The sequence below is a fragment of the Trachypithecus francoisi genome, unplaced genomic scaffold (assembly GCF_009764315.1).
Source record: "Trachypithecus francoisi isolate TF-2019V2 unplaced genomic scaffold, Tfra_2.0 Lachesis_group7, whole genome shotgun sequence".
Lineage (NCBI taxonomy): Eukaryota > Metazoa > Chordata > Mammalia > Primates > Cercopithecidae > Trachypithecus > Trachypithecus francoisi.
The window spans coordinates 99,138,836-99,267,225 of record NW_022681472.1 but is presented as its reverse complement, the minus strand read 5'-3'; the positions used below and the strand labels follow the sequence as shown (position 1 = coordinate 99,267,225).

At 54.9% G+C, this 128,390-nt stretch overlaps 5 protein-coding genes and 2 long non-coding RNA genes across 17 annotated transcripts; 4 read left to right on the top strand and 3 right to left on the bottom strand.

The window, feature by feature from the left end:
- Positions 1-2,408: 2,408 nt before the first annotated feature.
- On the bottom strand, positions 2,409-4,739 carry EXOSC4 (exosome component 4). Its single transcript, XM_033203022.1, has 3 exons — positions 4,441-4,739; positions 2,891-3,097; positions 2,409-2,817 (listed from the first exon to the last, which is right to left on the bottom strand). The coding sequence occupies exons 1-3, from the start codon at positions 4,609-4,611 to the stop codon at positions 2,458-2,460; spliced, it is 738 nt and encodes a 245-aa protein (XP_033058913.1). The 5' UTR covers positions 4,612-4,739; the 3' UTR covers positions 2,409-2,457.
- A 13,968-nt stretch (positions 4,740-18,707) lies between these two features.
- Positions 18,708-31,499, top strand: OPLAH (5-oxoprolinase, ATP-hydrolysing). 5 transcript variants are annotated; one of them, XM_033203238.1, is made up of 27 exons: positions 18,708-19,032; positions 22,604-22,827; positions 22,899-23,090; positions 23,616-23,715; positions 23,799-23,922; positions 24,003-24,198; positions 24,385-24,550; positions 24,641-24,779; positions 24,860-24,927; positions 25,070-25,335; positions 25,463-25,575; positions 25,666-25,836; positions 26,022-26,159; positions 26,254-26,392; positions 26,518-26,630; positions 26,839-26,990; positions 27,585-27,745; positions 27,916-28,017; positions 28,094-28,268; positions 29,409-29,593; positions 29,673-29,819; positions 29,900-30,034; positions 30,174-30,323; positions 30,444-30,601; positions 30,693-30,853; positions 30,962-31,059; positions 31,293-31,499. In XM_033203238.1, exons 1-27 carry the CDS (start codon positions 18,798-18,800, stop codon positions 31,437-31,439), a joined length of 4,155 nt encoding a protein of 1,384 aa, XP_033059129.1. In that variant the 5' UTR covers positions 18,708-18,797; the 3' UTR covers positions 31,440-31,499. The 5 variants fall into 5 exon arrangements, with proteins under 5 accessions (XP_033059129.1, XP_033059127.1, XP_033059128.1 ...); XM_033203236.1 differs by having other exon boundaries at positions 27,543-27,745; XM_033203237.1 differs by having other exon boundaries at positions 18,750-19,032; positions 22,613-22,827; positions 27,543-27,745.
- On the bottom strand, positions 31,132-72,610 carry SPATC1 (spermatogenesis and centriole associated 1). 5 transcript variants are annotated; one of them, XR_004435439.1, is made up of 8 exons: positions 71,309-71,755; positions 41,593-42,147; positions 40,951-41,490; positions 40,687-40,826; positions 34,721-36,416; positions 32,795-34,405; positions 32,636-32,708; positions 31,132-32,521 (listed from the first exon to the last, which is right to left on the bottom strand). XR_004435439.1 is itself a non-coding variant. In XM_033203245.1 (5 exons), exons 1-5 carry the CDS (start codon positions 71,517-71,519, stop codon positions 36,087-36,089), a joined length of 1,776 nt encoding a protein of 591 aa, XP_033059136.1. In that variant the 5' UTR covers positions 71,520-72,610; the 3' UTR covers positions 35,931-36,086. The 5 variants fall into 5 exon arrangements, 2 of the variants coding, with proteins under 2 accessions (XP_033059136.1, XP_033059137.1); XR_004435437.1 differs by having other exon boundaries at positions 32,636-34,405; XR_004435438.1 differs by having other exon boundaries at positions 31,132-32,708.
- Positions 36,067-37,479, top strand: LOC117079437. The gene is made up of 3 exons (XR_004435441.1): positions 36,067-36,159; positions 36,952-37,048; positions 37,275-37,479. It is a non-coding gene; the product is annotated as an uncharacterized LOC117079437 (long non-coding RNA).
- Positions 72,611-93,011: 20,401 nt separating the features above from the next.
- On the bottom strand, positions 93,012-96,675 carry GRINA (glutamate ionotropic receptor NMDA type subunit associated protein 1). 3 transcript variants are annotated; one of them, XM_033203243.1, is made up of 7 exons: positions 96,106-96,675; positions 94,804-95,206; positions 94,603-94,715; positions 94,329-94,529; positions 94,042-94,170; positions 93,807-93,950; positions 93,013-93,723 (listed from the first exon to the last, which is right to left on the bottom strand). In XM_033203243.1, exons 1-7 carry the CDS (start codon positions 96,646-96,648, stop codon positions 93,574-93,576), a joined length of 1,683 nt encoding a protein of 560 aa, XP_033059134.1. In that variant the 5' UTR covers positions 96,649-96,675; the 3' UTR covers positions 93,013-93,573. The 3 variants fall into 3 exon arrangements, with proteins under 3 accessions (XP_033059133.1, XP_033059134.1, XP_033059135.1); XM_033203244.1 differs by having other exon boundaries at positions 96,217-96,675; XM_033203242.1 differs by lacking the exon at positions 94,042-94,170 and having other exon boundaries at positions 93,012-93,723; positions 93,807-94,041.
- A 3,995-nt stretch (positions 96,676-100,670) lies between these two features.
- On the top strand, positions 100,671-108,639 carry PARP10 (poly(ADP-ribose) polymerase family member 10). Its single transcript, XM_033203241.1, has 11 exons — positions 100,671-100,742; positions 100,865-101,043; positions 101,123-101,377; positions 101,449-101,685; positions 101,769-102,553; positions 102,663-102,884; positions 102,990-103,086; positions 103,283-103,927; positions 104,028-104,161; positions 107,741-107,915; positions 107,992-108,639. Exons 2-11 carry the CDS (start codon positions 100,872-100,874, stop codon positions 108,336-108,338), a joined length of 3,069 nt encoding a protein of 1,022 aa, XP_033059132.1. The 5' UTR covers positions 100,671-100,742; positions 100,865-100,871; the 3' UTR covers positions 108,339-108,639.
- Positions 108,640-110,489: 1,850 nt separating this feature from the next.
- On the top strand, positions 110,490-123,998 carry LOC117079436. The gene is made up of 2 exons (XR_004435440.1): positions 110,490-110,618; positions 123,406-123,998. It is a non-coding gene; the product is annotated as an uncharacterized LOC117079436 (long non-coding RNA).
- The last annotated feature ends 4,392 nt before the right edge of the window (positions 123,999-128,390 follow it).

Here is a 128,390-nt window from a genome sequence, read left to right as displayed (position 1 = left end):
CCCCCAGAGCGGCCATTTCAGAGGCCTCCTCTGGGAATGCATTCTTTTCCCCTAGGGCTGTTAATTATTAATATTCCTTACTGGGGAAAGAATTCAGTGGTACTTCTTACCTGTGTTCAGTAACGAGAAATATGGCTCTGTCCTGCCTGGTCCACAGGCAGCCAGACTTTAAGATTATCTCCCTTGTTCCCTCAAGATCGCTATTATCCTGTTCTTTTTTCAAGGTGCCCAGATTTCATATTGTTTAAACACACATGCCTGACGAACAATTTGTGCAATTAACGCAATCATCACAGGGTCATGAGGTGACATACATCCTCAGCTTATGAAGATGATGGGATTAAGAAATTAAAGACAGGCATAGGAAATCACAAGAGTATTGATTGGGGAAGGGATAAATGTCCATGAAATCTTTTTTTTTTTTTTTTTGAGATGGAGTCTCGCTCTGTCGCCCAGGCTGGAGTGCAGTGGCCGGATCTCAGCTCACTGCAAGCTCCGCCCCCCGGGTTCACACCATTCTCCTGCCTCAGCCTCCTGAGTAGCTGGGACTACAGGCGCCCGCCACCTCGCCTGGCTAGTTTTTGTATTTTTTTTAGTAGAGATGGGGTTTCACTGTGTTAGCCAGGATGGCCTCGATCTCCTGACCTCGTGATCCGCCCATCTCGGTCTCCCAAAGTGCTGGGATTACAGGCTTGAGCCACCGCGCCCGGCCGTCCATGAAATCTTTACAATTTGTTTTTCTGCCATGGCTTTAGCCGGTCCCTCCGGGGTCCCTGACTTCCCACAACAGAACAAGTGGGTGGAAAACCGGCGGCGGTCAGAGAATGGACGCCAAGCGAGACTGCCAATGACTCAGGACGTCCCAGTGGAGTCACAGCATGAGCCCAGCACCAAGGTTTTCTGAGTCAGATGACCGCAGAGATGCTGATGGCACTACCGGCCAAAATGGGCTTCACTGGAGCTGGGGTGTGTGCAGTATAAAGTAGGGGAGCATACTGTCCCGTCCAGACCAAGAAATCCTTGGAATATTAGGGGAGAAGCAGCCCCAGGGTCCAGACTGCAGGGGCTGGTAGTCAGGGCTCTGGCAGGTCTGTGGGCCAGAGGTGAATGAAGGGGTCGTTTGCTCAAGAGGAGGATGCACTTTGGGAAGGCGAGGTGGGAGGATCCTTTGAGACCAGCCTGGACAACAAAATGAGACCCAGTCTCTACACACAAAAAAATTCTTTTTAAATTAGCCAGGTAGGTGGGGCATGCCTGTAGTCTTAGTTCAGGAGGCCAAAGTGGGAGGATCACTTGAGCCTAGGAGATTGAGACTGCAGTGAGCCGTGATCACACCACTGCACTCCAGCCTGAGCACAGAGCAAGACCATGTCTCAACAAATAGTGGTGGGCAGAGAGAAGGGTCAAAACTGAAAACTCCATGTGAGAACAACTTTTTTTGTTTTTGTTTTTGTTTTTGAGACAAGAGTCTTGCTGTCATCCAGGCTGGAGTGCAGTGGTGCTATCTTGGCTAACTGTGACCTTCATCTCTGATTCAAGTGATTCTCCTGCCCCAGCCTCCCTAGTAGCTGGGACTACAGGTGCCTGCCACCACACTAATTTTTGTGTCTTTAGTAGAGATGGGGTTTCACTGGTTTCGAACTCCTGACCTCAAGTGATCCATGAGAACAGGTAATTTTTGTATTTATTTTTTTTTAGATGGAGTCTTGCTCTGTCGCCCAGGCTGGAGTGCAGTGGCACAATCTCAGCTTACTGCAACCTCCGCCTCCCCGGTTCAAGAGATTCTCCTGCCTCAGCCTCCTGAGTAACTCAGATTATAGGCATGTGCCACCACCCCCAGCTAATTTTGTATTTTTCGTAGAGACAGGGTTTCGCCATGTTGGCCAGGATGGTCTCGAATTCCTGACCTGAAGCGATCTGCCTGCCTCAGCCTCCCAAAGGTCTGGGATTACAGGTGTGAGCCACCATGCCTGGCTGTTGTATTTTTAGAGCCCAAGGGGCTCCAAGCCATAGTCCAGAGGCCATGGGACATGGCCCTCACATCTCTAGGTTGGGTACTCAGAGCCAGCTGAGTTCTCCCTCAGCCCTTTGCTCAGGGCCCTGGATGTGCTGGAGTAAGGGTAACAGATGCCTCAGTCTAATGGCCTGGCTCATCTTGCCAGGCCCTGCCTCCTGCTCAGCTGCCTTGAGTCCTTACTGGGACATGTTGCTTTTTCCACCCAGGACCTCCCCCACAGCAACCCCCTAATCCATTGTTCTCTTCAGGGTTTGAATCAGGCTACACAGAGATAGGCAGTTCATGTGTGGGCGAGGGTCCCTGGTCATCCCCAGGAGCCAGCACCAGACCAGGCTCTGCCAGGCTTCACATGGCTCTGAAGTGCTGTTGGGTGATTAACGTACAGTGAGGGTTGTGTGGGCAGAGGAAGAGTTTTATTCTGGACATGGGTGGCTGGGTGGTCAGTCCCCCAGCAAGATAGAGGCCTCACGCACATGCTGCCGGACCACTCTGTCCAAGAGGGTGTGCACATCTCGAGCAGCCTGGGCAGCAGCCTCCAACACCCGCTCCAGGTGGTCCTCGTGCAGCCGGGCATCCATCTCAAGCAGTGCAATCTGTCCCGAGGCTGGCAGCAGGGCCAGGGCCAGCTGGGGGCCACCAGCTGCTTCCTCCACATGGCTGAGGTCCGCCAGGGCTGTGCCGTCCACAAAGCCAGCTGAGCACGCACACACAAAGTCTCTCATGGGTATCCCAGCATCCAGCACTGCCAGTGTGGCTGCATTCACACAAGCTGCATAGGTCCCACCATCTGCCTGTAGCACCTGCAGGGACCCCAGGGTGTGAGTCTATCAGACTCCTTCTCCAACCCCATCACACCACCCCTCCCTGGCTCACCTGCACATAGATATCAATCTGGGAGCGTGGGTGCAGCTGTGTGAGGATGGCTGCCTCGAAAGTCTGGCGGAGCTGCAGGCCCATCTCACAGGACTTCCGGTCCCCATGTGGCCGTCGCTTGCGCTCACCTGTGCTGAAGGTCGCTGAACTATATTGACAGTTCACTAGGGCCCTGTCCGGCAGGGCTCGAGCCCGGGAACCCCGGATCTGGAAGAGGACGGACACATGAGCCAGGCCCACTCCTTCCAGCTCACACTCCACTGTCCTCTGTGGGTCTGCCTCTCCCTCCACTTTCAATGCCTCAGCAAGGGGCAACTTCGTTACCTCCAAAACAAAGCCCCCTGTTTTGCACTCTCTGTCTTGCATGTGTTGCCCTCTGGCATCTTTTAATTGGCTTCCTTGTGCCCATCCTTGTCCCATTCCCTGCCAACCCAAGTTTACAAACATCAAGGCTGATTCTGTCTCACCTTCACACTCAAATCCTAATTACCTTACAAAGGTTTCACATCACATATGAAATAAAATCCCAAATCACTTCCCTGGTCTACAAAACCCTAATTCCTCACCTCCCCGGGAGCTCTCAACCTAATTTGGAGTTATCCTCTCTTTCCCCACCAGCAGTCTTTCTGCTCTGCATAAGTGTCTTGCTTGTTTTCACCACCGTGGTCTTCGCGCTCCTGGTTCCCTCTGCCTGGAAAGCAGAGCTCCTACACTCATGCGCTAAACAAACACTCTTTCAATACCTTCGCTGGCCAGGCACAGTTACAGCGCTGGAAACACAGCAATGAAACCAGAGAGTTTTATGTAAAGTTTCTGTCCTTAGGAAGCTTATGTCCTAGCGTGGAAACGGGAAAATGCTTAAGCAAAATAGGCATTTGAGATTGTAGGTGCACAAAAGACAAGGGTTTATTGTAGGGAGAGAAGTACCGCGTGGACAAGGTCGTCTGGGAAGGAGTGACATCGGAGTAGAGCTGAGAGGAGAGGGAGCGAGTAGGGGAGTGCCTGGCACGTTGAAGAGTCGCAAAGAGGAGGGAGAGCGGAGGCACAGAGACCGATGAGAAAGGCAGGACCACCGCGCAGCACACTAAAGACTTGCGTTTGGCCGGGCGCGGTGGCTCAAGCCTGTAATCCCAGCACTTTGGGAGGCCGAGACGGGCGGATCACGAGGTCAGGAGATCGAGACCATCCTGGCTAATACGGTGAAACCCCGTCTCTACTTAAAAATACAAAAAACTAGCCGGGCGACGAGGCGGGCGCCTGTATTCCCAGCTACTCGGGAGGCTGAGGCAGGAGAATGGCGTAAACCGGAGAGGCGGAGCTTGCAGTGAGCTGAGATCCGGCCACTGCACTCCAGCCTGGGTGGCAGAGCAAGACTCCGTCTCAAAAAAAAAAAAAAAAAAAAGACTTGCGTTTACTCCGAGTGAGATGCAGTGCTGAGCATCGGCTGTGTAGACTGAGGCGCGCTGGCCGCACCCCTCAAGTCCCCGAGCCTGTGCTCGGCCCCGCAGCTCCCGCGGTCACACGATTCCCCATCCCGCACGCCCACTCGCCTCGTGCGGGCCGTAGACCACCGCCAGCGCCTTGGTGTTGCCCTGCTCGATGTAGGCCGAGCCGTCAGCCTGCGCGAACACGCCCATCCGAGCCTGGATCTTACGCAGCTCCCCGGCGCGCCTACCGTCCACCCGGTAGCCCTGGTCCGACAAGAGCTCCAGCCCCGCCATGCTGCCCGGCCGCCAGCTCCGCTCTCTGCCTAGTTCTCTGATCCGCGGGAGAACTACAGCTCCCTGCGGCTCCGACCTCCCCGAATCTACGGTTTCCGGCGGTTCGCCATCACTTCCGGTTCCGGGGATCTACAGCTCCCCGCGCTCCCGACCTCCCTGGATCTACGGTTTCCGGCGGTCCGCTGTCACTTCCGGTCCCAGGGAACTGGAGCTCCTCGCGGCCCCGACCTCCCCGGATCTACGGTTTCTGGCGGTTCGGCTCCACTTCTGTCTCCGGGGAACTGCAGTGGCGCTGTCGGGGAAGCAGCGGTTGAGCCCGCAGCCGTTCCCGGAGCTGTGCCACGGGTGCCAGGAGGTGGGCGCCCGCTGAAGGAGGAATTCCCGTCACGCCCTCGGGACCAGTGGTGCCTACATTCAGCCCTTCCCCGCGCCCCAAGTGCGAAAGTGGAAGGATGAACCCAGTGGGTTGCGACACTGACAGGAGAAGGCATTGAGCGGTCCTGGGAAAGTGACCAAGCTGGTGTCCCAGGATGGTCCACACCTGGCACCTCTCCAGTCCTCATGCCCTCCCTTTACACCGAGCTTCCACACTGCAGTCAAGTGGGCCTCCCTTTTCCCTTTGAGAATGCAGATTTCCTCATCCTTTCCAGAGAGGGGTTGTGTCTATCTCTTGCCACTTAACCTCAGTGGCTTCAAATAACAGGCATTCTATTATGACGTCCTGCAGTCTTGGGTTATCTAGGCTCAGCTAGGTAGTTTGCACGTAGGCTCTCTCCTACAGTTGCTGCCAGATGATGGCTGGGGCTGGAGCCATCCTAAAGCTTTCTCTTTCACATCTTTGGTGGCTGATGCTGGTGGCTGGCCAGGACCTCATCTGTGGCTGTCAGGCAGGACACCTACATGTGGCTTCTCCATGCTTCCTTGCAATATGGCAACTGGGTTCCAAGGGTAGCCTTCCAGGACAACAAACTGGACAACATGTGCATGACATTTTTAGGACCTAGCCTCAGAAGTCACATATTGTCCCTCCTGCCAGACTCTGTGGGTCAAGGCAGTCAGACACATCTACCCAGGCTTAAGGGATGGGGACAGGGACCCCACCCTTCAGTGGGAGGAGTGTAAATATTAGACTGTGGGAAGAGCAGGTGGGCTGGCGAAATGCAGTCTGCTGCAGGGGCGCAAGTTCAGCATCCCCTCAAAGGTGGTTATGCTCTCCTGAAAGACTGAGAGGCATGAGAATGAGTGAGCAAGCCACAGCCCTGCTGCTGCAGCTGGTATGAGGCCATGATGGGTCACTATCCTCTGCCACTGGCCACCACCGATTCCCCACCCTTGGCTCTGCAGCCAGACACTGCATACTGTGGAGCAGCCCAGGCACTTCTCCCCTTGCAGTCTGAGCTCTTCCTGTCCCTGTTCTTACTGGGTCGTTTTGTTTGTTTTGTTTTTTTGAGATGGAGTCTCACTCTGTCACCAGGCTGGAGTGCTGTGGCACAATATCAGCGCACTGCTCCCTCCACCTCCTGGGTCCAAGTGATTCTTGTGTCTCAGCCTCCCAAGTAGCTGGGAAGCTGGGATTACAGGCACCTGCCACTATGCCTGGCTAAGGTTTTTGGTTTTTTTGTTTTAGAGACGGAGTCTCACTGTCACCCAGGTTGGAGTGCAGAGGCACTATCTCAGCTCACTGCAACCTCCACCTCCTGGATTCAAGCAATTCTTCTACCTCAGCCTCCCAAGTAGCTGGGATTACAGGCACGCGCCACCATGCCCTGCGGACTTTTTTTTGTAGTTTTAGTAGAGATGGGGTTTCACCGTGTTGACCAGGCTGGTCTTGAACTCCTGACCTCAGGTGACCCACCTGCCTTGGCCTCCTGCCACTGCACTTGGCCATTACTAGGTCGTCGTTTCGACTGTCCACTGACAGTGCTTGCCACATGCAGGAAGACTAGACGTCTAGGGAGCTCCGCGGACTGCCCACCCTAGTTGTGTAGCATTGACCATAGCAACTCAGGAAAATGAGGACGATGTTGGTATTCAGCCTAAGGAGCCCAAAGTGGGCCAGTGATAGCTGCTACTTCAAGATCAGTGGAACCTTGGCTGTGTTCCCTGGTGGAAGTGTTCACCTTCAGGAACTAGGCCTCCAACCGGGCAGCATGCCAGGTTTAGGATTATGGGGCCACTGCTACCTCACACCTTTGGTTCTCCGACCCTCGTACTCCAGGGTACACACATGGGTCAATTCAAATTTTGGAGGCCGAAAGCTTATACAAATTCAGGGGCCATGAGAAGTATCCCCAAGATCCCTCCGGAATAATCAGTTTGCTAGAAGGACTCACTATAGACTTGTCCTCACAGCTAAGATTATTACACAGGGAAGATAGTAAGTCTGAATCAGCAAAGAGAAAAGGTGCATGGGATGAATTCCACAGGAAATCAGGCGTGAGCTGGCCAAGTCCTCTCCTGGTGGACTCCACAGGAAGAAGCTGGAGCGGTGTGTGTGAAATGCTGTCTGCCAGGGAAGCTTCTTAGACACTCAGCACCCTGGGGTTTTATGGAGGGAAGGTTATATACACAGTCTGTGCCAAGCATGTGTGCAAATTCCAGACCCCCAGAAGCAACACAGGTGTTCAGCATGAGCCATGTTTGTACAAACAGTCTAGGCACAGTGAGACACGCTTACCAGAGAATGGGGGGAACCATCCCAAAACCCAAATTCCCAGACACCAACTCTTCAAGCTTGCCTGTGAAGAAGAGCTTCTCAGGCCTGCCGTTAACTCGTCTATGCAGTCTTCTTTTGAAACATAAGACAAAATTATATATCCAAAACTAAGTGAATAGTGAGAAAAGAAGTCCCAACACAAACATTTTTAAAAGTTGACAAATACTACAAACATCACAAAATGCAGAAAACCTACAGGTTTCCCCTACATTTCTTTGATGCATTCTCTGATGCTCTCTTAAGATGACCACCCTTTTTTTTTTTTTTTGAGATGGAGTCTTGCTCTGTTCCCCAGGCTGGAGTGCAGTGGCGCGATCTCGGCTCACTGCAAGCTCCGCCTCCTGGGTTCACGCCATTCTCCTGCCTCAGCCTCCCGAGTAGCTGGGACTACAGGTGCCCGTCACCACGCCTGGCTAATTTTTTTTTTCATTTTTAGTAGCGACGGGGTTTCACCGTGTTAGCCAGGGTGGTCTCAATCTCCTGACCTCGTGATCTGCCTGCCTCGGCCTCCCAAAGTGCTGGGATTACAGGCTTGAGCCACCACGCCCGGACGACAACACTTTTTATAACGTAACCTTCTATATGTAGAAAGAAGATGGCAGATGCGGTGACTCGCGCCTGTAATCCCAGCACTTTTGGGAGGCAGAGGCAGGTGGATCACTTGAGTCTAGGAGTTCAAGATCAGCCTGGACAACATGGCAAAACCCCAGCTCTACAAAAAATACAAAAAATTAGCTGGACATGGTGGTGCATACCTGCGGTCCCAGCTACTTGGGAGGCTGAGGTGGGAGGATCACTTGAGCCAGGGAGGTCAAGGCTGCAGTAAGCTGTGGTCCTACCACTGCACTCCAGCCTGGGCAACAGAATGAGACGCTGTCAAAACAAAAAACAAATAAACAAAAACCAAGAAAGAAAATGATTTAGTTTCTCCTCTCACATGTTTGATCAAAATTTAATTTTATTACTTAAGTTGCTTTCAGGTAAAAGCTCCTTTGGGTAATATGTACATTTTTAGAATTGTCATTAAGTTTGAGGAAATCGCTCATCAAATTTTTTCCACATGTGAGCCATAACAGTTCAGGTCTTGGCTGGGTGAGGTAGCTCATGCCTGTAATCCCAACACTCTGGGAAACTGAGGCAGGAGGATCGCTTGAGGCCAAGTGTCCGAGACCAGCCTGGGCAGCATAGTGATACACTATCTCTACAAAAAAAAATTAAAAATTAGCTGGGCATGGTGGCACACGCCTGTAGTTCCACCTACTTGAGAGACTGAGATGGGAGGTTGGCCTGAGCCGAGGGAGTTCAAGGCTGCTGTGAGCTATGATCGCTCCACTGCACTACTGCCTGTACCACAGAGTGAGGCTCTGTCTCAAAAAACAAACAAAAAACCCCAGAACCCTCCCCCCAAATAAAAATGAATTTGAGTTTGGGTTTTCTTGCTTGTGATTAATCTTAGATCCTCTTTGAGTTGACACTTGGCCAGTTTCATCAGCTTGTTGTGTTAACATGCAGCCGAGGAGATGGGTGTTTCTGGAAGCCATTTCTACACCAGAATGACTAGCGATAGCATAACTGTATCAGGAAGTGACTGTTCCCACCAAGGCCAAGTAAAACATACCCTCAACTCAACCTCCCAGGAGCTGGACCCCACAACGCCCCCTCCAGCTCTATGCAGCAGGGGAGGGGGTAACTGATGGCAGGTTGCAGGGGGAAGAGACAGTTTTAGCTGGTTGTGGTTAAAATATCTCACTTTTGCAAATTTTGTGAAATATATGACACTGTGAATAGTTTGCTGGAGCCCAAGCTGGGAAGGGGCTGTGGGACTGAGGATCCTGGAACGGATTCCCGAGATTCCTGGTAAACCTGTTTCTCGAGCTCCAACTCCTTAGGGTAGCACAGGCGCATCCCAGCAGAAGTGCCCCGCCCTGGAAAGGGCTGACATCCAGCTGGCAGTGGGGCAGGGCTTCAGCAGACTGTGCCACTATTCAGTTGGGCCGAGAAGGGTTTGAGAGACCAGTGAGTCCCAGGGACGTGAGCTCATTGCCACACGGTAGGCGCTAAGGTGGGTTGTTAGGATTTTTTTTTTTTTTTTTTGAGATACAGTCTCACTCTGTTGCCTAGGCTGGAGTGCAGTGGCACGATCTGGGATCACTGCAACCTCCGCCTCCTGTGTTCAAGCGATTCTCATGTCTCAGCCTCCTGAGTAGCTGGGATTACAGGCGCATGCCACCCGTGCCTGGCTAATTTTTGTATTTTTAGTAGAGATTGGGTTTCACCATGTGGACCAGGTTGGCCTCACACTCCGACCTAGTGATCTGCCTGCCTTGGCCTCCCAAAGTGGTAGGATTACAGGCGTGAGCCACCGTACTGGGCCAGTCGTTAGTATTTAGCATGGTCCAGTGGGAGGTAAGACATTCCGAAAGCTTGGGATAGAGGTGGAGGAGCTACAGGCAGGAAGGGCAAAGTTGTGTTCAGAGTAGCTGTCGGTTCTGGGAAGAACAAATCACTGCTCCTCCAGGTGGGAGGGGCCTGAGGTCTTTGTTGTTGTTGTTTTTTGAGACTGAGTCTCGTTCTGTTGCTCACGCTGGAGTGCCGTGGTGCGATCTCAACTCACTGCAACCTTCGCCTCCTGGGTTCAACCGATTCTCCTGCCTCAGCTTCCCAAGTAGCTGGGATTACAGGTGCCCGCCACCATGCCTGGCTAATTTTTGTATTTGTATTTTTAGTAGACATGGGGTTTCACCATGTAGGCCAAGCTGGTCTCCTGACCTCAGGTGACCAGCCTGCCTCGGCCTCCCAAAGTGCTGAGATTACAGGCGTGACCCACCGCATCTGGCCCACATTTATTTTATTTTTTAATTTTTTTGAGACAACATCTCACTCTGTCACCCAGGCTGGAGTGCAGTGGCACGATCTTGGCTCTCTGCAGCCTCGACCTCCTGGGCTTAAGAATCCTCCCACCTCAGCCTCCCTGGTAGCTGGGATTACAGGTGCGTGCCACCACCCCCAGATACTTTTTTTGTGTTTTTTTGCAGAGATGGGATCTCATTATGTTGCCCAGGCTGGCCCTGAACTCCTAGGCTCAAATGATCCTCCCGCCTTGGCCTCCTAAAGTGCTGGGATCACAGGCATGAGCCAGCACACCCGACCAATATGTACAATATGTATGTATCAATAAAAAATATAAAGAGTCCCACTATCCTCTTTCTTTGTCTCATCATTTTTGTGGAAAATTGGACACTTTAGCCTGGGTGAGGTGGCTCACGCCTGTAATCCCAACACTTTAGGAGGCTGAGGCGGGAGGTCAGGAGTTCGAGACCAGCCTGGTCAACATGGTGAAATCCTGTCTCTACTGAAAATACAAAAAATGAGCCACGTGTGGTGGCACGCACCTGTAATCCCACGCACGTGCCTGTAATCCCAGCTACTTGGGAGGCTGAGGCGGAAGCAGCACTGGAACCCAGGAGGCGGAGGTTGCACAGTGAGCCGAGATCGCGCCACTGCACTCCAGCCTGGGAGACAGAGCGAGACTCCTTCTCAAAAAAAAAACAAAAAAAAAAAAAGAAAAAAAACTGGATACTTTAGAGCATGTATCACATCAACTCTGGGTTACGATTGGCCAATGGCCCTTGTGATTTTGCTCCTGTTTTTTCATGTTGTTTAGTGGCTTGCCTGGGCCAATTCCATGTGTCTGTTTCCTCCACAGTGTGTAGCTTCTAATATTTCTGCTCAGCTCCCCGCTCCTCCTTATTTTTAAGAACTTCTGGCTTCCTAGAAATCACGCCTGGGTCAGCCTAGTTTAGCGCTCACCACCAATTGGTCAAAGGTTGTGTTTAACCTCCCCAAGCCAACGAGGCTCCTGTAGGTCCCTCAATTTCTCTGAAAAAAATTTTTTTTTCGAGACAGAATTTTGCTGCTGTTGCCCAAGCTGGAGCGCAATGGTGCGACCTTGGCTCGCTGCACCTTCTGCCTCCCAGGTTCAAGGGATTCTCCTGCCTCAGCCTCCCGAGTAGCTGAGATTGCAGGCACGCGCCACCATGCCTGGCTAATTTTTTTTGTTTTTTTTTTGTTTTTGATTCGGAGTCTCGCTCTATCACCCAGGCTGAAGTGCAGTGGCTGAATCTCAGCTCACTGCAAGCTCCACCTTCTGGGTTTACGCCATTCTCCTGCCTCAGTCTCCCAAGTAGCTGGGACTACAGGTGCCTGCCACCATACCCGGCTAGTTTTTTGTATTTTTTTTTTTTTTAGTAGAGACGGGGTTTCACCGTGTTAGCCAGGATGGTCTCGATCTCCTGACCTTGTGATCCGCCCGTCTCGGCCTCCCAAAGTGCTGGGATTACAGGCTTGAGCCACTGCGCCCGGCCCATTTTTTGTAATTTTAATAGAGATGTGGTTTCACCATTTTGGTCAGGCTAATCTTGAACTCATGACCTCAGGTGATCCACCCGCCTCGGCCTCCCAAAGTGCTGAGATTACAGGCATGAGCCACACACCCAGCCCCAATTTTTTTTTTTTTTTTTTTTTGAGATGGAGTCTCACTCTGTTGCCCAGGCTGGAGTGCAGTAGTATGATCTTGGCTCACTACAACCTCTACCTCCTGGGTTCAAGCGATTCTCCTGCCTCAGCCTCCCAAGTAGCTGGGATTACAGGCACCCGCCACCATACCTGGCTCAATTTTTCATTTTTAGTAGAGACAGGGTTTCTCCATGTTGACCAGGCTGGTCTTGAACTCCTGACCTCAAGTGATCCGCCCACCTCAGCCTCCCAAAGTGCTAAGATTACAGGCGTGAGTCACTGCGCCCAGCCTTCTCCCAATTTCTTTCTGTGTCCTGACCAAAAATCAGAGGGCCTTGACCATTTTGTGACTCATCAGCCACAGGTTTTTTCCAGCAGGTTTGAACCCAAACTGGGACCTTGAATATTCCCAGGCACTAATAAAGGTACCTGGGTTTACAAGAAAGAAACTGGCCTGGCCCTGAGCCAAATGCTTTAAACCCACATGTCAACTCTGTACCCCGGCCCCCTTGCTGCGGGTACACCTGGGCAGAACACCCCTTTTCTCTCGCTGTCTGTTTCAAGGACTGCTGCAGCTCTCTGTCCCTGAGTTCCCCTCATGAATGCTCTGGACTAGTTACCCTGGCGTTTAGTGCTTCTTCCTTTGGAACCCCGGTGGGCTCCATCTTGTGACAGTTCGGGGCACTCCCTTCGGGAACTCCCATGCTGCCACGTTGGGAGTGGCTCCAGCCGGGGTTCGGTGGGATGAAGCAGCTCCGTCCTTTGCTAATGGATGTGTATGTGGTTGGAAAGTTTTCCAGTCTGCTCTGCATTCAGCAAGTATGATGGGCTAACTAACGACCCCGAAGACACTCAGGCCCGAATCACTGAAGCCTATGAATGTACCTCATTTGGCACAAAAGACTTTGCAGATGTGATGAAGTGAAGGAGCCTGAGATGGGGAGGTGATCCTGGGTGACCCAGGTGGGCCCTGAATGTCATTTCAAGCATCCTATAGGAGGGAAATGGAGGGAGATTTGACTACAGGAGAAGAGAAGGCTGTGGGATCGCCTGGCTAGAGATCAGAGTGATGCGGGTGCAAGCCAAGGAGTGCCGGCTCACACCTGGAGCTGGAAGAGGCAAGGCACATGCTTTCCTCTGGAACCTCTAGAAGGAACCATTCTTGTAAAAGCCTTGATTTTAGCCCTATAAGACTCATCTTGGACTTTCGGTCTCCAGGACTGTAAGCTAGTACGTTTCTGTTGTTTTAAATCTTCAAGTTTGTGGTGATTTGTGAGGGCAGCACTAGACAGCCAGCATGCCCAACCACTCAGCCTGGTGCAGCCTGGCACCCAGGTGCAGAGGCTTCTGGACACCCAGGGGTGAATGCAGTATCTGCAGGGTCCTTTCTTTGTCGTCTCTGTCCCTGGTTTTCAGCTACACTCCAGGCAGGCCTGCCATTTCATTTGCTGCTATCAGTTTCACACAGCTGTCAGCTTTTTCCTAATTGCTTTCCACTGAGCTTCCCACAGCCTGCCATGCACCTTAGGCATGATTTTCCCACACTGTGCTTGCTAAGGAAGGCGGCCCCATGCAGCTACCAGCCCTGCCACCGCCTCTCACTGGGGCAGCATCTGTGGACCTGGGGTTGGGCGTGGTGGCCTCAGCTTCTCCCAGAGTGAGACCCCTGTGCTGCGGCAGGTGCTGGGGGACGGGAGGCCTTGTCTTCTCTGCGTGTCCCTCCCTGTGTGGTGCCTCTGCCTTGCAGCCAGGAGCCAGGAGGAAGGAACCCTTGTTCTCAGCTGCACCTCCTGGAGTAGAGCTTTTATGACAGGGAGCCAGGGACCAGCAGGGAGCAGGCTGAGCTCAAGCCCCACAGATTCCCCCTGTTCTGACCAAGGCTTAGTAGATCTTCTTGAATAAATGCTTCTTGCTTTGCTGTATGTCCCTTGGTCAGTTTCCAAGGCGAGAAGGCTGCACAGCCGGCTGGGCGTCCTGCCCTGTGTGGGGTCCCAGATGGAGGCCTGGAGCACACAGAGTGTCTCTTCCCCACCTCTTCCTGCACAGGCCAGTCAGATTCCAGAGCATGAGAACTGGACTTGCCTCCCAAGGGCCAGGGCAGCGTGTTCATCTAAAGTGGCAGCATGGTGGTGGTGTCAACTGAAGAATGGCGAGGTTCATACATTTGGAAAGGAGAGCTTTATTTCTCATAAAGGGTTGCAGCCTGCAGGGCGGCCATTCTGACCAGCAGGGAAGTGTAGCCTCCAGTGAGAAGTCGAAAACAGGGCCGGGCGTGGTGGCTCAAGCCTGTAATCCCAGCACTTTGGGAGGCCAAGACGGGCGGATCACGAGGTCAGGAGATCAAGACCAAACTGGCTAACACGGTGAAACCCCGTCTCTACTAAAAAATACAAAAAACTAGCCGGGCAAGGTGGTGGGCGCCTGTAGTCCCAGCTACTCGGGAGGCTGAGGCAGGAGAATGGCGTGAACCCGGGAGGCGGAGCTTGCAGTGAGCTGAGATCCGGCCACTGCACTCCAGCCTGGGCCACAGAGCGAGACTCCGTCTCAAAAAAAAAAAAAAAAAAGAAAACAGACACTTCATGGGAGGGGCAAGGGGAACAGGAATTTATGCTGAAGGGAGTGGCCAAATATACATATTCAATGAGCTGTAAGAAGAGTCATGAATATTTATGAAAGGGGAGCACACAAACGCACAATTGAGCTTCACACCTCCCCATGGGACTCATGTTCAAAAAATGGTGGCATTATCATGATCTGAGGGTGGGGTTTTCAGGTTTCCAGTGTCAAATGGTGCAGCAGAGGACACGAAACCCCTCCCTGTGCTTCCTCCATAGCCACAGAGCCACTCCGTGGCCAGTGGTCTCTATCAGGAAGGAATGCAGGCTGGCAGATTATTTCGGCAGGTTGAACCTCTGCCGCCCGGGTTCAAGCGATTCTCCTGCCTCAGCCTCCCAAGTAGCTGGGATCACAAGCATCTGCCACCACGCCCGGCTAATTTATGTATTTAGTAGAGATGGGGTTTCACCACATTAGTCAGGCTAGTCTCAAACTCCTGACCTCAGGTGATCCATCCACCTCAGCCTCCCAAAGTGCTGGGATTACGGTGTGCGCCACTGCACCCAGCCAACACATTTTCTATCTTTGTTCATCTGGAACTGTCTTTATTTCACCTTCATTTTCAAAAGTGGTTTTCCTAAATACAGGATTCTTGTTCGACAGTGTTTTTCTGACTTTGAGTATGCCATCCTATTGTCTTCTGGTCTCTGCTGCTTCTTCTGAGGAGTCAGGTGTTAATCTTATTTGGGGTTCTCTTATATGTGATGAATCTTTTTTTTATCTTGTTACTTTCAAAACTTTATCTTTGTCTTTGCTTTCCAGTATTTTTACCATGATATGTCAGCTCCCGGAACCTGCCCACATTCCTTGCCATGAGACTCCTCCAGCAGTGGAGACTGTCCCCTGGGTGGACTCTCTTTCATGCTTTGAGTTTTTTCCACTGGAAAGAGACCTGTCCTTTGAAAGGATCACCTGATTCGGTTAGGCTCACCCAAGACCATCTCCTTTATCCCCCAGCAGTGTCAAGCAACATAACCTAATCGTGGGAGTAAAGTCCATCTTATTCACAGTCCTGGGGATGATGCAGGGCACATACAGCAGGAAATCCTGAAAGCCTTCTGATAATTCTGCCTATCACGCTCTACCCTCTGGCTTTCAGAGTGTGTGAGTTGAAAGTTGGCACTCTGAGCCTCTCATTCTTTTTTTTTTTTTTTTTTTTTTTGAGACACAATCTCACTCTTGTTGCTGAGGCTGTAGTGCAGTGATGCGATCTCGGCTCACCGCAGCCTCCGCTTCCCAGGTTCAAGCAATTCTTCTGCCTCAGCCTTCCGAGTAACTGGGATTACAGGCATGCACCACCACGCCCAGCTAATTTTGTATTTTTATTTTTTATTTTTATTTTTATTTTTTTTTTTTTGAGACGGAGTCTTGCTCTTTCGCCCGGGCTGGAGTGCAGTCGCTGGATCTCAGCTCACTGCAAGCTCCGCCTCCCGGGTTTACGCCATTCTCCTGCCTCAGCCTCCGGAGTAGCTGGGACTACAGGCGCCCGCCACCTCGCCCGGCTAGTTTTTTGTATTTTTAGTAGAGACGGGGTTTCACCGTGTTAGCCAGGATGGTCTCGATCTCCTGACCTCGTGATCCGCCCGTCTCGGCCTCCCAAAGTGCTGGGATTACAGGCTTGAGCCACCGCGCCCGGCCTAATTTTGTATTTTTAATAGAGACAGAGTTTCTCCTTGTTGGTCAGGCTGGTCTCAAACTCCCAACCACAGGTGATCCACCCGCCTCAGCTTTTCAAAGTGCTGGGATTACAGGCATGAGCCACCACACCCAGCCAAGCCTTTCATTCTTTTGGGGTAGAATCTCTCCAACGATCAGAAATACTCCACTCGGGGCTGGGCTTGGTGGCTCACACTTGTAATCCCAGCACTTTGGGAGGCTGAGGTGGGCGGATCACCTGAGGTCATGAGTTTGAAAACAGGCTGGCCGAAAGGGTGAAACCTTGTCTCTACCAAAAATGCAAAAATATTAGCCAGGTGTGGTGGTACACACCTGTAGTCCTAGCTACTCAGGAGGCTGAGGCAGGAGAATTGCTCGAACCCGGGAGTCGGAGGTTGCGGTGAGCCGAGATGGCGCCACTGCACTCCAGCCTGGGTGACAGAGTGAGACTCTGTCTCAAAAAAAAAAAAGAAAAACTCTACTTTGGCCAGGTGTGGTGACTCACACCTGTAATTCCAGCACTTTGGGAGAACAAGGCAGGAGGATAACTTGAGGCCAGGAGTTTAAGGCCAGCCTGGGCAACATAGTGAGACCCTGGGCTGGGCGTGGTGGCTCACGCCTGTAATCTCAGCACTTTGGGAGGCCGAGGTGGAGGGATCACGAGGTCAGGAGATTGAGACCATCCTGGTTAACACGGTGAAATCTCGTCTCTACTAAAAATACAAAAAAAAAAAAAAAAAAAACTAGCCGGGTTTGATGGTGGGTGCCTGTAGTCCCAGCTACTCCGGAGGCTGAGGCAGGAGAATGGCGTGAACCCGGGAGGCGGAGCTTGTGTGAGCCTAGATGGCGCCACTGCCCTCTAGTCTAGGGGACAGAGTGAGAGTCCGTGTCAAAACAAACAAACAAACAAACAAAAAAACATAGTGAGACCCTGTTTCTACCAAACAAACAAACAAAAAAACCTAGCCAGGCATAGTGGTGCATGCATCTGTGGTTCCAGCTACTTAGGAGGCTGAGGTGGGAGGATGACTTGACCCTGGGAGGTCAAGGCTTCAATGAGCTATGGTTGCACCACTGTACTCCAGCCTGAGTGACAGAGTGAGACCCTATCTCAAAAAAAAAAAAAGTAAACAAAATAAAAAAGAAAAATACTCTACTCCATTTTTTTCCTAATTATAGGAATTATTTTATTTTATTTTATTTGAGACAGAGTCTCATTCTGTTGCACAGGCTGGAGTGAGGTGGCGTGATCTCAGCTTACTGCAACCTCTGCCTCCCGGGTTCAAGCGATTCTCCTGCCTCAGCCTCCCAAATAGCTGGGATTACAGGTGCCTGCCATCACACCTGGCTAATTTTTGTGTTTTTTTAGTAGAGACGGGGTTTCACCATGTTGGCCAGGTTGGTCTCGAACTCCTGACCTCAGGTGATCTGCCCGCCTCAGCTTCCCTAAGTGCTGGGATTACAGGTGTGAGCCAACACGCCTGGCCAATAATTACTTAAATTGTCATGATTTCTGTTGGGATTCAGTACAGTTGCCCCCAGTCTCCTGGAGCAGTAGTCTCAGGGATGCTGCCCCCACTTGCAAAGGTGAGGGGCCCTGCGATGGCTTCGCTCAAGTAGCCAGGGAAGGGAGCATGAGAATCCCAGGAGAGTCTACAAATCAGCAAGTGGAAACTAGACCCATCAAACAAGCAAAAGAGAAAAATGATGTAAACTACGTAATAATCATAATGTAAGAAAAAGCCAGAAAACCAAAGTAACTGTGCAGAAGTGTCCCTTTAAAGACAGACTGGATAGAAGAAGAAAGTCCTTCATATGATCTAAAATGCAAGCCTACTGTCACTATTGAGGGTGGCTCCCCTGTCCCTGGGGAGGTCTGTCCTTAGGTCCTGGTCCTCAGCCTCTGGTGGGCTACCTGCCCCATCCCCTTCCTTGAGGTTATGGCCCAGATGTGGTGCCTCCTCCAGGGCATCTGCCTGCTTGCCGTGACCTCCATGTGACAATACCAGGGCCCTTTCCCCCCAGAAACAGGCCTAGCCTCCCTTGTGGCGGCTCCAGCACTGCCTGGTGCATCCCTTTGCCTTCACCCCCTCCCATGCTCTCCTAGTGTGCTCTTGGCTGGCTCTGTCCCTGAGCCCTGACCTGCCCTGGTTGCTGCTGTCCAGCTCCTGCTGTTGCTGGGCCCCATCCTGCAGGGCAGCCACACACCCACCTTTCTTGATCCCTTCAGATGCTGTGCCAACCGTGACTGCCCAGATACCACACCCAGTTGCCTTGACCCATGTCCTGGCATGGCCAGGCCTAGAGGCTGTGACTGGTGGCCAGTGGGCAGTCAGATGGGTGGGTGCAGAGGCTTGAATCCCATATCCCTTCCCCCACAACACACTTGGGCTTGGCTGGGCCAAAGAAGCTCCCATCTTCTAGGAGGAGGATTCCTGGAGGGAGCCAGAGACTTGGGACAGTTCTGGGCACCCACTGGTCATTTGGCCCATAGGGGACCGGAGGTCAGAGGTCAGGCCAACCCTGCCACGGGGGTGATCGGAACTGCTGGGTCCTGACCCTGAAGGCCTGGAATGTGGCTGAAGCCTGGGGGCAGGGGCAGCCGCTGACCTCACAATGGCAGGGTCTATTGTCCTTGGCTGGCCCGCTGGCCCCCGCCAGCTGCCGCCCCTGGCTGCCAGGCATGTCCCTCCTCAGCAGCTATGAGGGCCTGCGGCAGGAGATCCAGCGGCTGGCACAGGAGAACGAAGAACTGCGGCGGCTGGTGCAGCTCATCCAGGAGAACCAGGAGCTGAAGCTGGTGCTCAGGAACCGCAGCAGCAGCCTGGGCTTCTGCAGCTCTGGGTTCCTGGCTGAGGTGGCTGCCAGTCCCCGGCCGCTCAGGCGGAGAACAATCAAACTCAAGAATGCTGAGAGAGGTGAGCTGTACCGTGGCTCCAAGACTCTGTGGAGTTGGGCAAACCTGCTGGGTGCTGCGGGGCATCTGGAGCAAAGCTAAGGCCCTGGGGCTCTTTCAGGACGTGCAGCAGGGAGAAGGTGCCAGGCCTGGAAAAGTGACCTCTGAGCAGAGCCTGAGCGGGCAAGGGAGCTGCAAGGCTAGGGCGTGGCTTTCCAGGCCCGGGAAACAGCCTGTGCCAGGCCCTGAGATGGGTGCAAGTTGGCTGTGCCTGAAGCTGTCAGAGCTGCTGCAGTGGCAGACTTTGTTCTCCCAGCCCTCTGTTCTTTGGTGGTGGGGGCAGCCACAGCCCTGGGGGAAAATGATGGAAGCCTGGCGTCGGGTGGAGGTGTGAGAAGTAGCGGCTCTGTGTTCTGAAGGTGGACATAACAGGACTTCTGGCAGGTTGGGTGTGGGGATGAGAATGAGGCTGGGGAAGCTTGCTGGGTGCAGGAGCTGCTGCTGGAGTGGGCCACTGGTAGGTGGCCTGGGGCCTGGTTTTGGGAAGTGTCTGGCCATGCAGTCAGAGGTGCCACTAGAGAGTAGGGGCCAGGCCATCCTGCAGGCCTGGAGCTGCCTTTGGTCGCTGTGAAGGGGCTGCGTGGCATTGCCAAGGGGAAGCTGGGACCCACCAACATCGAGGGACAGAGATAAAGGCCCAGTGGGCCAGGAGGCAGGTGGGGGTGGGGGTGGGGGCAGGCAGGTGGGGCAGCCAGGGGAGGCCTGGGGTGGGTGGGAGTTGGTCTTCGTTGGTCTGCCCCTGAGATGTGCAGTGGAGTGGGGTCAGGAGAGCCCCGGATGCAGGCAGAGGTGGGAGGTGGACACCTGGAGGTGCACAGCAGTGGGGTGCCCCTGGGGAGCGTGGGGACAGGCCGTTAGAGGGTGTGGCTGTGAGTGGATAGCACAGGCCCCTAGAGTGAACAGAGGGGCGAGGGGGTGGCTGGGGATGGTGGTGGGCAGTGAGAGAGTCTGGGGTCTGCAGCATAGGCCTGGCAGGCAGCCTGAGTGCGTACAGGGTGGCAGATGGTGGGGGCATGGGAATCTCTCCTGATAGATCCTGGGCTGAGAGGCTGTGCTGGGGACGGGTGGAAACCAGAAGGCAGGGCACTCCCATAGGAGTATGGGCTGGCCGGGGCAAGGCTGTATGGCTGGTGGGGAGGGTCCTGGGCTGAAGTGGGGTTGCTGACCAGAGCTGCTTCCCAGGGACTGCTCAGAGCAGGCGGGTGGGGCTCCCGCATGTGGGTGTGGCATGATCATCTGGGGCCTCAGCTGGGCCTCAAGATGGGGAAGGCACTAGGACATCTGTGGGCATGGGTCTGGGGGCAACATCACAGCGGGCACCCGCCACTCGGAGGGCAGTCATCTGGACGTGAGCAGCAGCCCATCCACGGGGAGGGGGTCCTGAGTGCCTGATCCTGGGCCCCAACCCTGTCTATGGGGAGCTGGAGTCCACTGCCCTTGGCACAAATGTTACAGGAAAGGGGTCCCAATCCAGACCCCAAAGAGGGTTCTTGGATTTCTTGAAAGAAAGAATTCAGGCGAGTGCCTAAAGTGAAAGCACGTTTATTAAGAAAGTAGAGGAATAAAGAATGGCTACTCCACAGACAGCAGCCCCGAGGGCTGCTGCTTGCCCTTTCTCTTTGAGACGGAGTCTCACTCTGTTGCCAAGCTGGAGTACGGTGGAGCACGGCAAGCTCCACCTCCCAGGTTCAAGCGATTCTCCTGCCTCAGCCTCTTGAGTAGCTGGGATTACAGGCGTGTGCCACCACACCCAGCTAATTTTTGTATTTTTAGTAGAGACTGGTTTCACTATGTTAGCCAGGATGGTCTCCATCTCTTGACCTCATGACCCACCCCCTCAGCCTCCCAAAGTGCTGGGATTACAGGTGTGAGCCACCGCCCTGGGCCAGTTGCCCATTTTTATGGTTATTTCTTGATGATACGCTAAACGAGGGATGGATTATTAGTGCCTCCCCTTTCTAGACCATAGAGGGTAACTTCCTGCTGTTGCTGTGGCCCTTGTAAACTGTCATGGCGCTGGGGGAGTGTAGGACGATGGTTTTGATGGGTTTGGCCAGCTTCTTTACTGCAACCTGTTTTATCAGATACAGGTTTTTTGTTGTTGGTGGTGGTTTTTGTTTTTGAGACGGAGTCTCGCCCCTCGCTCTGTTGCCCAGGCTGGAGTGCAGTTGCACGATCTGCGCTCACTGCAGCCTCTGCCTCCCAGGTTCCAGTGATTCTCCTGCCTCAGCCTCCCAGTAGCTGAGATTACAGGCACATGCCACATGCCCGACTAATTTTTGTATTTTTAGTAGAGACGGGGTTTCAACCATGTTGGCCAGGCTGGGAGATACAGGTTTTTATGACCTGTATCTTGCGCTGACCTCCTATCTCATCCTGTGACTTAGAATGCATTAATCCTCTGGGAATGCAGCCCAGTAGGTTTCGGCCTCATTTTATCCAGCTCCTATTCAAGATGGAGTTGCTCTGGTTCACACGCCTCTGACACAAGGAGAGCTGGAGGGAAGGGAGACTCGGTGAAGAGGGCCAGAGATACCGCACAGGAGAGGCCCGCGGGGCCGAGAGCGGGGCTGGTAGAGAAAGCCGCAGGGCCTCCTTCCCTTTCCCGTCTGTCCTTCAATGCCCCCTCACCCGGGGAAGGACGTCCGCCAGTGGGAAGCCCTGCTGTGGCCCGCGCTGCCAGCTCCCCTTGCCCGGGACACCTGGAGGTGGGATCCTGGGGCGCCTACGCTCGGCGAGCCCAGGCCCGGCGCTGGAGCCCCGAGGGCCGCAGAGCCAAGGTGCCCTTGAGCCGGCGCGGGCAGCCTGGGGAGGCGCAGGGCCAGGACAGAGGCGCGGGGGGCGGACCGGGCCTGACGCAACCGCGAGTGCCGGGACCAGTGGCGCGGGGGGCGGGCCCGGCAGGCTCCTCCCCGAGGCGAGGCTGGTGCGGGCAGGGCCGCTGGGAGCGCAGCCAGAGCCGACCGCGAGCGACCCAGCCGGAGCCGAGCGCCCAGGTGGGACCTGCGCAGGGCGGCCTCCCCTCCTCAGCCCCTTCCCCGCTGCCTCCCGGGCCGCTACTCACGCGTCCCCACCTCGGGCCGCCCTGTCGGTGCTCAGGCTCCGTCCAGTCCTCGGGCCCACCTGGCTTGGGCCGAAGGTCGAGCAAAGAGGGAAGTGGGGTCCCCCGGCCAGCTCGCCCCAAACCTCCTTCCCGCACTCCCGTGCCTCTTTCGTGCTGAGGGACCCCCCTCCGAGGGCTCCAGGGTCCAGCGTCGCCCCCGCCTCCCGTGCCTGCTCCACTGCCTGGGTTTCAGCCCAATCCAGGGCCCAGAGAAGCGCGATGCGGGGCATGGGGGCATCAGGCCCTTGACCGCCGGCCAGGGTCTCGCTGGGGCCCAGGCTGCCCTTGGAGCTGGGCCTGCTGCTCTGGCTCTGCCCAGAGTCGTGCCCGTGGGTCTCTCCCTCAGGAACCCCCTGCACGCGCAGGGCAGGGCTGGGGAACCTCTACTTCCACTCGCAGGTGAGCCCGGACTGACCCCACCTCTGTCTAGTTTTTCCAGGGCTACCAGCTGAAGAGCTCCTGTGGGATCCCAGCCCCACCACCATGGGCAGCCCCGAGGGCCGCTTCCACTTTGCCATCGACCGTGGGGGTACCTTCACAGACGTCTTTGCCCAGTGCCCAGGGGGGCACGTGCGGGTCTTAAAACTGCTTTCAGAAGACCCTGCCAACTACGCAGATGCGCCAACCGAAGGGATCCGCCGCATCCTAGAGCAGGTGGGCCAGGGCAGAGCGGGTGGACAGGGACCCCACGGCCAGAAACGCCACACTGACCACGTGGTCCCCAGGAGGCCGGTATGCTCCTGCCCCGGGACCGGCCGCTGGACTCCAGTCATATCGCCAGTATCCGCATGGGCACCACAGTGGCCACCAATGCACTGCTGGAGCGGAAGGGGGAGCGGGTGGCGCTGCTGGTGACGCGTGGCTTCCGAGACCTGCTGCACATTGGCACCCAAGCCCGCGGGGACCTCTTTGACCTGGTGAGCTCCTTGCTGGCTGGGGACCAGGTTGTGTGGCATACACCCCTCAGGGATGCCTTGAGCCTGTGGGGAGAGCAGTTGTTGGATTAGTGATGGCTCACGGGCACCAGCTGACAAAGAAAGAGGAAGCTCCAGGAATTCTCAGTGGGACCCCAAGTTCCCCTAGCCCTTGGAGTGGGCACAGGATGCCCTGTTCCTGCCTGCCGCCATGCCCGCCCTGGATGCTGGCATGGGGCTACCCAAGCTAGCCCTGTTCAGGCAGGGGAGGGGTGGAACCTCTGCACCTACTGCTGCATTTCCAGAAGAAGCTGCCTCCGTGGGGGTGGAACAGTTGGCTGCACTCAGCTGCCTGGGGGCGGAGAGCTGCCCCCTGGGTGAGCGGTGCTGGGGCTGCCAGGTATGACTCTCCTGAGCCTGCCAACCTGCCTGTTGGGACATAACCACTCACCTGTACCACACACCCACACAGGACCCTGGCATGCACCCTTGGGCCTGGGCCTTTTCTGAGCCTCTGCCTGCCCCCAGGCTGTGCCCATGCCCGAGGTGCTGTATGAAGAGGTGCTGGAGGTGGATGAACGCGTGGTGCTGCACCGTGGAGAGGCAGGCACCGGGACGCCTGTCAAGGGTGTGTGTGCTGTTGCTGGTGTGGGATCTGGGGCCGGAGGGTCCTGCTGTCCTGTGACGGGGCCTCCTGGGCTTTCCTGGCAGGCCGCACGGGGGACCTGCTGGAAGTGCAGCAGCCTGTGGACCTGGGGACCCTGCGTGGAAAGCTGGAGGGGCTGCTGTCTCGAGGCACCCGCAGCCTGGCCGTGGTGCTCATGCATTCGTACACGTGAGTGAGGTGGGTTGTGGGCCGTGGGAGCAGGTGCTGGGCCTGGTGGGAGACGAGGTGCCACTGGGTTTTTGTCATAGGTGGGCCCAGCACGAGCAGCAGGTGGGTGCGCTGGCGCGGGAGCTGGGCTTCACACACGTGTCACTGTCTTCGGAGGCCATGCCCATGGTGCGCATCGTCCCTCGGGGGCACACAGCCTGTGCCGACGCCTACCTCACGCCCGCCATCCAACGCTACGTGCAGGGCTTCCGCCGTGGCTTCCAGGGCCAACTCAAGGTGAGGCCATGAGGCCCCTCCACCACCTACTCCTGGGCCTGGGCCTCGGCCTGCCCAGCCCATCATGGCCCACCTGCTGCCTGCTCATAGCCCCTTGTGGCGCACCTTCTGCCCGCTCACAGCCCCTCGGGGTGCACCTGCTGCCTGCTCACAGCCCCTTGTGGCGCACCTGCTGCCCGCTCACAGGACGTGCAGGTGTTGTTCATGCGCTCTGATGGTGGCCTGGCACCCATGGACGCCTTCAGCGGCTCCCGTGCTGTGCTCTCGGGCCCGGCCGGCGGCGTGGTGGGCTATTCAGCTACCACATACCAGCAGGAGGGTGGCCAGCCTGTCATCGGCTTTGACATGGGAGGTATGAGGGCTGAGGGCTGGGGTCTCGGGGAGGCCCCGCTGCTGGGCCCCTGGGTCTTTAAGAGACCCACCAGCACCCCACCCCTGCCAGGCACGTCCACGGATGTGAGCCGCTACGCTGGGGAATTTGAGCATGTCTTCGAGGCCACCACAGCTGGTGTCACCCTTCAGGCCCCGCAGCTGGACATCAACACCGTGGCGGCGGGAGGGGGTTCCCGCCTCTTCTTCAGGTCAGCTCTCCTGCTTCCCAGGCCAGGACTCCAGTCCTGTCTGCCTCCTCACGTCCAACCCCAGCCCTTCCTTCCCCTAGGTCTGGCCTCTTTGTGGTTGGGCCCGAGTCAGCAGGAGCCCACCCAGGACCCGCCTGCTACCGCAAAGGTAAGAGTCAGGATCTGCCTGGCCTGGCTTTGCCCTCCGCTTGCTGCCCCAGGCCCAGCCCCTCCCATCAGCCCTATCCCTGCTGCCTGCTCCTGCTCCACTGCCTCCAGCCCCCAAGCCCCACATCCTGTCCACCTCCCAGGGGGCCCTTTGACAGTGACGGATGCTAATCTGGTCCTGGGTCGCCTGCTGCCTGCTTCCTTCCCTTGCATTTTTGGGCCGGGAGAGGACCAACCACTTTCCCCCGAGGCCTCCCGCAAAGCCCTGGAGGCTGTGGCCACTGAGGTCAACAGCTTCCTGACCAACGGGCCCTGCCCGGCCTCCCCGCTGAGCCTGGAGGAGGTAGCCATGGGGTTTGTGCGTGTGGCCAACGAGGCCATGTGCCGGCCCATCCGTGCACTCACGCAGGTACGTCCACCTCTGCTCTCCCGCCTGTCCTGCCCCCAGCCCTGCTCCCTGCCCCACGCCTCCCGCTCAGTCGGGGAGCTGGATGGGGTAGGGTAGGAGAGCCCACTGACCCCTTCTGTCTCCCTAGGCAAGAGGCCATGACCCCTCAGCCCATGTGCTGGCCTGCTTTGGGGGAGCTGGTGGGCAGCATGCATGTGCCATTGCCCGGGCCCTGGGCATGGACACCGTGCACATCCACAGGTGGGCCTAGGTGTGGGTGCACGGAGGTGCGTGTGATCTGCACTGGCTTGGGAGGTGACCCCCCTATTGCCATGCTGCCCATCCCTGCAGGCACAGTGGGCTGCTGTCGGCCCTGGGGCTGGCCCTGGCTGACGTGGTGCACGAGGCACAGGAGCCCTGCTCCCTGCTCTACGCGCCTGAGACCTTCATGCAGCTGGACCAGAGGCTGAGCCGCCTGGAGGAGCAGTGTGTGGACGCCCTGCAGGCCCAGGGCTTCCCCAGGTGGTTTCCCAGGGTGCCCTGGACAGAGGGCTTACGTTGTCCCCCTTGGTGGGTTTTCTGCCTGATGACTTCCCAGGTGGTCCCGGGGTGCACGAGAAGCAGAACAGGTGTCCTTGCCGGGCGCTGGGTGGGGTGGGGGGCAGGGCAGGGGGTTTGGTGTGAGTGTCCCCAACCACCTGCTGCAGGTCCCAGATCAGCACTGAGAGCTTCCTGCACCTGCGCTACCAGGGCACGGACTGTGCTCTGATGGTGTCTGCCCACCAGCACCCAGCCACAGCCCGCTCGCCCCGTGCGGGGGACTTCGGGGCAGCCTTTGTGGAGCGGTACGTGAGTTTGCCGACTCCGGATCCCTGGCAAAGGGCCTTCCTGTCTGGCCACCTCACGCTGACCACTCCTTGGGCCCCATGGGGAGTGCAGGTACATGAGGGAGTTTGGCTTTGTCATCCCTGAGCGGCCAGTGGTCGTGGACGATGTGCGAGTGAGGGGCACTGGCCGCAGTGGTCTTCGCCTCGAGGATGCCCCCAAAGCCCCGACCGGGCCTCCCCGGGTGGACAAGGTTGGTGGTCCTGCCCGTACCACCCTGACAGCACCCATGGGGCACTGGGATGGGGACCAAGCCCTGTGAGAGGCATTGGGGAGGGTGCTGGGCCCGGGTGCTGCACTCACCCACACCCTCTGCAGATGACCCAGTGCTACTTTGAGGGGGGCTACCAGGAGACCCCTGTGTACCTGCTGGGAGAGCTGGGCTATGGGCACAAGCTCCACGGGCCCTGCCTCATCATCGACAGTAACAGGTGGGCTGAGGTCCAACCAGGGTGGAGGATGTGGAGGGGTCAACCGTGGGGCCCCTGGTGCAGGGCTCTCTGGCCCAAGGCTGCAGGGGCCTGCAGGACTCTGTATCCTACCATCATTGGGGTGTCCCCTGGCCTGGGGCTGTGGCATCTCTGGTTGGAGGGGTGTCGCCTGGCTCTATGCAGCCCCTCTGTGCCCTCTGCTCCCCAGCACCATCCTGGTGGAGCCAGGTTGCCAGGCAGAGGTGACCGAGACAGGGGACATCCGCATCTCTGTGGGGGCCGAAGTCCCTGGCGCAGTGGGCACCCAACTGGACCCTATCCAGCTGTCCATCTTCTCACACCGCTTCATGAGCATTGCTGGTAAGTGGCCGCTGCCAGGTTCCCTGCTGCCTGGCTCCCTGTGGGATAAGGCGCCGGCTGTGTCATGGGGTGGCTGGCAGGGCTGTACCCAAAGGGAGAGGCAGAAGCAGGACCCCCTGGTGACGGGGCAGCCAGTGTGGCTGCAGCACTGGCATGGTGCAGCTGGCCATGAGAACAAGCCTTGGGCAAGGAGGACACTTTCCCCCTCTTACCTGTAACCATGTGATCCGGGGAGTGAACTCCTAGCTAAGGATGGGATACTGAGGGCAGCACAGGGAACCCATCTGTGCAGGGTCAGGCCAGCGGCTTGCTGGGAGCCCAGGGGTCAAGAGCTTAGGAACCAGGTTCTTGCTGTGCCAGGCAGGGTGGGAGGGTCGAGGAGTGGCACTGGGTTCTTGCTGGGGGCTCCAAGCGGGACGGGGGAGGAAGGTGGTGTCCTTTGCATAGGCTAAGGCACATGGTCACCTTGGTCTTCCCCAGGAAAAAGCTGCTGGGTTCTGGGTTTGAGCCCTGGTGGGTCCTGTTCCTCCCTTTCCCGGGGCCATGCTGCGGGTGAATGGGGCCAGCAGGCATCTGGTCACTTTGTGCTCCCAGAGCAGATGGGCCGCATCCTGCAGCGCACAGCCATCTCCACCAACATCAAGGAGCGCCTCGACTTCTCCTGTGCTCTCTTTGGGCCCGATGGGGGGCTGGTGTCCAATGCCCCCCACATCCCTGTGCACCTGGGTGCCATGCAGGAGACGGTGCAGTTCCAGGTGCGGTGGACCCTCCCCCGCCCTCCTACCCCTCCCTCACCTCGCCCTCCCACACCTCCCTCGCCTCGCCCTTCTATCCCCCTCCCTCACCCTCCACCCCACCCCCTCCCCCCACCCCACTCTGGCCCCTGCTCCCCTGTGCCCACTCTGCACCCATTTCCTGGTTTCAGATCCAGCACCTGGGGGCTGATCTCCACCCTGGCGACGTGCTACTGAGCAACCATCCCAGTGCCGGGGGCAGCCACCTGCCAGACCTGACTGTTATCACACCGGTGAGGGGTGCTGCCCACCTGCCTCTGCTTGGGCAGGGGTGGCCGATGTAGCTGACCGTGGCTTTCCACCCGCTAGGTGTTTTGGCCGGGTCAGACGCGGCCTGTTTTCTATGTGGCCAGCCGAGGGCACCATGCAGACATTGGCGGTATCACACCGGGCTCCATGCCCCCCCACTCCACCATGCTGCAACAGGAGGGTGCTGTCTTTCTGTCCTTCAAACTCGTCCAGGGGGGTGTCTTCCAAGAGGAGGGTGAGTGAGAGTGGGGTGGGGTGGGCCTTCTGCAGACTGGGACACATGGCCACTGCTGGCAAGCAGGCCTGGCTGGACCACGGGGTGCAGCCCACAGACCCAGGCCTGCCTTGAGGCTGGGAGGAGATAGATGGTTACCCCAAAGGGCAACTGCAGATCAGATCCCAGGAGCTGAGATGAATTCAGCCTGGGCCCAGGAAGGCCTCCTGAGGGGTGGTTTTGTGGGTGGAGAGTTAGCCAAGACGTGGAGGGTCAGGGTGCTGGAGGGAGAGAAGCCTGTTTCAAGGCGGGTGGCTGCTTGTGGTGTGTGCAGCCATACTGGGTGGAGTCTGCAGAGAAACAGCAGGGCAGGGCAGGGCCCAAAGGCCCCTGCGGTACTTTCTGGGCCTAGGTCTGGGTCACTGGGTGGGGTGGTCATGAAAGGCTTTCAGCTGCTCCTGTGCTAATCTCCCACTGTGCCCACGGGCAGAGAGGATACGGGGTCTGAGAGTGGCCTGGAGGCTGGGGGACAAGAGTGGGGGCAGCTGCAGTTACCCTGGATGATGCTGAGTCTCGGGCTGAGTGGAGGGTGAGGGGCGGGGGTGGGGGACTGTTTTGGATGCGGAAGGAAGTGGGTATTTGGAGGGATTTGGGAGAGGGGGCCAGGGGTCAATTTTGGGCAGCTGGAGGTGGAGGCCCTGGCACTGAGCAGCTGCAGGAAAGTGGGATGGAGGCTGCAGGGGTGCCTGTGGTGGGGGTGGGGATGGGGGTAGGAGACACAGGGAAAACAAGCCCTGGTCTGAGGCTGCAGGTCTGGGAGCCCAGGGGAAGTGGCGTGGCTGGGGTGGAGGGTGGGGATGGAGGGTGGGTGTAATGGAACCACAGGCTGTTCTGGGTGTTGAGGACACAAATAGAGTGGCCCATTTCTGGCTGCTGCCGTGATCAGTGTGAGCTGGGGGCAGGGGGTGTGGACCACAGAGGGACATGCACAGAGGACCCTGAGCCAGGCTCAAGGAGAGGGGCTTTCCTGAGGTGGGGAGCAGTCCCAGGCCAGACCTCACTGCTTTCTAGGGACCAGAGACCTTGTCTGGATTTGGGAAACCTGGGTTGGGGGTGCAGACAGGGTTGGCCAGGGGCTCAGTGATGACACTGTCCATCCAGCGGTGACTGAGGCCCTGCGGGCGCCAGGCAAGGTCCCCAACTGTAGCGGAACCAGAAACCTGCATGACAACCTGTCGGACCTCCGTGCCCAGGTGGCAGCCAACCAGAAGGGCATCCAGCTGGTGGGGGAGCTCATTGGGCAGTACGGCCTGGACGTGGTGCAGGCCTACATGGGCCATATTCAGGTGGGCCTGGGCACAGGAGTGTGGGCAGCAGGGCCATCCTGCAGGTGGCCTGGCTGCCACTGATCCTGCTCCCTGCCAGGCGAACGCTGAGCTGGCCGTGCGCGACATGTTGCGTGCCTTTGGAACCTCCCGGCAGGCCCAGGGCCTGCCCCTGGAGGTGTCCTCGGAAGACCACATGGACGACGGTTCCCCTATCCGCCTCCGCGTGCAGATCAACCTGAGTCAGGTGGGCTGCAGGGATGGCGCTCTGGGCAGCAGGGCCATGGTGCAGCTGCTGATGGCCTCTCTCTTCCCTCCGGTGCGCAGGGCAGCGCTGTGTTTGACTTCAGCGGCACTGGGCCGGAGGTGTTCGGTAATCTCAACGCACCGCGGGCCATAACCCTGTCCGCCCTCATCTACTGCCTGCGCTGTCTGGTGGGCCGCGACATCCCGCTCAACCAGGTTCGCAGGGGTGTGTGAGCGAGAGCGGGCCCCAGCCCGAGGTCACCCTGAGTGCGCCTCCTGGGCCCAGCCACGGACTGACCCCATGGGTGCTGGGGGCCCACCCCAAGAGCCCCTGAGAGCCGCCCGCCCCGCACAGGGCTGCCTGGCGCCAGTGCGCGTCGTGATTCCCCAAGGCTCCATCCTGGACCCGTCGCCCGAGGCGGCGGTGGTGGGCGGCAACGTGCTCACGTCGCAGCGCGTGGTGGATGTCATCCTGGGGGCCTTTGGGGCCTGCGCCGCCTCCCAGGTGCGGGGGCGGGGTGAGCGCGGTCGGGGCGGGCCGGGTGGGCAGGCTGGAGTAGGAGTGGGCGGGCGAGGTGGGGACGCCCCGCCCCAGCCCAGCGCCGCGACCGAGTGCTCTGGCCAGGGCTGCATGAACAACGTGACGCTGGGCAACGCCCACATGGGCTACTACGAGACGGTGGCGGGCGGCGCGGGCGCGGGTCCTAGTTGGCACGGGCGCAGCGGCGTGCACAGCCATATGACCAACACGCGCATCACCGACCCCGAAATCCTGGAGAGCCGGTGAGCGGCGTGCGCGGAGCCTGGGGGCGCAACCAGGTGGGAGCCGGGGCTCGGCCACACTAAGTCTTCGCCCTTGTCCTCGCCCTCACAGGTACCCGGTCATCCTGCGCCGCTTCGAGCTGCGGCGGGGCTCGGGGGGCAGAGGCCGCTTCCGGGGCGGCGACGGCGTCACCCGCGAGCTGGTCTTTCGCGAGGAGGCGCTGCTGTCAGTGCTGACCGAGCGCCGCGCCTTCCAGCCCTACGGGCTCCACGGTGAGCGGGTCCCCAGCCCTCGCGGCCCTCCCTGCCCCCGCCCCCGCCCCCGGTCCCGGCCCCGCCCCGGCCCCCCGGTCCCTCTGGACTCTTCGCCTCGCTCCGCAGGGGGGGAGCCCGGTGCCCGCGGCCTAAACCTGCTGATACGCAAAAACGGCCGGACGGTGAATCTGGGCGGCAAGACGTCGGTGACCGTGTACCCTGGGGTAAGGGCCATGGCCTGTCCTGTCCCTCTCCTCTCCCGGCCCCATCCCACAGACGGGGGACAGTTGCAGACATGACCAGAGGCCGACTTTAATTTGGCCCCCGAAGGAAAGGGGGCGCGTACCAGGCCTCTGTGGTCCACGGGGGCGGGTGATGGACCCTGCCCCGCGGGGAGGGGACTGCGCAGGTGACAGGGAGGGGCCACAACTGCGCTGAGCCCGTACCCCCCCAACAGGATGTGTTCTGTCTCCACACGCCCGGCGGCGGTGGCTATGGGGACCCCGAGGACCCCGCCCCACCGCCGGGGTCACCCCCGCAAGCACTGGCCTTTCCCGAGCACGGCAGCGTCTATGAGTACCGCCGGGCCCAGGAGGCCGTGTGAAGGTCCTGCAATAAAGGTGCCTTAAGTCACCCGGTTCTGGGGACGCAGCTACGGCGCCTAGTTCGTGCTCCGAGTCGTGTCTGTGCGCGCTGGCTGCACGCCTGTCATCTGTGCCTGCCTTAGGAGGACACCCAGACTCGGAGCTGCAGGCTCACTACCAGGTGGTCCGTGAGCCCCGCCAGGGCGGTACTGAACGTCACCTGCTCCACCTCCTGGGGGCGGGAATCAGGCCAGCGCCGCAGGCCCAGCCACCCGGGCCCTGGCACTCACTGGGCTCAGGAGGCCCCCAGGAACTCCGCAGTTCGTGATGTAGTCCAGGCGCTGACCTCTCCAGGGCTTAGCTCGGCGGCTTCTGCCGGGAGGGCCGGCCAGGTAGAGGTGGCGCCCTTTCTCCTGCTCCAGGGTCCTGGAAGGGCGGCGGTATCACCAAGGCCAGGGCCGCTTTGCGCGCTTCAGGCGGGCAGTGCCTACCTCCAGGTCGCCACTCGCCGCCTCAGCATCTCGGGGGAGGAGGCCACGGAGTGGTGGAGCACGAGGCTGCGCAGTGCAGTCCCTGGGGGATCTGGGGGAGGGAGGCATCAGCCGGAGCCTCGGCCGACAGCACTCCCCTGGTGCACTCCCCGCTCCGGTACCCTCCCCCGAAGCACGAGACCCAGGGCCCAGGGCTGCTCTTGGCGCGTGCCCGTCCGGCAGGGGTCCTGGAAGCGGCGGAAGAGCTGGCGCTACTGCTCCACCGCAGAGCGAGGCTGGAGCGCGGTGGGCGGGGCCGGGCCTCCTGGCTCCGCCCCTGCCTCCCTACCCTCCCCTCCTGCTGGACCTTTCGAGCAGTTATCGAAGTTTAGGTCTCCCAGGAGCACGCGTAAAGCCACGACCCCTCCACTTTGTTCGCTCTCGGCCTCAAACTTTGGCTCAGTCCAGCAGCAGCGTCAGCTGTTTGTTGCGCAAGGGCCCGTCCTCTGCGCGGGGAAGGAGGGTGGGGTGGGCTCGGCTCCAGATTCGGGCCCGCATCTTGGACAGTCAGCTTCTGGCTCCCCAGTTCCTGATCTGTGAGCCCGACGGACACCTCTCAGGAATTCCCATGCCTGGGGCAGTGAACAAAGGGCGGGAGATGGGGGGCGGGGTGCAGGGGAATGTAGGGATCAGCAGCCGCCACGGAGAGGCGGGACCTGTTCTGAGAACCCACCCGCAGGGCTCACCAGCCGGTGCTTGCAAGTGCGTGCAGTGCAGGAATCCCACGATGTGGCGCCCGTCCAGGCTGCCCAGCCGCGCCTGCAACACCACGGACGGCCCCAGCTTCCCTCGCCTTCTTGGCCGAACCCCGCCCCCTCTGTGCTCTGGGCGGGGTAGGCCAGTACCTGTGTGGACAATAGTCCCTTGGAGGCCAGCGCATCCTCGCCACGCGCGTGGGGGAAGCAACGGAAGGTGGCGCACAGCAGCGGGTAGCACGAGGCCCCCAGTAGCCAGCTGTCCAGTAGCAGCCCGCTGTCCAGTAGCTTGAGGTGCGGCCCGGTCTGTAGGCCAAGTGTGCTCACGTCGTACAGCACCGGGCCCAGGTTGGGCGTCAGGCTATTCACCAAGCGACGAGCTGCGCGCAGATCGAATACCTCCTGCAGGCAAAGTCCAGACCCACGGGCAGCGAGGCCACCAGCGTCCCGCGCGGCGCCCTGGGCCACGGCTGGCTGCAGTCCGTAGCCCTATAGAGCGCGGCGCAAATGGCCTCAGCCGGTCGCTGGCTGTGCGGCAGATTGCTGAAGCGCGCCAGCCGGTCCAGGAGCAGCACAGATTGGCCGTGAGGAAGACGAAGCAGTGCCCGGGTTCAGGAGGCGGGCGCCAGAGCGCGGGCTGCGCCCAGCACAGCGGAGGGGGGCGGTAGCAGAAGGGGCGGCGCCAAACCTGCAGCGCCAGCCAGAGTGGCAGGCGGGTCAGCGCCCAGGGCAGGCCGACCACCACCAGCAGCAGCAGCGCCACGACGCCGCCCGCCGCCCTTCTCAGCCACCCCAGGCTGATCAGGCTCGCCGTTGGTGCACAGCAGCCCAGCAGCTGGTCCAGGGCCCAGTAGGCCGGGAAGAGCAGCTCGTGGGCCAAGCCGTGGAGGGCGTGCAATGCCGGGTGCGGAAAGGGCAAGGGCCACAGGGCGTCAGTCGCCGGGGGCCAGTCGGGCGGGGATTGCAGGGTACACCTAACTCTTCGGCCGCGGGGCGCCGGGGAGACTCATTGGCTTCCAGAGGACAAGCTGACTCCTCGGTGCATCAGCGCGAGCTGCGGGGGAGTCACGGGTGAAGGCCGCGTGGCACAGCGTGTGCGCAAAGCGGGTGAGGTGCTGACCCAGCGAGCCTGGCGGAGGCGCGGGCGTAGGCAGAGGGACGCTTCAGAAAGAAAACCCGAAAGGGACCTCATCTCAAATCCCTACCCTGGATCCTCCTTGCCCCGCCCCATACACCCGCGAAGGTCTCGCAGGGAACCTGTGAGGTCCGCCCGACGCAAGCGGGATCGGGATGCAGCCAGCGGGAAGTGGAGGACGACAGTTTTTGAGTGCGGGCTGCGCAGCACTGGTGAGGAGCAAACAATGTGCTCTGCCCCCGGCTCCCCTGTACCCGCTCCCACGCAGGTCAGCATGGAATAAATCGCGCACTCCGGCTGCCCAGACGGCAGAATCCACCCCACCCGCTACGCGTCTCTCTGCGGCCCCGCAGCGTGGGTCGCCTGAGTTCAAAGACCTGACACCTGAGGAGGGATGGACTCCCGCCCAGCGCCCCGCAAAGTCCCCCAAAAGGCCAGCTCGCAGTGGTGACGGCCCTGTGGCCCTACCCCATGGAGCTTCCAATCGAAGGGGAGGGACTGTTGGTTCTGCCCTGCGGGTAGCTCTCCGGGTGCACGCGAGCCAGACGGAAGCGTTTCCCGGTTCTGGAGCGCTCCCGCATACCCTCAGGACGGCCGGTAGCTCCCAGGCTCTGCTGGCCTCCCACCTTTCTTTTTTTTTTTTTTTTTTGAGGCGGAGTCTCACTCTGTCGCCCAGGCTGGAGTGCAGTGGCCGAATCTCAGCTCGCTGCAAGCTCCGCCTCCCGGGTTTATGCCATTCTCCTGCCTCAGCCTCCCGAGTAGCTGGGACTACAGGCGCCCGCCACCTCGCCCGGCTAGTTTTTTGTATTTTTTTTAGTAGAGACGGGGTTTCACTGTGTTAGCCAGGATGGTCTCGATCTCCTGACCTCGTGATCTGCCCATCTCGGCCTCCCAAAGTGCTGGGATTACAGGCTTGAGCCACCGCGCCCGGCCCCTCCCACCTTTCTAATTGGGCCTGTGAACCAGCATGCACTCTCCCGGTCAGCTGGGTGCAAGCGTCTCTTAAATAGCCCTGGGAGTTTGGGTGAGGGCTGCCCTTCCTGTTGGCTGGCAGGGAGGTGGAGGGGCTGCTGGCAGGAGCTCTTCCCTGCCCTTCCCAGGGACTAAGAGGCTGTGTGTGTGGCTGGATTCCCTGCAGGCCTGGGAGTGGGGAGGGCAGAGGCAGGAAGCTCAGCAGCCCGGGCATCCCTGGAGGGCCTGGCACACCCTGCATACCCTCTCCTTCCCTGGACTCCTTGCTGGTTGCTGAAAGATTCCCATTGGAACTCAGACCTTGTGGGTCCATTGTTGCCTCCTGCTATCCTTTCTGTCTGGCAAGCACTGGTGCCCCAGGACCCTCCTCAGTTGGGGTTTTGATCTCGCTCCCATTGCAGCCAGCCTCCTTGCCTTCCTGCGTCCAGACTTGCTCCTGTCTCACCCTGTGGTGTGGGCCCCTCTGCGCTTTTCTACACTGCGCTTTCCTACACTGCGCTTCTCCCCTCCCATGTCTTCCTCCCCAGGGACTTCCCATCCTGGCTGGCTCCCTCAGCTTCCTGCACTCTCCACAAGCCCTTCCCAGCACCCCATCTGCCCTTAGTGCACTGTGGGAGGCCCCTGGCCTGCCCCCAAATCCTGCTTGTGCTCCTCAGCTCCTGCAGCAGGTGGTGTCTGCCCTTGCCAGCTCTGAATCCCTCTCAAAGTCTCCAGGACCTGTGGGATGGCCTTGGTGTCTTGGGAAGGGGCCGCCACTTTGCTGGGCTGCCTCATGCCCAGGTTGGGGTGAGGATGCTTTCTCCTGGCTCTTCTCCCTTGAATGTCCTCTTGTCCTCAAGGTCTGGAAGACCGCCCCCCTCCGCCCCTCACCCAGCCCCGGCCTAGTATGGAGGCAGGGATCCCACACCCACATCCTTGTCTCCTCCCACCTCTGCCAGCTCGGTGCCCCTCGCCACTGTGGCAGGCACAGAGCCACGGCCCTTCCCTCCCTGCTCTACCCCTTCCTGGTTCCTACCCTTCCCCATCCAGGTCCCAGAAGCTCCCACTGCTCTCAGTGCCATGGGAGGGGATCCTGGGGACCTTCAGATCAACCCCTCACAGACCACTGCTGAGCCTTGGCCTCTCGGGCTCTCGCAGAGGGTCCAGGATGGGCATTGGCCTCCAGGGTAGGCAGCGCTAAAGGGGCACGGTGCAGGGGCCCGGTAAGCCACCCCAGAGGAGGCAGCACCACCCAGGAGTGCTGGCGCAGGCCCAGCGACCAGCGTCTGTGGGAAGCTTTAATGGCTGTGCAGAAGGCTGTGGGGTTGAGCGAGCCTGGACCTCCCAGCTCCAGCATCACCAGATGAACATGGGCTTGCCGTCATCGTGCGCCAGCTGGTTGAGGCAGGAGAGCAGCAGCAGCGCGTCGGTGAGCATGCTAGGGTGCACGGTCTCTACTAGCACGCGCTGCAGGAAGTCCACAGTGTAGGTGCCGCCCTCGGACGCCGCCAGCTCCGGGCGCTCTCGCAGGATGCCATAGGCGTTCACCAGCTGTTCGGTCAGCGCAGGGTGCACCCGCCCGTTGTAGCCCAGACTCTGCAGCTTGTTCATGATGCTCACGTAACGCTGTGTGAGCATCTGGCACAGCTCCTCGTCCAGCTTGTGGTCACTGGGGTTCAGGGAGGCCTGCGGGGAGAGCATCCATCAGGGACCCTCCCTTGCCACACCTCCACACACAGGCAGGTAAGGGGAAGACCGAGGGGCACATGAGGCTGTGAGACGGCCAGGATCTGAGGGGTGTGCGGTGGGGAGGTTCTGCGAGGGACCTCAAGGGTTTAGGACAGGGGAGCCCAGTGGGCAGAGCCTGACAGAGAGGTCTTCAAGGCCTGATCCAGGCAGGGCAGGTGGCTCCCAAAGCTCCCCAGTGGGGCCTCATCCACAGGGTGGAAGAGGATGTCCCAACGCTGTCGTCTGCTCCACCCACCACCAGGGATTGCAGCTGGGCTGAGGCCTCCAGGGACTGAGGACAGGGGCCGTGGCTAGGCCTCTGGAGGCGCACAGGGTCCCCTGACCCAGGGGTCTGGGGTCTTTCCCAGGCCTCCTCTTGGCTCCCTGCTCTGCTCCCTCTCAGTGTCTGAAGGCCCCCCTTCCTTACCCTGGCCTCCATCCTCAACACCCTCTAGCCTGCACACCCCCTAGGGAACTCCCTTTCTTCCCCCAGCACTGAACTGACAACCCCAGCCGAGTGTTGGCCCCAGCACTGAGGGGCCTGTCTCCTTCACCTGCCTCCTCCTCGGCCTGGAAACCAGCACATCTGGGTCAGTTTCCACTCACTTCCTCATGCCCTGTGTCCTCCCACCAGCCAGGCAGTGACTGGGTCCCACCCTAAGGCATGTAATCATGAAGGCAGCCCCTCCCACCCCGCCTGCCACTGCCCCCTGGATCTGTGACCTGGGCAGTTGTGGAAGGCGCAGTGCCCAGCTCAATGCTCTGTTGGCACCATCCTGAAGTTCTAAGTTTTGAATTATTTTCATTTTGCACTAGGCCCTGCCAATTTTGCAGCCTGTCTCAGGTGCAGCTGCCCCCGCCTCCAGGCTTGGCCCTGCCCGCTCTCTGCACAGGCCCACGGAGCCACGGGTCCGAAGTGGAGTTGGGTGGGCTAGCCCCTGCCTGAGCTCTTCCTACAGTTTCCACTGCTCCAACACTTGGGGGAGGACCACCCTCCAGTGTCCCCCAATCTGTTCCTGCACCTCTCTTCCAGCTACGTCCTACTGTGTCCCAGACGTCTGCCTCACGTGGTGGTCCCCAACCTGCTGGGAACACTCTTGCCCAGACAAGCTGTTCAGGCACCACCCCTTGGGGAAGTCTCCCAGGCCGGTCGTGTGCTCAGGGTACCAGGCTTGGGGCTGGACTTAGGACTGGGCCCAGTTAATGTGACGCCAACCTCTGCTAAGTGCTCCCAGAGCCTGCACTCAGCACCCCTGTTGCCTGGGACGTGCCTGGGATGCGCCTCTCTCTCCCCAGCTGGAGGTTCTTGGCCCCTGAGCCTTCTAGGCAAATGAGCAATATGCACAGTTGTGGGGACAGGAAGACATCATCGAGGTTCAGCACAGGAGTAAGGGCCCGCGGACAGCCATGCTTAACGGCTGCTTCTGCACCACACTGGGCCTGAGCCTCAGTTTTGCTGCTGGGATGTGAAGGAAATCACGGTGCCACCTGCAGGAGTGTTCTGAGGGTTACAGGCAGCGGCCCCAGTGAGCACTGAGCACCAGGTCACGCAGGGGCCCCACCCTGGGGTATGGCAGTGCCCTCACATCTCACAGTGCAGCGAGTTGTGTTGTGTCTTGTTGTTGTTTTGAGACGGAGTCTCGCTCTGTCGCCCAGGGTGGAGTCCAGTGGTTCGATCTCGGCTCACTGCAACCTCCGCCTCCCGGGTTCAAGGGATTCTTCTGCCTCAGCATCCTAAGTAGCTGGGATTACAGGCGCATGCCACCACGCCTGGCTAATGTTTTAGTATTTTTAGTAGAGACGGGGTTTCATCACGTTGGCCAGGCTGGTCTCAAACTCCTGACTTCAGGTGATCTGCCCGCCTCGGCTTCCTACAGTGCTGGGATGACAGGCGTGAGCCACCATGCCTGGCTGAGGTGTGTCAGTTGTGTCTTATAAATATCAGCCTGTCTTAAAAATATTCCTTCAAGGCCGGGTGCGGTGGCTCAAGCCTGTAATCCTAGCACTTTGGGAGGCTGAGACGGGCGGATCACGAGGTCAGGAGATCGAGACCATCCTGGCTAACACAGTGAAACCCCGTCTCTACTAAAAAATACAAAAAACGAGCCAGGCGAGGTGGTGGGCACCTGTAGTCCCAGCTACTTGGGAGGCTGAGGCTGGAGAATGGCGTAAACCCAGGAGGCGGAGCTTGCAGTGAGCTGAGGTCCGGCCACTGCACTCCAGCCTGGGCGACAGAGCGAGACTCCGTCTCAAAAAAAAAAAAAAAAAAAATTAAAGCTGGGCCCATACCTGTAATCCCAGCACTTTGGGAGGCAGAGGCAGGCGGATCACTTGAGGCAGGGAGTTTGAGACCAGCCTGGCCAACGTGACAAAACCCCATCTCTACCAAAAAAATACACAAAAATTAGCCGGGTGTGGTGGCAGGTGCCTGTAATCCCAGCTACTCGAGAGGCCGAGGCAGGAGAATTGCTTGAACCCAGGAGGTGGAGGCTGCAGTGAGCTGAAATTGTACCACTGCACTCCAGCCTGTGTGACAGGATCAAGACTCTGTCTCAAAAATAAATAAATAAAAAAAATTAAAAAAATATATAAACAAATTAGCCAGGTGTGTTGGTGCATGCCTGTAGTCCCAGTTAGCAGGGAGGCTGAGAAGGGAGGGCCACTTGAGTGAACCATGATTATGCCACTGCACTCCAGCCTGGGCGACAGAGTGAGACCCCATCTTAAAAAAAAATTGCAGTAGGGAAAGGCTGTGAAGAAGTCCTCTCGCACACAGGCCTGTAACAGGATTTATCACAAAAACTTCCTCAAGAGTGCAGGATTCCAAGACACTGCTTGCTCAAGGCCACTCGCTTAACAGTGGCCTTCACCAATGAACAAGACCACTGCAGTGTGCTTCTGTGACTTCTAAACTTGGTTTCAAGGCAGCTTACATGGACGTCTCTGTCTTTAAAAGCTTCCCTTTTGGGGTCGGGCGCGGTGGCTCATGCCTGTAATCCCTGCACTTTGGGAGGCTGAGGCGGGCAGATCACCTGAGGTCGGGAGTTTGAGACCAGCCTGGCCAACATGGAGAAACCCCATCTCTACTAAAAATACAAAAAAGTTAGTCGGGCGTGGTGGTGCATGCCTGTAATCCCAACTACTTGGGAGGCTGAGGCAGGAGAATTGCTTGTACCTGGGAGGCAGAGGTTGTAGTGATCCAAGATCGCACCATTGCGCTGCAGCCTGGGCGCCAAGAGCGAAACACCATCTCAAACAACAACAACAGCAACAACAACAACAATATATATATATATATATATATGTTAGCTGGGCGTGGTAGTGTAAACCTGTGGTAACCAGCTACTTGGGAGGCTTGAACTCCCAGGAGTTCATGCTTGCAGTGAGCTAGGATCACGCCACTGTTCTTCAACCTGGGCTGTCTTGAAAGAAGAGGCTGGGGCAGCAGAATCGTTTGAACTGAGAGGCAGAGGTTGCAGTGAGCTGGGTATATACACTATTGTGTGCTCTTTTTTTTTTTTCAGGTGGAGTCTTGGTTTGTTGCCCAGGCTAGAGTGTAATGGTGCAATCTCAGCTCATCCTGGGCAGGTGACAGAGTGAGAGTCCATCTGAAAACAAAAAAACTGAACAAACAAAAACCCCCACACACAAAACTAACCAAAGGATGCTTTAACCAGAGGCAAAGCTCAAACCTGGACCCACGCAGCTCACAGTAGCTGCTGCTCAGGCTACACACAGGCCTGCAATCCACAGATAAACACAGCTGGAGAGAAAAAGCGGCCGGGAGTGCAGCTGGGCTGTTTTCTCAAGAGAAGCCCAAGTGGTAAGTAGCGATGCAGCTGCCCTCCCTGCCCGGCAGCCGCACATCCCCAATCCAGCTTCCCCGTGCCTTCTACAGCCTGCCACACGCGTGGCACAGACGCACACTCGGGCATGTTGGTAAAGCATCATCCTCCACGTGCGTCCACAGAGGAGGCCATCTTGGTGGCAGAGGGCAAGAGCCGCCCGACCTTGCTGAAACCCCCCACCTCACCTTCCTCGGAGGAGACTTTGGGCTCCCACTGCCAGACGCCCCAACACCCGCCGGCCATTGGCACTGAGCAGTCAGCTTCCTCTATCCCAGGGACTCCTCAGGTCATGGCATGTTTGGCCTGGCCAGAATGCAGGGTCCCCACGGCCCCTCATGGGCCAGCCTGCCCCCTGTCCCTGCAGGCCCCTGGCCACACACCTGGATGATCTTCTCCGGGATGTTGGAGACAGTGAAGCCGTAGAGCCGCACGCGCTCTGGGAAGATGCTGGACAGGATCCTTCGGTCCAGCTGGAAGGCGATCTCACCCACCAGCCTCTCCCAGGCCACCTGCTTCGACTCTGGGGACACAGGGTCTCATCAGCCCAGGTGAGAGGGTGAGAGGGCCTGGGGTCAGCAACCCAGGCAGGCGGCAGGGAGAGGGACTGGGGGCCCGACTCGCATGGAGCCCGCAGTGTCACTGACCTCGGGCGCTCTCCGGGAACTTGCTCGTCTTGCGGTGGGCCAGCTTCCGTTCCACCTCCATCATGCTCTTCCTCGATGGTTCCGTGGCGCGTGGACCCCGAGAGTCATTGACTGAAGCCGGGGAGGATGACGTACGAGGTGGGGAGTGGGGGTTGTGTGGAGGAGAGTGGGGGGCAGGCAGGTTCCGGATTGGGGAATTGTGCATTCGGGAAGGGGGATGGGGGGCACCCTGGGTGATGTGAGTGGTGCTTGAGGGGGTGTAGCTGGTGGCAACCTGGGGGGTGAGGGCGGGGGCAGAGGCAAGGACAGTGACCGTGGGGGAGGTAGTGGGGGAGGTGGGGGCAGATGCAGGGACCACTTGTTCCTGGGTGGCACTGGGCTGAGTCTGTGTGTCTGAAGTGTTGAAGGAGAAGGCCGTCTCGGGAGCAGGTGCGCCCATGGCTCCAACGGGGGTGGAGGTCTGGAGGGGTGTGCCTGCAAACGCCGTACTGAGAGGCTCTGGGTCCTGGGTCGACCGGGGGGGCTCAGTGGAGAGTGGGACTAGTGATGTGGAGGGGACAGAAACGAAAGGAGGGGGATTAGAGTGAGGTGAGAGGGCTCTGCCCCCCGACTCTGCCACCCACCACCCAGCACACCCGTTACCTTTGGTGGTGGCAGCAGGTAGCACGCAAGCTGGGGAGTGGGGCCCAGAGGGGCCTCTGCGGAGTGGCTCAGCCAGCCGCAGCCTTGGGGCCTCTGGCAGGACCAGGTTGCCCATGGGGTTGGCCAGCAGGTTCTGAGAGACCCCTAGTGGGGTGGCAGTGGAGCTGAGGAGGGGGCTGCTCAGAGAGACGGCCACCGTGCCCGTCACAGGGGCTATCAGGGGACTGCTCTGGGACACGGCCACAGGGCCTGCCAGGGGGCTGCTGGGAGTCAGGGGGCCAGTGGAGGGCAGGCCCAGGGAACTGGCCAGCGTGCCCGTTGGGGGCCCTGCCACGGGGCTGGTCAGGAAGCCGGTGAGGGGGCTGCTCTGTGACAGCGATGCTGGGCCGGACAGCAGTGTGCTGAGGGTGCCTGTCAGGGGGCTCATGAGTGAGCCCGGCGTGGTGCTGGGCTGCAAGCTGGTTAGCATCTCGGCCAGGGGTGTCAAGGCCATGATCCCCACTTCTTCCAGGACTGGTTCATTTGCCACTGCTGGGGACGGGGGCAGGAAGACACCTGGGAACATAGAGAAAGCACTAAGACCCTGGGGAGCCCCTCCAGACCAAGGGGAGGGTGGTCGCAGGCTCTCCCTCTGTGGTAGGGCCTGGCCACAGTGCCCTTCTGTCCCCAATGAGCTGACTGGTCTGACCTGGCCTCTCTGAGCCTCACTTCTTAGGCAGGCCAGGGTGGTGGCCTCTCTGCCTCTGTGGGCGTCCGTGCCTGCTCAGGGGAGCCTGGGAGTGGTTCCCCAAGGCCTCATCTCCAGCCCTGATTTTTGTGTCAGTTCTCCCAGGCTCTCTTCTCTGACCACTTGCCCACTGCCCCCAGCCATGAGGACGTCCCGCTGCCCTTTCCTCAGCCGTGCCCACCCCTTGCCCAGCAGAGAGTCCAAGCAGCTGAACTCTCAGGTCACCAAGTTGGCCCCTCTGTTTTTCAGTGGAGAGAAGAGGGCCCCGGCCTCCTGACCACTATCTTTGTGATGGGGAATAAGCCCCACCAGGTGGGGGCTCCTTGGGGGTCTGTGCTGCAATGGGCAGAGCCTCACGTGGCCCAGCACCCATGCATGGTCCCTGCCCTGTGGAGCTTGCCGTGGCCTGAACAGGGATGCAGGTCAGAGCTGGTCACACACCCAGGTCCCAGACATTGCTTTATGCTCTCTTCCTGCCCCCGGAGCCTGCTCTCCTTGGTCCCGGAGGAGTACTCCTTTTACTGGCCACTGTTTCGGGGAGAAGCCCCCTGATCCCCTGGGGGTGCAGCCGCTGGCAGGAGTGGTGGGAGTGCAGAGAAGGTTTTTATGAGTATGTAATTTCATTGTAAACTTCCACTTTTGTTGTTATAAAAGTAGTACATGCTTATTATAGAGAAAGAATGGAAATACAGAAAAAAAGATGAAAAACCACAGATAGTTCCATCATCCCACGGTTAGTCTCTATTGAGGAGCCGCGTGTTGCCTTGGAGACCTTCTCCACCGTGTGTATATAGATCAGGAGTTGGCAAGCGTTCTCTATGAAGGTCGGGGTAAATACTTCCACCTTTGCCAGCTGTATGGTCTCTGTTGCAACCGCTCAAGCCTGCCGTTGCTTTGAGAAGGCAGCCGCAGGCAACTCGGAGGTGAATGAGGGAGGATGTATGGCAATAAACCTTTATAGATGAACACTGTATTTTGGATTTCATGTGTCACGTAATAGTAGTTTTATTTTAACCATTTAAAAATGTACAATTCAATCACTTGAGCCCAGGAGTTCCAGACTGGCCTGCTCAACATGGAGAGACCCTGTCTCTACAAAAAATACAAAAATTAGCCAGGCGTGGTGGCATGAACCTGTAGTCCCAGCTACTTGGGAGGCTGAGGTGGGAGGATCAGTTGAGCCCGGGGGGTTGAGGCTGCAGTGAGCCATGATTGCACCATGATCGCACCACTGAACTCCAACCTGGGCGGCAGAGTGAGACCCCCCATCTCAAAATAATAATTTAAAAAAAGTAAAATCCTTTTTTTTTTTTTAGACGGAGTCTGGCTCTGTTGCCCAGGCTGGAGTGCAGTGACATAGTCTCGGCTCACTGCAACCTCCGCCTCCCAGGTTCAAGCGATTCTCCTGCCCCAGCCTTCCAAGTAGCTGGGACTACAGGTGCATGCCACCACGCCGAGCTAATTTTTGTGTTTTTAGTAGAGATGAGGTTTCACTAACATCAACCCCATGTTGGCCAGGATAATCTTGATCTCTTGACCTCGTGATCTGCCTCCCTCGGCCTCCCAAAGTGCTGGGATTACAGGCATGAGCCACCGCGCCCAGCCGTAAAATTCATTCTTTTTTTTTTTTTGAGACGGAGTCTTGCTCTGTTGCCCAGGCTGGAGTGCAGTGGCGCGATCTTGGCTTACTGCAAGCTCTGCCTCTTGGGTTCACGCCATTCCCCTGCCTCAGCCTCCCGAGTAGCTGGGACTACAGGCGTCTGCTACCTCACCTGGCTAGTTTCTTTTCTTTTTGTATTTTTTAGTAGAGACGGGGTTTCACTGTGTTAGCCAGGATGGTCTCAACCTCCTGACCTCATGATCCGCTTGTCTCGGCCTCCCAAAGTGCTGGGATTACTGGCTTGAGTCACCAGGCCTGGCCGTAAAATTCATTTTTAACAGGCTGTGTGCAAAGGTAGTAGTGGCATAGATCACACGCCCTTTTGTACCTTGCCTCTTTTCACAGGACCCACACCACGGCAGTTCCGGCATCGTGATTCTTTGAGAATGACACTAGTGTAGCTGCAGAGGCCTCGTCTTACGGACATGCTATTTTTTTACTGAGCCTATCCCAATGGTTGGGCGTTTAAATTGATTCCTGTGTTCCCTGATGACAAAAACCCTATTACGTAAGTCTTCATGATTGATTTTTTTTCCTGGAAATAGACATTTTAGAGGCTTCCTCGAAAGAGTTCTGATGTTCCCCAGGAAGTCTCTGGTGCACTACCTCTATCTCTTCTGTCGCTAATCCTCTGTGATGTGTGGTGAGATGTTCTGCCACTTTGTTTGCCTTTTGAATTCTAAGTTCTGGGCCGGGTGTGGTGGTTCATGCCTGTAATCCTAGCACTTTGGGAGGCCAAGATGGGCGGATCGCTTGAGCTCAGGAGTTTGAGACCAGCTTGGGCAACGTGGTGAAACTCCATCTCTACAAAAGATCCAAAAATTAGCCGGGTATGGTGGCACATGCCTGTAGTCCCAGCTACTTGGGAGGCTGAGGTGGGAGGATCACCTGATTCCAGGAGGTCAGGGCTGTGGTGAGCCGTGATCATGCTACTGCACTTCAGTCTGGGTGATGTCATGAGATCCTGTCTCATAAAAACCGAAAAACTTCTAAGTTCCGTTTTCCAAACAAATAAATCAAAATTGCACAATCCAATCAACTGCTCTTTTACTTATGTATTTAATTTTTTTTTTTTTAGAGATGGAAGTCTAACTCTGTGGCCCAAGCTGGTCTCAAACTCCTCAAGCAATCCTCCTTCCTCGGCTTCCTAAAGCGATGGGATTATAGTTGTCAGTCACCACTCCCAGACTGGTCTTTTATGATTTCTTGTTTTGACTTTTTAGAAAGTTTTGTTTCAGGACCCAGGAGACAATAAAGCTTATGGGCCAAAGGCAAGCAGTTCATGGAGAGGACAGACTTGAAGGAGAGGGAGCACAGGGTGGGGCACATGGAGGGATGGGCTGCATGTGTTGAGGTGGAGGATGGAGCTCAGAGTGGGGCTGTCTGTCCTGCTTGGCCTCCATTTCCTTAGGAGAGCCCAGGGTCTGGGTGATGTGAGAAAGGACCACTTTGGGGCAACATGTCCAGGATGGCCGGAGAGAGGCAGTCAGGGGCCACTGTCTCTGCACGGCCAGGGCAGCCTAAGGAGCGTCAGTGGTCCCAATGTTTGAAGCAGCCAGGTCAGGCGAGAAGACAGGACAAATGCTTCCTCTTGTCGCCTACTCTGGGAAGATGACTGCTGTGCAGGGACCAGCTGGTCAGGGCTGAGAGGGAGCACAGCACTAGACAGGCCGTGGCCTCGTCCCTGGAGGGAAATGACCCAGTGTTTTTCGACCAAGTTGGATTCCAGGCAGACCATCACATAGCACACAGAAGGTAACCAAAGGAGCAATTCACAGAAAGTCTAACACCAAAATGTATAAAGCAGAAGCCACTCCCAGGAGGTGCTGGAGTGGTAGCTTTGTCAAGGTCCAGGACAGAAGGAACAATGGCGCAGACACAGATGGTGGAATTACAAAGCCAGTCTACTATCTAATGTGCTGCTGCACACTGAGAAGGTGGTGTGGCTGCTGTGAGCTGGATGCCATTGGTACCCTCTACCCCTCACCCAAATACAGTAAGTGCTACCCACTTTCTTCGCATGCTGCCCTCATCCTGCCAGGAACGAGGGCTCCAGGAAAGGCCAAGTACAAATCAGAGACAGAAGCATGTGGACAGAGTTGATGAGGGGAGGGCAAGCGGGCCTGGGGAGGAGAGCCAGTGAGAGCAGGGGGTAGATGCCAGGCCTCAGAAAGACCCATCCTGTTTGTCTGTTAATGGCAAAACCTGGCACAACTGGCCGGGAGCGGTGGCTCATGCCTGTAATCCCAGCACTTTGGGAGGCCGAGACAGGCAGAGCACGAGGTCAGGAGATCGAGACCATCCTGGTTAACATGGTGAAACCCCGTCTCTACTAAAAATACAAAAAATTAGCTGAGAGTGGTGGCCGGCACCTATAGTCCCAGCTACTCAGGAGGCTGAGGCAGGAGAATGGCGTGAACCTGGGAGGCGGAGCTTGCAGTGAGCCGAGATGGCGCCACTGCCCTCCAGCCTGGGCGACAGAACGAGACTCTATCTCAAAAACAAAAAACAAAAAACAAAAAACAAAACAAACGAACAAAAAAAACACCTGGCACAACCAATCACTGAAAACTTGTTCAGCAAATCATGAAATGTTCAAATGTGTAATAGCTTGATGTGAAATCTTTTACAGTACTATTTGCAAAGAAAATATGAGAACACAATGAAATGCTTATGGTAAATATTAAAGTTGTAACATTAAGTATAGAAATGTGGATTAAAAGCTGAGAGTTGCCAGGCACGGTGTTTCACACCTGTAATCCCAGCACTTTGGGAGGCCGAGGCAGGCGAATCACGAGGTCAGGAGATCGAGACGATCCTGGTTAACATGGTGAAACCCTGTCTCTACTAAAAATACAAAAATTAGCTAGGCATGGTGGTGCGCGCCTGTAGTCCCAGCTACTCGGGAGGCTGGGGCAGGAGAATTGCTTGAACCCGGGAGGCGGAGGTTGCAGTGAGCCGAGACTGCGGCATTGTACTCCAGCCTGGTGACAGAGCAAGGCTCCATCTATAAATAAATAAATAAATAAATAAAAGCTGAGAGTTGCATTCTCCACTCTGAAAAAGAGGTGGGTAAATACTCCCTATGTGTCTGGTGATGTCCTTTAAGAGATGTATGTGAATGTCGAGTTAATTTTTTTCTTTATATTTTCGTGTACTTTCCAAAATTTTCACAATATGAGTATATATTTAAAAAAACAAACTTTATGAAGAAAAGTGTTTTCTAAAAAAAAAAAAAAAAAAAAAGCATTTCTGCCTGGTTTTGTCTTGAGACCAGAGGGGCCACAGCCCTGCTCACACTTAGCAAACAAAGCCAGGCCCTTATGGGCAAGGCTGGTCCAGGGGTGGCCCAGACTCACATGGAGAGGGATCTGTGCTTCCTTCCCAGCCTGTGCCATGGAGGCCCCTGCGTGCCCAGTCCTCTTTGTGGCACCTTTGACTTCCCTGTCCTCCAGCACTCGCTCTACAAAGTGCGCCTCCCTAGGAGACCTCCTGCCTTCCCTGGCCAATGCTGGGCCTGTGGTCAAGTGGGCAGGGCCCTGTAAATAGGCCAACTGCAGAGGAGGGAGGGGGAGAACTCAGATTGATAGAAATAAAGGTTAGGCCCTGAAAAACAAGAGATTTTCAAATCCAAATGGCCTGGCTGCATCCCGCCAGAACAAATGCAACCTCAGCTCTTTCAGGTAGAGCAGAGCGCCCATACATAGCACCACCTCCCCATCAGGATTCCTTGTCCTCTCCTTCCTTTTCTTTTTTTTTTTTTGAGACGGAGTCTCGCTCTGTCGCCCAGGCTGGAGTGCAGTGGCCAGATCTCAGCTCACTGCAAGCTCTGCCTCCTGGGTTTATGCCATTCTCCTGCCCCAGCCTCCCGAGTTGCTGGCACTACAGGCGCCCGCCACGTTGCCCGGCTAGTTTTTTGTATTTTTTAGTAGAGACGGGGTTTCATCATGTTAGCCAGGAGGGTCTCGATCTCCTGACCTCGTGATCCGCCCGTCTCGGCCTCCCAAAGTGCTGGGATTACAGGCTTGAGCCACCGTGCCCGGCCTCCTTCCTTTTCAGATGGGATTTGCTTGACAGTGCTGAATAGTGATGTGGCCGCCTCTCCCAAGGCCCTGTGCCTCTGCTGGTGGTGATCCCCAGCATATGTCAGCATGGACAGAGAAAATCCAATGTTAGCACAAAACCAAAGCCCAGATGAGGCACTGGAGATGCAAAGTCACTGAGGCCCCCCACACCAGTCCGCAGAGCCCATCACATCTGCTTTCACTACCCATGAGTAAGGATGTGTGTGCTGCATTTGTCTTTCCTTTTGGACTCAAACTAGTCAGACAGGTAGCAACTGAAAATGGAGGAATGGAGAGCTCCACAATTTCAGCCCTCCACCAAAGCTATGTTTAAGCTGGCAAAAATGATCAGAGTAAACTTTTTTGGGGTCTCCAGAATCTAATAAAAATCTTACAATAACTAGGGGAATGCTTAATGAAGAAGCTATTAAATTTTGGGAAGAAAATATTGACATTTTAACTTTTCTTTCTTTCTTTCTTTCTTTTTGTGAGATGGAGTCTCACTCTTGTTGCCCAGGCTGGAGTGCAATAGCACTATCTTCGCTCACTGCAACCTCTGCCTCCCGGGTTCAAGCGATTCTCCAGTCTCAGCCTCCCAAATAGCTGGGATTACAGGTATGTGCCACCATGCCTAGCTAACTTTCTTGTATTTTTAGTAGAGACGGAGTTTCACCATGTTGGCCAGGCTGATTGCTCTTGTTGATATCAAACAAAATAGACTTCAAATCAAAAATTGTTACAAAAGGCAAAGAAGAACATTATATATTAATAAAAGCTTCAGTACAATAAAATGTACAATTACATTCATGTAACATTAACACACAACAGTCACAAAATATCCACAAAATATATATAAAGCAGAAATTGATAGAATCCAAGTCAGAAATAGACAGTTCTACAATAATAGTTGGAGACCTCACTTTCGGTAGTGGATAGAACTAGACAGAAGATCAGTAAGGAAATAGAGAACTCAAACCTTTCTACAAACCAACTAGCCCCAATGGACATATACAAAGCATTTCCATCCAACAACAGTAGAATATACATTCTTCTCAAGTGCACATGAAACATTCTCCAGGATGGATCACAAAAAAAGGTCTCAATATGTTTTAAAATATAGAAACCATGTAAAGTATCTTCTCTGACCTTAAGAATGAGACTAGAAATCAGTAACAGATGGAAATCTGTAAAATTCATAACTGTGGAAATTAAACAACACACTATTTTTATTTTTATTTTTATTTTTTTTGAGACGGAGTTTTGCTCTTGTTGCCAGGCTGGAGTGCAATGGCGTGATCTCAGCTCACTGCAGCCTCCACCTCCCAGGTTCAAGTGATTCACCTGCCTCAGCCTCCTGAGTGGCTGGGATTATAGGCATGCACCACCACACCCACTAACTTTTTTGTATTTTTAGTAGAGACGGAGTTTCTCCATGCTGGTCGGGCTGGTCTTGGACTCCCAACCTCTGGTGATCTGCCTGCCTAGGACACCCAAAGTGCTGAGATTATAGGTGTGAGCCACTGCGCCTGGCCAACACACTCTTAAATAACCAATAGCTCAAATAAATCATAAGATAAGTTAGAAAATACTTTGATACAAGTGAAAATGAAAACACAGCATGGCCAGGTATGGTGGCTCACACCTGTAATCCCAGCACTGGAAGAGGCCGAGGTGGGTGGATCACTTGAGGTCAGGAGTTTGAGGCCAGCCTGGCCAACATGGTGAAAACCTGTCTCTACCAAAAATACAAACATTGGCTGAGTATGGTGGCGCACACCTGTGATCCCAGGGACTCGGGAGGCTGAGGCGGGAGGATCACTTGAGTCTGGGAGTGTGTGGTTACAGTGAACAGTGATTGCACCACTGTACTCCAGCCTGGGTGACAGAGCAAGACTCTGACTCAAAAAAAAAAAAAAAAAATCAATTGTATTTGTGTACGCTTCCAATAAACAATCTAATAATTACATCAAAAAAAAACTGACAAGCATCAAAAAGAATAAATTAGGAATAACATAACAAAATAAATATAAAACTTACCCTCTGTAACTACAAACAGTGTTGAAAGACATTAAAGAAGATATAAATAAATGGGAAAACAACCCATTTTCGTAGATTAGAAGACAATATTGTAAAGAGAGCAATAATTCCTGAATTGATATGCAGATTTAGTGCCATCCCTCTCAGAATCCAAGCTGACTGCTTTGTAGAAATTGACAAGCTTATCCTAAAATTACATGGAGTTATAAGGGACCCAGAATGGCCAAAGTGAGATTGAAAAAGTTGGCCAGGCGTGGTGGCTTACGCCTGTAATCCCAGCACTCTGGGAGGCTGAGACAGGCGGATCACGAGGTCAGGAGATCCAGACCATCCTGGCTGACAGGGTGAAACCCCGTCTCTACTAAAAGTACAAAAGATTAGCCGGGTGTGGTGGTGGGCGCCTGTAGTCCCAGCTACTTGGGAGGCTGAGGCAGGAGAATGGCGTGAACCCAGGAGGCGGAGCTTGCAGTGAGCCAAGATGCGCCACTGCACTCCAGCTTAGGCAACAGTGCAAGACTCCATCTCAAAAAAAAAATAATAAATAAATAAAAAGAAAAAGAAAAAGTTGGAGGATTCCTGTGTTTCAAAACTCACTACAAAGCTAAGTAATCTTAGTGGCACTGGCGTAAGGACAGACATATAGATCAATGAGATAGCCTGGGAGTCCAGAAATAAACGGAGTCTCCCTCTGTCACCCAGGATGGAGTGCAGTGGTGCAATCTCTGCTGACTGCAACCTCTGCCTCCCAGGTTCAAGTGATTCTCCTGCCTCAGCCTCCCGATTAGCTGGGACTACAGGCACACACCACCACACTTGTCAGATTTTTGTATTTTTATTGGAGGTGGGGTTTCAACATGTTGCCCAGGCTGGTCTCAGAACTCCTGACCTCAAGTGATCTGCCCACCTTGGCCTCCCAAAGTGCTGGGATTACAGGCGTGAGCTACTGTGCCTGACCCTGTACCAACTGATTTTTGGCAAGTGTGTAAAGACAATTCAATGGGAGAAAATCGTTTAAAAAATTTTTTTTTTAGTTCCGGGGTACATGTGCAGGATGTGCAGTTTTGTTACATAGGTACATGTGTGCCATCGTGGTTTGCTGCACCTATCAACACATCACCTAAGTATTAAGCCCAGCATACATTAGCTATTTTTCCTGATGCTCTCCCTCCCCCAACCCCTCCGACAGGCCACAGGGTGTGTTGCTCCCCTCCCTGTGTCCACGCGTTCTCATTGTTCAGCTCCCATTTATGAGTGAGAACATGCAGTGTTTGGCTTTCCTCTCCCTGGGTTAGTTTGCTGAGGATAATGGCTTCCACCTCCATTCATGTCCCTGCAAAGGACAAGATCTTGTCCCTTTTTATGGCTGCATAGTATTCCAAGGTGTACATGCACCACAGTTTCCTTATCCAGTCTATCATTGGTGGGCATTTGGGTTGATTCCATGTCTTTGCTATGTGAATAGTGCTGCAATGAACATACACATGCATGCATTCTTCATAATAGAATGATTTATATTCCTTTGGGTATGTACCCAGTAATGGGATTGCTGGGCCAAATGGTATTTCTGGTTCTAGGTCTTTGATGAACTGGCACATTCCCTTCTACAATGGTTGAACTAGTTTACATTCCCACCAACAGTGTAAAAGTGTTCCTATTTCTCCATAGCCTTGTCAGCATCTGTTGTTTCTTGACTTTTTAAAAATTGCCATTATGACTGGTGTGAGATGGTATCTCATTGTGGTTTTGATTTTCATTTCTCTAATAACCAATGATGATGAGCTTTTTTTCATATGTTCGTTGGCTGCTTAAATGTCATCTTTTGCGAAGCGTCTGTTCATGTCCTTTGCCCACTTTTTAATGTTTTTTTTTCTTGTAAATTTGTTTAAGTTCCTTGTAGACTCTGGATGTTAGACCTTTGTCAGATGGATAGGTTGCAAAAATTTTTTCCCATTCTATAGGTTGTCTGTTTGCTCTGATGATAGTTTCTTTTGCTGTGCAGAAACTCTTTAGTTTAATTAGATCTCATTTGTCAATTTTTGCTTTTGTTACAATTGCTTTTGAAGTTTCTGTCATAAAATCTTTTGCCTGTGCCTATGTCCTGAATGGTATTGCCTAGATTTTCTTCTAGAGTTTTTATAGTTTTGGGTTTTACATTTAAGTATTAAATCCATCTTGAGTTATTTTTTGTATAAGGTTTAAGGGGTCCAGTTTCAATTGAAAAAAAAATTTTTGTTTTTTTTGATGGGAGTCTTGCTCTGTCACCCAGGCTGGAGTGCAGTGGCACCATCTTGGCTCACTGCAAGCTCTGCCTCCCAGGTTCAAGTGATTCTCCTGCCTTAGCCTCCCGAGTAGCTGGGATTATAGTTGTGCACCACCATGCCCGGTTAATTCACTGTGTTTATATGATTATTTAATTACTTTAGTAGAGATGGGGTTTCACCATGTTGGCCAGGCTGGTCTCGAACTCCTGACCTCAAGTGATCCGCCTGTCTTGGCCTCCCAAATTTCTGGGATTACAGGCATGAGCTACTGTGCCCGGCCTAAAAAATAATCTTTTTAACAAATGGTGCTGGGATAACTGGATATCCATGTTACAAAAGAATGATGTCAGACCGCTACTTCACACCATATACAAAAGTTAAATCAGAATGGAGTAAAGGCCTAAATGTAAGAGCTAAAACCATAGAACTCTTAGAATAAAACTTGGGGTGAATCTGCATGACCTCAGATTTGGCAGTGGATTCTGAGCTATAACACCTGAAGCACGAATAACAAGAGAAACAATAGATAAATTGGACTTCATCAAAATCAAAAGCTTTTATGTTTCAAAAGATATTAGTAAGAAAGTGAAAGGACAACCTAAACAATTGACAAAAATATTTACAAGTGATATATTTGAGGAGGGACTATATCCATTATATATAAAGCATCTTACAAGTCAACAATAAGAAGACAGCCCAATTAAAAAATGGGCAATGGTCTGCACAGGATGGCTCGTGCCTAAAATCCCAGCACTTTGGGAGGCCGAGGTGGCAGGATCACTTGAGTCGAGGAGTTTAAGACAAACCTGGGCAACATAACGAGACCTTGTCTCTATTTTTATATAGAAATTAAAAAAAAGGCTGGCGCGGTGGCTTAGGGAGGCCAAGGCAGGCAGATCATGGGGTCAGGAGATCGAGACCACCCTGGCTAACATAGTGAAACCCTGTCTCTACTAAAAAAAAAAAAAAAAAAAAAAAAAAAAAAAAAAAAAAAAAAAAAGGCCGGGCGCGGTGGCTCAAGCCTGTAATCCCAGCACTTTGGAGGCCGAGGCGGGCGGATCACGAGGTCAGGAGATCAAGACCATCCTGGCTAACATGGTGAAACCCCGTCTCTACTAAAAAAATATAAAAAACTAGCCGGGCGAGGTGGCGGGCGCCTGTAGTCCCAGCTACTCGGGAGGCTGAGGCAGGAGAATGGCGTAAACCCGGGAGGCGGAGCTTGCAGTGAGCTGAGATCCAGCCACTGCACTCCAGCCTGGGCGACAGAGCGAGACTCCGTCTCAAAAAAAAAAAAAAAAAAAATTAGCCAAGCGTGGTGGTGGGTGCCTGTAGTCTCAGCTATTTGGGAGGCTAAGGCAGGAGAATGGCGTAAACCCAGGAGCCTGAGCTTGAAGTGAGCTGAGATCGTGCCACTGCACTCTCCAGCCTGTGCAACAGAGCGAGACTCCTTCTCAAAAAAAAAAAAAGTAGGCCGGGCGCGGTGGCTCAAGCCTGTAATCCCAGCACTTTGGGAGGCCGAGACGGGCGGATCACGAGGTCAGGAGATCGAGACCATCCTGGCTAACATGGTGAAACCCCGTCTCTACTAAAAATACAAAAAACTAGCGGGCGAGGTGGCGGGCGCCTGTAGTCCCAGCTACTCGGGAGGCTGAGGCAGGAGAATGACGTGAACCTGGGAGGCGGAGCTTGCAGTGAGCCGAGATTGCGCCACTGCACTCCAGTCTGGGCGACAGAGCGAGACTCTGCCTCAAAAAAAAAAAAAAAAAAAAAAGTAAAATGAAAAAAGAAATTAAAAAATAAAATAAAAATGGGCAATGGATATAAATAGATATTTCTCAAAGATATACAAATGGCCAATAAACACACCTAAAGAAGCTCAACATCATTAGTCATCAGGGAAATACAAATCAAAACTGCATTGTAATATCACTTCACACCCACTAGGATGGTTATAATTTTTAAAAATCAGATAACACATATTAGCAAGAATTTGGAGAAATTGGAGCCCTCATACGTTTCTGGTGGGAATGTGAAATGGTGCAGCAACTTTGAAAAACAATCTGGCAGTTCCTTAAACAGTTGAACATAGAGTTACCATGTGACCCAGTAATTCTACTTCTACATATATCTAAGAGAAATGGAAACATGTCTGCACAAAATCTGTACGTGAATGTTCATAGCGGCATTATTCATAATAGCCAAAAGGAGGAAATAACCCAAATGTCCACCAACTAATGAATGAGTAAACAAAACATAGTAGAGCCGTACACTGGAATAGTATTCAGCCATAAAAGTAAAACAAAACAAAAAACCCTAACTGTAACCAGGAGTACTGAGAACCTTGAAAACATTATGCTTAGTGAAAGAAGTCAGTCACAAAATACCACATACGTGATTCCATGCTTACGAAATGTTGAGAATAGGCAAATTCATACAAACAGAAAGTAGATTAGTAGTCGCTTAGAGCTGGGAAGGGGGTGGTGAAAGGGTAGGGGTGTGATAGCTAAAAGGGATGAGGTTTCTTTTTGGGGTGATGAAAGTATTCTAAAATTGATTGTGGTAATGTTTGTACATACCTGTGAATATACTAAAAACCACCGAATTATGCACTTTAAGTGGGTGAATTGTATGGTATATGAACTACATCTCAGTGAAGCTATCATTTAAAAAAGATTCATTGGGGTCACAGGTATTTATTGTGGCAGAAAAGACACATTTGTGGTTCAGGGGCCAATCTAGTGCACACCTGAGAGGCATTACAGGCTCTGCAGGCACAGACCATGAGGAGTATGTTCCCTGCTCACACTGGGATGACCTCAGTCTACAACCCATCAGAATCACTGACGAGATCTCAGCAGCTGCCTTGCCGATGTCCCTGGTCAGGAGACAGGATGCCGTTGGGTTCATGACTGCAAGATGCCATGGGTGGAGGGAGAGTCCTGAGCTAACAGACACCCACTATTAGCTTGTGTTAAAGAGATTTCATTTCCATCGCTTGATATTCCAATGCAAAGAGATTTCAGTCCCATTGCGTGATATTCCAATGCGATACGCACAAATGATTTCTTAACCTTTTGATAATTTGTGTTTAATTTATTTAGATTTGTGAGTTGAAAATCTTAGCCTCCAGTACGAGTACGTTGAAAAGAACTTGAAGAGAACGTTGAAGAGGACTTCAGATTCACTGCGTTTATATGATTATTTAATTATTTAAGTCTCTCAGCAAGGTTTGTTACATCAAACAATTGAAGTTAAAAAGAAAAGCAAAAGCTAAACGCCTGGCCTCACGACTATAATCCTAGCACATTGAGAGGCCAAGGTGGGAGGATCATTTAAGCCAAGGGGAGGATCGTGAGGGGAGAAGGTATGAAGGAAGAAGGTCCTGAGGGAAGAGGGTCCTGAAGGGAGAGGGTGCTAAGGGGAGAGGGCCCTGAGGAGAAAGGGTCCTGAGGTGAAATGATCCTGAGAGGAGAGGGTCCCAGGGAAAAGAATCCTCAAAGAAGAGGGTCCTGAGGGAAGCGGTTCCTCAGAGGAGAAGATAGGTCCTGAGGGGAGAGAGTCCTAGGGGGAGAGGGTCCTGAGGTGAGATGGTCCTGAGAGAAGAGGGTCCTCAGGGAAAAGGGTCCTGAGGGGGAGGCTGCTGAGTGGGGAGGGTCCTGAGGGAGGAGGGTCCTGAGGGGAGAGGGTCCTGAGGGAGAGGTTCCTCAGGGAAGAGGGTCCTGAGGGAAGAGGGTTTGGAAATGAGAGGGTCCTGAGGGTAGAGGGTCCTAAGGGAAGATGATCGTGAAGGAAGAGGGTCCTGAGGGGAGAGGGTAGGTCCTGAGGGGAGAGAGTTCTTAGGGGAGAGGGTCCTGAGGTGGGAGGGTCCTGAAAGGAAAGTGTCCTCAGGGAAGAGATTCCTCAGGAAAGAGGGTCCTGAGGGAAGACGGTGTTGAAGGGAGAGGGTGGGTCTTGAGGGGATAGGGTCCTGAGGGAAGGAGGGTTTTCAGGGAAGAAGGTCGTCAGGGAAGAGGGTCCTCAAGGAAAAGGGTCTTGAGAGAAAAGGTTCGTAAGAGGAGAGAGTCTTGAGAGGAGAGAGTCATAAGGGGGAAGGTCCTGAGGGGACAGGTTCTTCAGAAGAGAGGGTTCTGAGGAAGAGCGCCCTTAGGGAGAGGGTTCTGAGGGAAGAGAGTTTTGAGGGGAGAGGGTCCTGAGGGAAGGGAGTCTTGAGGGGAGAGGATCCTGAGGGAGGTCCTGAGGGGAGTTTTGAAGGGAGAGGGTCCTGAAGGAAGAGGATCCAGAGGGCAAAGCGTGCTGAGGGAGGAGGATCCAGAGGGAAGAGGGTCCTGAAGGAAGAGGGTCCTGAGGGAAGGGGGTCCTTTGGGGAGGGGGTCCTGAAAGAAGAGGGGTCTGAAAGAAGGCAGTCCTGGGGGAGGAAGGTTATGCGGGAAGAGGGTCTTGAGGGAGAGGGTCCTCAGGGGAGCGAGTAGGTCATGAGAGAGAGGGTCTGGAGGGGAGAGTGTTCTGAGGGTAAAGGATCCTGAGGGAAGACAGTCTTAAGGGGAGAGGGTCCTAAGGGGAGAGGGTCCTGAGGAGAGATGGTCCAGAGGTGGGATGGTCCTGTGAAGAGAGGGTCCGGAGGGGAGAGGGTCCTAAGGGTACCGGCTCCTCAGAGAAGAGGGTTCTGAGGGAAGGTGGTCCTGAGGGGAGAGGAGAGGGTTCTGAGGGGAAAGGGTCCTTAGGATAGACAGTCCTGAGGGGAGAGGATCCTCCTGGAAGAAGGTCTTGAGGGAAGAGGGTCCTGAGAGAGGAAGCTTTTTAGGGAACAGGGTCCTCAGGAAAGAGGGCTCTGAGAGAAGAGGTTCCTGAGGGGAGAGAGTCTTGAAGACAGAGGGTCCTGAGGGTGAAGGTCCTAAGGGGAGAGGTTCTACAGGGAAGACAGTGGGTCGTGAGGGGAGAGGGTCCGGAGGAGAGAGGGTCCTGAGGGAAGAAGGTCCTGAGAGAAGATGGTTCTGAGGGGAGAGGGTCCTCAGGGAAGAGGGTCCTGAGGGGAGAGGGTTCTGAGGGGAGAGGTTCCTCAGGGAAGATAATCCTGAGGGAAGGCTGTCCTGAGGGGAGAGGATCCTTAGGGTAGAGGGTTCTGAGGGAAGAGGATCCTAAGGAAGGCAGTCATGAAGGGAGAGGGTCCTGAGGGGAGAGGAGAGGGTTCTGAGGGAAGGTGGTCCTGAGGGGAGAGGGTTCTGAGGGGAGAGGGTTCTGAGGGAAGAGAGTTTTGAGGGGAGAGGGTCTGAGGGGAGAGGGTCCTCAGGGAAGAGGGTCCTGAGGGGAGAGGGTTCTGAGGGGAGAGGTTCCTCAGGGAAGATATCCTGAGGGAAGGCTGTCCTGAGGGGAGAGGATCCTTAGGGTAGAGGGTTCTGAGGGAAGAGGATCCTAAGGAAGGCAGTCATGAAGGGAGAGGGTCCTGAGGGGAGAGGGTCCTCAGGGAAGGAGGTCCTGAGGGGGGAGGGTTTTTAGGGAACAGGATTCTCAGGGAAGAGGGTTCTGAGAGAAGAGGTTCCTGAGGGGAGAGGAGAGGGTTCTGAGAGAAGAGGTCCTGAGGGCAAAGTTCCTGAGGGGAGAGTTTCTACAGAGGAGAGAGTGGGTCTTGAGGGGAGAGGGTCCGGAGGGGGGAGGGTCCTAAGGCAAGAGAGTCCTAAGGGAAGAGGGTCCTGAGGAGAGAGGGTCCTGAGAGGAGAGGGTTCTTAGGGGAGAGAAACCTGAAGTGGGAGAGTCTTGAGGGGAAAGTCTTCTCAGGGAAGAGTTTCTTCAGGAAAGAGGGTCCTGAGGGAAGAGGATTCTGAGGGGGGAGGGCTTTCAGGGAAGACGGTCCTGAGAGAAGAGCTTCCTGAGGGGAGAGGGTCTTGAGGGGGAAGGTCCTGGTGGGTGAGGTTCTTCCAGGCAGAGGGTTCTGAGGGAAGAGGGTTTTGAGGGGAGTGGGTCCTGACAAAAGAGGGTTCTGAGAGAAGAGAGTTTTGAGGGCAGAGGGTCCTGAGGGGTGAGGGACCTGAGGGAAGCGGGTCCTGAAGGAAGAGGGTCCTGAGGAGAGAGGGTCCTGAGGAAGAGGATTCTGAGGGGGGAGGGCTTTCAGGGAAGACGGTCCTGAGAGAAGAGCTTCCTGAGGGGAGAGGGTCTTGAGGGGAAGGTCCTGGTGGGTGAGGTTCTTCCAGGCAGAGGGTTCTGAGGGAAGAGGGTTTTGAGGGGAGTGGGTCCTGACAAAAGAGGGTTCTGAGAGAAGAGAGTTTTGAGGGCAGAGGGTCCTGAGGGGTGAGGGACCTGAGGGAAGCGGGTCCTGAAGGAAGAGGGTCCTGAGGAGAGAGGGTCCTGAGGGAAGGTGGTCTTGAGGAGAGAGGATTCTAAGTGGAGAGGGTCCTGATGGGGAAGGTCCTGAGGGGAGAGGATACTGAAGGAAGAGGGTGCTGAGGGAGAGAATCCTCAGGGGAGAAAGTGGGTTATGAGGGGAGAGGGTCCGGAGGGGAGAGGGTCATGAAGGGAGAGGGTCCTGAGGGAAAGGGTTCTGAGGGAAGAGGGTTTTGAGGGGAGTGGGTCCTGACAAAAGAGGGTTCTGAGAGAAGAGGTTCCTGAGGGGAGTGAGTCTTGAGGAGAGAGGGTCCCGAGGGTGAAGGTCTTGAGGGGAGAGGTTCTACAGCGGACAGAGGGGGTTGTTGGGGGGAGAGGGTCCAGAGAGGAGAAGGTCCTGAGGGAAGAGGGTCCTGAAGGAAGAGGGTTCTGAGGGGAGAAGGTCCTGAGGGAAGAGGGTCCTTAGGGAAAGGGTTCTGAAGGAAGAGGGTATTGAGGGGAGCAGGTCCTGAGGGAAGAGTGTCCTGAGGGAAGGCGGTCCTGAGGGGTGAGGGTTCTGAGGGGAGAGGGTAGGTCCTGAGGGGAGAGGATCCAGAGAGGAGGGGGTCCTAAGGGAAGAGGGTCCTTAGGGGAGAGGGACCTGAGGTAGGAGGGTCCTGAGGGGAAAGACTCCTCAGGGAAGAGGTTCCTCAGGAAAGAGGGTCCTGAAGGAAGAGGGTCTTCAGGGAACAGGGTCCTGAGGGGAGGGGATCCCGAGGGGAGAGGGTCCTGAGAGAAGAGGGTTATGAGGGAAGAAGGTCCTGAGGGAAGAGGGTCCTGAGGGAAAGGGTTCTGAGGGAAGAGTTTTGAGGGGAGAGGGTCCGGAGGAAAGAGGGTCCTGAGAGAAGAGAGTTCTGAGGGGAGATGGTCCTGAGGGGAGGGGGTCCTGAGGGGAGAGGTCCTGAGTGAAGATGGGTCTGAGAGAAGGCAGTCTTGAGGAAGAGGATTATGAGGGAAGAGGATCCTGAGAAAAGAGGGTCTTGAGGGAAGGCGGTCCTGCGGGAAGAGGACTGTGAGGGGAGAGGGTCCTGAAAGGGAAGGTCCTGAGGGGAGAGGATACTGTAGGAAGAGGGTCCTGGTGGAAGGGGGTCCTGAGGGGGAAGGTTTTCAGGGAAGAAGTTCCTGAGGGGAGAGGGTCTTGAGGGAAGTGGGTCCTGAGGGCAAAGGTCCTGAGGGGAGAGGTTCTTCAGGTGAGAGGATCCTGAGAGAAGTGGGTCCTTAGGGAAAGGTTTATGAGGGAAGAGGGTTTTGAGGGGAGAGGATCCTGAGGGATGAGGGTCCTGAGGGAAGAGGGTTCTATGGGAAGAGGTTCCTGAGGGAAGAAGGGAGGGTCTTGAGGGGAGAGGGTCCTTTTGGGAGGGGGTTCTTCTGGGAGAGGTCCTTTGGGGAGAGGGACCTGAGGTGGGAGGGTCCTGAATGAAAAGGGTCCTCAGGGAAGAGGTTCCTCAAGAAAGAGGGTCCTGAGGGAAGAGGGTTCTGAAGGGAGAGGGACCTGAGGGAAGGGGGTCCTGAGGGAAGAGGGTCCTGAGGGGAGAGGGTCCTGAGGGAAGGCAGTCTTGAGGGGAGAGAGTTCTAAGGGGAGAGGGTTCTTATGGAGAATGTCCTGAGGGGAGAGGATACTGAAGGAAGAGGGTCCTGAGGGAGAGAATCCTCAGGGGAGAAAGTGGGTCAAGAGGGGAGAGGATCGGGAGGGGAGAGGGTCCTGAGGGAAGAGAGTCCGGAGGGAAGGGAGTCCTTTGGGGATGGGATCCTGATGGAATAGGGTTCTGACAGAATAGGTTCCTGAGGGGAATGGGTCTTGAGGAGAGAAGGTCCTGAGGGTGAAGGTCCTGAGGGGAGAGGTTCTACAGGGGAGAGAGGGGGTCGTGGGGGGGAGAGGGTCCAGAGAAGAAAAGGTCCTGAGGGAAGGGCGTCCTGATGGAGAAGGTCCTGAGGGGAGAAAATGCTGAAGGAAGAGGGTCTTGAGGGAGAGAATCCTCACGGGAGAAAGTGGATGATGAGGGGAGAGGATCCAGAGGGGAGAGGATCCAGAGGGGAGAGGGTCATGAGGGGAGAGGGTCTTGAGGGAAGAAAGTCCTGAGGGAAGAGTCCTGAGGGAAGGGAGTCCTTTGGGGAGGGGATACTGAAGGAAGAGGGTTCTGAGAGAAGAGGTTCCTGAGGGTAATGGGTCTTGAGGAGAGACGGTCCTGAGGGTGAAGGTCCTGAGGGGAGAGATTCTACAGGGGAGAGAGGGGGTTGTAGGGGGAGAGGGTCCAGAGAGGAGAAGGTCCTGAGGGAAGAGGGTCCTGAGGGAAGAGCGTTCTGAGGAAAGAGGGTCCTGAGGGAAGAGGGTCCTTGGAAAGGGTTCTGAGGAAGAGGATTTTGAGGGGAGCAGGTCCTGAGGGAAGAGGGTCCTGAGAGAAGAGGGTTTTGAGGGGAGAGGGTCCTAAGGGAAGGCGGTCCTGTGGGGAGAGGGTCCAGAAAGGAGGGGGTCCTAAGGGGAGAGGGTCCTTAGGGGAGAGGGACCTGAGGTGGGAGGGTCCTGAGGGGAAAGACTTCAGGGAAGAGGTTCCTCAGGAAAGTGGGTCCTGAAGGAGGAGGGTCCTCATGGAAGAGGGTCCTGAGGGGAGAGGATCCTGAGGGGGAAGGTTTTTCAGGGAAGAGGGTCCTGAGAGAAGAACTTCCTGAAGGGAGAGGGTCTTGAAGGGGAAGGTGCTGGGGTGTGAGGTTCTTTGGGGTAGAGAGTCCTGAGGGAAGGGGGTCCTGAGGGAAGAGAAGTGTGAGGGGTAGAGGGTCCTGAGGTGAAATGGTCCTATGGGGAGAGGGTCCTTAGGGGAGAGGGACCAGAGTTGGGAGGGGAAAAGATCCTCAGGGAACAGGTTTCTCAGGAAATAGGGTCCTCAGGGAAGAGGGTCCTGACAGAGAGAATAGGTCGTGAGGGGAGAGGGTCCTTAGGGGAGAGGGACCAGAGTTGGGAGGGGAAAAGATCCTCAGGGAACAGGTTTCTCAGGAAAGAGTGTCCTCAGGGAAGAGGGTCCTAAGGGAAGAGGATCCTGACAGAGAGAATAGGTCGTGAGGGGAGAGGTCCTGAGGGGAGAGTGTCCTCAGGGAAGAGGGTCCTGAGGAAGAGGGTCCTGACAGAGAGAATAGGTCGTGAGGGGAGAGGGTCCTGAGGGGAGAGTGTCCTCAGGGAAGAGGGTCCTTATGGGAGAGAGTCCTCAGGGAACAGGGTCCTGAGGGGAGAGGGTACTCAGGGAAGGGTGTCCTGAGGGAAGAGGGTCCTGAGGGAAGAGGGGTGTGAAGGGAGAGAGTCCTGGGAGGTGAAGGTCCTGAGGGCAGAGGATAGTGAAGGAAGAGGGTCCTGAGGGAAGGGGTTCCTGAGGGAAGAGAGTCCTGAGGGAAGATGGTCCTTAGGGAAAGGGTTCTGAGGGAAGAGGGTTTTGAAGGGAGAGGGTCCTGAGGGAAGGTGGTCCTGAGGGGAGAGGGTAGGTCCTCAGGGTACAGAGTCTGGAGAGCAGAGAGTCCTAATGGGAGAGGGTCCTTAGGGGAGAGGGACCTGAGGTGGGAGGGTCCTGAGGGGAAAGACTCCTCAGGGGAGAGGCTCCTCAGGAAAGAGGGTCCTGAAGGAAGAGGGTCCTGAGGGAAGAGGGTCCTGAGGGGAGAGGATCCTGAGGGGAGAGGATCCTTAGGGGAGAGGGACCAGAGTTGGGAGGGTCCTGAGGGGAAAAGATCCTCAGGGAACAGGTTTCTCAGGAAAGAAGGTTTCCCTTCCTTTCCTGAGGGAAGAGGGTCCTCAGGGAAGAGGATTCTTATGGGAGAGGGTCCTCAAGGAACAGGGTCCTGAGGGAAGAGGGTCCTGATGGGGGAGGGTACTCAGGGAAGGGTGTCCTGAGGGAAGAGCGTCCTGAGAGAAGAGGGGTGTGAGGGGAGAGGGTCCTGGGGGGTGAAGGTCCTGAGAGGAGAGGATACTGAAGGAAGAGGGTCCTGAGGGGAGAGAGTCCTGAGGGAGGGCGATCCTGAGGGAAGAGCGTTCTGAGGGGAGAGGGTCCTAAGAGGGAAGGTCCTGAGGGGAGAGGGTCCTTAGGGAAGATGGACCTGAGGCGGGAGGGTCCTGAGGGGAAATGGTCCTCATGGAAGAGGTTCCTTAGAAAGAGGGTCCTGAGGGAAGAGAGTCCTGAGGGAAGAGGGTTCTGAGGGTAGATGATAGGTCCTGAGGAGAAAAGGTCCTTAAGGGGAGAGAGACCTGAGGTGGGAGGGTCCTGAAGGGAGAGTATACTCAGGGAAGAGGGTCCTGAAGGAAGAGGGTTCTGAGGGGAGAGGGTCCTGAGGGGAGAGGGTCCTGAGGGGAGGGAGTCCTGGATGGAGAGGGTCCTGAAGGGAGAGGGTCCTGAGGGGAGGGTCTCCTGAGGGGAGAGGATCCTGAGGGAAGAGGGTTCTGAGGGGAGAGGGTCCTGAGGGGAGAGGGTCCTGAGGGGAGGGAGTCCTGGATGGAGAGGGTCCTGAAGGGAGAGGGTCCTGAGGGGAGGGTCTCCTGAGGGGAGAGGATCCTGAGGGAAGAGGGGTGTGAGGGGAGAGGGTCCTGAGGGGAGAGGGTCCTGATGTGAGGGGTTCCTCAGAGAAGAGAGTCCTGAGGGAAGAGTGTCCTGCAGGAAGGTGGTCCTGAGGGAAGAGCATTCTGAGGGGAGAGGGTACTGAGAGGAGAGGGTTATCAGGGAAGAGTGTCCTGAGGGAAGGTAGTCCTCAGGGGAAAGGGTTCTGAGGGGAGAGAGTCCTGAGGGGGAAGGTCCTGAGGGGAGAAGATTCCAAGGGAAGAGGGTACTGAGGCAAGAGGTTCTTCAGCAAAGAGGGTCCTCAGGGAAGAGTGTCCTGAGGGAACAGCGTCCTGAGGGTAGATGATCCTGAGGGAAGTGGGTCCTGAGCGGGGAGGGTCCTGAGAGGGGAAGGCTGTGTCCTGAGTAGGGAGGGACAGATCTTGAGTGGGAACGTGTTTCTTGTGGGGTAGAGTCTTGTGGGGAATTGACGGGTCCTGAGGGGCTGGACGCATCTGTGGGGCTTGCAGGTCCTGAAATCAAGGCAGGTTCTGGTGTGGGGGAAGCTGTGGCTTGAGGGCGGGTGTTAGTGCTGGGAGGCCCTCTGGAACTAAGGGAAGGCTGCCCCCTGCCGGAGGAAACCTGCTGCAGCCCGTGGGGGAGGCAGTGGGAGAGCAGAACGAGGTGGCCCTAAGGGGAGAGGGTCCTCAGGTAGGTATATGGGCTCAGGTGAGGGAGGGATGGTGAGGGCTGGGATGAGGAGGATGCCGGTGGCTAGAGCAGGCCCTCAGTCCTCCTTTCTTGACTGCCTGTCCCATGCTGACGGCTGTCCCACCTGTCACCTGACCTCTGTGTGGAGGAGCCAGGTCTGAGCAGTGCGGGCACAAGCCAGTTTTCAGTGCAGTTACTGTTTTAGTATTTTGGGCCCCCATCTTGGCCCTCATTTCTTGTCTCCCCAGCTACTCCAACAGCCCTATCTCCCTGCAAGTCCCTGAGCCCTCAGGAGCAGGAGGCCCTGCAGTCTGAATGCTGTCCTGGCTGCATCTCCCACCTGCCCTATGCACGGAGCCAAGTCTGAAGCTCTTGGTGCCTGTTTTGTCCTGATGAAGTTAATTTGGCCAACAGCCAACCTTTTCTGATTTCCTGCCTCTTCAGATTACCCACTCTGACCACACAGTTGTACCTTCTGTCTTTGTCAGAGATTGCTCCTGGCCACCTGGTCTCTGAGCCGCTCCAGATCTCTACTCAAAGGCCTCTTTATTTTCTCTCCATCTGATAGCACTCTTGGTTTTGGCTGCCCTCTCAGCCAGAGCAGCTTTGATGTCCCTGAACTCTTGCTGAGCCATCCTCAGCACTGCCTGGTTGCCTCCCCCATGCCTGCCCTCAGGCTGCCAAATGCTGCTGGAGAAGGCAGGAGATTGATGGCTGCTGCATTTGCAAATCCCATAGATGGCTGCGCCATTCAGCCCACTATACATCCAGACAGACCCTCCAAGTTCTCTCAGTTCCTTCCCTCTCCTTTTTTTTTTTTTTTCTTTTTCTTTTTTTGAGACAGAGTCTCGCTTTGTCGCCCAGGCTGGAGTGCAGTGGCACGATCTCGGCTCACTGCAAGCTCTGCCTCCCGGGTTCATGCCATTCTCCTGTCTCAGCCTCCTGAGTAGCCTGGACCACAGGCACCTGCCACCACGCCCAGCTAATTTTTGTTTTCTTTTTTTTTTTTTGTATTTTTAGTAGAGACGGGATTTCACTATGTTAGCCACGATGGTCTTGAACTCCTGACCTCAGGTGATCCGCCCGGCTCGGCCTCCCAAAGTGTTGGGACTACAGACGTGAGCCACCGTGCCTGGCCCCCCATTTTTAGTCTATTTCAGACCTTCCCCGCTCCATCCTTGCTCTCAGAGAAGAACATTTGAACAGAGAAAATTGAAGCCATAGGTCTGGAGTTCCTTCAGCTTCCCACCACCTGGCATGCACACTCATGCTCTCCTTCCTCCTTCCCTTCCAGGACAGTGGAAGAGACTCTCTTCCATCAGTCAAGGGCACCCCCCACCCCATAATGTATCCCTTTTGTCTTGCGTATTTTCCAACAGTCTCTCCTGGCCTCTTCCTTCCACATATAAACAAACTCAGGTCTCTGCCACCTTGAAAAGAAGTTCTGGACCCCATGCCCTCCCAGCTACTGCTCTCTCCCTGTCCACTCCCCTCACCCCAAGGCCAAACTTCTTGAATTGAGTATCTCCATCATCTTTTCTCTCCATTTTCTCGCTGACTTTTCACCTCACCCTGGTCGGTCATTCCACCTATGATGGTTGAAATCACTCTAACCAAGGTCATGAATGCCAGTGTCATGAATTGTCCACTAAATGCTATGGATATTTTTAGTACTTTTATTGCTTGACCTCTTGCTGATACTGTCCTTTACCTTGCTGAAACTGTCCCCTTTGAAGCTGTCTCTTGGCTCTTGTGACATTCTGCTTTTGAAGTTTCCCTTGCCTCTCTGCATGCTCCTTTGCCAGCTCCTCTACCTGTCCTCAGTTAGGATCTGTCCTTCAGCCTCTTACTGTGCATGCTCTTCCCAAATGGCCTCACCCCCTACCTCATCTTGAATTATCAGTAACTCTTGAACCTTTTCTCTCTAGACCTGACTTCTCCAAACTTCAGGCTCATAGTGCTACTGCTTCTGGCCACTCCACGTGGATGTTGTGTGGACATCTTAAAATCATTTTGTCCAAAATGCAACTCATTTTATTCCTCCAAAACTGCCTTTCCCAGGCTCACCTCTAACATTTGCAGGGCTGTGGTCAAGAGCATTTATGTCAAGAGCATAAGTGAAAGCCCATTTACCAAATGTCAGAGTAGTTAAAAGTTACCACTCAGGCTGTTTTTTTTTTTTTTTCTTTTGAGACGGAGTCTTGCTCTGTCGCCCAGGCTGGAGTGCAGTAGCACGATCTCAGCTCACTGCAAGCTCCGCCTCCCGGGTTTATGCCATTCTCCTGCCTCAGCCTCCCAAGTAGCTGGGACTACAGGCACTGCCACCACGCCCAGCTAATTTTTTGCATTTTTAGTAGAGACAGGGTTTCACCATGTTAGCCAGGATGATCTCAATCTCCCGACCTCGTGATCCGCCCGCCTCAGCCTCCCAAAGTGCTGGGATTACAGGTGTGAGCCACCGTGCCCGGCCAACTCAGGCTAACTGCTAAACTACTTTCTGTTTTCTTAACCTGACAAATAAACCTTTGTAACAACCTGGAAGGTCAGATTTGAATTTGAAATTCTTGTACTCTCTGGAGTTTTGTGCCAGGATGTGGTAGACTGGAGAGAGCTGGTCCCCTGGCCCTGCCCTTCTGCACCTCTTTGCTTCCCATCTGAGCTCTGTCCTGCATTGAGAGGAGCCTGGTGCACATGCTTGTAAACACCCACAGCCCACCAGACCAAGCCCTGTTCATCCCAAGCTGTTTCCTCCTGTGCTCCTCCTAAATGGGGTTGGGCTAGGTCTCTGGACCAGGAGGATTTCAGAGGTAGGGCTGTGCAAAGAGCATAAGGGGGAAGGGTAGACTCAGAAAGAGAAATTGAAGGCCGAGTTCATGAAGGCAAATCAAGAATAAGAACCCGACTCTATGAAGGAGGCCAGTCACAGGGAATGGCCAAGGACAACAGGCAGGGTGAGGAAGTGGCCAGAGAAAGATTCTCCAAGGCAACTATAGAGACCTGCCTTGGCGAGGACAACAGATACATTCTGATGCTCTCTTTGTCATCCCTCACATCCATGCAGTTAGGGTTTCCATTTTCTTATTAAATAATGTGAATGGAGTTCTCTCTACCTGTAGCTCATGCTATCATCTCACACCTGGATGACTGCAACAGCCTCAGTCTAATCCATCTCCCTGTCTCAGTCTACTCTCCCTCCAATCCATTTTCCCCGTAGCATCTGGGATAACATTTCTGAAGCACAAACATGATTATTCTCTGTTAGAAACCACCAGTTTCGGTTGGGCCTGGTGGCTCATGCCTGTAATCCCAGCACTTTGGGAGGCCAAGGCGGGCAGGTCACCTGAAGTCAGGAGTTTGAGGCCAGCCTGACCAACATGGAGAAACCTCATCTCTAATAAAAAAATACAAAATTAGCCAGGCATGGTGGTGCATGCCTGTAGTCCCAGCTACTCAGGAGGCTGAGGCAGGAGAATCGCTTGAACTAGGGAGGCGGAGGTTGCAGTGAGCCAAGATGGCGCCATTGCACTCCAGCCTGGGCAACAAGAGTGAAACTCCGAAACTCTGTCTCAAAAAAAAAAAAAAGAAAAGAAAAGAAAAGAAAAAAGAAACCACCAGTGTCTTCTTAGTGCCTTTAGGAGCAAGTCCAAGCTCCTCAGCATATCATTTGCTGTCCTTGGTGATCTGACCCCTCTGGCTGCATCGTTCACCTCTCCCTGGCCCCTGTCGCACAGGAACACACCACACACACACACCATATATACTCACATAATCAGACACACACCAAACTACACTCAAACACCCACATAACACATACATACCACATACACTCTTACATACATTCACACACACAGCCATATGCACACATTCATTCACAAATCACACACTGTCAAAGCAGACACACCATATCCTCTCACACACACATGCACTTTTTTTTAGACGAAGTCTTGCTCTTGTTGCACAGGCTGGAGTGCAATGGCGCAATTTAGGCTCACTGCAACCTCCACCTCCCAGGTACAAGCGATTCTCCTGCCTCAGCCTCCCAAGTAGCTGGGATTATAGGCACCTGCCAACATGTCCAGCTAATTTCTTTTCTTTCTTTCTCTCTTTCTTTCTCTTTCTTTCTTTCTTTCTTTCTTCTCTTTCTTCTTTCTTTCTCTCTTTCTTTCTTTCTTTCTTTCTTTTTTTTTCAGACAGAGCCTCAAAAGTCTCCAGCCAAGGCTGGAGTGCAGCGGCGTGATCTCTGCTCACTGCAAGCTCTGCCTCCCGGGTTCACGCCATTCTTGCCATTCTCCCACCTCAGCCTCCCGAGTAGCTAGGACTACAGGCATCCCCACCACACCCCACTAATTTTGTTTTTGTATTTTTAGTAGAGACGGAGTTTCACCGTGTAAGCTAGGATGGTCTCGATCTCCTGACCTCGTGAGCCCCCCACCTCGGCCTCCCAAAGTGCCGGAATTACAGGCGTGAGCCACTGCGCCCCGCCCCTTGTTTCTTTTTTCTTTTTTTTCTTTTTTTTTTGAGACAGAATCTTAATTGCCCAGGCTGGAGTGCAGTGGCATAATCTTGGCTCACTGCAACCTCTGCCTTGCGAGCTCAAGCCATTCTCCTGCCTCAGCCTCCCGAGTAGATGGAATTACAGGCGTGTGCCAACACACCTGGCTGATTTTTGTATTTTTAGTAGAGATGGGGTTTTGCCATGTTGGCCAGGCTGGTCTTGAACTCCTGACCTCAGGTGATCCACCCATCTTAGCCTCCCAAAGTGCTGGCATTACAGGTGTGAGCCACTGCGCCCAGCCCACATTTTCTTTCTTTTCATTTTTATTTTATATGTTTTATTTTTAAAAAATTTAAAATATTTGGAAATTACATTTAATTTTCTTTTTACAGTACTGCTCCCTGTGCTGGGTGTGGTGGCTCACGTCTGTAATCTCAGCACTTTGGGAGGCCGAGGTGGGCAGATTACCTGAGGTCAGAAGTTTGAGACCAGCGTGGCCAACATGGTGAAACTCCATCTCTACTAAAAAAAACAGCAGGAAAAAAAAAAAATTAGCCAGGTGTACTGGCACGTACCTGTAATCCCAGCTACTCAGGAGGCTGAGGCAGGAGAATCGTTTTAACCCAGGAGGCAGAGATTGTGGTGAGCTGAGATTGTGCCACTGCACTCCAGCCTGGGTGACAGAGCAAGACTCTGTCTCAAAAAAAAAAAAAAATTAAATATTTAAAAATTACATTTAATTTTCTTTTTACAGCACTGCTCCTTGTGAGCAAGGCTAACTCCTAGGCAGTATGTCCAGAGTCAGCATCATGCACATTCTCCTATACACATTCATACACACTCATTCACACACCCACACCACACACTCCATACTTACACTACAGAGTATGTGTGGTACATAAGTGTGTACCACACATACTCTCATACCACATTCACACACATATACCCACATTACACACACACACGGGCCGGGGCTTTAACTGCACATCTGTTTCTCATTCCTGCAATCCCTAGGGCCAGGCGTTTGTACGAGTAACTTCTATTGTGGCATGCTCCTTTCCCCTTCACAACCAGTTGGCTGGGCTCACCTCCTCCAGGAAGCCTTTCCTCACCCTCAAAACTTGACCTTGGGGAGGTGGAAGATCTGAAGTGGTCCAAGGATTCCCTTAAGAATGAAAGCTGGGAGGAGAGGGCTTGCTTGGTTAGCCTGGGAGTACGAAACCAGAGTCTAGCTTCTTAAACAGGAAAATTTTCTTTCTTTCCTTCCTTCCTTCCTTCCTTCCTTCCTTCCTTCCTTCCTTCCTTCCTTCCTTCCTTCTTTCCTTCCTTCTTTCCTTCCTTCTTTCCTTCCTTCCTTCTTTCTTTCCTTCTTCTTCTTCTTCCCCTTTTCCCCTTCCTCGTCTTCTTCTTCTCCTCTCCTTCCTTCCTTCTTTCCTTCCTTCTTTCTTTTTTTTTTTTCTTTCTTTCTTTCTTCTTCTTCTTTCTTCCTCCTCCTTCTCCTCCTCCTCCTCCTCCTTCTTCTCCTTATTCTTCTTCTTCCCCTTTTCCCCTTCCTCGTCTTCTTCTTCTCCTCTCCTTCCTTCCTTCTTTCCTTCCTTCTTTCTTTTTTTTTTTTCTTTCTTTCTTTCTTTTCTTCTTCTTTCTTTTGAAGTTTCACTCTTTTGGCCCAGGCTGTAGTGCAATGGCACCACCTCGGCTCACTGCAACCTCTACCTCCCGGTTCAAGGGATTCTCTTGTCTCAGCCTCCCAAGTAGCTGGGACCACAGGCATGCCACCACACCTGGCTAACTTTTTGTATTTTTTAGTAGAGATGGGATTTCACTATATTGGCCAGGCTGGTCTCAAACTCCTGACCTCAGGTGATCCACCCACCTTGGCCTCCCAAAGTGCTGGGATTCCTGAGTGAGCCACTGCATTCAGCCTATTGTTAGTTTTTGAGATGGAGTCTCGCCCTGTCAACCAGGCTGGAGTGCAGTGGTGTGATCTTGGCTCACTGCAAGCTCCATCTCTCAGGTTCAAGTGATTCTCCTGCCTCAACCTCCTGAGTAGCTGAGATTATAAGCACGAACCACCAGGTCCAGAAAATTTTTGTGTTTTTAGTAGAGACAGGGTTTCGCCATGTTGGCCAGGTTGATCTCAAACTCCTGACCTCAGGTGATCTGCTTGCCTCGGCTTCCCAAAGTGCTGGGATTATAGGCGTGAGCCACCGCACCTGGCCCCATGTGTATTTTTTTTTTACCCTGTCTGTTGTCTCTGTGTCATTAGAGGTATAACATTTAAAACTAGAGGTGTCTGTGTGCTCATGATCAGCATGGGGGAACTGAAGACCAGTCCTATGCCACATTCAGGTTGTATGGCAGGGAACTCAGTGGGTAGGGAGCAGGGAATTAAGACAGGAGGGGAGTGAGCACAAGCCTGAAGGGCTTTACCTGCTGGAAACACCCAAGTTAACCAGCATGTCTAGTTTGGAGTGAGTCAAGTTCCAGTGACTCACTGAGCCTGCAGGATCTGTAGGGGATCTTGACTTCTAGTGGAGTGTGAAGCTGTGCTGTGGGTAGGCTGGCTGAGGGTGGAGGGACAGGTCCTGGACCCACAGCCTGGGAGCAGCCTCCATTAAGATGAGCCAGGGGTGTGGACAAGATGGCTTGGGAACTCAGAAAGAGGGGCATGGAGGAGGGCTATCGATCTCAGATGCCATGCGAAGGTGAAGGATGCAGCACCTCGGAAGCCACTAGTGACCGTTCTAGAGCAGCGGCGTCAGGGTTCATTGCCACACTGCAGAGGAGCAAGGAGGAGGGTATTCCCTGCACGACCTCCTGAGACCTCAGCACACCGATCTGTCCTCTCTGGTGCAGTACGCCCTTCCCTCCCCACTCTCACGGGACCAAGGCCTCTTACCATTGCTCTGGCGTGAGGGAAGACCTGCTGTTGCCTCACCAAGCCCAGTTGTGAACCCGCTGATGCCGAGCCCGCCTGCCTGAGTCTTGATCGCTGACTTGAGCTCGTGATTCTCCCGAATGAGCCGCACCAGCTTCTTCAGTTCCTCATTTTCCCGCACCAGCCTCTCTATCTGATGCCGAAGCCCCTCATAATTGGTGAGTAGAGACATGCCCTGGGGCAGTGGGAAGGGTGTGGCCTACGGGAGGGTACTGCACCTGGAGGCTGCCCAGGGCCCCGGGCCTTGCCCGGGCTGAAGGAAGGTGCAGAGTCTGCAGGTCTGGCCCAGCGGGCCCTGGGTATTGTGAGGTCAGAGGCTGTGCCCTCCTCCTTGCCCTCTCTGCTCTAACACACTCAGCTCTCCATGCCACCAGGCCTGTGCACAGGCCTTGCCTTGGCCTGGAATGTCCTGACCCTTTCTCTGTCTGGCCAACTTCACCCTCACGGTGCCTCTTCTGTGAAACTTCCTCTCCCCCACCACAAGTTAATTGCTGCCCGCTGGGTTTCCCCAGCAGATGTGTCCTGCGTCATAGCACTTCCCCCGGTTCCAGTTCCATGCTAGCTCCTTAACGCTGTCCACTGGCTTTACAGTGAGGTCAGGGATTTTAACATGTTCCTGGAAACCCCAGTGTCCAGCAAAGGGCTTGGCACAATGTTTGTAGGTAACCAGTAAATATTTGTTGAACGAAAACCCACCACTCCACCTTCCTGGCCAGAATGCCCCTTCCTTGTGATCTTGAACATGCCTGGGTTTGACCTCTCAGCCTTCTCCTGGGATGCTGTGTCTTGAAGGCCTGGACACTCGCCCATGATTTCTTCTGACCCAGGTGCTCAGAGTCTCTATCTTACTGCTGGTCCAGGAGCTCTCTACAACTTGGAGTTTCCATTTCTGGTGACTCAGGGTTCTCTATTCGAAATCTCCCATCGGTGCCTTCTCTGTACTTGGATCTCTATTCCTCAGCTCCTTGAATTTTCCTGACTTTAGTCCTTCAAGAGCCCAAGACTGTATCCCTCACTTGGCTCTAAGAACTCAGGACTCAGTCCTCATGATGCCACCCTTCTCTTAGAGCTATCTACAGATAACTCTATGGTCCTGACCTTGAGTACTGAGTGAGGCCGTGTCCTAGTGGCCTCCACTGGCTCCGTGGCTGTTCTACCTCAAACCTCTTTTTAGGGCAGGGAGAGGATAGCAAAGTCCAGGCACAGGCCAGAGGGCAGACTCCTAGTAGAATGTGGGAATGAGGAGGGGAAAGAAGGTCAGCCAGGGCTGGGATCAGTCTGAGTTGAGCATTCTACCTGGACCTCACAATGGGGGGCCTACCCCTACCCTTCCTCTAATGCTTCAGACTGTAATCCTGGCTCAGTCACTCTGGCCCCAGGGACCAGAGTCCCCAAGAACCAGAGTTGAGGTCTCTTCAGTCATCCCTCTAACTTTATAGAGTGTATCTGTTGGGTTTTCCTTCAACATGTGAAAATTAGCGTATCATGGTCTTATTTCACTGTTGGCCTCTTGGGTTGATGCAGTCTGTGATGGTTACATTTTATGTGTCAATTTTGCTAGGCTATAGTGTCCAGGTGTTTGGTCAAAATCTAGCCTAGACATTGCTGTGAAGCTATCATATACCTAGACATTGCTGTGAAGCTATTATGTTGACTTTAAGCAAAGGAGATTACCTTCAGTCATTTGGCTGGGCCTCATCCATTCAGTTGAATCACTTTTTAAAAATTTATTTTTTTAATTTTGAAATTTGTTTATTTATTTCTTTACTTATTGATTTTTTTTTTGAGGCAAGGTCTCCGTCTGTTGCCTAGGCTGCAATGCAGTGTCACCATCATAGCTCACTGCAGCCTCGACCTCCCATGATCAAGCGATCCTCCTGCCTCAGCCTCCCAAGTAGCTGAGACTACAGGTGTGTGCAACCACACTCAGCTAATTTTTATTTAAAACATTTTTTTTTTTAGAGATGGGGTCTTACCACATTGCCCAGGCAGGCCTCAAACTCTTGGGCTTAAGCAATCCTCCTGCCTCAGTCTCCCAAAGTGCTGGAATTACAGGTGTGAGCTACTGTGCCTGGCAGAAGAACTTAAGAGTGAAAAAAACCTGAAGTTTTCTGGAAAAGAAGGAATTCTGTCTGAAGATTGTAGCATAGAAATCCTGCCTGAGTTTCCAGCCTGCCTTACAGATTTTGGACTTGCCAGCCCCCACAATTATGCGACCAAGCCCTTAAAATAAATCTCCTAATATAACAGAACTCTGACTGATGCACCATCTCTGTTTCCCTTTGTATATGCCAGTGTTGTCACTGACTGTGGCAGGCATTGTGTTAGGAATTGGGGGTTCAGTGCTAGTCATAGCAGGCGTTGTCCCCACCTTATCGACTTTAGCAGCTAGTGGTGAGTGGCTATGAATTGAATGATCATGTATAAATGCTGAGTTTACCCTGTGATAAATGCTGCCTGGGAGAGGCACTGGTGCTGGGAGAGGGTACAGCAGGTGGACCAGATCCAGTTGGGGCGTGTGCTTCACCAAAGAAACCAAAAGTGTGGTGGAGCAGAGAATGAGCGGGGTGGGTGTATGTGCTGGGGAGGGATGGAGGGCCCAGGTCAGGACAGGGCCTGCGGCTATGATCTTGATTGATCTTTAAGGAAAGGCATGTGGGAACAGATTGGAGGGAAGAAGCTACTGAGTGGCACACAGTAAGGAGGGCACTGCAGTCATCCAAACAAGTAATGAGGTGGCTGATTCACAGGTGGTGCTGTGGAGGTGGAGAGAGTGGGCAGAGCTGAGAAATGTTTAGTGGTACTGGATGGGCTGGTCTTGGAGTTGGCCCGGATGTGAGGATGAAGGCGAGAACGAGGGCAGGATGGCCTTGCAGTTTCTGGCATGGGTGGTGGAGCCTCTGGTTATACCAGCCCAACTGGAAGGAAAACCAAGTTTAGAGTGAATATTCGGAGTCAGGTTTGGATGTGCTGCTGAGATCAGGATGTTAAGGAGATGTGCCAGGAGGCAGGGGGTTACTGCTCCAGGTCCCAGAGGAGAACCTACTGTGTGGCTGGAAAGATACACGTTAGAGGTATCAGCTCCTAGATGGCAACTGGATCCGTATGAGTGGATGAAGTTGCCCAGGAATTGGGAACAAATGAGAGAGAATAAGCCTTCGGCCCACAGTGCCTAGCAGAGCCAGGACAAAGCTGCAGAGGACAGAGCAGAAGTGCCCACAGCGACAGGAAAACCGGAGAAGGCTGAGCTGCAGAGGCCACAGGCAGAGGATATTTCAAGTTTATGTGAAGCAGCAGTGGTATCTAGTGAGGCTGAGAGCTCAGATGAGACAAAGACTGAAAAAAAGTGCGCATCAGCTTTAGGGACTTGAAAGTCATTGGTGATGCATCAAGGGCTGCTTGGGTGAAGTGGTTTGGCCAAGTGCAGATTCACAAGTCTGAAAAGTGAGTGGGAGGGTAAGGTGGAGATAGGGCACACACAGCCCTTCCCAGTGGTTTGGTTGTACGGAGAAGTGCAGGCAGAGCTGTAGGCAGGTTCCTCCTTCACCGTTCTCTTCCTCCTCTTGCAGCCTGGTGCCAGGGAAGACTGTGGCCCACCATGCCTCTGCTGCTTGCAACCCCTCCTTGGAGTCACAGTGCACAGTAGAGGCCCTCAAAAGACCTCCAGGGTCTCCCAGAATGTTCGGCTGCAGCCTCCTGCTCCTTTCTTTGAATTAACCTCCGCCAGGCTTCCTCTTCTCCCCTTACTCTTATTTCCTCTTCATGCGAATTTTGGTTTTCTTTTTGTTATGTTGTATATACAAAGTGTCCTTTGGTATCCAAGTCTATTGGGTTTGAGCTTGGTATAAAGAGTACCACAGGTTTGGGAGTGAGGTCCATCCAGAAATGTATCCACATCCATTTGGATGATATGTCTGGGGCTAGTGTCTGGGGAGTGAGAGACACTGGGCCTCTCTATGATGCTCTCAGTCCTGCCCTGCTGAGCTCTTAGACAGAGTCACTTGGGAACAGTCCTAGTTCCTGGCCACAGGGAGGTTGGGCCCGCAGGAGTGACAGGAACCTCCTGGGGTGCACTCGGGGTTTGCACTCCTCACGGCCCACCCGTTAGGGGCTCATTGTGAACAAACGTCCAGTGTTGTCCCACTTGCTTTTGCTGAGTCAGGTCTCCTCCTTCCTGTCTTGGGTCACTGGCTTGCACAGCTTTCCCCATTCAAATTTGCTTCATTTGATTCCGCTCAGCATTTCAGCTTGGCAAGGCCTTCAGGGATCTTTGCTCCTTTCTTGGCTTGAGATTCTCTCGTGTTTAACAAGTTTCCTTCTGAAGCCGTCTTTTCAAGGCATAAAATTGCCGAAGAACGGGGTCCTATAGCCGGAGTCCTCTGTTCCATCCCCCTGACATGCCCTCACGTGCTGCCTCCGTGCTGCGTGTGCTGAGAGGCGCCTCCTGGGAAGCAGCCATCCACTACATGTCCGAGCAGTACTGGCCATGTGAACATTTCCATCCTGCCTGCTGTGGCCATTTTGAACCTCCAGGTCTGCCTGTTGCTGACGAGGAGCTGCCGGGAGGAGCTGTCCAGTCCATGCTCCCACAGATTCAGTTGGCATTTGACTGCCAGTGCCCTCCGGGATGTCTGCAGTGACTCCTCTCCATTGCTCTCCTACACTTCAGATGAGGAAAGGGCCATGGCCGACATTATTGAGTGCTTATTGTATGCCAGGCACTGTTGTGACAGGCCTAACAAGCCCCTGAGGCAGATAGTACCCCATCCAGCAGGCAGGGCCACTGAGGCATGGCCATGTCAAGTGCCTGGGCTCTCCCATGGGCCCTGGATCTTTCAACATTTTCCCAGCTGTCAAGGTCAGGACTTGGTGCAGGCAGCCTAGTCTTGCACTTGCTCTTCTCGCCTCTAGTCTCACCTCTTTTGCTTCAGCCTCTCTCTGCACAGCTGCCAAGAGTGAGGGGTGTGTCTCTCTGACACCCCACTGGAGCTAGGCTTTGCCCAGAGGAAGGACTTAGAGTGATGTCTCAGGAGAGGACAAGGGCCCCAGCAAACTCTGTTCTGCATCCCAGAGCTCAAAGCACAGGCCCTGGCACATGTTAGGTACTCAATAAATATATGAATGCATTTTTATTCAACCTTTTTCTTCCTTCTAAACAAACTGCACCATGAAGCTGGAGAAGCTGCTGTAGACCAGCCGTTGAAACAGACAGTATAATAACTGGCTTCTGAGTGTCTGAGGACATGCCCTTGGGTTTCTGAGGAAACCAATATCCCTTCGATGAGTCTGGAGGGCCCTGGGGAGGCAGACAGTCCCCAGGAGAGGAGGGATAGCTGCTTGTCTACCTGGGGTCCTGCCAGCCAGGAGCTGGGAAGAGTGGCCTCAGAGGAAAGGCTCCTGAGGTCTTGGCTAGAAGTAGAGACTTTTGGTAATATGAACTTGCTCATCAACCCCAGGTGCCCCTCATGAAAGGCTCAGGGACTAAAAGCCAGGGGCAGAGACCGGGAGGGCTTTGTCAGGCGCTTTGGAGCCTTGCTAACTTCTCTGTGTTGTTGGTTCCTTTCTGCTGTTTACACAGCATTGTTTGGAGGGCAGCAAACAAGTGTTTGGTGGGGCAGAGCAGGGGGTGGCATTTGGGCTGGGGGCTGAAGACCAGGAAGGGTGGAATGGAGAGCAGGTGGACACCAAGGCCTGCTGGAGGTGTGTGGTTGGGCTTCCAGGCCCTCAGACTCCAGAAATGACCATGGACTTGGCAGCTTAAACAATAAACGTTGATTTTTCATGGTTCTAGAGGCTGGGAAGTCTAAGGTCAAGGTGCATGCAGACCTGTTGTCTGGTGAGGACCCTTTCCTGGTGTGCAGATGTCTGCGTTCTCGTGTCCTCACATGGTGGAGTAGAGAGAGAGAGGAAGCAAGCTCTCAGTGATCTTTCTGTGAGGCTACACCCTCATGACCTAATCACCTCCTAGTACCATCATATTGGGGATTAGGATTTTAACACATGCATTTTGAAGGGGGACACAAACATTTAGTCCATAGCAGACTCCAGAGTCCCAACTTCAGACCTATGTTACCCCCTCACCCCAAACTTTGGTTAATTCCTACTCTTCTTTCAGACCTCAGCTTGTGTGTTGCCCCTCAGGGCCCCCAAAGTCTCCATCAGTCCTCATCAGAACGGTGCCCACCCTTCAGCTGTAGCACAGAGGAACTAGAAGCACCACTTCCCAGCTTTCTTGCTGTGGGCCTGGGGCAGGCCCCCAACCTCTCTGTGCCTGTTTCTTCATCCGTCAAGTGGGGGTACCTTCCCTCCTCCTGCTGTCATTGTGAGTGTAATATGCGGTGATGTGTGGAAGACAGCGAAGACACGCGCTGGGAGAGTAAAGCTCAACACACTGTCTCATCAACCCATAGATCTTGAAAACCTGGTAGGTGCCAGGCACATCGTGGGTCCCACAGGACACAGCGGGGAACAGCCAGACATGTGGGAGCCATTGCTCTCTTTCTGGCTCTGTTTATATTGCCAGGCAATGCCCAAGGCAGCCAAGCTGGAAGTTGATCGGGGCACTGAGGAGCACTGGGGTTAGGGGGGCCCTAGGATCTGACAGGCCGGAATGAGGGTCCCCACTCTTCAGTTGGTGTTGAGCACCATCTCTTACCAGTGCGGGGAGCACAGCAAAGGCTCTGGAGCTGACATTCCAGAGGACAGTGGGCACTTGGAAGATGGTCAGTGTGGTGGCCTGTGCTCTGTGCAGAAGGTGGAGGAGGGGACAGGGGGCAAGAGTGGAGGGGGTTGTCTGATACGGAGTGGTCGGGAGGCCTCCTTGACAAGGTGCTGCTTTGGAGCAGACCTGAAAGCAAGCAGGGAATGAGAAGCAGCAAAGCCTTCCAGGCGGAGGGCACAGCCAGTGCAGAGGCCCTGCGGTGGGTGGCAGGCTTGGTGTGTATTTGAAGACCATCAAGGAGGCCAATGAGATGGAGGGGAATGAGCCACTGTAGGGAGGGGATGGCCGGGCCAGAGAAGCGTGGGATGGGGTCTGTAGGCTGAGATGAGGGTCTTGGATTTTATATTCAGTGACATGGAAAGGCTACGAGAGTTTCTAGGGAGTAGGAGGAGCTACCCTCTTTCAAAGAACTGTCCTAATTTTTAACAACCAGTTCATGCGATTATGACTGGCAAGTCCTGGGACTGCAGGATAGGAGCCTCTGTTAGGTGGCTCACGTCCACTACCAGCACTTCTGTAGGTGCTCAGTAAATCTTTGTGGAGCAAACACAAGTGGCCTGCCTGGGCCTGCCTGCTTCCCATGCTCTGAGGCCTCAGGGTAAAGTCCAGGCCTCCTTGCTTGCCCTCTCACTTCCTGTATCTCCATCCACCTTCAGCAGCTCACCTCGGACTTGTGGATGCTGTTCCCTCTCTTGGTAGCTTTTTTTTTTTTTAGACTGAGTCTTGCTCTATCACCCAGGCTGCAGTGCAGTGGTGTGATCTCGGCTCGCTGCAACCTCTGCCTCCCAGGCTCAAGTGATTCTCGTGCCTCAGCCTCCTGAGTAGCTGGGATTACAGGTGCCTGCCACCATGCCTGGCTAATGTTTGTATTTGTAGAAGAGACGGGGTTTCGTCGTGCTTGCCAGGCTGGTCTCGAACTCCTAACCTCAAGTGATCTGCCCACCTCGGCCTCCCAAAGTTCTGGGATTACAGGCATGAGCCCCTGTGCCCAGCGTCTTGGTAGCTTTTCAACCGTGCCCATTCCATTCACCCCAGGAGCTGGCCCTGCTCCCAGTCTGTGCCTTGTTCCTGCTCTGGGACACGGGGTCTGACTTGGTGCCTCTGTCCCACCCTTGCTGGACCCCACAGCTGAGCGCCGACCTGTGAGGCACCATCTCTCAGAGATAGTGTGTTCCTGAGTGGAGAGCGAGTTGGTCCTCTCCCCAACCCTCCGCTCAACTGAATCCGCATAGACTCTAAAAAAGGAATTTTCATCAGCAATCTCTGTGAACACAGGGAAGATGCCAGAGGGGCTTGTTTAGGCCCCAGCCTGGGGACTGGTGTTTGAATCCAGCCCAGTCTTCCACTGGCTGCGTGGAGTCGGCAGTGTGAGGTGCTGCAGGTGGGGCGGCTTCACTTGCGGCATGGGGGTAATGACACCTACACTCTGTTTGTCCTGAGGGTCAGAGGACATCTGGTAGGTGCTGAGGCCAGTGAATGCCTGGTCATGAATTAATTTTTGTAAAACTAAAACTGTCCCCATTAAACAATAATTCCTGCTTTCCCCTCCCCGTAGTCCTGGCCCCCCCCATTCTACTTTCTGTCTCTTAAGACTTAAGGGGGGACCCGATGCAGATTTTTTCCTTTTTTTTTCCGAGACAGGGCCTCGACCTCCTGGGCTCAAGTGATCCTGCTGCCACAGCCTCCTGAGGACTACAGGCGAGCGCTGTCATACCCAGCTAATTTTTTATTTTTATTTTTTGTGGAGACAGGGTCTCATTTTATTGCCCAGGCTGATCTTGAACTCCTGGCCTCAAGCGATCCTCCTGCCTTGGCTTCCCAAAGTGCTGGGATTACAAGCGTGAACCACCACGCCGGCCTTTGTGGTGGTTGTTGTTGCCCAAGCTGGAGTGCAGTGGTGCAATCATGGCTCACTGCAGCCTCGGCGTCCCAGGCACACATGATCTTCCTGCCTCAGCCTCCTGAGTAGCTGGGACTATAGGCATGTGCCACCACATCCGACTAATTAAAAAAAAATTTTTTTTTTTTTTTTTTTAGAGATGGGGCCTTACTATGTTGCCCAGGCTGGTCTTGAACTCCTGGGCTCAAGCTATCCTCCTGTCTTGGCCTCCCAAAGTGCTGAGATTATAGATGTGAGCCACTGTGCCGGCCCCTGTGCAGATTTCTGTTGCTCTTTTTTTATGTATCGTTGCCTCCTTTCCAGAACTCTGTCCTGGAACTATGTTTAGCTTCTTCAGCTTCCCCAATCTTTGATTTTTATCTCAGGGAGATGCCACTGCTTTGCCTGGGACTGTTTTCTGTCACATGGCCTGAAATGTGCCTCTTCTGTCACATGGCCAGAAAGCCAGGATGATCACAGTGCTCCTATCTCAGGGTCATGGTCCTGTGCTGGCTGTTGCAGCACAGGACAGTTTTACAAGATGTTTGCATCATTTCTGAAAATCATTGTTTCATAACTTTTTTTTTTGAGACAGAGTTTCGCTCTGTTAACCAGGCTGGAGTGCAGCGGCGTAATCTCAATCTTGGCTCACTGCAACCTCTGCCTCCCAGGTTCAAGCAATTCTCATGCCTCAGCCTCCAAAGTAGCTGGGATTACAGGCATGCACCACCATGCCTGGTTAATTTTTGTACTTTTAGTAGAGACAAGGTTTCACCTTATTGGCCAGGCTAATCTCAAACACCTGACCTCAAGCAATCCACCCGCCTTGGCCTCCCAAAGTGCTAGAATTACAGGCGTGAGCCACCGTGCCCGGCTGTTTCATAACATTTTTTAGTTGTTTATAGTGGAGTATGCCTGTAAATCCTAGTTCTCTCTTAGTCCTTTGTGGCTGGAAGTCTCCATATTTATTTTAAAAATTGATTGTCCTGCGTTGGTTTGTAGGAATTCTTTTTACATTTTGATGGAAATCCATTGTCTGTTGCATGTGTTATGAATATCTCTCCCAGTTTTTAACTTGTTTTCTCAATTTAATTAATTAATTAATTTTTTTTTTTTTTTTTTTTTTTGAGGCGGAGTCTCGCTCTGTCGCCCAGACTGGAGTGCAGTGGCCAGATCTCAGCTCACTGCAAGCTCCGCCTCCGGGTTTCCGCCATTCTCCTGCCTCAGCCTCCCGAGTAGCTGGGACTACAGGCGCCCGCCACCTCGCCCAGCTAGTTTTTGTATTTTTAGTAGAGACGGGGTTTCACCGTATTAGCCAGGATGGTCTCGATCTCCTGACCTCGTGATCCGCCCGTCTCGGCCTCCAAAGTGCTGGGATTACAGGCTTGAGCCACCGCGCCCGGCCTTAATTAATTTATTTTTTTTGAGACGGAGTCTCGCTCTGTTGCCCAGGCTGGAGTGCAGTGGCCGGATCTCAGCTCACTGCAAGCTCCGCCTCCCGGGTTCACGCCATTCTCCTGCCTCAGCCTCCCGAGTAGCTGGGACTACAGGCGCCCGCCACCTCGCCCGGCTAGTTTTTTGTGTATGTTAGTAGAGACGGGGTTTCACCATGTTAGCCAGGATGGTCTCGATCTCCTGACCTCGTGATCCGCCCGTCTCGGCCTCCCAAAGTGCTGGGATTACAGGCTTGAGCCACCGCGCCCGGCCTAATTAATTTATTTTTGAGATGGGCTCTAGCTATATTCCCTCGGCAGTTCTCAAACTCCTGGACTCAAGTGATCCTCCTACCTTGGCCTCCCTTATTTTTTATTTTTCAATTTTATCTTTTGATGAACAGAAGTTCTTAATTTGAATAATGTTGAATGTTTTTGTAGTTAGTGCTTTTGTGTGTCTCAAGACAGAAGTCGTAAAGTTTTGCTTTTGAGATTTATATTCTTCATCCAACAATGGTGGGTTTTTATTTTGAAGTAGTTACCCAGTTTCATCTTTAAAATGGGTGTGGTTCTGTTGTTAGCTTTTCTGTTACATTCCTTTTTTTTTTTTTTTTGGTCTATTCTTGCATTAATACCACACTGTTTTAATTGTTATTTTTTATAATATGTCCTGATATCAGGGCTAGTCCTCATCTAGAATCTTCTTCAGAAGAAGTGTCCTATTTGTGTATTCCTGTTCTTTTACTCTTCTGTGTCAATTTTAGAATCAGCTTATTAAATTCTGTTGGGATCTTTTTCTTTTTTGGAGATAGGGTCTCACTATGTTGCCCAGGCTTTTCTCAAACTCCTGGGCTGACGCAATCCTCCTACCTCAGCTTGCTGAGTAATTGATACTGCCGGCATATACCACTGTGCCTGGCCTATTGTGATTTTTATTGGACTTACTTTGAATAAAGATCAACTGGTATGATATTTGCTTTTAAAATTAAGATGCCTCTATTTAAAACTTTTTATTATGGAAAATTTCAAACCTATTGAAAAGTAGAGAAAATAGCCTGATGGACCCACATGTATTCATCACCCAGCTTGTACAATTATCAGCATTTTGTCAATCTTGCTTCATTTATCTCCCTCTTGCCTTTTTTTCCCTAGAGTATTTTAAAGCAAATCCAAGAAACTTTATTGTTTTATGAGTATTTCAGTATATATCTCCAAGAGTAAGAACTCTGATATTTAACATAACAATGACATTATTATCCCTAACAAAATCAACACTGAGAATCAACACACACATACACACACACAATTGTGTATATATATATTGAGAGATGGGATCTTGCTATGTTGTCCAGGCTGGTCTCCAACTCCTAGGCTCAAGCAATCCTCCTGACAAAGTGTTGGAATTACAGGCACGAGCCACTGTGCCCAGACTTTTCTTTTCTTCTCTTCTCTTCTCGAGATGGAGTTTTGTTCTTGTTGCCCAGGCTGGTGTACAATGGTGTGACCTCAGCTCACTGCTACCTCTACCTCCTGGGTTGAAGCGATTCTCCTGCCTCAGCCTCCTGAGTAGCTGTGATTACAGGCGTGTGCCACCACATCTGGCTAGTTTTGTATTCTTAGTAGAGGTGGGGTTTTACCATGTTGGCCAGGCTGGTCTTGAACTCCCAACCTCAAGTGATCCGCCTCCCTCAGCCCCCCAAAGTGCTGGGATTACAGGTGTGAGCCACCACGCCCAGCCTGTATTTTGAATTAAATTTATATTTTAAAAACTAAGGTTCGGCCGGGCCCTGTGGCTCATGCCTGTAATCCCAGGTACTTGAGAGGCTGAGGGTCTCTGAGGTAGGAGTGTCACTGGATTCCAAAGTTCCAGGCTGTATGAGCCATGACCATACCTTTGCACTCCAGCCTGGGCAATAGAGTGAGACTATCTAAAAAATAAAAACTAGAAATTAAGATTCTGTGAATGGTAAATTGTCATACTTTTTAAAATTTAAAGGTAGATTCTTTTAGGCTTTGATTATCTTAAAATGCTTTTATTTCATTCTTCTTAAATAGTAGTTTGCTGAGTAGTTTCAATAGAGTTCTGGATTGAAAATTATTCTCTGCCCCCAGCCCAACCCCTCTGCATTTTGAAGATATTATTCCATTGCCTCTTAGCATTTATTGTTTTTGTTTTGTTTTGTTTTGTTTTGTTTTAGACAGGGTCTCCCGCTGTCACTTAGGCTGGTGTGCAGCGGTGCAATCACTGCTCACCCCAGCCTCGACTTCCCAGGCTCAAGCAATCCTCCCACCTCGGCCTCCTGAGTAACTGGGACCACAGGCTTGTGCCACCACTCCTGGATAATTTTTTTTTTTTTTTTTTTTTGTAGAGATCAGGGTCTCACCATGTTGCCCAGGCTGGTCTTGAACTCCTGAGCTCAAGCAATCCCTAAGCCTCAGCCTCTCAAAGTGCTGGGATTCCCAGCATGATCCACTGTGCTCAGTCCAGCATTTATTGTTGTTCATGAGTCTGTCAGTCTAATCCACCTTCCTTTGTAACTTGCCATTTCTTTCCGGGATTTTCCCTCTTTCCCACACATACATAATGAGGTTATTGTTCTTTTGCAAAGTTTTTATTGGCACATATATAGAAAAGTGCACAAATCACAAATGTCGGTCTGTGAATTTGCCACATTCTTGCTTTAGAGGATTACCTACATGAGTCATTTCTCCACTCCACGGCTGAAAGATTTTTGGATTGTTTCCAGTTTTTGCCTGTTACAAATAGTGCAGCTATGAACTTTTGTTTTGTTGTGTTTTGTTTTTGTTGTTGTTATTGTTTTTCAGATGGAGTTTCGCTCTTGTTGCCCAGGCTGGAGTGCAATGGCACGATCTTGACTCACTGCAACCTCTGCCTCCTGGGTTCAAGTGATTCTCCTACCTCAGCCTCCCGAGTAGCTGGGGTTACAGGCATGCACCACCACGCCTGGCTGTTTTTTTTGTATTTTTAGTAGAGATGGGGTTTCTCCATGTTGGTCAGGCTGGTCTCAAACTCCTGACCTCAGGTGACCTGCCTGCCTCGGCCTCCCAAAGTGCTGAGATTACGGGCGTGAGCCACCACATCCAGCCTAGCTATGAACGTTTTTACACAGATCTTTTGTTAACACCTGTTTGCATTTTGGTGGGGGATATATACCTCAAAGTGAAATTGCTGGGTCATAAACCATGTATATATTCAGCTTTAGTTGATGTTGCCAAAGAATTTTCCCTAATCAATTTACATTTCACCTGCAGCATATAAGAGATCTTGACTGGGTGTGTTGGCTCACTGCAACCTACGCCTCTCGGGTTCAAGTGACTCTCCTGCTTCAGCCTCCCGAGTATCTGGGACTACAGGTGCAAGCCACCACATCCGGCTATTTTTTGTATTTTTAGTAGAAACGGGGTTTCACCGTGTTGGTCACTCTGGTCTCGAACTCCTGACCTCAAGTGATCCGCCCATCTCCGCCTCCCAAAGTGCTGGGATTATAGGGTGAGCCACTGCACTTGGCTGGGCTAACTTATCTTTTTGATTTTTAAAAGTATTTTTTGTAGAGATGAGGTCTCACCACATTGCACAGGCTGGTCTCAAACTCCTGGGCTCAAGCGATCCTGTCTTGGTCTGGTATTACAATCACCTGGGATTATAGGTGTGAGCCACCATGCCCGGCTGATTGGCTAATATTTTGCTTGGAATTTTTACATATATGTTTATGGAGATATTGGCTTGTCATTTTCTTCCTTTTAATGAGCTTGTCAGAATTTGGTATCCGTGTATCAGTGTTACACTAGGTGTATTAGTGTATTGCTTTTTTTTTTTTTTTTTTTGAGTTGGACTCTAGCTCTGTCGCCCAGGCTGGAGTGCAGTGGCGTGATCTCAGCTCACTGCAAGCTCTGCCTCCCAGGTTCTAGGTGTATTAGTTTATTAGTATTGGTAAAGTCTATAAACAGAATAGCTTAAACAGCAATATTTGTTCTTCAGAGTTCTGGAGGCTAGAAGTCTAAGATCAAGGTGTCTGTAGGGCCTTGCTCCCTCAAAAGGTGCTAGGTAAGGATCTCTTCCAGTCCTCTCTCCTTGCTTCTGGTAGTTCCTTGCCTTGTGGCAACACATCCCAGTCTCCACATGGCATTTTCCCTGTGTGTGTGTGTCTGTGGTCAAATTTCCCCATTTTATAAGGGCATCAGTTATGTTGGATTAGGGAGCCATCCCATTGCAGTCGACTTCATCTTAACCAATTACATCTTCAACAACCTTATTTCCAAATGAGGTCACATTCTGAGGTCCTGGGGATTAGGACTTCAGCATATTAATTTGTTGGGGGTACCATTTACCTCACAATGCTGGGCTCGTAAAATGAGTTGGCGAGTTTTATGAGATGAGCATCACCTTCTTTTTACATAAGTCTTGGTAGGTTATGGGTTGATGTCTTACCGTTTTAGAACCATTTCAAGCGTTATGTATTCAGACATTACTTCTTCCCCATTCTTTCTACTCCTTTTGGGACTCTAATTACGGGTATTTGTGACCCTACTCCCCACATTCTCTTATGCTGTGTTCTCTATCCATTCTCTTTATTCTCTTCGTGAGTTTTAGGATATTTTCTATCAACCTGTCTTCCAGTTCACCAATAGTTCACTTCTGACTTGTCTAATTTGCTTAAACCTGTCTCTTGAATTTTGGTTTCAGTTAACTGTGTTTTTCTATCAAAGAAGCTCAATTTAAGCCAGTGCAGTGACTCACGCCCATAATCCCAGCACTTTGGGAGACCTCATCTCTATACAAAATAAAAATTTTAGAAAAGAAGCTCAATTTGAGTCTGGATGTGGTAATCCCATCACTTCAAGAGGTTGAGGCAAGAGGATTGCTTGAGGCCAGGATTTCGAGACCAACATGGGCAACAGAGTGAGACCCCCGTCTCCACAAAAAATAAAAATAAAAAATTAGGCTAAGCGTGGTGGCTCACACTTGTAATCCCAACACTTGGGGAAGCTGAGCAGTTCAACACCAGCCTGGGCAACATGGTGAAACCCCATCTTTACAAAAAATATAAAAAATTAGCCAGGGGTGGTGGTGCAAGCCTGTGGTTCCAGGTACTTGGGAAGCTGAGGTGGGAGGATCCACTTGTGCCTGGGAAGCAGAGGTTGCAGTGAGCCGAGATTGTGCTACTGCACTCCAGCCTGGGCAAAAGAGTGAGACCCCATCTCAAAAAGAAAAAAAAAAATTAGCCAGGTGTGGTAGTGATCGCCTGTGGTCCTAGCTACTTGGGAGGTTGAGGCGGAAGGATCTTGAGTCCAAGAGGTTGAGGCTGCAGTGAGAAACAGAAGAGAAGAGAAGAGAAGAGAAGAGAAGAGACGAGACAGGACAAGAAAAGGAGGGAGGGAGGGAGGGAGGGAGGGAAGGAAGGAAGGGAGGGAGGGAGGGAGGAGGGAGGGAGGGAGGAAGGGAAAGAAAATAATTAAAGAAAAGCTCGATTTGATTCTTTTTTTTTTTTAAACAGGGTCTCACTCTGTCACCCAGGCTAGAGTACAGAGGTGTGACCATGACTCACTGCAGCCTCAAACTCCCTAGCTCAGGTGATCCTCCCACCTTAGCCTCCTGAGTAGCTGGGACTACAGGCACACACAACCATGCCTGGCTAATTTTTGTTTGTTTTTTTTTTTTGAGACGGAGTCTCGCTCTGTCGCCTGGGCTGGATTGCAGTGGCGCGATCTCAGCTCACTGCAAGCTCCACCTCCCAGGTTTACGCCATTCTCCTGCCTCAGCCTACCGAGTAGCTGGGACTACAGGCGCCCGCCACCTCGCCCAGCTAGTTTTTTGTATTTTTTTAGTAGAGACGGGATTTCACCGGGTTAGCCAGGATGGGAATTTTTGTATATTTTGTAGAGATGGGGTTTTGCCATGTTGCCCAAGCTGGTCTCAAACTCCTGGGCTCAAGCGATCTTCCTGCCTATGCCTCCCAAAGTGTGGGGATTAGGGGCGTGAGTTACCACACCCAGCCCTTGATTCTTTTTATAAAATCCAATTGTCTAGGGAAATTCTCCACATTTTCTTCCACTTTTCTCCAATTCCATGTGTATTTTTCTTATCCACCATATTTATTTAAATTCCTTATTTGCTATCTTTAATCTTTGAGTCACCTCTAGGTCTGTTTCTGTTGTCTTATTTTTCCTATTGGTTTTCAGTCATAGGGTCTTTTTTTTTTTTTTGAAATGCCTAGTAATTTTTAACTGAATGACAGGTGTTATCTATAAAAAATTGCAGAGGTCATGGATAATATCTTTTTTATTATCCTTTATTATCCTTTTTTATTATCCTTTATTATCCAAGCATTTGCCTTGTCTGACTACCTTCGACCATTAGAGGCAGAGCTGAGCGGAGTCTGGGTTGTGGTTTTGCTAAAGCTCTGTCTGGTTCACATCTGACCCTGGGCCAAGGCCTCTAGGTTTCTACCTGAGAGCCTGGGGTCTCGCCCGTGACCCTTCGCTGGGTGGGTCCTGAATGAGAATCCCTGTCTCCTGAGTACAACAGCTGTGAATCACACAGCTGCAACTCTTTCCTCACAGTCGAGGGCTCTCTCTTTACATCTGCTTATTACATTCCTGCTCAGCTACGTATACTTAAAGTGTTTTAGAATATTTTGTCTTGGCTGGGTGTGGTGGCTCATGTCTATAATCCCAGCACTTTGGGAGGCCAAGTTGGGAGGATCGTTTGAACCCAGGAGTTTGAGAGCAGCCTGGGCAATATAGTGAGACCCTGTTTCTACAAAAATAAAAATAAAATTAGCCAGGCATGGTGGTGGGCACATATAGTCCCAGCTACTTGGGGGACTGAGGTAGGAAGACTGCTTGAGTCTGGGAGGTTGAGGTGCAGTGGCCCATGATCTGTGTCCCGGTCTGGGTGACAGAGTAAGACCCTATCTCAAAAAAAATGAAAAAAAAAAGAGGAATTTTGTGTAGCAAATTTTATGTGTTAAGAGCAGGAGTTGGTTGCTTCAGTTACTGCTGGGAAAAAAAAGAGTGGGAGTTGGGATCTCAGGTCCCAACTCCTGGGACTCAGTTCAGTCCACCATCTTGGCTGGAAGTTCTCTGAAGAGAACTTCAGAGAAGTGAAGGAGTTTAAACAGGGCAATGGCATAATATGATTGTTCATCAAAAAGATCCCTTTGTGGTGCTGAGGACAGATTAAGGGCTGCTATAGAGGTGATCATGGCCTTCAGAGAAAGGCATAAAGTTGAGAGGTGTTCAGAAGATAGAACCAGCAATGGCCAAGGGTCATGATAGCAGTTGGGGTAGAGAGGAAGATTTTGAACTTGGTACTCGAGTCCTCCCAGGAAGCTGTGGATACCAGTGAAAAGCTGGCCAGAGTGGGAGGCAGGAGTTGCACGAGAGCCTCGGGTTTGGAAATTGCAGTGAAAGGGCCGGAGATGTGGATGACAGAGTGAAGTGGGTCCAGAGGGCGGAGGGCCCGCAGAGAGAAGAGGTACTCTCCACCAGTGAAGAGATGGGAGTTGAGAAGTTGGGGGTGGTATTTGCATTTTGGGCATTCTGAAAAGTCTCCAGTGTGTCCTACAAGCCTTAGACAAAGCAGACATTTGGGAGACATTCGTACAGTGTCTTGGTGCCAGCATGAGCCAAGCCATCCTGCTTCCTGGTAAGCAACATCTGGGCCCTGGCGGAGGAGGGGCCACCTTGAGAGCCTACAGGGCTGGGACCAGGTCCCCCAGGAGTCCTTCCCCTCCCCACTCCCACTGCCCCTAAGTCCGGGTCTCCCTGCCTGCACCATCACCATAGTCCTCACTGATCTTCCTGCGTCTACTTAAACCATCTCAAGGATGATCACTGCCTACAAAATACAGTTCAGACTTTTGAGCTTTCTACTTACAGCCTTAACTGGCCTCCTCAGCCCCTGCGACTCTCCCATGCGTCCTCTCCTTCTTCTACCTGCTTCCCCAAATGTGCCTCCTGCATTCCCTGGGCTTTAATGTTGCTCTCTGCACTGCTCAGATGCTGACGCTGCGCCAAGGTCCAGCAGAGAACGGCGTCCTCTGGGCCTGGTGAGGGCAGTGAACATTCGTGCTATGAAAAGGTCATTCCTTTTTTTTTTTTTTTTTTTTTTTTTGAGGCGGAGTCTCCCTCTGTCGCCCGGGCTGGAGTGCAGTGGCCGGATCTCAGCTCACTGCAAGCTCCGCCTCCCGGGTTTACGCCATTCTCCTGCCTCAGCCTCCCGAGTAGCTGGGACTACAGGCGCCCGCCACCTCGCCCGGCTAGTTTTTGTATTTTTAGTAGAGACGGGGTTTCACCGTGTTAGCCAGGATGGTCTTGATCTCCTGACCTCGTGATCCGCCCGTCTCGGCCTCCCCAAGTGCTGGGATTACAGGCTTGAGCCACCGCGCCCGGCCGAAAAGGTCATTCCTTCCTTTCACGTTCGACGCCTGCGGTGTGCCAGGCCCTGGACTAGGTGCTAGGCTGGATGTTAAAACTCACAGAGCACAGTCCCTGTTCTGAAGGTGCTTCCAATCCAGAGGCGCCAAACAGTGGCCCCGGTTAGCCAGAGGCAGTGGAATGGGGTTCCTGTGCCATTTTCACCTGAGCTGGGGCCGGAGCTGGCTCCAACTGTCTGTCAGGGTTTCAGCTGGCACCGTTGACTGACGGCGTTGCTTTGCAGGGTGGGGAATGGGGTGGAGACTTGGACATTTTGTTCCATAGATGTCTGTGTTGTTTAATCTTGAAATCAAGTGTGGGTTTAATATTTGCTTATGTACATAACTGTTTTTTGATTGAAAGATAAATTCTTTTATCTAGGTCTCTTTTGGGCCTTCATATAGTCAGTGACCTGTGTCAGCGCTCCTTGTGAACCCCCCGGGACAGGCACATGCTTGAACAAGCCCGTGGCTGCTCATCGTGGGGGAGCGTCCACACCCTGGGGCGTCGTGTTAAGAGGGTGCTGGAAAGGACTTCTTACAGGATTCGGCTTGAGTAATCTGGGGGAGGGTTTAGGGAAGCGGGACTTTGCTCTGGATTGGTGCTGTCAGGAAGCAGGCATCATTCTGCAATTGGGAGTCTCAATGCATCGTATTTGGAAGGAGGACAGACTACAGCCAGGCCAGAGCTGTCAGCCGTGAAGAGGCAGCAGCCGCTCAGACCGTCCGGGACAGGGCACTGCTTGCCCTTTTTACAGCTTGGACAGTGCCCATGTTTTGTCTGTGTTCAGATGTGATTACAGAGGGGTCTTGCTTTTGTATGGATTCATCATGGTCACAGAGTAGTCTGATGTTGACGTTCTATGAAATTTTAACCAGGAGACACTGAGGGCTCTATCTGTGAGTGCCAGGCCGCTCCTAGCAACACCGAGGCCTCTATCTGTGAACGCCAGGCCGCTCCCAGCAACACTGAGGCCTAGAAGATAGGACCAGATCAGCTCCCAGATGTCAGCAACTGGTCTTCTTTCTACCTGAAGAATCAGTGTGGTGGCCTCACAGTTGCTACAGGTGCGTTCAGCCTCATGACTCCATGTGAGCACCCCGTGCCGATTCATCTGCCCGGCCACATCACCAGGTACTTGGACTCCTCATTTCACTCCATGGCTGGGACACAGCAGATAGCAGACCTCTCAGTTGCCAGACACATCCTAATGGCCTTCAGCTGTGCTCAGCCTGGCTTAACGGGTGCCTCCCGATGCTTCTGGAGGCATCTGTGCTCCCAGCTCCTGTCATGTCTCGGCGGCTTCTTTGTGGCCCACTTCACCTGTTCACAGCCCCCATGGCTTCCCCTGTACAGTCTCTTGCCAGACTCATCTTCCTAAACACAAACTCAGCTGTGGCACCTGCCTGAGTGCGCTACACCTGCAGGATAGGCCCAAGCCCTCCTGTGTTCAGCCCTGGCCTTCTCTCTGGCGGTGCGGGTCTTTGCTGTAGATCCTCCGGCCCCCTGGCCCTGCCCCACACCTCTGGACCTTGTCATCCCCAGGGACCCTTACTAAAGCCTCTCCCTCTCAGCCCAGAGTTTGTGTCTGTCTCGAACTCCTCAATAAAACACTGTCCTGACACATTTCACTTGGCAGTTATTCCTGAGACCACCCCCTGCCCCTGCACTGACGTTCTTGTTAGCCACATAAACACTTTATTCTACTCTTTCGTATAAAATCTTGAGGGGTCTGGGATATAGAGCTAGGCAGGTTCTTTCTCCTCAGCATGCTGGAGCACAGGAGGGCACCTAGAGGAGGAACTGTACCTGCTCAGGAAATGGCCGGAAGGGGAAGTGGGGGAAGGTGGAGCCGTGTGGCCCACTTGCTGTTCAGCACGTGATTAGCCGCTGCAGAGGACAACGTGGACTGCAGGAAGTGCTCTGGTGGCTGGGAAGGCAGTGTGTGTCCCCACGCTGTAGGGGCTGCAGCAGGGAGCACACTCATGACTCAGGTTGTGCAGGGTCAGGGCCCTGGGCTGAGAGGCAAGGGGACAGCAGGAGGGCAGCTGGAGCCACCAGTGGACAGATGGCAGGGGCCATGTACCAGGCTAAGGAGCGTGGACGTCATCCTGAGGGCACCGCTGAGGGTTTTAGGCAGGCGGGCAGTGCAATGGACCTGATAGATGTTTCAGAAACGCGCCGCTAGGGTCCTGGTGGAGGGTGGGGCATGGAAGGAGGCCAGGTGAGGCAGGGGAAGTTGGGAGGGCAAGGGAAGCGGGGCAGCCCTGCTCTGGCTTGGAGATAAAGCAGCAGGAGGTTCCAGGAAGGATGAGCTAGGCCCTGGGCAGCCCACAGCTGTGGTGGCCGCGGATATCAGGGTGGCGCTGGCTTCATACACGGAGGTGCTAAGGGGACTGACTGGGTGGTGGGGAGGGGCCTTGAGAGATCCTCAGGCCACACTGCATGGAGAGCCTCGAGGCTGCAGTGGGAATGTCCAAGTCCAAGGTTGCCTCTTGGCCCGGAGCCGTGGGGCGTGAGAGCTCAGCAGGGCTCAGACACAGCCAGGTCCCAGGCAGTAGAGGGAACCCCTGCAAGAGTAGCAGGCGTCACAGGGCAGGAAACGCAGTACAGGCTGGGACTGAGGGCTCCAAAAGACCAGGCCTGGGGAAGCCAACGGGCCCAAATGGCTGAGCCCTCAGTCTCTGTCCAGCTCTTGGACGGGACCTGCAGCCTGTGTTTCTTGTGGGGAGGCTGGAGAGAGGCAGGGACCTCTGTGTGAGGCAGGCCTGGGCAGAATGTCAGGGTGCCCACACAGATGGACTGCACAGAGCTGGGGAGGCCCAGGGAGCACCCAAGGAGCATGGCAGGCTGCCCTGGGGCAGGCCAGTGACCTGTGCCGCTGGCCCAGGTAACAGAAGAGTGAGAGGGCTACACCGTGCCATCTCCAGGGAGCACCTGGTAGACACAGCTAGGCCACTTACCATTGGGGTACCCCAGCACAGGCTTAGCTCACTCTGAGCACCCCAGGGTCTCTGTCCATCAGTTGGGAACTCAACACACACCTTATGATGTAGCTGCGTGTGGGCAGAGGCTTGGCACTGTGTTAACCTCCACTTTCATTTCTGGTCCTGTGTCCCCATCCGCAGGGAAGGCCTGGAGGCCCCCACCCGACTTCATGTTGAAAGTGGCAGGGAGAAGAGGGACCCGGGGAGGCAGAGAGCAAATCCCATTTATTGGAATTTCACTGACAGCAGATGGAGAGGAAGCCTCCCCTCCCCTGAAACATGCCATCCTCTCTGCCCTCAGGGCTCAGCACAGGGATAAGACCCCACTCCGCATGCCCCAGAGGGCAGCACTCCAGGGTGGGGGGAGGGGTGCTCTACGCCAGGCTGGGGAGCTGGGACAGGAGGGAAGACGTGCACCCTCACCTCTTGGCTCAATCCCTCTCCCCGGGACCTGGTGCTGCCCCCAGTCCCTGGGGTGGGCTGGCAGGCAGGGCTCATGCAACAATGAGTAGACAGGAGGTGGCACAGAAACGTGGCCTTGTTGCCCCTTGGTGGGGCGGGAGGACTAAAGGGGCCATGCTGTGGCCACAGCGGGTCCAAACGGAAGTATCTGCAGTGTACATATGGGAGGGTTGGAGAGGGGCGTCCTCTGCCCCAGGCTGTGCCTGGGGACAAGAGAGAGGGGAAGGACAGCTGGCACTCCCGTGCCAGGGGCAGGGTCCAGGCCAGCCATGCCACCTGAGTGGGCACAGAGAGCTGGAGCTGGGCTACTCCTTGGCGCGGCCAATGATGGTGAGGATATACAGGAAGATGTTGATGATGTCTGTGTACAGGTTCAGCGCGGCAAACACGTACTCTTCCGGGCTCAGGGACAGCTGCTTGTTCCCCAGCAGCAGCTGGGTGTCCACTGCCAGGAACTGGAGGTGACAGCACAGTGGTGTTGAGGGACAAGCCTGCCCGCCCAGCATCCCGCCCCTGGCCAAGGCCGCCCCTCACTCACGCAGGTGAAGAGCAGAGCGCCCAGTGAGGCGTACACAATCTCCAGGATGCGGTTCCGGATGAAGATGCAGAGGATGGCGAAGATGAACAGCACCACCATGCTCACCAGGAGCACGCCCATGCACGAGGTGAAGTCGTAGCGGGTCTGCAGGCGGGGGAGGAACGGGCCATGGGGCTGGGCCTGGGAAAGCCGCTCGGTCCCTGCGGCCACAGCCCAGCCATGGGAGGCCCCTCACCTGCATGGAGAAGATGACGACCGTGAAGCAGACGGCTGTGGTGATGCCCACGGCCATGATGACTGCCTCAGTGTTGTAGAAGCTGGCGATCATCCCCACCATGTACGACAGGCTGGCGGTCAGGACTGACTGTGGGTGGGAGACACAGGCTGGCCTTGGGTGTGTGCCACCCCTGCCCGCCCCTGCCTCATGAGCACAAGGAGAACCAGGGTGACCAGGCCCGGAAGAGTGGGCACGTGGGACTGCATGGCCAGACACGGGCCCAGAGGCTCAGGTTTGGAGGTTACCAGTGCAACAAGGTTCCAGGGGTGCTTTCGCCGGAAGTCCCCACAACAGCTGAGGACGATGAGGGAGATGAAGAAGACAGCATAGGAGACATAGTAGGTCCAGACGTTCTCCCGGACAAAGCTCTTCACTTCCCCAACAAAAGTGAACACAGACACCGTGGACAGGGTCACCGACAGCTGCAGGGTCAGCACCAGGAACACCTGGGAAAGGAGCCGCTCAGAGTCATCCGCTGGGTGCCACACCCCCCACCTCCTCCGAGATGCCCCCACCCACCTTGCGGATGAAGGCCTGTCGGATGCTCTTGTCATCCCAGTTGGTGGCAGGGAAGTCCTGGTTGTCATAGTAGGATGGGGGACCCTCCTCCTGGTAGTTTCCATGCTGGGGTGCTGAGGAGCAGACAGGCTGGGTCAGCGCCACTCACGAGCACCTCCCCTGCCCTCCCCGCCACCCCACCCCTCCCTTCCTGAGACTCACAGTCAGGGTCTTGTCCTGGGAAGGCCTGTGGCTGTCCATAGGGGTTGGGGGGAAAGGGGCTCTGGGGATATGGCCCCTGGGGGTACCCCCCTTGGGGGTAGGGGCCCTGTGGGTAGCCCTCTTGTGGGTAGGGGCCCTGTGGGTAGGCCCCTTGGGGGTAGGGGCCCTGTGGGTAGCCCCCTTGGGGGTAGGGGCTGGGGCCATGGGGGTACCCTGGCTGACCGTAGGGTGAGGGCTGGAAAGGGGGCTGCGGGTAAGGGGCCCCAGGGTAGGGAGGCTGAGCATAGGGGGGCATGGGTGGCTGGGGCCCCCCCGGATATCCAGGGTTGGGGGGAGGATAGTTGTCCCCAGACACCAAAAAACTCTTTTCATGGGACATGGCCTCGGGCTCGGCGGTCCGCCCCTAGAGCAGGCAAACAAGAAACAGCGGAACAGTTGGCTTGCACGACAGTGTCGGGACCCAGCCCTGCGCAACTCCACCTGCTTCTGGGAACCCAGGGGGAAGAAAGGGAAGACCGTGACCTTTGCCACGGGCTGTAGGGAGCCCCAGAGCCTGGGCCTGGAGAAGCGCGTGGGGCCCTGACCGGACCGGCGCCGTGGGGCCTTCCCAAGGCTCTAGGCCGCCTTTAGGGTGGGGGAGGGGCCGGGCGAGGGGACAACCGCCAGCCTCGGGATTTGGGGCTTGGGTTGTTTATCACAAGCAACCGGAGGCCTGCACCGCTGCCGGCGTCTCCCTGGTGGGAGCTCAGCGCGTGGGGGCTGGGGTCTCGGTCGGGGACGTGTGGGGTGTGCCCGGACCCTCCCCTCCGCATCCCGCCCCTTAAGCAGCTTTAAGGGGCCGGAGCCGGCGGCTATTTCTATCCCAGGAAATCCCCGGGCCATCTGTGCCCAACAAGGGCCGGAGCCCCCCCACCCCCCCGAACCCAACAACAGGGCCCAACGGCCCCGGGCCCCGGGCCCCGGGTGGGGGGATCAGGCCTGGATCGGCTGCCGGTGCCTGCCAGTGGGGTACGCCGGGAACAGCGGGGTGCGGGGGTGTGTGGGGGATGGAGGCGACCACGGAGCGTGCGGGGAACAAAGCGGGCGTGGGGCGAGGCGGGTAGGGGCTGTGGCCGTGGCACTGGCACCGAGGGCGGTTGGGCCCTCCGCGGGCCGGGGGCGCACAGGGTCACGGGTCCGGCAGTCGCTGCAGCGCGCCGCCCCCTCCCTCCGGCTCCAGGCCGCCGCGGCTCCCCGCCCCCACCACCGCCGCCACCTCTGGCCCGGAGCGGCCGCGTGCCCCGACCGGACCAACTGACCCACCCGAGGCGGCCACGCTCGGATGCGCAGGACCCGCGTGGGGGCAGGGGCGGGGGCGGCCGGCCGCGCGGCAAGCAGGTCGGATGCGCTCCTGGGCTCTGGCTGGGGACTCACCGGTGGCGGGGCGCCGCAGGCCGGTGAGCACGGTGTCCGCTGCGCGGCCGCGCGGTGATGGCCGGTGCGCCCGCACCAGCACCAGCACCCGCTCGGCGGCCGCTCGGCTGGGCCTGCGCCTGCGGCTGGGAAGACGCAGCGGGGCCTTGTGACGGGGCGGGGTGGGGGGCGGGGCCGGGCGAGCTCGGGGATGGGCGGGGCGGGGCGGGCGGGGCTTCCGCGGACCCGACCTACTGCGCCCCCTTGCTTGTTCCTTTTGGCTCCGGCTGGAGGCCCGCGCCCCTCACTGCCTGCCGAGGGGTGGGGTCGTGCGGTGGGCGTTGAAGACCCCTGGAGGCAGAAGTCTGGTCTGGCCAATTTGGCTGGCCGTTCGGTAGTTAAGAAATTTATTCCTAAATGCGGGATTTGCTGAAGCTGCCCGGGACTGACCATCCGTTCTCGGCCTTAAAACACAACGTTCACTTCTTTTCATCCAGGTCTATCCCAAATCAAGAAGCCTAATCGTTTAGTTCCCAAATTGAGGCCTCATGGTTTAATTGCCCCATTTTCTCTATCAGCCCAAACTCTGCCAGGCCTGCTACTAGAGACTTTTTTTTTTTTTTTTAATTCTTGTGGATACGTAAGTGTATGTTTATGGGCCACAAGGGATGTTTTGATACAGGCATGCGTAATAATCACATCAAGGTAAATGGGGTATCCATCAGCTCAAGCATTTGTCCTTCGTGTTACAATCCGGTTATACTCTTGGAGTTGTTTAAAAATGTACAATTAAATTATTTTTGATTACAGTCACCCTGTTGTACTAGCAAATGCGATGTTTTATTTTCACACTAGAGACCCTGGACGCTCACGTGTCTGCCTGACGTCCTCACAAGCTGTGAGGGGGTGAGGCTTGAGGATACAGCAGGACTGGGGGCCAGGCCGCCTCCCTGCTTGGCTCCCAAGTCCTCTTGGGGGAACAGTGACTGGCACAGGCAGGGTGCATCCTGCTGCCAGCCTTCCCACCCAGGGCCCAGACCCCACCTGCCCTTCTGCCCTTGGAGGGCTGGCCTCTCCCAGACCGCTCTGAGTCCTGCACCTGTGGTGCACTGGTGCAATGTTTAGCAACCAGACCTAGTGAGGGGAAGCCTGGGGTGCATTTTTTGCACGTGCCCATAGTGTTGTTACGCCACCAGGGCTGGTTTCAAGTTACCCCCAGCTGAAACTGTACCAGTCTGCTTGTGGTGTGAGTGGGGCCTGTGCCCTCTGCAGCCAGGGTCGGCGTAATGGGTAACCTGTGATGAGTTCCATTAGAGGAAACGTGGGAAAAGCAGGGATGGATTTACCTTTGTAGAAGCAGAAGCTCACAAAATTTGAGAGACCTTTAAGAAAAATAAAATGCCAGCCGGGCGCGGGGGCTGACGTCTGTGATCCCAGCACAGTGGGAGGCTGAGGTGGGCGGATCACAAGGTCAGGAGATCCAGACCATCCTGGCTAACACGGAGAACTCGTCTCTACTAAAAATACAAAAAAAAAAAAAAACTAGCTGGGTGTGGTGGTGTGCACCTGTAATCCCAGCTACTGGGGAGGCTGAGGCAGGAGAATTGCTTGAACCTGGGAGGCAGAGGTTACAGTGAGCTGAGATCGTGCTACTGCACTCCAGCCTGCGTGACAGAGTGTGACTCTGTCTCAAAAAATAAATAAATGAATAAATAAATAAATAATAGCCGGGTATGGTGGCGCACGCCGGTAATCCCAACACTTTGGGAGGCTGAGGCAGGTGGGTCATCTGAGGTCAAGAATTTGAGACCAGTCTGCCCAATAGGTTGAAACTCTGTCTCTACTAAAAATAAAAAAATTAGCTGGGCATGGTGGTGTGTGCCTGTAATCCTGGCTACTTGGGAGGCTGAGGCAGGAGAATCCCTTGAACCAGGGAGGCAGAGTTTCAGTGAGCCAAGATCACACCACTGCACTCCAGCCTGGACACAGAGGGAGATCCTGTCTCAAAGAAAATAAACACTTTTTTTTTTTTTGAGATGGAGTCTTGCTCTGTCACCCAGGCTGGAGTACAGTGGCTTGATCTCAGCTCACTGCAAACTCCGCCTCCCGGGTTCATGCCATTCTCCTGCCTCAGCCTCCCAAGTAGCTGGGACTACAGGCGTCTGCCACCACGGCTGGGTAATTTTTTGTATTTTTAGTAGTGATGAGGTTTCACTGTGTTAGCCAGAATGGTCTTGATCTCCTGACCTCGTGATCTGCCTGCCTCGGCCTCCCAAAGTGCTAGGATTACCGGCGTGATCCACTACGCCTGGCCAAAAATAAATACATTTTTAAAAATTAAATAAATAAAGTAAAATGCTGAGTACAAAGTTGAGTAAAGGGCTTCAGGAGGGGTCGTGTAGGCAGAGTCCCTAAGTGTCTTTAGATTTATGTTAAATCTGCCTTAAAAACAGAGTAAGGGGCTGGGCACGGTGGCTTATGCCTGTAATCCTAGCACTTTGGGAGGCCAAGGTGGGTGGACCACCTGAGGTCAGGAGTTCGAGAGCAGCCTGGTCAACATGGCAAAAACCCATCTCTACTAAAAATACAAAGATTAGCTGGGCGTGGTGGCACACATTTGTTTTCCCAGCTACTCAGGAGGCTGAGGCAGGAGAATCACTTGAACCCAGTGGGTGGAGGTTGCTGTGAGCCGAGATCATGCCACTTCACTCCAGCCTGGGTGAAAGGGTGAAACTCCGTCTCAGGAAAAAAAAAAAAAGAAAGGCAGAGTAAGGGAGATCATGCAGAGGGGTGGCCATGGGGGTTTGTGGGGAAGGGAGGGCCAAGTAGAGGAAAGGGCCAATCCCAGGCCACTGAGGCAGGAGTGGCCTATAGCTCTGCAGGAAGAGCTGAGAACCTGGAGCCCTCTGAGCATCAGGGTGTGCAGGGGGCATGTGGCCAGAGAAGGGACTGAGGTCTGGTCAGGTGCAGCTGGGCAGGTCCTCAAAAGGACTTTGGAGTTTTTGTTTTGTTTTGTTTTTTTAGACAGAGTCTCACGCTATCACCTAGGTTGGAGTGCAATGTCATGATCTCAGCTCACTGCAACCTCCGCCTCCCAGGTTCAAGCGATTCCCCTGACTCAGCCTCCCGAGTAGCTGAGATTATAGGTACCCACAACCATGCCTGGCTAATTTTTGCATTTTTAGTACAGACAGGATTTTACTTTGTTGACCAGGCTGATCTCAAACTCCTGACCTCGTGATCCAGCTGCTTCAGCCTCCCAAAGTGCTGGGATTACAGGCGTGACCCTCTGCGCCCAGCCCCCAGCACTTTGGTTTTTACTGTTGCTGATGCTGGGAGCTATGTAGCAGCTGCTGGTGTCACAAGGCCCACCCTGACCGGTCTGTTGAGGACCCACCATGGGAGTGGCAGACAGAGACTAGTTAAGAGGTTAGCTTAGCTACCTAGCGAGAGATTCTGGAGGCTGGGACCAGGGTCGGGGCAGCAGAGGTGCGGCATGTGCAGGGCTGGGACCAAAGGCTGGCCAGGGTCCTCAGCTCCCTGGAGGGAGGAACAGCAGGGGTGGGCTGGGTTTTGGTGGGCTGAGGGTGAGTGGGAAGTAGGAGATGGAGAGCAGTAGTAGCCACAGCTCTTTGAAAGGCTGGAAACAAATGGAGTTTGGGTGATGTCAGGGATTTGTGGTGAGTGGGATTGTGGATTCTGAAGGCACCGCCCAGGTTTGAGGCCTGGTGCTGCTGTGGGCCTGTCTGCACCTCCGTTTCCCTTTCTGTGGTGAGGATTAGCGGCAGCAAAGAATGCAGTGGAGCCATCACCCTGTCACCTTCTGGGGTTATTTGTGACGATGCCAATGATGGTGTGAGATGGGGAGGTGCAGGCAGGACAGAAAGCTGCAGGAATGGGCGGGCAGGACCCGAGGCGGGAGGAAGGCTGTGCTGCAATGCACGCTCTTGGAGACCAAGGGTGGGGAGCTGCCCATGCTCAGCAGCTGGCAGGTGTGAGGGACCAGGAGCAGGGTTGAGAAGGTTGCTGGAGGCATTGAAGGCCAGCCTTGGCCAGGGGCGGACCTGGAGACCCAGCACTTGTCATGCAGAGGGTGTCATGGACACAGAGGCTTGGAGATCCTGAGTGAGGGGCAGTGACTCAGGCCCCTTGGTGGGTTTAGTAGGGAAGGTGATTGGCATTTTCGGATCACGGAGGCCAGGGGAGTGGAGGGCCACCAGAGGACACTCCTGTCTACCCTGCCAGCCAAGGGCTGGAGTGGGCCAGATGGGGCCGGTGGACTGGACTGGGCTGGCTGGAGTGTCCTGAGGGGTCCAGCCTGGTCAACACCTCCTGGTCAGCTGGGGGTTGAGGCTGCGACAGGAGAGGAAGCATCTGAGCCCCAGTACCAGGCCTCAGCGCCCAGGGCTGAGCTGCTCCCTCCCTCCTTCCGTCTTTCAGTTTCACTTTTGTTTTCCCGCTCCCTGCAGTGTTAGGCTTGCTGAGGGGCAGGCACAGGAGTCCTGGCTGAGCTCATGGCCTGAGGCTGCCGAGCGGCAGCAGGGAGTGTAAGTACCGTGTGTGGGCCCGCCCACAATGGGGGAGTATTGAGGGCACACCTCGGAGGGGCCTGGGCAGGGGTAGGGGGTGGAGTGGGCTGTTTCCCTAGCCACCCAATGCCCCATCCCAGGGTTGCAATGGCGGAGGCAGAGCCAGGGGTGGCAGTGGAGGTCCGTGGACTGCCTCCTGCCGTGCCCGACGAGCTGCTCACACTCTACTTTGAAAACCGCCGACGCTCTGGAGGGGGACCTGTGTTGAGCTGGCAGAGACTGGGCAGCGGGGGCATCCTCACCTTCAGAGAGCCTGCAGGTGAGAGGACTGGCTGAAGGGGCAGTCTGGGTGCCTTGATGTTCTGATGCCTGACGTCCTGCCCTGCCGCTGCCCACAGACGCCGAGAGGGTCTTGGCCCAGGCAGATCACAAACTACATGGTGCCCAGCTGAGCCTGCGGCCAGCTCCACCAAGAGCTCCTGCACGCCTGCTGCTCCAAGGACTGCCCCCTGGCACCACACCCCAGCGTCTGGAGCAGCATGTCCAGGCCCTGCTGCGTGCCTCGGGGCTCCCAGTACAGCCCTGCTGTGCCTTGGCCAGCCCCCGGCCAGACCGGGCTCTGGTCCAGTTGCCCAAGCCCCTTTCTGAGGCAGGTGAGAGGCGGGTTGGGGTTGAGGTGCTGGCTAGGGGAGGTTCCCTGAGCTGACCTGCACATTCCCCACAGACGTCCGTGTCCTGGAGGAGCAGGCCCAGAGTCTCGGCCTGGAGGGGTCCTCGGTGTCCCTGGCCCGGGTGCCCCAGGCCCGAGCGGTGCGTGTGGTGGGGGACAGCGCCTCTGTGGACCTGCTGCTGCTGGAGCTGTACCTGGAGAATGAGCGCCGCAGTGGTGGGGGGCCCCTGGAGGACCTGCGATGCCTGCCCAGGCCCCTGGGCACTGTTGCCTCCTTCCAGCAGTGGCAAGGTGAGTGGGGCTGGGCAGACCCAGCCGACCCTCCCTCTCCTGCAGAAATCTGACAGGTTTTCTGTCCTTTCCCTTCCTCCAAGTGGCAGAACGAGTGTTGCAGCAGGAGCACCAGCTGCACGGCTCAGAGCTGAGCCTTGTCCCTCACTACGACGTCCTGGAGCCTGAGGAGCTGGCTGAGAACACAAGTGAAGGGGACCACCCATCCACCCTGGGGCCTACGGCTACCAAGCATGCTATCCTGAGGACTGGAGGGCTGGTGACAGCTCTGCAGGGTGCAGGGACTGTGACAACGGGCTCTGATGAGGAACCAGGGCAGTTAGGGTCCTCTCTGAGGACAGGTCCCATGGTGCAGGGTGCAGGGACTGTGACAACGGGCTCTGGCGAGGAACCAGGGCAGTTAGGGTCCTCTCTGAGGACAGGTCCCATGGGGTCTCTGGGACAGGCAGAGCCAGTCGGCTCAATGCCCATGGGGTCTCTCGAACATGAGGGGCTGGTAAGCCTGAGGCCTGTGGGGTTGCAGGAACAGGAGGGGCCCATGAGTGTGGGGCCTGTGGGGTCTACAGGCCCAGTGGAGATCTCTAAGGGGTTGCCAGGGCAGGAGGGCCTGGTGGAAATTGCCATGGACTCACCAGGACAAGAAGGGCTGGTGGGTCCCATGGAGATCGCCATGGGGTCTCTGGAGAAGGCAGGGCCTGTGAGCCCAGGACGTGTGAAGCTGGCGGAGCAGGAGGGCCTGGCGGAGATGGTGCTGTTGATGGAGCCAGGGGCGATGCGCTTCCTGCAGCTCTATCATGAGGACCTTCTTGCGGGCCTGGGAGACATTGCTCTCTTCCCACTTGAAGGACCGGATGTGACTGGCTTTCGGGTGAGTGACCCCTCAGGGCTCCTCACCTTCAGCTCCCTCCTCCTACTGACTCAGAATACCTTTTCTGTGCTCTAAACCTGCAAACTCCCCCTCTGCCATGGCCCTGCAGCTCTGTGGAGGCCAGACGTCCTGCCAGGCGGCTGAGGAATTTCTGCGGAGCCTGCTGGGCAGCATTAGCTGCCATGTGTTGCGCCTGGAGCACCCGGGCAGCGCCAGGTTTCTCCTGGGCCCAGAAGGGCAGCGCCTTCTCCAGGGGCTGGAGGCTCAGTTCCAGTGTGTCTTTGGGACAGAGCGCCTGGCCACAGCCACCTTGGATACAGGCCTTGAAGAGGTAGAGATGGAGTCCCACCCCTGCCCTCCGCTTTCTCACGCCTCTGCCCCAGACCTCCTCTGCCCTTGCCCAGAGGCTAGTGGTCCTGACGTCCTCTCCCTACAGGTGGACCCTACCGAGGCCCTCCCAGTGCTCCCTGGTGATGCCCACACCCTGTGGCCCCCAGACAGTACAAGTAGTGACCAGGAGGACGTGAGCCTGGGTAGGACTCCCTGGGAGCCCTCAGCACATCCTGTGGCCCTCATTTGATCCCACCCCCTGCCCTGCTCTGTCCTCCCATCTGTCTACTGACCCATCTTAGGCCCACCGTGTACCCCAAAAACTTCCTTCCCATCTTTCACCCATTCCAACTCCTTCTGGGCCCAGCCCCTGACCCAGTGGCCTCTCCCTGCCCCCAGAGGAGGTCCGAGAACTGCTGGCCACCCTGGAGGGCCTAGACCTAGACGGGGAGGACTGGCTGCCTCTGGAGCTGGAGGAGGAAGGGCCTCAGGAGCAGCCAGAGGAGGAGGCGACCCCAGGGCATGAGGAGGAGGAGCCTGTGGCCCCCAGCATCCTGGCACCCGGGCGGCTGGAGGAGGAGGCCGCTCTGCAGCTGGCCCTCCACCGGTCGCTGGAGCCTCAAGGTCGGGTGGCTGAGCAGGAGGAGTCTGCTGCCCTGCGCCAAGCCCTAGCCCTCTCCCTGCTGGAGCAGCCCCCGTTGGAGGCAGAAGAGCCCCCAGATGGGGGGACTGATGGCAAGGCCCAGCTGGTGGTGCACTTGACATTTGAGCAGGATGTGGAGGAGCTGGACCGGGCGCTTACGGCTGCCTTGGAGGCCCACCTCCAGGAGGAGACGGTGGGGCCCTGGCGCCGCACACTGCCTGCAGAGCTGCGTGCTCGCCTGGAGCAGTGCCATGGTGTGAGTGTTGCCCTGCGTGGTGACTGCACCATCATCCGTGGCTTTGGGGCCCACCCCGCCCGTGCTGCCCGCCACTTGGTGGCACTTCTGGCTGGCCCCTGGGATCAGCGTTTGGCCTTTCCCTTGGCAGCTTCAGGCCCTACCTGTGAGTCTACATCCTGGACTGAGGGACGGTGGGGTGGGCTGGTTAGCAGGGGCTAGTGCCCCAGGCACAGCTCTGACCTCCCCTTTCCCCCACGCATCAGTGGCGGAGCAGACGCTGAAGGGGCCCTGGAACAAGCTAGAGCATCTTGCAGAGAGCACTGGGGAATTCCGAGAGGTGGTGCAGGCCTTCTACGACACCCTGGACACTGCCCACAGCAGCATCCGCATCGTTCGCGTGAGTCCATGCCCTGTCTCTCTGGCCCCATGGCGTCCTGGGCTCTTGCACCATCAGCACCTTGCCAAGTCTGTGGCCTGTCCCTCTCGCCTACATCAAGGTCAGCTGACCAGGAGCTGACAGGCTCCCAGTCCTGTTCTCTGCCCAGAGGGCGTTCCCAAAGTGGGTAGGGAAACAGGAGGGAACAGAGTGGGGGTCTTGGGATCTGATAGGCCTGAATGAGGGTCCCCACTCTGCCACTCATGACTGGGTCACCTGGGACTATGGGACCACTTCCAGGCCTCAGTTTCCTTACTTGGAGCATAGGTGGTGACGCCATCTTGTGGCTATTGTGAGGATTACTCGTTTCACAAATGCATCCCTTGTGCTGTTCTGGGTGCTCTTCTGCCTCCACAGAAAGGCCCAGGCTTGCTGCGGTCACTGTGCTGGGGTCACTGTGCTGATGACACTACGCAGAGCACTCTCAACTCTTGATGCTCAAAGTTGTGCGTGCGGCCAGCAGCATCACCCTTCACCAGGAGCTGGTCAGAAATGCAGAAAGAACCTCTGGTTGTCCCCAGACCTGGGCACCACCATCACCACCACCACCACCATCACCACCACCACCATCACATCACCATGACCCTCACCACCATCACCATAATCACTATCACCACAATCACACTACCACCATGACCCTCACCACTCACTGTCACCACCACCACCATCACCATAATCACCATGACCACATCATCACCATCACCTTCACCACTCACTGTCATCACCACCACCATCACCATCACCTTCACCACTCACTGTCATCACCACCACCATCACCATCACCTTCACCACTCACTGTCATCACCACCACCATGGCCACCATCGTCACCATCACCACCCTTAGCATCACTACTATCACTGTCAGCTTCACCAACACACCTTCACCACTCACCACCACCAGCATCACCACCACCCAGACGCACTGAGCTCATATCCTGGTGGTTTTGTTAATTATATGTACTTGGTTCTTCCAGTGAGCACTTTTATGACTTTAACTGGTACACTTGAATATTTTTTTCACTTGACAGCTTTAGAGATTGTTTCTTGCCTTCCTGCAAGAAGGCAAGATGGAGGAGAACGGGCCTCGCTTCTCTCTCTTTTGCCTCCTCCCTTACCTTCCATCTCAATTTGGTCAGTTACATTATTTTTATTATGTAGTAAAGGTTTCTGTAACTATCACAAAGCCTCCAGGCTTGGACCATAGGTTGGTAGACGTACTATAATAATGAAAAAATATTTACCATTGAGCCATAGAAAGAGAAATGAAATCCTAGTTATTAAAACTGTGTTCTGGGCCGGGTGCGGTGGCTCACGCCTGTCATCCCAGCACTTTGGGAGGCCGAGGCAGGCGGATCACGAGGTCAGGAGATCGAGACCATCCTGGCTAACATGGTGAAACCCCGTCTCTACTAAAAATACAAAAAAAAAAAAAAAGGAAAAACTGTGTTCTGTGAAAAAGATATTCTAGAATTCAAGGCTAATGGCCATTCTTTTTTTGACTTTCTTTGTTTTTTCTGGGTCATGCTTGACTAGTGGGTTACTCAGTCCCCACTTGTCGCCTTTTGGCACAGATTCTTTTGTTTAGTGGGAGTATCTCCTTGAGTGTATGGCAAACATATTTGACTTTTAAATTTATGTATATGTGAACATATATATAAACATACATTTACATATATAAACATATACTTTTTTTATATATATGATTTTCTTTAAGACAGTATCTCTCTCTGTTGCCCAGGCTAGTGTGCAGTGGCATGATCTCGGCTCACTGCAACCTCTGCCTCCTGGGTTCAAGTGATTCTGCCTCAGCCTCCCAAGTAGCTGGGATTATAGGCACCCACCACCACACCCAGCTACTTTTTGTATTTTTAGTAGAGATGGGTTTTGCTTTTTTGTTTTTTTTTGAGATGGAGTCTCACTCTGTTGCCCAGGCTGGAGTGCAGTGGCACGATCTCAGCTCACTGCAAGTTCTGCCTCCCGGGTTCACGCCATTCTCCTGCCTCAGCCTCCCGAGTAGCTGGGACTACAGGTGCCCGCCACCACACCTGGCTTATTTTTTGTATTTTTAGTAGAGACAGGGTTTCACCGTATTAGCCAGGATGGTCTGGATCTCCTGACCTCGTGATCTGCCCACCTTGGCCTCCCAAAGTGCTGGGATTACAGGCGTGAGCCACTGCGCCCGGCCGAGACGGGGTTTTGCCATCTTGGTCAGGCTGGTCTCGAACTCCTGACCTCAAGTGATCCACCTGCCTTGGCCTCCCAAAGTGCTGGGATTACAGGCGTGAGCCACTGCGCCCGGCCAGCTTTTAAATTTATATTTGCCCTTTACAATTGGAGGTATTTGCAACTGTAATTTGATGTTGGTATAAACTTCCATGTTCTCGTGTGTCCTAATATGCCCTTATTTGTCCTCATTCTTCATTAATAGTTTGGCAGGATATAGTGTTCAGGTTCAAAATATGTTTTTCCTCAGATATTTGAAGACATTGCTGTTTTCCTTCTTAAAAAATATTTTTCTTGGAAAGTTAAAAAATATCCCCCCATGGTTTCTTAGCATCTGGTGTCCGCAGTGAGAGACCCAATGTGAGAAGGCGAGATTTATTCCCGTTTGCATATTGACCTCGGGGTGTGTGTGTGTAAACTCGCAGGGTTTTCTTTCACTCTGAGGGTTGAGGTTTCCTGGCAGGTGGGTGCCGGGGCCTGTCTTTCCTCATTGTTCTTCTTGGCATTTCACAGATCTTGTGTATCTGAAGATGTTCCTTCAGCTCAGGGAAGCCGTCTTCCCTGTGTGCACTGGATGCACTGGAGCTCCGGCTGGTGGAGCTCCTGCTATTCGGGCTCAGACCTCGCGCCCCTTCACCTGCTCCCTCGGAGTTCCTTTCTCTTCCGTTAGCTCCGCACCCTGCGTCAGTTCCTGAACTCCATCTAGAACACTAGCTGGGGCTTTAGTTTGAACCACTTCCTCATTTGGCTCACCCCCCTGGATTGAGCTCAGCGTCCCTTTCTGAACGTAGGAGCAGTCTGGTTTTCAGACTAGTTCCTTCTCATGGCAGTTAGTCTTGTTTAATGGACATAGTGTTCTTTTGCAACCCTGTGAAAAAACTATTTAGAATTTCTTTAAAAGTGTTTCCCAGGGCTGACTGTCAGGTTGGTCACCTGAGGCCTTCTCTCCCGCCTGGGTCTTTCAGCACTGAGAGGTCTGTGGGCAGCTCCTGGTGCTGGAGTCAGGTCCTGTAGGCAGCATAGGGCCCTGGCTCAGCTTTTCTCTGCAGAGGCCTCACTGTGCATAGACCTCCACGGGACGGGGGAGGGGGGCATCAGACTCCCCTGGAGGGGTCAGTCTCCCCAGAGGCCCTCTGAAGTCACTTGTCTTATGGAGGTGTTACTGTCTGCTGCTGGACAGAGCATGATGGAGGCTGCAAGGACTCCCTCAAACCCTTCAACAGAGGGCTCCTGGTTGCCAGGCTCAGTTCTGCCCTGGGTGGGCCCCAGGGCGTAGGAAGGGTGTTTAATCCTGGCCCCGGGCCATCCCCCCCGCAGGTGGAGCGGGTGTCCCACCCGCTGCTGCAGCAGCAGTATGAGCTGTACCGGGAGCGCCTGCTGCAGCGATGTGAGCGGCGCCCGGTGGAGCAGGTGCTGTACCATGGCACGACCGCGCCGGCAGTGCCTGACATCTGCGCCCACGGCTTCAACCGCAGCTTCTGCGGCCGCAACGGTGAGGCCTGAGCCCGGCAGGGGCGGGGGCTCTGCACACCCTGACCACCCTGACCTTGCCCCGTCCCACCCTGCAGCCACGGTCTACGGGAAGGGCGTGTATTTCGCCAGGCGCGCCTCCCTGTCGGTGCAGGACCGCTACTCGCCCCCCAACGCCGAAGGCCACAAGGCGGTGTTCGTGGCACGAGTGCTGACTGGCGACTACGGGCAGGGCCGCCGCGGTCTGCGGGCGCCCCCTCTGCGGGGCCCAGGCCACGTGCTCCTGCGCTACGACAGCGCGGTGGACTGCATCTGCCAGCCCAGCATCTTCGTCATCTTCCACGACACCCAGGCGCTGCCCACCCACCTCATCACCTGCGAGCACATGCCCCGGGCTTCCCCCGACGACCCCTCTGGGCTCCGGGGTCGCTCCCCAGACACTTAACCGAAGGGGCCACCCTCTGGCCTCCTGCTTCCCAGGCTCCCGGCTCCGCACAGCCTGAGGCCCCCACGCCCCCAACTGTGGCCGCCTGAGCTGCGGGATCCAGAAGGCGGTGTGGAGTTGGGGGTCAGCAGCGGCCGAGGGGGGCTGGGCTGGGTCCCCGCCTGGGCCGACCCTACCACCAGGGGTCAGCAGAGCCCAGGAGGCGACGCCGCCCGCCCTCCGCGCCCAGACCTCGCCTGAATCGGCTCTGTTGTTTGAATAAACGTGAACGTGAACCCAAGCGGAAGGGCCCCGGGAACTCCGACTGCGACCTCTGTTTGGGGACTGGGGACCTCCGCGGCCCAGGGGCGGGGTCTGCTGTTCCCGAGGAGACGTCGGGGTGCGGGGCGGGGCCCGGAGCGCACCGGGGCGAGCGCACTGAGTTCCTGTGTCGCGCACGCTGGCGCAGACAGCGTCTCCTTGCCGACCGGCCCGCCCCGTGCGCCCGGGACTCAGGTGTGCGCCGCGCCTTGGCCGAGTCGTCCCGCGCGGGCACCGGCCCCGCCGCTCCCGTGATCTCGCGCAGACACGGGCGCGCCGCGCAGACACGGGCGCCCGATCTCGCGGGCAGCGTTCGCTAGCGCTCCTCCGGGCCCGCGCGGTGCAGCAGCTCTGGGTGGGGGCCGGGGCGGGGCTCGGGGTTCGCCCCGCCTGCGCCGCCTCCGCCGTTTTCCCGGCCCGAGCAGTCTGGCTGCGGCGGCAGAGCTGAAACGAGCGGAGCCACCAGGCACGTAAGACCGCGGCCAGGATGGAGAGGCGCGCCGCGTGCGGGCGTTGCGGGGTGGGGGTCCGGGGGGGGGTCTCCGGCCGCAGGCCACACGGAACTGGGGGCTGCGTCGCGCCCCCTCCTGCCCTCGCTCGAGAGGACAGGATCTCCCTGCACGCCCGAGACTGCGGAACTGGACGGGCGGTGCCCGGGGTGTGGGCAGGAAAGGCTGCTGGGCTGACCGCAGGGCTCTGGGCCGGGGACTGCAACCCGGGCGGCCCGTGGAGGAACCAGTGGGGGCGGGGCGCGGCGGGCGCCTGCTCGGTGTCCGCTGTCTCCTCCCTAGCCCGTGGCCTGAGGGCGGAGGCACAGAGCCCACATTGTGCCCCCACGCCAGCCCACCCTCGCCGAGACAGAGTCCCATTCACCTCTCGCACGCCAGTGCTCTTGGGGACGGGGGCTGGGGAGTGTGCGCGCGTGGGTATGCGTGCGCCCTGGTTGCGTCCGCCGTGCCGGTGTACGCGCCCCCACGGTGGGCTGCTGGAGCGGCTGCCTGGGCTCCCTCCTGGCCTCGCCGCAGCAGAGCTCCGGCGGCCCACGCCGCTGCGGCTGTAGCTATTTATAGGCCTTCGCTGCGGAGTTGGAGGTGGGACTGCGGGCTGAGGTGGGGTGGCGTGATGGGGAGTCCTAGAGGTCAAGACAGCTTGGAGGTGGACTGCTGGTGCCCAGGGGAAGGGCTTGGGTGTCCTTCCCTGATGACCGGGTGAGTGGTGGGGGCAGTGGTCAGCGTTCCTTGATGGCCTCGCCTGCCTGCGATTAGAGGGTTAGAGGCGGGTCCAGTTTGGGGTGGAGGCAGTGGCGGCCGGCATCTGAGTGAAGGTAGTCGCCCCTTCCCCTTCCATTGGACAGGGTGGAAGGTGGTCTGTCCTGTGCTGGTTGAGCCCCTGGGTGACAAGAGTAGGAGGGTGTGGGTGACTAAGAGAGGAGAGTGGCAGTCAATGTGCGGGAGTGGGGGTGGCCAGGGTGGTCAGTGTCCTGGTGATAGACTGGAGGGTGAGGCCAGTGGTTGAGGGGAGGGTCACTGTGTGGGTGTCTGAGGAATGGGTGGGAGGGGGCGAGGCAGTCATGGATGGAGAAAGGGTAAGTGCCTGCGGCGAGAGCATGGGGGTCAGTATGTGGGTACAGCAGGGTACAGGAGGGGTGTGGGTGCCAGTGTCCAGGCGAGAGGGTGGGTGGGGCGGGGTTAGTGTCTAGGTTAAGAAGGTGGTGGGTGGGTCGGCGTGCAGAGTCCACTTCTGAACAGGCTGAGGTGTGACCCCTCCTGCTTCCCCTCCAGGAGGCCATGTCGGGTGAGGACGCTGAGGTCCGGGCAGTCGCTGAAGATGTCTCCAATGGAAGCAGTGGCTCGCCCAGCCCCGGGGACACACTGCCTTGGAACCTTGGGAAAACGCAGCGGAGCCGGCGCAGCGGGGGTGGCGCTGGGAGCAACGGGAGTGTGCTGGACCCTGCGGAGCGGGCGGTCATTCGCATCGCAGGTAACTGCGCAGGGCCTTGCCTGTGCACCTCCTTAGCACACGCAGGTTGACTGAGTTCCCGCTGCGTGCCAGGCGCTGGAGCTGGGCCTGGATAGGGGAGGCCTGGGGGGATCTGCGGGTCAGGGAGGGCCTCGCGCATCCCAGGTGAGTGCAGGCGGCGCAGCGCCACCTGCTGGGCCCGCCCAAGCGGTTCATGAGACCTGGGGTTGGGCTTCTTGCTGCGGCGTCCATCATTGACTTTAAAACGGTCCAGTGCCCAGATGCAACAAGGATAATATTTTGGGCTCCTGGGGCAGAGCTGCCCACAAGGCCCTCAGTCTTGGCTGCCACCATGGGGGCCAGGTGGGCATGTACAGGAGCAGTGTATAGGGAGGGGATGCCTGGTTGTCTGGAGCCCCAGCCTCTTCCCGAGCTAGGCTCTGGCCTTGCTTTCCAGTTTCTCCCCATCCAGGGAGGGGATGCCTGGTTGTCTGGGGCCCCAGCCTCCAGGATGGGAAGCACCTGCGAGAGGCCTGGGGAAGGGGTAGGGCAGGAGGGAAGTGGGTGACCTAGAGCTGGAGGCCATGGGCAGGGTGTGCTAGGAGAGGGAGGAGCAGTAGCTCTCTAGGCTTCAGCTGGAGAGTCCTGACCTGTTCCAGCCGGAAGGAAGGGAGGCCCCTGCGGGAGGCCAGGAGAGGGCTGCAAGGCCAGGTGCTGAGCCCTGGGGGGATGTTGCAGGCGACAGGAATCGGGGCTGGTGGGAGCAGGAAAGAGGGAAGGAGAGGGTCACCGCCCTGGACTCAGCCCCAGCCCTAGGGTCTGGTTCGACCTGCATGACCTTCAGGGCCTTTCACAGCACACGCGGACTTTAAAGAAAGAAGTCACTTTCTTCTCACTTGAAAGGGAATCACTTGTGTCGTTCCCACGCCTGGGCTTTCCTCGGCATCACCTTTACAGTTGTGGAGGAGTGTGGGGGGGTCCTGAGGCCCCGGCTGACTGGGGTCGCCTCCGGTACTCACTGCGAAGGCTGTACCCGCAGCCAGCACCTTCCGCGCGCGCCGGGGCTCTGCGTCCTCTGGTCCTCTGACGGTTTCCTTAGGACCTCTGACGGATTCCTGGGAGCGGGACTTAGTTACAGGACATGTGGCATTAAGCTTGGAGAAAACACGGCCAGGGGCATCCCAGACACGGTGGCCGACATTGGTGAAAGCGGGGAGAGCTGGAGCTTTGCCAATCTGATGGGTGGAAAGAGTGGTTCTAAGTATCACCGAGCATTTTTTCCTTCTGTGAATGGGCTATTCCAGTCCTTGTATGTGTACTTAACTTTTCTTGTGTGTGGAGTTTTAAAGGGCTCTTTCTACCGACTCAGTTGTCTCCAGTGTTGCAATGGGGAAGGTCTCGGCTGCACGCGGGAAGCGAGGTGGGGGCGGGCAGGGGCGCATCTCGGAGGCAGTAAGGTCGCCGGCCCGGCGGGGAACAGACAGCTCGGGGCCGCCTCTGGGCAGGGGCCACCCGAGGACCCCGGGTGTCGGCGGCCGCGACCCGGGCGGGAACGGGAAGGGGCGTGCGTGCGGGACTCGGAACTCGCGGAACCGGCCCGCCGGGAGGCGCCCAGACGCGGCTCCCTCTGTCCGGCCGCGGAGGCCCGGGCCCCGCCCCGCCCGTGGGGCATCCTGGGTGCGGGGGCGGGGCGGGGGCGGCCTCTTTAAGCGGCGCGCGCGGCCGCGGGGACAGAGTGGCCGCCGGGTGCTGGAGGCTCCGCTGCGCCCCGCGCCCCGCGCCCCGCGCCCGCCGGCATGGCCGCCCTGCTGACGACTGGCCCGCCGCCCGACGAGCAGGACTTCATTCAGGCCTACGAGGAGGTGCGCGAGAAGTACAAAGGTACGGCCCCCCGCCCCGCTGCCGGGCCGGCCTCTCCTGACAGCCGAGCCCCGAGCACCTTGTTGTCCACGGTGGCGGTCCGATCGCCGGCCCGAGCGTGGCCACTCCGCCGGCCTCGTCCGCCTGGATCGCCCCTCACGGCCGCCAGTGCCTAGGGAAGGGACGGGCACGCTCCGCTGAGCCCCCGCGGCCATGCCCTTAATAGGGCATCGCGAGGCCCGGGTGGGTGGAATGGGTCTCGGGCGGGTGGGGGCGCTCAGGGCTTGTCGGGGTCGGCTGTCTGGGCCAGGATCCGGTGTCTGTGGCCAGCAGACACATGGGTCGAGGCTGAGCCATCCCCTGCCCCTCCTTTGGGACACCTCTGCATGGGACAGGGGAGGCCGCGCCGCCTGGCAATGGGTCGCATAGTTGCCGCCTCTCCTCACCTCCCTAAACTGGTGAGGGCCTGGGCTGCCACCCTTCCTTGGCAGGGCACCCCCTACACACCCCTTCTCTGTTCTCTAGGGGACAGCTGTGGGCTAGGGGTCATGGTGGCCCCTCCTTCCTCACTAGGGGAGCATCAGAGTGGCCTGCCCACCTGTTTAGTGCCTCCTGTTTGGTGCCTCAGCAGACCCCCTTGCCCTAGTCCACGCCCACAGGGAGCCCCTGGACCCGCCCAGGCCCTGGCACCCGCCAGCCATTCTTGCAACCCAGCTGCCTGGCTCGGCCTGGGTCGCCCAGCTCTACACGGTTGTGGACACAGCATTGGCTCTCCGCCTGCAGAGGCTTAGGGGCAAGGGACTGAGCTGCTGGGGAAGGTCGGGGTGGGGGCCCCAGGCAGAACCGATCAGAGCAGCCTCCAGCTCCACGTGGCTGGTTTTGCTGGCTCTGCCCCCAAGGGCAGCTCAGGGAGAGAGGTTCTGCTGGGGCCCCGTGGTGCGGCTCTCCAGCACAACCTTGCCCAGCTGGGTAGGTTTCATGGTGCCTCGAACTCATCTCCTTCAGGCGTCCTCCACGAACGGTTCTGGGGCAGGGTGGATGTGCTGCTGTGGTTCTCTTTGACAATGCTGTGCCCAGCCCCTTTGCCTGTGTGACTGGTTCATCTGGGCCAGGGGAGACACTCCTGCACCCTTGGGGAGGCCTTGAGGGGGCGGCCTGTTGCTCATGCTCTGCATGGCCAGCCCTGCCTTGGAGGGAGCACCCGGAAGGTGCTGGGGTGTAGGGCAGGGAAGCAGCTGCCCACCTGGCGCCAGCCCTCCTGGCAAGCCCCAAGACAGCTGTTTCTGAGCTGACCACTCTGTTCAAAGTGCAGGACCTGTGCAGAATGGTTTCCTCCTGGCGTTCTTGGTCTGGTCAGGTTGCTGGGCTGCTTAGGGTGCCCTAGCCTGTCCGGGGCGTTGTGCTGAGGCTTTCCTGGCCCCAGGGATGTCTTTTGTCTACCTCCTGGGGCGGAGCTACTTCTGATTCATCCAGGGGTGAGCCACACAGATGGCTGGAGGTCGCTGGAACCCTATCTCAGGGCCCTCCTGCCCAAGCTCAGCTCCTGTGAAGGCCAGGATTGGTGTTGGACACACTCGCAGTCTTGGCCCATTGTCTGCCTTCTGGGCTTGGTTGTGGAGGCTGGTGAGGGGGCAGGGGGTGCTGGGGTGCCTGCCTGACGTGGAGTCGTCACGTGATGGTGCAGCTGCCCGCATGTGTGTGGCACTGGCCTGAGAGTGGCTAAACAGCAAGGTAGGTGCTGAGGCTCCGTGAGCCCACCAGGCATCCCAAGTCTCCTTAGCTCCTGGCTTGCGACAAGGGGACGGGAGGGGCTGGGCTGGTGCTTGTGTCTGGGAGCCACGGGCCAAGGCTTAGGAGGGCGTGCAGGAGTTCAGAGGTGGCCCGTGTGCCCTACACCTCTCCAGGCCTGACCTCTATGAGCCCGTTGGACCTGCTAGAGGGCTGGAGCCCTGGCCCTTCCTGTCCCTGGGGTAGAGGGACCGCGGGAGGGCATGGCCCCCTTGCTGCCCAACCCGTAACAGCGAGGCAGACCCAAGTCCCTCCATGGTAAGCAGCTGCGGGCCCCTGTCCTAGGCCCAGCTCAGCATTTGGTGGTTCTGAGAAGGTAGGGAGGCCAGGCCTCCACCCGGGGAACCCTGCCCAGCTGATCCCTGCACTGAGGAGGTACTCTGGCTTAGGCCTCCCGGCCTCCTCCGCTCTGTGGCATTGCCCCGGTTCCACCTCACTCTGCCCTCTCACAGAGACAACTCCCTGTCTGACCCTCACTCTGGTGACCTTCACCCCCACCCCACAACATCTCAGACCCTCCCCTGGACACGTCATTCCCTGGCTCTCCCCTGGAAATCCCCGGTCTTCCCTGTACAGTCAGTCGGCCACTGCTCCGCCCAGAACATTGCCAACTTCCTGTCTGCCTGAGCCCCTCAACCCCCCTCATTCTCCCTGTCCCCCATCCAGGGCAGATTCCTCTGGGGCGGAGGCTACCGCAGCCTGTGGTGGGAGAGCTCTGGGCGCCCTGTGGGAGAGGCCTCCGTGCTGAGGGCTGTGGGCTGGTGACTTAGACAGTCGGCCCAGCTGCCGATAAGTGTCCAGTCGCCTGGCCCCCCAAGCCTGGCCTGTGACAGCTCATAGAGGCTGGGCCATCCTGCCATCCCATGGGAGCCTGGAGAGAGACCTGGGGTGGGTGAGGCAGGGCAGGGACAGTTCTAGGGGAGAGTCGTGGTGATGCAGGTGAGTGGAGGTGAGGCGGTCAGTGAAGAAAGAAAGAGGGTCAGGGCATGAATGCAGGCCGGGGAGTGGGGCTTAGGGGTGCTGTGAGGTGGTCCTGGAGGGGCAGCAGGGGTGAGAATGAGGCTGGGGTGAGTACTGTTGGTGAGTGCGTGGGTTTGGTGTGGGGCAGGGGCCAGGGGTGGGAGGCCTGCATTGGTCTGGGGGAAAAGTGGGCCTGGAGAGGGGCTGGGTGTGTTCGGTGCCCACAGAGCATGTGCCCAGCCTGTGGCCTGCACTCTCTTCAGGACCCCTCGCCAGCCCCGGGCCTGCCCAGTGCCATTGTGCCTGGCCCCCTCATGTGTCCCCACTCTCCCCTGTCCTGGACTCTGAGCTTGGTTATCTGTGTCCCTGGCACTGGCCCCAGGCCCTCAGCCAGCACTGCAGGGTGTTTGCACGGGTGAGTGGGTGATGGCGTAGGGCGTCGTCTGCAGTGGTTGGTGCTCAGCTGGCAGAGGGCAGGCTGGAGGTTATTTGGGGCTCACTGGAGAGGAATTTTGGTCGGTGTTTACTGTCAAAAGTAAAACGTTCCAAAAAAAAAAGAAGCAGCAAATCAAACAGAGTGGAAGTATACGAAGAGAAATGATGAGGCCCAGGCTCCTGGCTGGGGCGATGGCTGTGCGTGAGAGAGGGTGGGAGAGAACGCACGGATTGGGCCGCCCCTTTACAGGGAGCTCAGACTGAGATTTCCTCTGGAGCCAATGGCTTTTCATGTCAGTACCAATTAGGTTGACCTTATGCTGATTATTAGTATTTTTTAATAGCTTTGTTGAGAGGTAATTCACATGCCAGAATTCACCCATTCGAAGTGTCCAATTCAGTGGTTTTAGTCGACTGGGAGTTGTGTAGCTGTCAATTCCAGGACATTTTGTCACCTAGCCCCTGGCAACACTGCTCTCCTTTCGGTGGTTATGGATTGGCCCGTACTGGCCTGTACCGGCCCTGGGTCTGACCTCTTCGACTTGCCGGGACACTCTCAGGGCTGCTCATGTCGCTGCACCATCAGCACCTCACCCTCCCCACGCTGGAGCCAGTTCCGTGGTGTGGAAGTGCCCACTTTTGCTTATGCGTTTATCAGTTGATGGATAGTGGGCTGTTTCTACCTTTTGGCTGTTATGAGTAAGGCTGCTATGGACGTTTGCATACGTGTTTTTGGGTGGTCGTATGTTTTTTACTTCTGTTGGGTAGATACCTAGGAGTGGAATTGCTCAGCTGTGCGGTCATTCTATATTTAACCATTTGAAGAACTGCCAGATTGGTTCCTAAAGTGGGCACGCCATTCCTCATTCCCAGTAACAGCCGGGTGCGAGGTTTCCAATTTCCTCACATCCTCACCAACACTTGTTATTATCTGACTCTTTGATTGCAGACATCGAATCCTAGTGGGTGTCGAGTGGAATCTCATTGTGGTTTGATTTGCATTTCCTGATGGCTAATGACGTTGAGCACTTTGATGTGATTGTTGGTCACTTTTTATATCTTTTGAGAAATGTGTATTTAAATCCTTTGTCCATTTTAGAATTTGCCTTTTGGTATTATTGAGTTGTAAGTGTTCTTTATATATTCTAGATCCCAGTCCCTTATCAGAAATATGATTTGCAAACATTTTCTGTTTCTATGGTTTGCCTTTTTATTTGCTTGCTGGTGTCTTTCTTTTTTTTTTTTTTTCTTGTGAGACAAAGTTTTGCTCTGTCACCCAGGCTGGAGTAGGTTCAAGTGACTCTTGTGCCTCAGGTTCCCGAGTAGCTGGGACTACAGGCATCTGCCACCACACCTGGCTAATTTTTGTATTTTTAGTGGAGATGGAGTTTTGCCATAATGGCCAGGCTGGTCTGAAACTCCTGGCCTCAGCCTCCACAATGCTGGGATTACAGTGTGAGCCACCTCACCTGGCTGATTGTGTCCTTTGAAGCACGTCTGTTTTAATTATTATGACTCCAGTTTATCTATTTTTTTTCTTGGTTGCTTGTGCTTTTGGTGTCATATTTAAGAAGCCATTGTCTAACCCAAGTCATGAAACTTTACACCAATGTTTTCTTTTCTTTTTTTTTTTTTGAGATGAAGTCTCGCTCTGTCACCCGGGCTGGACTGCAGTGGCACAATCTCAGCTCACTGCAAGCTCCGCCTCCTGGGTTCAAGCAATTCTCCTGCCTCTGCCTCTCGAGTAGCTGGGATTACAGGTGTGTGCTACCACACCCGGCTAATTTTTGTATTTTTAGTAGGGATAGGGTTTCCCCATGTTGGCCAGGCTGGTCTTGAACTCCTGACCTCAAGTGAGCCGCCTGCCTCAGCCTCAGTGCTGGGATTCCAGGTGTGAGCCACCGTACCTGGCCTGAATTCTTTGCTTATTAATTAAGCTGAGCACATCTCCTAGAGTTGTTGACCATTTGCACCTTTTCTTTTGTGAATTGCCTATTCAAAAGCATTGTTGGCCAGGCCGGTCTTCAACTCCTATGTTCACATGGAAATGGAATGCAGCCCTGTTTCTGGCTTTTATGACCTGCCATAATGCTTTCAGGGCTGCTCACGTGAGCATAGGAGTTTGAGACCAGTCTGGGCAACATAGTGAGACCCCATCTCTAAAAAAGAAAAAAAAAGCCTCCTAGGCTCAAGGGATCCTTCTGCCTTGGCCTCCCAAAGTACTGGGATTACAGGGTGAGCTGCTGCCATGCCTGGCTACTACACCTTTTTACATCAGGGACTTGAGCATCTGTGGATTTGGGTGTCCATGGGGAGTCTAGAACCCATCCCCCGCTGATTCTGAGGGATGATCGTATTCAGCTTAAACTTGGAAGTTGCCTGTGATCAGCACCATCTCATGGAACAGAACTTTTCAGCTCCTTGAAAGCTCCCGCTGTGTCCCCAGTAGCTGGTCACACCATGGATGGGTCTCACACCATGCGTCTATTTTTGTTTAATTCTGTCTGTGGTTTCTTTAGCCGTATCAATTTTTAACGTTCACCAGTCTTTTCTGATTTCTGGATTTTATGCTATGCTTCAAATGGCTTTCTTTTGTAAAAACATCTGCCGAGTGCTGCCTCCAGCACTGGTGCATTTTTTTAAACATCTCTGTCATTAATCTTTGTGGAATTTGCTTGGGGCTGAGGCCGAGATGTTCAAGGAGACTCGATGTCATGCTTGGTGTCACGCTCATAGGGTCTGGCTGTGGGCTTGTGGGTTAACAGGGACGATCGTAAACATCTCGCCTTCTGCCAGTCCAGCTTCCTGACACGGGCTGTGCATTGCTGTACTTCTGGACCCCCAAGCCGAGCCGAGCCCTGTCCAGTGGCAGCTGTGGCTTGAAACAAGCGTTGGGTGGGAGGGATAGATGGACTTGGAGCTGGCTGGACCCCTGCAAGATCCTGGCCTGGTGCCTCCCGAGGAGCGGCTGAGGAGACCCCAGTGGTGGCCGTGGAGGCGGAGAGCAGCCTGGGGTGGAGAGGATGTGCCTGTGGCAGAGAGGGCGGAAGAGCCGCACTTAGCCTTGGGTGCATAAAATCAGAGATGCCTGTGAGATAGGAATGCGTGTGCAGACACTAAGGTGCAGGAAATGCCGGGCTGAGGTGGGGAGGCCAGGCTGGGAGGCCATCACTGCAGGCCTCAGGCCAGAGCTCTGAGCCTGGGGTCCTCCAGAGCTTAGGGGCCTATGAGAACAGGCAGCCGGGAAGCAGAGCCGTAGGCAGCCCGTGGGCAGCCGGGAAGCAGACCCATGGGGGCCTGCTGGGTCTGCGAAGGAGGGAGGAGCGTGAGGAAGCAGGGCCATGTTGGGAGCCGGGTGAGCCTGGATGGTGCTGACACCAGGTGATGAGGGGTGTTGGGGACCTCAGCGGGACTGCTTGGGGTGTCGTCGGATTGGAGGTGCGGGGGGCATGTGGGAAGTGCTCAGGAGGCCATGCTGATGCCAGGCTATGGTGGGTCCAACAGCGTGGCAGGGAGGGAGAACCCTCCCCAGGACAGAGCGGTGACATGGAGGCCAGGCCACAGCAGGGCACAGCCTCAGCTGGACACTGGCCCGAGTTCCCTGGGGAAGGAGTTCCCTGGGCCTTGGCCTGAGGGACCTGCATGGCCATAAGGGGCACAGGCATCTCCTGGCCCAGGGTGAGTACTGAGTGGTTGCTCACATTTACCCAGCCACACATCATCATTGGCCAGTCGAGACTGCTGCTTGCCACTGAGGGCCCTGGAGATTTTTCCTGGGTTGGGCTGTTGGGAAGGTGTGGGCAGTGGTGCCCTGTGGCCTCAGTTTCCCCAAAGAAGCCCAAGAGGAGCTGGCAGCAGAGGGGCCAGGGGCCAGATACCTCAAGAAGGGACTGGAGGCAGTTGGGAAGGGTGATGCTAGTGGGGCCAGGTGCCCAGATCTCCCACCACTGGGGCCATGGTTGATGTCCACAGACCCACAGTGGGTGGGGAGACGCAGGGCTGGGAGAGCGGGGACTGTGAGTCATGAGGTCAGGAACCCAAAATGGGGCATGGGCTGGGTCATCTGTAGGGGCAGTGGCCTGGCATGATGGCAGACCAGGCGGAAGGGGAGTTGGGAACACGCGTTCAGATGGTGGAAGCAGGGTGCCAGCTGGGAAGACAGGATCCTGTAGGACTTGGGACATCAGCCTGCAGGGCCTGCTCTCCTTCTTCCCTCTCTTCCTTTGCTCTTTGGGGGTTTGGGTCCTGGTTAGCTGCAGAAGAGTCCTCCCAGCTGGTGGGCAGCTCTTGGCAGGACTGTTGCTGCTGCTTCCCGGAGGCAGAGGGGACCCAAGACCAGGAATGGGATGCGGATCACTTTGTGTCCCTGTGTGACTCCTGGGGTAGGGGCAGACCCAGGGCCAGGGCTACAGGAAAGGAAGGCCCCAGGATGGCAGCAGGGTGGATAGTCTGAGTCTGGGTGCTCTTGGGCAGGCTGGTGTGTCAGGCGGGCTAGGGCCAAGTGGGACAGTGAGGGTACGGAAGGCCATCCACAGGGACACACCAGGGCAGATGGGGGGTGGGGGTTGGGTGGGGGAGTGGGACGGGTCAGGGCTGAAAGTGTGGGTCTGCAGGTGCAGCAGAAAGAGGTATCTGCAGTAAGGGTCTCTGGGTGTGGCTTTTATGATTTTTATTCTGGTTTGGTTTTCAAACGAATGTGTCTTTTGACCTTTTGAAAGTGCATCTCTTTCTCTTCTTTCTTGCTAAATGAGTGGCTACCTGGGAAGCTAACAGCAGGCACAGGATAGGCCCAAGAGACACAGCTGGATGCCACTATCATGACGGCCACAAGAATGCATGGTCATTTACAGAATACAAATACCCCCAAAGAAGGTGCCCTGTTTTAGGTTCCTATGGCTGCTGTCAAACGTACCCACAAACTGGGTGGCCTAAAGCAACAGAAATGTATTCTCTTACAGTTCTGGAGGCCACACGTCCAAAATCAAGATGTTGGCAGGGCCACGCTCCCTCGGAGGCTCCAGGGTGGACTCTGTTCCTGGCCTCTCCAGCTCCTGGTGGCCATCGGTGCCTGGGCTCATGGCTGCATCACTCCAGTGTCGGCCTCCATCCTCATGTGGCCCTCTCCCCTGTGGCTTCTCTTCCATCTCTTGTAAGACACTTGGCTTTGGTTTTAGGCCCCCCTACTGGGTAATCTAGGATGATCTCATCTCAAGATCCTTGTCTTAATTATACCTGCAAAGACCCTTTTTCCAGATAAGATACCATTTATGGGTTCCAGGGAATTGTTCATAGACATATCTTTTGGGGACCTCCATTCAACCCACTACAGTCTATCCTCTGGCCCCTCAAAATTTATGTCTGCCCCACTTCCAAAATAAATGTTTCTTATCCCAACATGCCCCAAAGTCTCAACCTATTGTAGCATCAACTCTAAGTCTAAAATTCCATCAGCCCAGCCAGGCACAGTGGCTCATGCCTGTGATCCCAGCCCTTTGGGAGGCCCGTGGGTGGGTCACCTGAGATCAGGAGACCAGCCTGGCCAACATGGTGAAGCCTTGTCTCTACTAAAAATGCAAAAATCAGCCAGGCATGGTGGTGCTCACCTCTAATCCCAGCTACCCAGATGTATGAGGCACGAGACTGGCTTGAACCCGAGAGGCAGAGGTTGCAGTGAGCCAAGACTGCACCAGTGCACTCCAGCCTGGGTGACAGAGCAAGACTCAATCTCAAAAAATAAACAAATAAATAAAAATTAACCAGGTGTGGTGGTGCATAGCTGTAGTCCCAGCTGCTCAGGAGGTAGAGGTAGGAGGATTGCTTAACCCTGGAGGCTGAACCCAGGTGACAGAATGAGACCCTATCTTAAAAAAAAAAACAAGAAGAACAACATTTAATCAGCTCAGAAGTCTCAAATATGATCACTGAAGTTGAGTCTAAAGCAGGTGTTGGTGAGGCTCTGGGTAGGATCCAGATGGGGGCAAAATTTCTCTCCATCTTTTTACTTGTAAAACTGGAAAGAAAGTTTTATGCCTCCAAACTGCAGTGTTGGGCTATGCATAGACTAGGCATCGCCATTCCCAAAGGGGGAAATATAAAGGCATAAAGGGGTTGCCAGTCCCAAGCAAGTCTGAAATCCAGCAGGGCGAATTCCACGGGGTTTCAAGGCCTGGGAATGCCCCTCTGTGGCTCAGTGCCCCCCGTCTACACCTGCAGCTCTGCCAGCCTCTGCCTCTAGGCCTGAGGCTCTGACCTTGGAGCCATTCTTCCTTTTTCTCGAAGGGCAGCACATGTCTGCAGCTGCCTGGGTCTGTCATCCTGTTTCTTGCCTGTAGACTCTCAGAATCCCAGTACCTTTCTTCATTTCATCCTGTCTCTGTCCCCTTCAATCCAAGCAGGCAGTATTTCTGCTGGTACAACATTCTCATAAACCTTCTGGGTCTCCCCTGTATGTCACAGGGAGTCAGGCCATTAGAGAGAAGGGTTCACTTGGATCCTCCCTGGATCATCTCATCTCTGTTCCTGGCTTCTGTTGAGATGAGTGAATGGACCCATGAGTCACACACCTCATCTCTGCAGAGATGGCTTTCTCTGCAGAACACACTTTCCTAACAGTGAACCTCCCAACATTAGCATCTTTTGCAATCTAAATAGGCTGCAAGTATCCCAGATCACCCATGCTGGTTCCTTTTTGCTTAACAGTTCCTTCCTCTGGCCGGGTGCGGTGGCTCAAGCCTGTAATCCCAGCACTTTGGGAGGCCGAGACGGGCGGATCACGAGGTCAGGAGATCGAGACCATCCTGGCTAACACAGCGAAACCCCGTCTCTATTAAAAAATACAAAAAACTAGCCGGGCGAGGTGGCGGGCGCCTGTAGTCCCAGCTACTCGGGAGGCTGAGGCAGGAGAATGGCGTGAACCCGGGAGGCGGAGCTTGCAGTGAGCTGAGATCCGGCCACTGCACTCCAGCCCCGGCGACAGAGTGAGACTCCGTCTCAAAAAAAAAAAAAACGGTTCCTTCCTCAATTTATCTCTTTCTTTTTTTTTATTTTTTTATTTTTTTATTTTTTATTTTTTGAGAGGAGTCTTGCTCTGTTGCCCAGGCTGGAGTGCAGTGGCGTGATCTCTGCTCACTGAAAGCTCCGCCCCCCAGGTTCACGCCATTCTCCTGCCTCAGCCTCCTGTGTAGCTGGCAATACACACGCCCGCCGCCTCACCCAGCTAGTTTTTTTTAGTATTTTTAGTAGAGACGGGGTTTCACCGTGTTGGCCAGGATGGTCTCGATCTCCTGACCTCGTGATCCACCTGTCTCAGCCTCCCAAAGTGCTGGGATTACAGGCGTGAGCCACCGTGCCTGGCCCAATTTATCTCTTTCTTCCTATACTTTACCATAAGCAGCAAGAAGCAGCCAAGCCACACCTTCCACACTTTGCTTGGAAATCTTTTCAGCTAAATATCCAAGATCATTGCTTACAAGTTCCGTTGAGCCGACAGTGAATACAATTCGGCGAAGTCTCGCTTCAGTGTAAGAAGCACCTTTCCTCCACCTTCCTCATTGCCTTCTGAGGCTTCACCACAAGCACCTTTAATGCCCGTATTTCTACCAACAGCCTGGTCAGACAGGCTAGGCTTTTTCTACTGTGTGCCTCAAGATGTCCCGGCTTCTGTTTATTACCCAATTCCAAAGCCACAACCACATTTTCAGATGTTTATCACAGTAGCACCCTGCTCCTGCTCACTGTCTGTATTTATTTCCTGTGATTCCCACAGGGAAGAACCACAAGCAAAGCTCTCTGAAACAATAGAAATTTATCTTTTGACTGTTCCGGAGGCCAGAAGTCAAAAATCCAGTGTCGGCAGGTCCATGCTTTCTCCAAAGGCACCCAGGAAGAGCCTAGAAAGGGCCGCCTACCTCTTCCAACTCCACTGCCTCTTGACTGGTGGCTGCGTCATGCCAGTCCCTGCCTCTGTGTCTCTCCTCATCTAAGGACACTTGTTTTTGGATCTAGGGCCCACCCAGGTAATCCAAGATGATCTCATCTCAAGATCCTTTATTTAATTATCTCTGCAGAGACCCTGTTTCCAAATAAGGCCACATGTATGAGCTCCAGGGACATGGACATAGATTTTTTGTGGCCACTATGGAACCCACCCAGCCATCCTTCAGTAGTTGGTTAATGTAGAACTTACACGTTTTTGTTCCATAGTCATTGTTTTAAAAAGTGTGCACAGTGGGCTGGGTGTGGTGGCACGTGCCTGTAATCCCAGCACTTTGGGAGCCTGAGGTGGGAGGATCTTTTGAGCGTAGAATGTCAACACTGCAGCGAACCTGGGCTACAGAGCAAGACCCTGTCTCAAAAAAAGTAAAAAAATAAAAAAGCACGCACAGTGTACTTTAGCACGTGTTAATTTATCTATAATTTCATGATTTAATGTTATGAAGTATTTTAGACATATGTAACTTCTTTTACTTAGTGATACAGCTTGGGCGTCTCTCTGTGACATTAATCTACAATACAACATTCCCCTGTATGGCAACCATATCATATTTAACCAATCAATCTTTTCTCATAGGACATTGAGCTTAATTTTAGATTTTTGTATTAGAAATGGCTGCAGTGGGCTGGGCGCGGTGGCTCAAGCCTGTAATCCCAGCACTTTGGGAGGCCGAGACGGGTGGATCGCGAGGTCAGGAGATCGAGACCATCCTGGCTAACACGGCGAAACCCCGTCTCTACTAAAAAATACAAAAAACTAGCCGGGCGAGTTGGTGGGCGCCTGTAGTCCCAGCTACTCGGGAGGCTGAGGCAGGAGAATGGCGTAAACCCGGGAGGCGGAGCTTGCAGTGAGCTGAGATCCGGCCACTGCACTCCAGCCTGGGCGACAGAGCGAGACTCCGTCTCAAAAAAAAAAAAAAAAAAGAAATGGCTGCAGTGAACAGTGTTGGAGCTGGGTCATCGTGCATCTCTATGGCTGTTGTTAAAAATGGAATTTCTGGCCAGGTGTGGTGGGTCACACCTGTAATCCCAGCACTTTGGGAGGCCAAGTTGGGCAGATCACGAGGTCAGGAGTACGAGACCAGCCTGACCAACATAGTGAAACCCCGTCTCTACTAAAAATACAAAAATTAGCAGGGTGTGGTGGCAGGCGCTAATCCTTGCTACGCAGGAGGCTGAGGCAGGAGAATCACTTGAACCTGGGAGGTGGAGGTTGCAGTGGGCTGAGATTGCGCCATTGCACTCCAGCCTGGGTGACAGGGCAAGACTCCATCTCAAAAAAAAAAAGGAGGCCGGGCGCGGTGGCTCACGCCTGTAATCCCAGCACTTTGGGAGGCTGAGGCGGGCTGATCACACGGTCAGGAGATCGAGACCATCCTGCCTAACACGGTGAAACCCCGTCTCTGCTAAAAATACAAAAAATTAGCTGGGCGAGGTGGCAGGCGCCTGTAGTCTCATCTACTCGGGAGGCTGAGACAGAATGGTGTGAACCCGGGAGGCGGAGCTTGCCGTGAGCTGAGATTGAGCCACTGCACTCCAGCCTGGGCGATGAGCAAGACTCCATCTCAAAAAAAAAGAAAAAGGAATTTCTGGGTCAAGTGCTTTTCAAAATTTAAGCTTTAATTTACACCAAGATACCATTTTTTACCTTTCATATTGGCAAAAATCGCAAATCTGGATCTAGGTTCTGTTGGTGAAGCTGTGGGAACCAGGCCAGAGAAAGCGTCTGTCAGAGCCGCAAACACAGTGTGTGTCTGAACAGAAGACGGGTACTGGCCTGAGTGTGCTCAGAGGCTGGGCCCACACATGCCACTCTGCATGGCCAGTGTGGTCGCAGTTCCCGTGCAGAGCAGGAGGCCTCCAGCTGTGGGGTGGGTGGGAAAGCAGAGGCAGAATGGTGCCCAGAAGATTTCACTGTTTGTGTTAAAAGAGACAAAAACCAAGAATCACATGGTATTTGCTTGATTTTCTGTAAAGAAATTCTGGAGAAACAAACAGGAAGCCACTAGCAGTGATTTTCACTCTGTGTGTGTGGGTGGGGGGAGACAGAGAAGAGGAGGGGGGAGACAGAGAAGAAGGGGAGCGAGACTTGTCTCTCTCTACCCTCAGTGTTTGAGTCACGTGAATATTTTCTATTCCAACACGATTTTTATTTTATTTTTTTAAAGTTTAGTGAAGGGAAGAATGTAAACTGTTATAAGTTCTTTTTTTTTTCTTGAGACAGAGTCTTGCTCTATCACCCAGGCTGGAGTGCAGTGGTGCAATCTTGGATCACCGTACCTCCGCCTCCTGGGTTCAAGCGATTCTCCTGCCTCAGCCTCCTGCGTAGCGAGGATTACAGGCGCACGCCACCACACCCGGCTAATTTTTGTGTTTTTAGTAGAGATGGGGTTTCGCCATGTTGGCCAAACTGGTCTCAGACTTCTAACCTCAGGTGATCGGCCCGCCTCGGCCTCCCAAAGTGCTGAATTACAGGCATGAGCCATTGGGCCCGGCCTAAGTTTTTATTTTATTTATTATTATTATTATTATTAGAAACGGAGTTTCATTCTTGTTGCCCAGCAGGCTGGAGTACAATGGCGCAATCTTGTCTCACTGCAACCTCCACGATTCTACTGCCTCAGCCTCCCAAGTAGCTGGGATTACAGGCATGCAACACCACGCACTGCTAATTTTGTATTTTTAGTAGAGACAGGGTTTCTCCATGTTGGTCAGGCTGGTCTCGAACTCCTAGCTTCAGGTGATCTGCCTGCCTCGGCCTCCCAAAGTGCTGGGATTATAGGCGTGAGCCACAGCACCTGGCCAGTTCTTTTTTATTTTTTTTGAGATGGAGTCTCATTCTGTCGCCCAAGCTGGAGTGTAGTGGCACAATCTCAGCTCAATGCAACCTCCACTTCTCCTGCCTCAGCCTCCTGAGTAGCTGGGACTACAGGCGTGAGCCACCACCCTTGGCTAATTTTTGTATTTTTAGTAGGTATGGGGTTTCGCCATGTTGGCCAGTCTGGTCTCAAACTCCTGGGCTCAAGTAATCTGCCTGCCTCAGCCTCCCACAGTGCTGGGATTACAGGCGTGAGCACCGCACCAGGTTTCAGACACAATTTTTAAACAACTTCTAAGTTGCTGGCTGGGTATTGCCATCGTTTCTCTAAGGGCCATCCCCCAAGCAGTGCCCAAGTGGGCCGATGCCTCCCGCCTGCCCAGAACCCAGTGTTGGAGCTGCAGACAAGCCACGTGGCCTCGCTGTCTGATGGGGACTTGTGTAATGAGTCTCCTGGCAGAGCCAGTGGGAGGGTGAGCAGAACTGCGGCCAAATCAGGTTAGCACAGCGTCTGCCATCTGGGACCTCTGCATCCCGGACCCCGAGCCTGGTCCTGGAGCCATCCTGGAGCCGGGGCGTTCCCTGCATCAGCTCTGACCGATCGTCAGTTATCTTTTTCCAGAGTGTTTTGTGCTGATGAAGAGTTTTTTCCTGCTCTATTTTCCTAACTTGTTATTGCTGGCCTAAAGAAATCTCTCGGCCAGGCGCGGTGGCTCAAGCCTGTAATCCCAGCACTTTGGGAGGCCGAGATGGGCGGATCACGAGGTCAGGAGATCTAGACCATCCTGGCTAACACGGTGAAACCCCGTCTCTACTAAAAAAAATACAAAAAACTAGCCGGGTGAGGTGGCGGGTGCCTGTAGTCCCAGCTACTCGGGAGGCTGAGGCAGGAGAATGGCGTGAACCCGGGAGGCGGAGCTTGCAGTGAGCTGAGATCCAGTCACTGCACTCCAGCCTGGGCGACAGAGCGAGACTCCATCTCTTTTTTTTTTTTCTTTTTTTGAGGCGGAGTCTCGCTCTGTCGCCCAGACTGGAGTGCAGTGGCGCAATCTCGGCTCACTGCAAGCTCCGCCTCCCGGGTTCACGCCATTCTCCTGCCTCAGCCTCCCGAGTAGCTGGGACTACAGGCGCCCGCCACCTCGCCCGGCTAGTTTTTTGTGTTTTTAGTAGAGACGGGGTTTCACCATGCTAGCCAGGATGGTCTTGATCTCCTGACCTCGTGATCCGCCCGTCTCGGCCTCCCAAAGTGCTGGGATTACAGGCTTGAGCCACCGCGCCCGGCCTGAGACTCCATCTCAAAAAAAAAAAAAAAAAAGAAATCTCTCGGGTCTTTTAACTGCGCTCGAAGCCAGCCTCTCAGTGAGCTCCCTCTGAGCTCTAGTAAATGGTGAGTTGAGTTGTTTCAGGTGCCAAGAGGAGCAGTGCTGACTTGGGTAAATGCTGTCCCATGTCCTGGCACTGGACCAAGAGCTGCGCCCGCACCGTCGGCATTCACCCTTACATGCCCTCCCCTCAGCAGCCTCGCTTGGCTCTGGGAGGGTGCCCCGCTGTGCTACGAGGTGCATTTATTCTCATGTTAACAATGCAGAGAGCATCATCCTTTGTTATAAATGCTGGTTTTTATCAAATGAGCTGTCAGAATTTTTGAGATCAATATACAGGTTTTCTCCTTTAATCTACTAGTGAAGTCAATGATATTAGCAGAGTTCTGGGAAAGTGCATCATCCTTGAACTCCAGGAATTCATTTCTTCTCTTGCTCCATGTTTCCTGTGGCAACACCTTCGTATCCGGTGCTGGGTGAGGCAGCCGCCCCAGGGGCACACAGGCGGCTCAGTGTTGGAGGGCTGAGAGGGAGGGAAGGGGAGCCACCAAGGATCAGGCAAGAAGCCTCTCTGCAAAGGCCCACCTGCTGCAGCGGAGCAGGTGCCTGTGTGAGGAT

Excerpts from the sequence above, each read along its gene's own strand:
- EXOSC4 (XM_033203022.1), bottom strand. The coding sequence starts at position 4,611 with ATGGCGGGGCTGGAGCTCTTGTCGGACCAGGGCTACCGGGTGGACGGT. Across the intron at positions 3,098-4,440 it reads TGGTCTACGGCCCGCACGAG|ATCCGGGGTTCCCGGGCTCG; the intron begins GCGAGTGGGCGT and ends GTCCTCTTCCAG. Across the intron at positions 2,818-2,890 it reads AGATTGATATCTATGTGCAG|GTGCTACAGGCAGATGGTGG; the intron begins GTGAGCCAGGGA and ends GGGTCCCTGCAG.
- OPLAH (XM_033203236.1), top strand. The coding sequence starts at position 18,798 with ATGTCCCTCCTCAGCAGCTATGAGGGCCTGCGGCAGGAGATCCAGCGG. Across the intron at positions 23,091-23,615 it reads GCGGGGACCTCTTTGACCTG|GCTGTGCCCATGCCCGAGGT; the intron begins GTGAGCTCCTTG and ends GCCTGCCCCCAG. Across the intron at positions 30,035-30,173 it reads GCGACATCCCGCTCAACCAG|GGCTGCCTGGCGCCAGTGCG; the intron begins GTTCGCAGGGGT and ends CGCCCCGCACAG.
- SPATC1 (XM_033203245.1), bottom strand. The coding sequence starts at position 71,519 with ATGTCTCTACTCACCAATTATGAGGGGCTTCGGCATCAGATAGAGAGG. Across the intron at positions 41,491-41,592 it reads ACCTGCTGCCACCACCAAAG|TCCCACTCTCCACTGAGCCC; the intron begins GTAACGGGTGTG and ends CCACATCACTAG. Across the intron at positions 36,417-40,686 it reads TCCCGGAGAAGATCATCCAG|GCCTCCCTGAACCCCAGTGA; the intron begins GTGTGTGGCCAG and ends CTCTCCCCGCAG.
- GRINA (XM_033203242.1), bottom strand. The coding sequence starts at position 96,648 with ATGGTCAGTCCCGGGCAGCTTCAGCAAATCCCGCATTTAGGAATAAAT. Across the intron at positions 95,207-96,105 it reads TCCGAGCGTGGCCGCCTCGG|GGGCGGACCGCCGAGCCCGA; the intron begins GTGGGTCAGTTG and ends TGCCTGCTCTAG. Across the intron at positions 94,530-94,602 it reads GACAGGCCTTCATCCGCAAG|GTGTTCCTGGTGCTGACCCT; the intron begins GTGGGTGGGGGC and ends CTCCTTTCCCAG.
- PARP10 (XM_033203241.1), top strand. The coding sequence starts at position 100,872 with ATGGCGGAGGCAGAGCCAGGGGTGGCAGTGGAGGTCCGTGGACTGCCT. Across the intron at positions 101,686-101,768 it reads CTCCTTCCAGCAGTGGCAAG|TGGCAGAACGAGTGTTGCAG; the intron begins GTGAGTGGGGCT and ends CCTTCCTCCAAG. Across the intron at positions 102,554-102,662 it reads CGGATGTGACTGGCTTTCGG|CTCTGTGGAGGCCAGACGTC; the intron begins GTGAGTGACCCC and ends ATGGCCCTGCAG.